This window comes from Salvelinus sp. IW2-2015, linkage group LG23 (genome assembly GCF_002910315.2).
Source record: "Salvelinus sp. IW2-2015 linkage group LG23, ASM291031v2, whole genome shotgun sequence".
Classification (NCBI taxonomy): domain Eukaryota; kingdom Metazoa; phylum Chordata; class Actinopteri; order Salmoniformes; family Salmonidae; genus Salvelinus; species Salvelinus sp. IW2-2015.
In genome coordinates this window covers 33,285,372-33,410,389 of record NC_036863.1, presented here as the reverse complement: position 1 = coordinate 33,410,389, position 125,018 = coordinate 33,285,372, and the positions used below count along the sequence as shown (strand labels likewise).

Below are 125,018 nucleotides of genomic sequence, written 5' to 3'. Positions count from 1 at the left end.
TGATCGAACATCTCTGGAGAGACCTGAAAATAGCTGTGCTGTGACGCTACCCATCCAACCTGACAGAGCTTGAGAGGATCTGCAAAGAAGAATGGGAGAAACTCCCCAAAMACAGATGTGCCATGCTTGTAGTGTTATACCCAAGAACATTTGAGGCTGCAATTGCTCCCAAAGCTGCTTCAACAAAGTACTGAGTAAAGGGTCTGAATACATATAGTGTATGTAAATGTGATTTTTCAGTTTTTTATTTTTAATACATTTGCAGAAATTTCTAAAAACCTGTTTTTGCTTTGTCATTATGGGGTATTGTGTGTAGATTGAGGGAGGGAAACTTTTATCCATTTTAGAATATGGCTGTAACGTAACAATGTGGACAAAGGGAAGGGGTGTGAATATTTTACAAATGCACTGTAAATATGGATCTAACACCAAATCAAAGTTTAAAAAGCAAAGTATTCATCCTTATGAATGTTGCGAATAGGGAYACCAACAGGGCAGGCGAGCATAGAAACCAGCGGCAATATTTAGAATTGTAATGAGCTTGGTGCTTTTGGGAAGCTGTGAAAGTGTCAAACGATTTTTCTACAGCTTCTCACTGTCAGAGGCCCATGAGGGAGGGTTCTCTCTCACTCTCTCCAATCCCTAAGACAGAGCAAGCTGCTCTGGGAAACATCCTGGGACCTCATCACAGAGGCACAGCACTTCCACTTTGGCAGGGACACAGAGCATGGCAGGAGTGTTTTGTCCACCTGCATGCTAGTAGTTGAAGATGGAGAGAGAACTCCAGTGCTGAATTTGGTTGGAGACATAAAAGCTTTTGCTTTTTTCCACTCCAAAATGTTTCAGTAATTCTGTTTCTGGCTCATGGTCAGCTTGAATATAGCTGTGTGGTAAGAAAACATGAAATCAAATATTTCTCCTCCACGATCGTTGAATCCCTTTCATGCTAAGTTCCACACACAGAGGGGAAACGGTTGTATTGTTCCTCAGGCCCTGTAAAGACCTATGCAAAATGTAAATATTGTTTGAGCTTACCTCTGAGCCCTCTGACAAAGGCCCACTATTGTGCAGTGTTCATTAGAGTGGAAATGATATGTGCAAACAAAGAAAAGCGCCCAAAGCAGCACCCTCCGCTGACTCTTTTCTTCTCAGAGTTGCAAATGAATGCAGCTTCCTCACCTGGTCCCTGCAGGCGGTATCCCAGCGCCTCCAATCATCCTGTTATTGACAGAAGGCTGCCTGTGGAAAACTGTGCGCACTAATCACAGAGGATGAGGCCTGAGTTCAGACACATCCACTCCTCCGCCTGCCTGTACCCTGACAGGCCGTATTGCCTGAGAGAGGGTGCTCCATCCAAGGACAAAATGTGGGAATGTCCACTGATCAAATGGAATGCAACACGTCAACACCTGCTAGGGGAGAAACTAATCCCCTATCATTCAGTGGCATCACACTTTAGAATGAATGAACCCAATCTCCTCGGTGAACTTGGACAGCATAGTCTAGACAGCAGAGTCAACAGCATTGTCAAATGCAAGGTCACTGAATACTTCAAGTGTGGCCCTAGTAACATGGTGTGGCAGCATATCGACTCATTGCAATAGAGAGCTACGGGGGGCCACGACAGCGAGTGAAACTCGAATAACAGTTGTTGTAGAACTAAGGATCTCTGGGGGGACACATACTGCCCTCTTCTCAGGTAGCCTGGTGGGTAGGCGCATTGGGCCGCTACTAGATACTGCCCCCTTCTCAGGTAGCCTTGAGAATGTTGAGAATGTCGCCGATGGAGATGGCTACCGTTTTACGATCCCGTAACCAATTGTGCTATTGTGTATGTTTTTTCGCGTTATTTGTAACTTATTTTGTACATAATGTTTCTGCCACTGTTTCTTATGACCGAAAAGAGCTTCTAGATATCAGGACAGCGATTACTCAAACCATACTGGAGGAATKATTTTTCTTGAACGAGTTGGATGGGAAGGACTTACTTCAGACGATCGACAAGGCCCTCATCCCCATCATTCGCAGGAGAAAGAGATGGAGGTATGGAGGACGAAGGTCCGGGTGCCTTGTAAGGATCCGTCGCAAAGGGGGTAATCTACCTTTACCGTCGTTCCTATTAGCCAACGTACGATRAATCGATAATAAAATAGATGACCTACAATCAGGTATCTCTTACCAACGGGACATTAAAAAGTGTAGTATCTTATGTTTCACCCAGTCGTGGCTGAACGACGACATGAATAACATACAGCTGGCATGTTTTAAGCTTTTTCGGCAGGATAGAACAGCGGTCTCTGGTAAGACAAGGAGTGGCATTCTATGCATTTTGTAAACAACAGCTGGTGCACGAAATCTAAGGAAGTCTCGAGGTTTTGCTCGCCTGAGGTAGATTATCTCAAGATAAGTTGTAGACCACACTATTTACAAAGAGAGTTTTCATCTGTATTTTTCGTAGCTGTATATTTACCACCACAAACCGATACTGGCACTAAGACCGCAGTCAATGAGCTATATATGGCCATAAGCAAACAGGAAAACGCTCATCCAGAAGCAGCTCTCCTAGTGGCTGGGGACATTAATGTAGGGAAATTTAAATCCATTTTACTTCATTTTAACCAACATGTTAAATGTGCAACCAGAAGAAAAAAAACTCTAGACCACCTTTACTCCACACACAGAGACGCAGACAAAGCCCTCCCTCGCCCTGCATTTGGCAAATCTGACCATAATTATATCCTCCTGATTCCTGCTTACAAGCAAAAACTAAAGCAGGAAGCACCAGTGACTCGGTCAATAAGAAAGTGGTCAGATGAAGCAGATGCTAAGTTACAGGACTGTTTTGCTAGCACAGACTGGAATATGTTCCGCGATTCTTCCAAAGGCATTGAGGTGTACACCACATCACTGGCTTCATCAATAAGTGCCTCGATGCCGTCGTCCCCACAGTGATCATACGTACATACCCCAACCAGAAGCCATGGATTATAGGCAACTATATCACTGAGCTAAAGGGTAGAGATTCTGCTTTCAAGGAGGGGGACTCTAACCCGGAAGCTTATAAGAAATCACACTTTGCCTTCCGACGATCCATCAAACAGGCAAAGGATCAATACAGGACTAAGATTGAATCGTACTACACCGGCATCGACGCTCGTTGGATGTGGCAGGTCTTGCAACTTATTACAAACTGCAAAGGGAAGCACAGTTGCGAGCTGCACAGTGACATGAGCCTACCAGACGAGCTAAATTACTTCTATGCTCGCTTCAAGGCAAGTAACACTGAAGCATGCATGAGAGCATCAGCAGCTCCGGACGACTGTGTGATCACGCTCTCCATAGCCGATGTAAGACCTTTAAACAGGTCAACATTCACAAGGCCGCAGGGCCAGACGGATTACCAGGACGTGTACTCCGAGATTGCGCTGACCATATGGCAAGTGTCATCACTGACACTTCAACAACACATCCGCCACGCTGATCCTCAACACGGAGGCCCCTCAGGAGTGTGTGCTCAGTCCCTCCTGTACACCCTGTTCACTCATGACTGCATGGCCAGGCACGACTCCAACACCATCATCAAGTTTGCAGATGACACAACAGTGGTAGGCCTGATCACCAACAACAATGAGACAGCCTATATGGAGGTCAGAGACCTGAACAGCTAATCAAAGGGCTACCCAGAACCTTCTTTTATGCTGCTGCTACTCTCTGTTTATTATCTATGCATAGTCACTTTAACTCTACCTACATGTACATATTGCACATTGACTCTGTACCGGTACCCCCTGTATATTGCCTCGCTATTGTTATTTTACTGCTGCTGTTTAATTATTTACTTTTYTTTTAAAAAATTGACTTAACACTTTTTTTCTTAACTTCTTAAAGCATTGTTGGTTAAGGGCTTGTAAGCATTTCACTGTAAGGTGCACCTGTTGTATTTGGCGCATGTGACAAATAAAATATGATTTGGTAAACAACTAAAGAGCTCAGCTAAAAGCGCTGCCTGCCTTTGTTAGGCTGACCCCCCACCCCCCTCCACTGGGTTGTGTAACAACGTTACTGCTGAAGAAGTGAAACCAGGAGAATTTCATCTGCCACTCAGTGGAAAGGATTTAAGTAAAGACAGACACGCATCCACTCAGACTCACACTAGTCAGATTATGGGGAAATCTCCCCTTCATAGGGGGCAGCACAGAACGGTTTGAGGAATAGAGGATTCCAGATTGGGTTGATGGGGGATTCTAGATACTAAACAGGGGATTCTTCTGAACATCGAAGTTAGTCTGAATGTCAACAAATGTACTGAGCTATACTCATTAGTTACTTAGCATCTATGTAAGCCTCACTTCTCTAAAACAATGCCTGATTTTCAAGTTTGTTTCTTATTGATTGCTTTTGTTGATGGAACTGTACCACGTTTCGGCCTAGATTCAATCAGATCAAGCGTTAACCGGCGAAAGCCGACACTAATGTTTTGGTGGTGTCGGAGGTGTAACTGCTTTGGACCTGTCAAATTGGTGAGCAGCCACACCCGTCCCACTAACYTTAGAAGTTCAGAACGTGTGTAGGCTTTATAGAAATAATGACGCTCAAATTGAAAATCATTCAACAAAATAATGAGGGTGTCTATCAGCGTAATCGAGGTGTAGGCTAGATTATGTTACATCTCACATTCCAGTGTTTTAATTTGTAAACAAGGCTGCARGGGATTTCCAATGGAAATGTCCACTTTAGGTATAATGCCAAAAGCCGCTTGTGGATTTGACAGCTCTAATGCAGTTCAACCTCTGACACCGCGATAGCACCAAAACAACCGCTATGCAGATGTCGGCTGACGCGGATCTGATTGAATAGAGCCCTTATAGCTTATACCGGAAAACAAAATGTAAGATTATCTAGTTGCATAGTAGTGAGTGTGAGCAGTGTTCATACATTTGCTGCTGTTGTGTCTGGTTTTAATGATTAATTTCAATGGTGTTTGTTTTCCCTCTCCTCTACAGGGGGAAGATGGATGGTATGATCAAGTGATGCACTTGAGGAGATGAGGAAAAAACTTCAGTCAAGCACATCAGTAAAATGTTCCTGCTGTTTTCAATAAATAACTCTCCTCATTTCCATCCAAACATTTCCGTATGATGATTAATTCAGCTCCAAACTATAACCGTATTACCATTCCACCACGCAATAAGACACAATGTTACTGTAAACAAACCCCTGCATTTATTTACATTAAAATTTATGCCAAAAAAAGCATTCCTATCACAAGTGGTCAATTGTTCAATATCATGAAAATAAACAAACCTGTTTGAAAAGCTATGATGAATATACAATCAATTTCAAACATGTTATATATTAATATTGTGGAAAGCCAACAATGCCTATTCAGATGCAAAAACAAAAACATTTAACATACATATTTTTATTTAACAAATTCCAACTCAGAAGCATTGACAAAGTGTCCAGTGTTCCATATTATATTCATACCTAATGCATWAAAAAAAACTAGAAAATATATGCAAATAGTCTGTCCCACACACATGAACAGACAGAAGCAACGGAAATGGACACACACACGGATATACACTTGTGTACATACGCAAACACACAGACACACCCTTCCCCACACTATTCTACATAGAGATACAACATTTGCATATTTATTAATGAAAATTAATAGGATATCATTGTCAKTCAGTAAGGCCAAATACAGATACAGTGTATCCTACATGAGACAATTCTTCCAGGGATCTCAGAGGATTTTATACTGAACAAAAATATAAAACGCAACATGCAACAATTTCAACGATTTTACTGAGTTACAGTTCATATAAGGAAATCAGTCAATTGAAATAAGTTGTCCCTCACATGACTGGGCAGGGGCGCAGCCGCGGGTGGGCCTATGAGAGATTGGCCCACCCACTGGGGAGCAAGGCACTGCCAATTAGAATGATTTTTTCTACACAAAAGGGTTTTATTACAGACAGAAATACTCCTCAGCTGTCCAGGTGGCTGGTCTCAGACGATCCAGCAGGTGAAGAAGCCAGATGTGGACATACTGCCAAATTCTCTAAAACAACATTGGAGGCAGCTTATGGTAGAGAAATGAACATTCTCTGGCAACAGCTCTGGTGGATATTCCTGCAGTCAGCATGCCAATTGCACACTCCCTCAAAACTTTGTGTGGTGCACATTTTAGAGCCTTTTATTATGCGCAGCACAAGGTGCACCTGTGTAATGATCATGCTGTTTAATCAGCCTCTTGATATGCCACATCTGTCAGGTGGATGGATTATCTTGGCATAGGAGAAATGCTCACTAACAGGGATGTAAACACATTTTGGGAGAAATCTCAAGATTTGAGAGAAATAAGCTTTCTGTGGATTTGGTAAAATTCTGGGATCTTTTATTTCAGCTCATGAAATGATGAGATCAACACTTCACATGTTGCGTTTATATTTTCATTCAGTATACATTAGAACTTTTGAGGCATACATGTTTTTCCCCATAAGGGAGGGGGGCTTATAGCACTTAGGCCATTTGTCTCATATAAAAACAGATTGACATTTTTGTTTTATATCCAGCGCATGTGTATCTTGAAAGATGAAGATCCCTAGAAAGCCCCCCGTCACAACAGATAGTAAATATATTCCCTTTGAAAACCAACAGACATGACACGAGGAGACAAAAGCATGGCTGAGCTTTAAATGAGCAAGACCAAAACCATTCCAGCATGAACTACTGTACGCAAATGTAGCAGATCCAATCGTTTTCCCTCAAAGCAGCTCCCCCTCCCGTTCAATAAGAACCATACTTTCCAAAATTGATAGAAAAACAAAACAGTCTCGGAACAAGATAAATAAGTCTTGCTTTTAGTTACTGATATTGGCTAAATATTGTTTATGACCAGAGACAGTCCAAACACATGTAGAGGAGACAATGGCATTTCTAAGTGCTAACGAGGATATGCTGGACTGTCAGGCGTATGGGCCTGCAGTGAGAAGTCACATTGTAAGGGAGACTTAAACCGAGCCTGCTACAGTCATTTGAATAAACCACAAGCTCTCCAGTCCTCAAACAACAGATGACAGCGGGAGCATAAATTAGCCTATGAAAAGCAGTTCTCTTAAATAAGCCAGTGGTGATAAACTCTACAGATATATCTTAAAATATGCCATTGGTGCTAAGCTCTATACTTATATTGCTTCAAAGCTGCAGAGCTGATGGGGACACTATGCTGTAAGATTCTATGATGGAATTTCACTTTTCCAAATCACCCTGTAAAGAATTCTTCAAAGCTCTTAGTAGCAACGGAAAATGGCTATGCCACATTCCATTTAGATTGAACCACGGTGAGTTCTACAGTATGTGCACTCTGACCTTCCCCTGTTCTTGCATCTGGTTCTAGCTAGCATTGCTCACCGATGTTCAAATGAGGATGGTATGGGGGAGGTGTATTTTGATTAAATAAAGCATTATATCTGTCTCTGGTGTGTTCGTCTAGGATGGTGGTGGTAGTGAGAGATGTGACATTAGTCTCTGTTACGCTGTGGACTCTGCCAGCTTGCTATCACTGTCACTTTCCTTCAGGGAGTGTCTGCTCGAACCCCTCTCCTCTTTGTCCTCTTCACTGAGGTGTCTCCGGTACAGAGGAGGGCTGTGGGAGGAGAAGAGAGAGATTTTTATATAGGAGAAACACTGCTGAATTGAACCCTGCCTGAAAACTATGGGTGCTTGAGATTTGCAGAGGTCACAGGTCACATATCAAGCCTACTGACTCCATCTTCCTCCACGGGTCAGGGCCATGGTCAGCAGTATAAGCTGCTTGAATAGAAATGCAGCATATTACCCCTTTCAAAGTAACAATCAATGCTGGAGCAAAGATCATGCATGGCTGCCAATAGCCAAACAAACCAAAACACTTCAACATTACTAGATCCACACCACTAGTTTCATGCACAAAAAACAGTAAAGGTTTTCAAAGTCAGAATGTGGACCTGTGTTTTTTCTAACTCAGTTTTTTCCAGTGTTATATTCATTTCTCTTGAAGCTTTCATAATAGCCATATGGTGAGATGGAAGGACAGACTGAAAATAGAAAAGGTCGAAGGTAGGAAAGTTTAGCGTTCTGGTTTATGCTTTCATTACCCTTCGGGGGCTAACGCCGAGCTTCAAAGTTGATGAAACAAGGACAAAGCAGTGGTACAGTGAATATACACTAGATGACCAAAAGTATGTGGACACCTGCTCATCAAACATCTCATTCCAAAGTCATGGCCATTAATATGGAGTTGGTCCCCCTCTACTCTTTTGGGAAGGCTTTCCACTAGATGTTGGAACATTGCTGCAGGGACTTGCTTCTATTCAGTCACAAGAGCATTAGGTGTTCAATGAGGTTCAGGTCTGAGCTCTGTGCTGGCCAGTCAAGTTCTTCCACAATGATCTCGACAAACCATTTCTGTGTGGACCTTGCTTTGCGCATAGGGGCATCGTGATGCTGAAACAGGAAAGGGCCTTGCCCAAACTGTCAGCACAAAGTTGGAAGCACAGAATCTTCTAGAATGTCATTGTATGCTGTAGCGTTAAGATTTCCCTTCACTTGAACTAAGGGGCCTAGCCCGAACCATGAAAAACAGACCCAGTCCATAAATCCTCCTCCACCAAACTTTACAGTTGGCACTATGCATTCGGGCAGGTAGCGTTCTCCTGGCATCCACCAAACCCAGTTTAGTCCGTTGGACAGTCAGAAGGTGAAGTGTGATTCATCACTCCAGAGAACGCGTTTACACTGCTCCAGAGTCCAATAGCGGCGAGCTTTACACTACTCCAGCCGACGCTTTGTGTATGGTGATCTTAYMCTTGTGTGCGGCTGCTCGGCCATGGAAACCCATTTCATGAAGCTCCCGACGAACAGTTATTGTGCTGACGTTGCTTCCAGGGGCAGTTTGGAACTCGATAGTGAGTGTTGCAAACGAGGACAGACAACTTTTACGCACTACACGCTTCAGTACCCGGCAGTCCCGTTCTGTGAGCTTGTGTGGCCTACCACTTCGCGGCTGAGCAGTTGTTGCTCCTAGACAATTTCACTTCACAATAACAGCACTTACAGTTGACCGGGGCAGCTCTAGCAGGGGCAGACATTTCAGGAACTGAGTTGTTGGAAAGGTGGCATCCTATGACGGTGCCATGTTGAAAGTCACTGAGCTCTTCTGTACAGGCCATTCTACTGCCAATGTTTGTCTATATAGATTGGATGGCTGTGTGCTCGATTTTATACACCGGTCAGCAACGGGGGTTGCTGAAATAGCTAAATCCACAAATTTGAAGGGGTGTCCATCTACTTTTGGCCATGTAGTGTAGCATGCAGACTGCAGGAAAGCTGAGTAACACCACCTCTTCAGACCAAGTGACTCTGCCCACTTGTTTCTATTGTTATTGTCATGCTGTTGAAGTAACTGACCTACCGTATGTAAATGGTTCCCCTCAATCCAGCATATTAAATACATGGTGGATATATGCTAATGCAGTAATCAGTGTTCATGTTCAATCAGGTCTACAGTTATGTCTTGTTGAGGCCCGGAGGGAGCACATTTAAAGTGGCCGTGCTTGATGGATGGTTGTCTATTAATATGTGCACCAACATGCAGTTAGCTTCCTCACCATCACCAAGCACCATGTTCAGGGAAGAAATCTCTATTAACCCTTTGCACTCGTACCCGAATACGGGTTGAAAATGGAAGATTTAGGCACAGATAAACGCCAAAATTGGAACGCAGTGGCCATACAGTAACATGCTATACTGTACATGACGTCAAAGCTCTGGCTCTTCGCATCACAGCGCTGTATGGGTTGTGACTGACAGCCGTTTGAAACTTGAGCACCTCGCGTAAAAAGACGTTGCCCCCATCCCTCCTGCTAATTTGGCAACTTTTTGGGGGGCACATGTTTTGTTGTCGGAGTGCAGGAAATTCTATAAATTAGGATGACTATGTGTTTTGAAAGATGAGAAGTTGTGGATTATAATAAATACTGCTTTYATGTCATAAAAGCAAGCGTAACACTGGTGAGCCCAAATGTGCACTTCACATTTCCAAATCATAAAACTCATGTCATTATACAGGGTCAACGTTTCTGATCACTATGTTTGATGTACAGTTACAAGATGACCTGGCATCATACCCCTGGGTTGTTCTGAACACAATGAGCCCATTTGTCTATTGTGAAGAAAATGTGCAGCAGCACACGCACTATCATCTGTTTCCCTGAATTGCACTGTGAAAGCCTAACTCTGTAATCTCATATTTTATACCTTACCAAGTCATTTTGGCAATAGAACAGACTTTCAAAAACTGCCCACCTGACCTAGATTGTGATTTTGGGTTTGCGTAAACAACAGTAATTGTGTAATTGCGGGATACAGGGTTGTGTCCCAAACAAAACAACTACAAGTGTGCTTGCTCTAGTTCCTCAACGGCACAGCTAGGAGAGATCAAAAAAGCACCTTATAGTTGAAGACTCTTTTTGAGTAATAAAAGTGCATTGAAATTGCTTAGGACCTGTGTACACTTTGGAGAGACCAGTTAGTCCTCTCAAACCCTTGTCATTGTTTTTGTCTTATGGTCGCATCTACCTCACATTTTCCAGGAATATTCTTATCATGTTAATAATGTATCTAGACTATCTTCAGATTTCTTTACCAACAACTGCAGCAAAAAGTACAGTAAATGTAAAATGCACATAAAATCAACAGTATAATATTTGGATTCAGTCTTGTGTCAGATGAACTGTTGTGTCCTCGCCTTTGGTGTAATCATTTTCCCTTTCAACTGTTCCTTTCAAATGTTACCATTGTTATGCATATGCTTTTCATATTTTCTTCTGTAAGAAATATCTCAATTTAGCCTTATCTATATAGGCCAACTCCCACGAGTGTGAAGGGTTAACATGCAGAGACAATTATGTGTCCTGTTTTATGTGCTCAGGGACGGGAACCTGGCGCCACAACGCATGTTTCATCTAGCAATGGTCACGAGTCATCACTACAATTCAGAAAGAAAGGCATTAAGTGGTATTTCACATCAACCTGGATGAACACTTATGGCATAAACTTGTGTTCATGACAAATGAATAAGTAAGTAAAGGAATCAGATAAACGTGTTAATGGTAATAATGCTATAGAAAAATGTTGTGGTCATACGCACATCCTTAAAAAACATAGGTGATGGGCTACCAAAGAATACTAGTATAGAACAAGAAGGCCCACACACTGTTAAAGCTCCCAATTCACCACCCTATTGACAACGTTGTACCCATCTCATTGTTATTTAATTATTAAAGATATACAAATGTTTTTTGCACCCACCATGTGTCATGTCCGCAATGGTCATGTGAGGTGAAATGTGTATGTTTTGGGATGTGAACACTCAGTGTGTTTGACCTGACGAAGATCCATTTCAAATGGAAACCTTGTCAATAAAGTGGTGAATTGGGAGCTTTAACAGTGTGTGGGCCTTCTTGTTCTATACTAGTAATGCTATAAAGTCAACATGTTTGGTTAGTCACACCATGCTTTCACTCCATTCCCAGGCATCACCTACTGCTGGCCAGGGGCTTTAGTCACTATCAGGCTTGTAGAGATATTTCATCACCATGCTGTCCATCTTCTTCTTCTTTTTCTTCTCATCCTTCTTACTTGGGGCTCTCTGTTCAGCGGCATCTTCCTCATCTGAGGCAGGGCGGGCTGGACCTCTCTTCACACTGTTGGAGCTGCGGTAGGAGACGGTGGAGGCCGAGCTGGAGGAAGAGGAGGACTCAGAAGAGGAAGATTCAGACTTGCTCTCTTTCTTCCTGGAGCCCTTCCTGGACTTCTTTCCCTTCTTCTTGGAGCTTTTCCTGCTGTGGCGGTCGTCTGAGTCTGAGGAGCTGTCTGAGGAGCTCTTCTTCTTGGCCTTGCCTCTGCGGGAGCTGGAGCTGCTGGTGCTGTGGGAGCTGAAGCTGCTGGAGGACCTGGTGCTGTAGTCCACTGCTGAGCCAGACGCTGAGCGACGCACGCTGGATGCACTACGGCCCAGACCCTCGTCATCCCCCTTCACACTGTTCCGGTCATCCTCATCTTTCTTTTCCTCATTCTCTTCCTCGTCGTCAGACTCGTCCAGTTTGCTGCGTTTGAACTTGATGGGCTTGAAGCTGAGGACCTCGTTGATGGCCTTCTCCAGGTCAGGGTCAAGGTAGTTCCGGTGGGTGACAGCCTTAATGTCAGAGGTGTCTGGGGGGTTGTCGTCAGAGGAGCGAGGCTGAGCCGGGGTGGAGTAGCTGCGGCCTAGGGAGTGAGGGCTGTAGGCAGAGGTTCCCTGACTGAAGGCCATGCTCAGAGCATCATCATCGTCGTCCATGCGCAGGCCGAACTCACTGAGCCGGCTGCTGCGGGCCACAGATATACGGGAGTCAGCCTTGCTCACGCTGCCTGGGCTGCGACCCCCAGTGCGCCTGCTCATGCTGGGGCTGACCGAGGTCCCGTATGAATCGATACGCCCATCATCCTTCCAGGAGGTGCTACGTCGCAGGCCACGAGGGCTGGTACGACTAACACTGGTGATGCTGCTAATGGTGGACATATTGTCATCATCCATGTTTGGCATGGCTCTACGGCTGGACCTGCTAGGGGCCAGGGAGGACACCATGGAGTCCTTGTCAAAGTCAGGGCTGTGTGGGGCCCAGCGGCGCTCCAGACCCTTCCTGGCCCTGCTGGTGGCCTCAGAGTAGGCCTGGGAGATGACCGAACCACGGTCATCATCATCTTGTGACTTCTTCCTGTCGTCCTGGTCTGTGGACTTAGACTTGGCCTTGCGTAGGGAGGAGCGGTCCGGGGTGTCGGACTGTTCCTTTAGCGTACTGAAGAGGGAGCTCTCGTCCCCCTGGCCTCCGATGGAGTCTTTCAGGTTGGAACGCTTCCTGTAGCTAAGGGAACTCATCACAGACACCGATCTGCTGTCTACTTCTTTGCTCTCTTTGCCTTCCTTGCTACCTTCTTTAATCTCCTTAACCTCTTTGCCTTCCTTGGCATCTACATTCACTGCATATCTGAGATGCCATGAAGAGGACGGTGTAGGAACAAGAACACCATGTAAACAACCAACAGAGACACAGAGAAACAGAGAGAGAAAAGATGAGAATTTACACACTTAATGAAATTATGAAATTAAAAGTTCAGAAGGATGAAATACATGTGATTGAATCCCTGAAGTGTAGAATGCTTGTCAACATTCCCCAACTTTTCCAGCAGCAGCTAACTGAGGTTCCTGATGACACTTTGTCCTCTGAAGTGAGTGTAATAAGGAAAGTTAAGTTGTGAGTCGATCTGCTAAAGCTCGTCAAAAAGATCAGGTATATATTTGGGGCTATCCTGTGCTGTCTGCCAGTGGGGAGGAAATGCATTAATCTCAGGCAGAGCAGAGAGAGGGGCCATTTAGCAGGTATGCCAGCTGGCCTTGGGCCACTTCAATAAATCTGACAGGCAGCACAGCGCCCGTATCCCTCTTCCCTCTGCTGTGCCGCCTGCTGTCATTAGAGGGATGACAGGGAGGCAGAGAGAGATGACACCTAATCTCATGAAATACTCACCCTTCCATTCCACCCTGCCTCAGCTAATCCTGGGCTCTTTAGCTCTCAGCAGGGTAAACTCATATAGGAATGGGATGGGATTGAGGAAGCCATCACTGCTTTATCAGGGCCCAGCCAGAAGGAAGGGGGATGATAACATAATGAGGAGGCTGTCAACTGAGGAGGCTGATAGACAGACAGACAAGTCAAGACAAGACTGACCTGGAGCTCTTCAGACTGCCCTCGTCTGACAGAGTCTTGGTGGAGCCCTTATTCTTGGACAGCCAGGACTTGACCCCGTCCACACGGTCCTCCACCTCTGAGTCCGTGTCCGACTCGTCACCACTGAGGAAGACAAAAGGAGAGCAAACAGTGTTGTTATGTTGCTGTTGGTGTTGGCAGGAGGCAGAGCTGTTTAAAAAGAGTCATCTGGGAGGGTTAGCGAGGATCCACCATAGAGGAAAACTGTTGGTTTGGACAGGAAGTACAACACTGACAAATCATATGTTTTGAATGTCATAAGATAACAGCTTTCTGATTTAGTTAGTCAGACAGCAGCTGTATTCCATTCATTGTGACAGTAACTTGGGGTTGAGCAATGCAAATGCAGGCAATCACAACAAGCTTTAGGGAGACAACAGCAGTCTGTTAACGTAGAGCGATGACAGACCTAGAATTTTGCACCCAGTCGCAAACTAGTTTACCAGTCAAAATCTAGTGTTGGACTCTGCTACTTTCTGAATATTGATACAAAAAAATATCAGCCACAAAGCTAAAGTTAGGCCACAGTAAGTTCGATGAAAAACCAAGAAGACTCGTTTGAAAGAGAGAAAAAATAATTATATTCGATATTGGTGCATCCATAAATCTGAATGCGTGCTTTCTCTTCCCCTGTTAAATGTATAATCGCTTATGATGGGGGCGGTCGAGCGAAACGAGTCGTGGTGCCTCCGAGCGGAGCGGAATGCAAATGAATGGAGCTCATGAAGGCGTAATTAACTCTGTGGCCATAGCGAGGCTTTTAGGATGTCTGTGGCGAGTGGCTGAGCGTGGCCTGTTGATGTAGATTGTTATTGGGGCTGAGCCGATGAGATGGCCCTCTAGCCCTGGCCTTGACAATAACAAGCAGTAAACAGATACTGGAGGGAACCCGAGGAGAAATGATATTAGATCARGCTTGGGAAAGGTCAGCGGGAGCATTTCCATCCTGATTCATCTGTTCCTCAATCCTGCAGAGGTGAAGCTTCTCTGACACTGTATTATGCATCTGTTGTTTGATGGACAGGGGGGACGGACAGGGGAGTAGGAGAGGTGAGGGGAGAGGGGAAGGGGGCCACCCACAGGGGCTAAAGTCTTAGGTAATGGACAAACGTGTCTGGGAACAATTAAGCCTAGCAGTGTTCATGAGTTTGTAGTACCAGAATGAACTATACATGAACATTGACAGAAAAGAGAAACAATTTGGATCATAACCAACAACATTCAGTCTCTGCATCAATACAAACAACAATTTCCAGTGTCTGTTGTGACGTGACATCAATCAAAATAGCACTATTTTGTGACGAGTGATAAACACCAAAAGCAAAGGACGGGTTTCCTTTCTTCTTTGACCAGCTTATCTGGCAAGGCTGTGGGACAGGATGCAAAGTGCTTATCATGAGCCAACATTGTGCATCTTATTCAAAGAGGTCTCTGATGATGGCTTTCTTTAATGGTATAGACCGCTGGGCTGCATCGCCCTGCTCACATTTACATGCCTGCCATTAAAGCCTCCCACTGCAGAGAGCAATACAACGGTATATCACACATTCAATCAAGTCTCCATGAACAAAGTGTTTGTGTTGCCTCCCCTCTCTGCATGTGCAGAACCACAGTTCCATTTACCTGCATAGAGACAGAGACGTGCTCTCAGAATGGATGGAGGCATACAGTACACAGCGGCAGGAAGTAGGGGTGCTGAGGGTGCTGAAGCACCCCCTGATAAATCCTTAAAAATTGTGGCCGTCTGTGGACATGGACATTTGCTACCTTATTAGACTCAGTCATTTAGGGTCTCTCTCATTTTCAATGTATCAAACACAGCTTTCTGGGAAAGACAGTCCGTAAACTGTCTCCCACATGCAAGGCAAAACTATTCTCTTTTTCCCACAGACCGAAACACACAAACACCTGCACTGGAGCAGCTGTGGGACAGAGGCGCCTTGTAATCGAGTGCTTTGCAAATCGTGTCACACACAATTTATGTCCTTGGCCTCACACCACTGGCTAAGCAGCGCTGAGGCTCCAGGGCGCAAACAAGCACAGAGAATTTAGAGCCCGACATTAATCGCTTATGACAATCGGCCTCCACTGGTTGTATATCTCTGTCCCACATACCTACAGTACATCCTCATGAAGCTCCATATGGATGGGTCCTGTCTACAGTATTCTACACTTGCATCCTCTTGGTCCCAGCATTTCCTATCATGGTCAAACTGTTCACTGATTACGGCAGAGACAGGTCCATTAAATCCATGTTATTTGAGCAGTGTTTTGCAGTACACTGTGTACACACAGTCAGACTCACATACTCCACAGTCTTCAAAGACCTGTACTGTTCAGAATATGTTTTGTGTGATCTTCTTACGACCATGAAAGGGTACATTGGATAAAGAACTGCCTGAAAATGAAGAGTGCACTGGAAAGGTGACACCRTTCCTTCCCTCTTAATGTTTCAAAGTACATCTCAGAAACCAGGAAAGAGATGTCCAAAGGTTTCATACCGATTCATTATTCGTTATCCCCTTCACACGCACACAAAAACCATTCCTACCATTGTCACCTTTTATTGGTGCAATTACTCAAATCCAGATCAAAAATAAGTCCTAATCCTGCTGAACATTCCCTTCACAATTCGATGGCAAATCAATTCTTCCATTAATGTTTAGCTCGCTGCTATTACATACAGATCAAAAGGGAGAACAAATTTGCTCCTAAGTAACCATGGTGATTCACTTTCTTTTCTCTTGAGCACAGCTAAGTGAGGAACCCACAAGCTTGATGCTGATGTACAGACAGACACCGTGCACTGTGCTGATTCACATGAGATGCCTGTCTGATGGCAAATGAATGAATAACAATGAGAGAAATTGACTCACAGGGCAGCGAAGTGTTCTCTCTTGGAACAAGCAATTAGAGGTTAATACTGACACAAATAAAACATGCTGCGAAAATGAACTGCAGACACTAACTACAAATCACATACAAAGCACCCTCTTTCATTCAAAATTGTGACGCACGTTTGCATTCTTCCATCAAGACATGACGAGCTACACTGGAATTGGAATGTTAACTTTAATTATGGGGCTTTAGAATAAATGATTTTATGTCTAAGTCCAAAGTGATTAAGACAGCACGGTGACCTGAGTAGAGCAAGCTAGGCGCTGCGAAACAAGCAGCTCAACCACACTCTACAGAGAGCAAACCTACCTTCCATCACAGAGAGATGTAAAAACAAGTAAACAAAGACTCAACCTTTTGTGATTAATAGGTTATACTGTATATAAATCTATCAATGCTCTTGAACACAATGAAATGAGTTAGTGGGTCCTCAAAAGCATGAATGTAGAATGGCATGTCACATAACAGAGAGTGAAGGTCCATGGTTGTAGCCTAAAATGGGACAATGGTTCATGATATTTAATGGGAGAGTGATGCAGTATCTACAGGTATTCCATGACCGTGTTTTATTTTTAAAAATGATATAGAATTTTTCCACAGCGGTGAGCACGTCTCAAACAGTAGGTTTGTAGAGATGCTAATCTTAAAGTAGTTTGAACTAAGTTCCTTCTGCTCAAAATGTCATCATAAACAACAGAAGTGCAATGTCTCCCTAATACAGCATCATTCTCTTGTGGGACGATGATTTTAAAACCTTGAAACCAAACAATAATGGGAAAAGAAAGGATGCATTGTCTGTTCTTACGTTTTGTTCTTTCGTTTCTGATACTTTGTCACCATGTCTTGTAAACTGGGCGATGAGTGGGAGAGGAAACAAAAGAGAAAGAGAAAAAGAGAGGAACAGAAAAGGAGAAATACAGTTAACAGTTTGAGACCAACCCAACCGGGGATGTAGTGTGCCTCAGGATAGATAGAGCTTCATTGTGTGTGAAAAGAAGACAAGGCGGCTCAAAATAATTGCTGCAGAAAATCTGATGAACATCTCTCCATACTGCACGGTTTTGGGCAGTGATTCAGAATACCAGCTCAACTCATCCTCTCTCTGACCTCATTGTTTAAAAGGGAGTCTAAACTCACTCTCAGAGGCCCTGTATGGCAACAGTGTTTACTTCAGTGGGCCTCAGAGGTAGTGTAACCCTGAACATGCCAATAAAAGAGACCTCAGCAGGCAGCTAAACAAGAGGACAAACCAACAAAGAATCAGGAACAGGAACAGGGGATTAAAGCAGGACAGACATTAAATAATGGGCAGATGTTTCTGACAACTTTATTACAACTTCATTACAAAGAGAATCTGTCCTCCGGCTGAAGAAGAGAAGGGGGGCACCTACTTGTTTACGAGGTCATCATCGCCGTCACTGTCGACCATCTCATCCTCTATGGCAGCCTGCAAGTCTCCAATCCTCTTGAAGGCCAGCTTGAGGTCTGCCTGCAGACTCTGATTGGCTGCCTCCAGACTCTCTATGTCCATTTCCTGAAGGATCATGATGCAGAGTAAGTGACTGTCACCCCAAACCCCTGTAAACCAAGACATCCCCACCCTAAATGAGGATATTACCCCTGTACGACCTAACAAGGAGAGTCCAGTCCATACTTTAATACTCTGCTGACCGGGCCCTCTTCCTTACCAGCTCGTGCTTCTTGCGGCTGGCCTCGGCCTCCTTCTTGGACAGCTCAGCCATCTCCTCTTTGATGTCCCTCATCTGTCTCTGTATGCGTTTGTTCTGCTCCTTCTCCCTGTTCTCTCCATTACCGCGGTGGTCTCTCTCCTCCGTCATCTTCTCCAGGTTCTCCTTCAGACGACCTGTCAAGCTCTGGGGACGAGGAGATGGAACTGGGTCAGAACCGCATAGAACACAGCTGAGACATCCAGCATAGGTGCCTGAGCAGTGAGCACATTTCACTTTGAGGTTTGTGGTGTGGTTAATGTAGTTGGAGAAGGGTCAAATTGAGGTCACTAAGAATTTCCAATTGAGCTCAGGTGTGCAGAAATCACAGCTGGACAGAGAAAGATAGTATGGCTGTCGTAAAATATATTTCCCTCACAGCATTTGTTCAATGACCCAAAATGTAGCCTCACAGCTTGCCCTCTACCTCCCACATACAAGCCCATCTCTCTTGCTCTCACACACTCCCTCCCTCCCACTCTCTCCGCCTCCCTCCCTCCTTCTTTCTCCCCCTTCATCCCTCCCTCTCTCCCACTCACTCACTCCTTCACTCCCTCCCCCCTCTCTCCCCCTCCCTCCCTCTCTCCACCTCCCTCCCACTCACTCACTCACTCCTTCCACTCCCCCCCCCCCCCCTCCATCCCTCTCTTCCTCTCCCTCCCATCACTCACTCCTTCACTCCCTCCCACTCCCTCCCTCCTCCCTCTCCCCCTCCCCCTTCCCCCTCTCCCTCCCTCCCTCCCACTCTCTCCACCTCCATCCCACCCTCTCCCCTCCCTCCTTCTCCCCCTCTCCCTCCCTCATTTCCACTCTCTCCCCCTCCCTCACTCCCTCCTTCTTCCCCTCCTTCTCCCCCTCCCTCCCTCCCTCCCTCCCTCTCCCACCCCCGTCTCACCTCCAGGCGTTTGATCTGGGTCCTCTCGTACTCCAGCTTGGTCTCGAGCTCACGGATCTTGGCCTCCTGCCTGCTGACCAGGGACTTCTCCACCATGGACTGCTCCTGGAACTCCAGCTGGCTCTGCAGGGACTGCAACTGGAGGGGGGCAACACACACACAGTGACATACTGAAGTACTGATTACACCACACTGAACACCTCCACTCTGCCCTATGCAACCATCCCTCTACTTCTTCTATAATCAATACTAGGTCTGCATTCAACAGATATGTGTTTATACCCAAAATAAATACATTCACCTCTTCCCTTCATCTGCATTGTGAATAGCATCCCCCCTGGCTGAAATGTTGGGAATCTAGCCACATTTTTGTTGCCTCTAATGCTAGTATTATCTGATGTGAATAGCCAATAAGCCGAGGATAGGATAACCCCAGTAGCCTCTACAGACCTAAATAACAATCACAGATCCCATTGCACAGCTTTGTGGAGGGGAAGAAGATCAATGCTTTGCAAACTTGTTTCGTCTTAAGACTTTTCTCATATCTGATAAGAGGATGAAAGACATACACTAACTAAAAGTACCCAAAATGCACCAGGGCTCCTAATGAGGAGCTTTGCATCTGAGAGAAGGAGGATTTAGAGCTGGCCTTTCATGTCATTAAGAACACAGTGTTCCTCTCATTGTGGATCTGTTAATCACTGCAGGGCTACAGGATTTAGATAGATACAATAGATAGATAGATAGCCATCTATCGCTGCCTTTGGTGGCAGCTCTTAAAACTACCTTACAGCAAGCAGAGTGAGCGGTAAGATCAGGCTGTAAGCAGACAGACAGAGCTCTGATCCTCTCCAGGTGAAGGTAACGGTGTAGGTGTAGGACAACCTGTATGATTGTGCTGAGGGCATGATGTCCTCTGAGTGGCTGGTGAAGGTGTGAGTAGATGGGGATGGGTGGGGATGGGTGGGGGGCAGGCAGGCAGGGGGATTGGCAGGCAGCCATGGCAGTGTGTAGTTACCTTGTCCTGGATCTCCTGCTTCTCCTTCATGGCTTCCTCCAGCTGGGCCTGCAGGTCACTGATCTGGGCCAGGTCTCTGGCAGACTGTCACATCACAAACACACAGAGATAATTACAGTTTTTGAAGAGTTTACTTCCAAAACACTATATCCACCAATTTTTTACATTTGTGTTTTTTCGTCAGCAATTATTGGTTATGGGTACCTTCAGGTGTGTGTAAAATCGTTTAGCTCAAATGGAATGTTCCTATTTTTTACCATTTTATTTGTCATTTAGCAGACACTCTTATCCAGAGCGACTTACAGGAGCTTAATTGCTCAAGGGCACAAACAGATTTTTCACCTACTCGGCTTGGGGATTTGCCCAACGCTCTTAATCGCTAGGCTACCTGCTGCTCATATCCTGTATATTTGACTGTGATATGTGGTTGTTTCACCTAGCCATCTTAAGACGAATGCCCTTACTGTAAGTCACTCTGAATAACAGCAAAAATCTCCAATGTAAATGTTTTACATACAGATTTCATATTAATGTATTGAGTTATTWTTWWTTTTTTTTATTAAATATTGATGTCACGTATAATTTGTACATTTCTTTAAAAAAATGTTATTTGTTACATTTGACTATGTAAAACCTAGCTGCACTACTTGTTTCTCTGAAAGTGAGGCGGATATGTAGCATTTTGAAAAGAAAAACATGATTATTTGTCTCTCTGAAAAGATAACCATCAATAGATTTTAAACAAATTGTCAGCGATTGGGTGCAGAGATGTAGCGGAGTCAGGCGCAGGACACAGGTTTTGAGCAACACAACGGAGTTTACTCAAAAAAGTCAAGCAAAATTCCAAATAGGAACATACATACACACTAGCACATACAACAACCACTAAAGACACCAACAATCACGGACAGAACAGAAATGTATGCCAGAGGATTAAATAAGGAACATGATATGGGAATTGAAACCAGGTGTGTGTAATACAGACAAAACAAAACGAAACTGAAACATGGATCGGTGGTGACTAGAAAGCCGGTGACGTCGACCGCCGAACACCACCCGAACAAGGAGAAGGGCTGACTTCGGCGGAAGTCGTGACACAAATACATGTCTGTCATTGAACAACCCAATGCCATGATTAGATAGTGAAAAACACGCTAATCTCGTTCATAATTTCCTTAAACAATAAAAGCTATTACCAACATTTCTGAAAATGGATATACTGTATAGCGTTTTGGAATGAAACTCTGGATAGTCTTATGTGGGATGCTTCCATTTAACATAGGTATTTTAACTTAGGAGGTGGATTAATATCCAACAGTCAAGTATTCAGGACAATATATTATAATTCATGTAACCTCCTGTGTAACAGATTGCACATCTCTGAATGCAAAATTTGGTTTGTTTATCTCTAGCGTCTCAAATGTTCCGCCTACACATAGGAAAATACATTAACAGATTTTGAAAGCATACGGATACTGGTTCCCAGTGCAGGTCTACAGACCAGAAGCTGTGTAGCTGAGAGGAATGTACAGTATGTGTCATAGTTATAGTGCAGGTCTACAGACCAGAAGCTGTTCAGGGGCAGGGTTTACCTGGGAGACGGCAGCCTTGTGTTTCTTCATCAGCTCGTTCATGTCCTCCTGGTCCTCCTCCATACGAGACTGTAGGTCGTTCTTCTCCCTTTGCAGACGGGACACCTGCTCCTCAAGCTGAGAGAGAGGAAGAGGGGAAGAAAGAGAAAGACAAACTTTAACAGCTGAGCTGTTTTAAAACCAGAGCCAGTGAAAGTAATCAATTGTCAACAGCTGGCCAGTCATCTAATGGATATCTACCAGGCCTGATCCTGGTGGTGGATTAGTGTGATTTACTATAATCACACCTGATTGGGTCATTTAGGCCTGCAGACAGACCTTTGTGGCCAATGCACCATGTAATAGCTTGGAACTAGTGTCCTAAGGCAGATCATCAGATCTACTCTGGAGGGAAAGACACCCAGCCTCTTAGTATGCCAACCCAAACTGGAGACATTTAAAATACCTTTCATAACCATAAACACAGCAATTAGCAGCTCTACAGGGTCACTCTCTGTCCTCTCTCTGTCCCCAGAGGACCACAAGTGTCACTCTGTTCCCGCAATTTCCTCTAAAACACAGAAAGCACTCTCATGGGAAGTGATTATGGAACGCATTAATGAGGACATAAAAAATATCAACAATGCTAATTAATCCATTAGCACATAATCGAGAAATGGGCCATTTACAGAAAAAACAAAAATGTCAATGATGATGGGGGGGATTTGTGCAAATTCGTGGCAGTGTTTTAACACACACTAAAATAGTCTACCCTGTGTGAAAGGGAGAGTAAAAGAAACGACAGGCTCTCCTACTGTTTTAATAACACTGTTTGGTTTTGTTGTGTCGTAAAAAATGTGGTAAAGCGCTGCAATTACACAAATACYGAATTATTTCCTTAACAAAAAGATGTGTCGATTGTGTATCACAACAATAAACAGGGTCATTAAGCAAGCAATCTCATTAGAATATACCAATCTGCATTTCTGTTCAATTAAATTAAAATTGCATGGACAGAAATTGTTCATGTCACATCTACACGGAGTATAAAAAACATTAAGAACACCCGCTCTTTCCATGACATAGACTGGCCAGGTGAATTCAGGTGAAAGCTATGATCCCTTATTAATGTCACTTGTTAAATCCACTTCAATCAGTGTAGATCAGTTATTCCCAAACTGGGGTACAAGGGTACGCGCAATGCCGTCGGGGGTACGCCAAATAAAAATGTGATTTACCTTTTTTATTTAAACAGTACATTTATATTTCCAACGGAGCTATACATTTGGGTGAGGTTTTTTTCTCCCCTGAGTAGACTAATTTCACTGCCAAAAATAAAATGAAACCATCTAGTGTTCAGCGAAATAACAACACAATGTCAAATACAGGTAGCCTAGTCAAGTAATTAACATCCAATCATATTAAACGTCCCTCTCCCGCGGGAAACCTTCACTCGTGCGCAGACATTTAGAAACGAAACATGACATTTAGAAAAATAAGCCACGGGAGTTTTTTGAGCGAGAATAAAGATGACTTCGAGTAGTAAGACATGTATAAAATAGCATTAATAAGAAGGGGATAGAAGCGTCTTATATGGTGAGCTACCGAGTGGCTAGGACATGCAAGACCCATACTATTGTGGAGGACTTAATTCTTCCTGCTGCCGTGAATATGGCTGGGACAATGCTGGGGGAAAGACCCAAAAAACAATACAGACAATGACTTCATCAAACAACACTGTTTCACGACGCATCAGTGACATGGCAGGAGGTGTTTTGAAACAATTACTGCTTCGTATACAAGCCAGGGAATTATTGGCATTACAGCTGGATGAGTCAACAGACGTGGCGGGCCTGGCACAGTTCCTGGTATATGTCCGTTACATTTATGCAAACCACTGAAAACCAGGACAACATGAGAGGATATTTTTAAAGTACTGGACAGCTTTGTGACATCAAATGGACTTTGGTGGTCAAGATGTGTTGGTATCTGTACTGATGCCGCAAAAGCCATGACAGGGAGACATAGTGGAGTGGTAACGCGCGTGCAAGCAGTTGCTCCCGAAGCCATTTGGGTACATTTCAGCATCCACCGAGACGCTCTTGCTGCCAAGGGAATGCCTGACAGCTTGAAAGACGTTTTGGACACCATAGTGAAAATGATTAACTTTGTTAAAGCAAGGCCCCTGAACTCTCGTGTATTTTCTCCGCTATGCAATGATATGGGCAGCGACCATGTAACACTTTTACAACATACAGAGGTGCGCTGGTTATCAAGGGGCAAAGTATTGACACGTTTTTCTTAATTGAGAGACGAGCTTAAAGTTTTCTTTACTGACCATAATTTTCACTTGTCTGACCACTTGCATGATGACGAATTTCTCACACGACTGGCCTATCTGGGTGATGTTTTTTCTCTCTTGAATGATCTGGGATTACAGGGACTCTCCACAACTATATTCAATGTGCAGAACAACATTGAGGCTATGATTAAGAAGTTGGAGCTCTTTTCTGTCAACACACAGTCAACACAAGGACAACACACAGGTCTTTCCATCATTGTATGATTTTTTGTGTGCAAATGAACTCAAGGTTAAGGACAATATAGCAAAGCACCTGAGTGAGCTGGGTGCGCAATTACACAGGCACTTTCCCAAAAAACGGATGACACAAACAACTGGATTCGTTATCCCTTTCATACCCCGCCTCCAGTCCATTTATCGATATGTGAACAAGAGAGCCTCATCGAAAGTGCAACAAGCGGTTCTGTGAAAATTTTAATTAAATCAGAAGCCACTGCCAGATTTCTGGATAGGGCTGCCCTCAGAGTTTCCTGCATTGGCAAATCGTACTGTTAAGACACTGATTCCCTTTGCAACCACATACCTATGTGAGAATGGATTCTCGGCCCTCACTAGCATGAAAACTAAATACAGGCACAGACTGTGCGTGGGAAATGATTTAAGACTCTCTCCATTACAACCCAACATTGCAGAGTTATGTGCATCCTTTCAAGCACGCCCTTCTCATTAACCTGTGGTGAGTTATTCATCATTTTTGATGAACAAATAAGGTTTTATATGTAAGATGGCTAAATAAAGAACAAAATGATTGATTATTATTATATTATAATTTTTGTCCTGGTCCTGTAACAGCTCTTTGTCACTTCCCACGAGCCGGGTTGTGATAAAAACTGACAATCATTCTTATGTTTAATAAATGTATCGTATACTATGTGTGTGAGGCAGGCTCACAATGACGGCAAAAAACAACATTTGAGAGTGCGCTGACCCTGATCCTGGAGGGGGTACGCAGCTGGAGGTTGAATGTTTGAAGGGGTACGGGACTATAAAAAGTTTGGGAACCACTGGTATAGATGAAGGGGAGGAGACAGGTTAAAGAAGGATGTTAAAGCCTCGAGACAACTGAGACACACACAAAAGTACAGACACATGCATACGTACACATTGTGATATTGAACATGTTGTGTTGTGGATATGTGGTAGTGTAGGGATGTTATATGATGTACTGTTATCTTTAGCTCATTCAGTACAAACATAGTTCACTGTTTTATCTGTTGTTGTATATGCAATGTGGACGCTTTGGTGTGTTTGGACCCCAGGAAGAGCAGCTGCTGCCTTGGCAGGAACTAATGGGGATCCATAATAAATACAAATACAAGGATTGTGTATGTGTGCCATTCAGAGGGTCAATGGGCAAGATAAAAGTGCCTTTGAACGGGTTATAGCAGTAGGTGCCAGGCAAACCGGTTTGTATCAAACTGCAACGCTGCTGTGTTTTTCATGCTCAACAGTTTTCCGTGTGTATCAAGAATGGTCCACCACCCAAAGGACATCCTGACAACTTGACACAACTGTGGGAAGAATTGGAGTCAACATGGGGCAGCATCCCTATGGAACACTTTTGACACCTTGTAGAGTCCATGCCCCGACTAATTGAGGCTGTCCTGAGGGCAAAATGGGGGGTGCAACTCAATATTAGGAAGGTGTTCCTAATGTTTGGCATACTCAGTGCATGTTTTACCTAGATAAATGGCTATCATGACTGATTTAACTGGGCTGTAAGCCCTTTTAAAAGGAAATTGAAATACAGCACACTGATGTGGACGTACTCCGTACTCTGTGTGCAGTTCACACTAGGCAGCTAAAATGGTAGGGAATCCTCTCATATTGAGACGGGACAGCTGAGGGAGCTCTCACTCACCGACATCTTGACTTTGACCACATCCTCCATCTGGATGTGTAGGTCCTCGATCTCTATCTCCATGCCCTTACGAGACTTCACCGCCGCAGCACACGTGAACTCTGACTCCTCCAGCTGTGAATGGAGGAGGAGGAAGAGGAGGTGGAGGAAGAGAGGGGGAGAGAGGATTAGAAGGTCAAGGTCAGGGAAAATAAGAAATCTTCAGAAATCACAAAATGTAACACCCTGTCCTTGATAGGAAGAGCAAGTACAATACATTTTGACAGGACTATTTGTAGTAGAAGAGCTGAGAATGTCACTGAAGCACCTGATTGACCTGATGTTAATTAGACGGGCCATGTAGTGTAATGTAGGGTGGTGTACCTGGTTTTTGAGCTGGGCGGTCTCTCGCTTGCTGGGGGCGTTGTTCTTCATGTGGTCCAGCATAATCTGGGCGTCAGCCAGCAGCACTTTGGTGCGTTTCAGGTCCTTCCTCAGCCTCTTCTCTGTTTCCACGTCCCTGCAGCCCACCTAGAAGTGAAAACGCAAACAGTCTCTGGGTCATTCCACCAATTCGGTAGAATTGACTTCGATTTTACAGGCTGACTACACCGCTCGCGTCGCGTGCGTTGCAAAATACATTTTGAAATCTATATTACTCAATTATTGCACCCACACCGCTCTCGCGCGCCAACGAGCGTCTGCATTGCCAAGGGCTAAATAGAATTCAGTTCTATTTGTGACGCAGATCGCGCTACAAGTCCTGCCTCTCCCATCTCCTCATTGGTTTATAGAAGCAGATACCCATTTTCCATCTCCTCATTGGTTATACCCACGTGGGTGACTGAAAGACGAACGAGGTTGGTGGCGGTAATGCACCTAATTTATGAAAGCTGCCAATCGCAATATAAAGTCAAGAGAAGAAAAAGCCTGGAAGGAGGAGAGATGACTAGAAACGATTCGGTTGACCGTTTTATGTGTGGAATAATTGGTGGAGTAGAGGACCTTGTGCATTTCAGGTAAAATAACAACTCAATGTTTATATCCCAGGACAAATTAGCTAGCAACAGCAAGCTAGCTAAATAGGACAAATTAGCTAGCAAGTGCAAGCTAGCTAGCTAGCTAAATTGCCATACATGTTTAATGCTTTTCGACCTGTCCCAAAATTAATATAATTGGTTCAGAGTTTGTTTTGATATTTTAACCTGCGTGTCGTGATCMCGTTTGGTGTGGGGGGACAAAATACATTTATGCATGATGGTGCACGTGCGCAGCTGGTTTGAGTTCTGTGATAGCCCTTGGCAACGCAGACGCTCGTTGGCGCGTGCAAGCAGTGTGGGTGCAATAATTGAATAATATAGATTTCAAAATTTATTTTGCAAAGCTCGCGCACGCGAGGCAAGCAGTGTAGACAGCCTGTCAGAGTGATTTAAAAATATTTATTTTTATTTATTTAACTAGGAAAGTCAGTTAAGAACAAATTCTTATTTACAATGACGGGGTGATGAGCACCCAGATGTGCTCACACGCATGCACACACATCAGTAACAGTGTGATGGAGTACCTGGTCCTGGGCAGACAGCAATTTGGTCTCCAGCTCTCTCCTCTCACGCAGGACTTTCTGCTTGTCATCATACTCCTCCTCCAGCTGTACCTCCATCTGCTTCAGCTGTAGAATGGACAGACAGACAGAGACAGAGACATACAGGAGGAAGATCAGTAGACTCAGTAGACTTTGTCTCTGTGGATGGTTTGTCCTCTGACAAATCAACTGTAAATTTCGGTGTTCCTCAAGGCTCCGTTTTAGGAACGCTATTGTTTTCACTATATATTTTACCTCTTGGGGATGTCATTCGGAAACATAATGTTAACTTTCACTGCTATGCGGACAACACACAACTGTACATTTCGATGAAACATGGTAAAGCCCTCCCTGGAAGTCTGTGTTTCATACATAAAAAAGTGTATGGCGGCAAATTTTCTACATTTAAACTCAAAACAGAGATGCTAGTTCTAGGTCCCAAGAAACAAAGAGATCTTCTGTTGAATCTGACAACAGAATCTTGATGGTTGTACAGTCGTCTCAAATGAAACTGTGAAGGACCTCGGCGTTACTCTGGACCCGGATCTCTCTTACATTTTCATTTTACATTTTAGTCATTTAGCAGACGCTCTTATCCAGAGCGACTTACAGTAGAGTGCATACATTTTATTACATTTTACATACTGAGACAAGGATATCCCTACCGGCCAAACCCTCCCTAACCCGGACGACGCTATGCCAATTGMGCGTCGCCCCACGGACCTCCCGGTTGCGGCCGGCTGKGACAGAGCCTMGGCGTGAACCCAGAGTGAACCCAGAGACTCTGGTGGCGCAGCTAGCACTGCGATGCAGTGCCCTAGACCACTGCGCCACCCGGGAGACACTCTTTTGACGAACATATCGAGACTGTTTCAAGGACCGCTTTTTCCATCTACGTAACATTGCAAAAATCTGAAACTTTCTGTCCAAAGATTATGCAGAAAAATGAATCCATGCTTTTGTCACTTCTAGGTTAGACTACTGCAATGCTCTACTTTCCGGCTACCTGGATAAAGCACTATATAAACTTCAGTTAGTGCTAAACACAGCTGCTAGAATCTTGACTAGAACCAAATAATTWGATCAGTGCTAGCCTCTCTACACTGGCTTCCTGTTAAGGCAAGTGCTGATTTCAAGGTTTTACTGCTAACCAACAAAGCATTACATGGGCTTGCTCCTAACTATCTTTCCGATTTGGTCCTGCCATACATACCTACACGTACGCTACGGTCACAAGACGCAGGCCTCCTTACTGTCCCTAGAATTTCTAAGCAAACAGCTGGAGGCAGGGCTTTCTCCTATAGAGCTAGATTTTTATGGAATGGTCTGCTTATCCATGTGAAAGACGCAGACTTGGTCTCAACCTTCAAGTCTTTATTGAAGACTRATCTCTTCAGTAGGTCCTTCAATTGAGTGTAGTCTGGCCCAGGAGTGTGAAGGTGAATGGAAAGGCACTGGAGCAACGAACCGCCCTTGCTGTCTCTGGCTGGCCGGTTCCCCTCTCTCCAGTGGGAAACCCTATTACTGGGGATGAGTCACTGGCTTACTGGTGCTCTTCCATGCAATCCCTAGGATGGGTGAGTCACTTGAGTGGGTGGAGTCTCTGACGTGGTCTTCCTGTCCGGGTTGGCGCCCCCCCTTGGGTTGTGCCGTGGGGGAGATCTTTGTGAGCTATACTCTGCCTTGTCTCGGGATGGTAAGTTGGTGGTTGAAGATATCCCTCTAGTGGTGTGGGGGCTGTGCTTTGGCAAAGTGGGTGGGGTTATATCCTGCCTGTTTGGCCCTGTCCGGGTGTATCGTCGGACAGGGCCACAGTGTCTCCCGACCCCTCCTGTCTCAGCCTCCAGTATTTATGCTGCAATAGTTTATGTGTCGGGGGCTAGGGTCAGTCTGTTATATCTGGAGTATTTRTCCTGTCTATCCGGTGTCCTGTGTGAATTTAAGTATGCTCTCTCTAATTCTCTCTCTTTTTCTCTCTTTCTTTCTCTCTCTCAGAGGACCTGAGCCCTAGGACCATGCCACAGGACTACCTGGCCTGATGACTCCTTGCTGTCCCCAGTCCACCTGGTCGTGCTGCTGCTCCAGTTTCAACTGTTCTGCCTGCGGCTATGGAACCCTGACCAATTCACCGGACGTGCTACCTGTCCCAGACCCGCTGTTTTCAACTCTCTAGAGACTCTGGTAGAGATACTCTGAATGATCGGCTATGAAAAGCCAACTGACATTTACTCCTGAGGCGCTGACCTGTTGCACCCTGTACAACCACTGTGATTATTATTATTTGACTCTGCTGGTCATCTATGAACATTTGAACATGTTGGCCATGTTCTGTTATAATCTCCACCTGGCACAGCCAGAAGAGGACTGGCCACCCCTCATAGCCTGGTTCCTCTCTAGGTTTCTTCCTAGGTTTTGGCCTTTCTAGGGAGTTTTTCCTAGCCACCGTGCTTCTACACCTGCATTGCTTGCTGTTTGYGGTTTTAGGCTGGGTTTCTGTATAGCACTTTGTGACATCAGCTGATGTAAAAAGGGCTTTACAAATACATGTGATTGATTGARTGATAACATTAACTACACAGTCATTGGGACAGGCTGACAGATGACCATCACTGCAGTGTCAGTATCATCTATCTCGCCACATGTCATCCCCATAGGGATAAAGGTTGAGGGCAGATCAKCTCTATGCGGCACTATATGCCTGACTGTCAATGTGAAATTACTGTGGGTAAAAATGTATAAAAAATTATACAAGTACGTAATCAAAACATTACAAATGACGACAAATCACGTCAACAGTCATTTCCAGATATGGTTGCCATGACTTGTTGCTATTGGGGAAATTAAGGCAGTCAAGATAGGAATTCAGAGTGCAGCGTAATTTGACACGATTGCCTACACATTATTGTGTGTGTTAGTTGAAGTGCCTGTCAGAGCTGTTGTATACTTGACATGGGTCGGCATTTTGTTTTTCTAAAGTAGGGAGGTTATGCATAGCTGATAAAATCACAAATAGTACTGCTGTGGAAAATACAGTCGTGTGCTGAGTGTGAGCAGGCCTCCATACCTTCTTACTGCAGGACTGCCTGATCTCCTCCACCTCCTCATCCTTGCTCTCGATGTCTTTAGAGTGGGTCTGCCGCAGACTCACCATCTCCATCTCCAGACGCAGCTTGGCCTGAAYGACACACACAAATAGACTGTTATAGACCGGCAACTCCTATAAGGGCTCTGTATCGTTCCCCTCTTCACCTCCTCCTCTACCTGCTCCAGCATCTGGATGGTCCCGGCTTGCTCGTCCAGCTCCTCTTCCTGGTCTTTGACCTTGGCCTCCAGGTCGCGGAGGGTCTTCTTGGTCTTGGACAGCGACGCCTCGTCCTTGGACTCCTGGGAGGACAGGTCCTGTAGCTCCGCATCCAGCTGCTCCACCTTCAGCTGGACGGCACACAGCTCCATGTCTTTGTCCTGCAGGCAGGCAAGCAGGCAGGCAGGGAGCAGTAAAGAGACAGGGATACTCAGAGGACTCCTGGACCAGCCCAGAAGACATACAGAGGACATGGAGAACATGGTCTTCCCAGGGGCAACGATAACATTAGGATCTATCATCCATGTCCAGCTGGTACCTGCAGCTGCTGTCGCAGACTGAACAGCTCCCCAGTCATCATGTCTCTCTCCCGGCCCAGCTTCTCTCTCAGGTTCTTCTCCCTCAGCACCTCGTCCTGGGCCTGGTTCTGCTCCAAGTCAAACCTGCAACACACAAGTTACACTACTGACAGGGCGTCATACAGGCCTCAAGACCTCTCCTAAGATCAAATATTTAACCAGGACCATTTGTTGAGTTAAATCATTTACAACTGAATTTATTGAAATAAAAAACTATTTCACTTCCTCTCATCCCACTGAGGACTATTGCTAGCAGTATAGCCTCCATTTTAACCTCATTATCAGCACTCACKTTTAAATGTTAAGAGTGGGCTGTTAATTTACAATAACATTCTCATCATGAGCATAATGTTCTATTCAATTGTCTGGGCCAGCTATACTTAGGAGTGTTCAGCTGAATTGTGAAGTGTTCTGAACTGTCAGGTCTCTTAATTCTCTTTTTCTTCTCTAAGAGGAGCCGTCCTCGGCTTTGCACAGCTGAAAATGATTACTCCCACAGAGCATCTTCAATTAGCCCCAGGGGAGAGATCACATTCTGTCACAGCACAAACCTCTCAAGTTCTAAAAGTCTGACTCATTCCCTTGGCTAATGCAATTCCACAGATTACAGCCAGTCTCTATTCTCTGTTCAAATGAAGAAATGTGTAGTAGTATCCTAGGTAGGTCAGCTAGTGAGAGTGAGGACATTTCAGCAGACAAAGAAACAGGTTCATCACTTCTCCCTCTTTGGATGGTCAGTCATCTAGTGCTATATGTGACCGAACGGAGGTTTCTTATATCTATAGTCAGTGTTAAATAACCAGAGCTGGTGAATGAAGACTTTACCATTGTGTATTGGTGTGTGTGCCTGCGAGTGTGCGTGCGTGTACATACTTCCTCTGTTTCTTCTCCAGGTCGTGGTTGCGGCTCTGCTGGCCCTCCAGGTGCAGCTTGGTGTCCTGCAGCTCAGCTGTCAATCTGCTACACTTCTTCTTCAGCTGCTGCACAGAGCGCTGCACCTCATCACTGTCCGCCTGCAAGTCAGTCAGCTACACACACACCCACACAGTATGAGTACTCTACTATCATACAGTATGAGATATCACTACAGTACACAAGGGGGCAATATGGAATTAACTTCTTATGGCTGGGGGCAGTATTGAGTAGCTTGGATGAATAAGGTGCCCAGAGTAAACTGCCTGCTACTCAGTTCCAGAAGCTAAGATATGCATATTATTAGTATATTAGGATGGAAAACACTCTGACGTTTCTAAAACTGTTTGAATGATGTCTGTGAGTAAAACAGAACTCATATGGCAGGCGAAAACCTGAGAAAAGATCCAACCAGGAAGTTGGAAATCTGAGGTTTGTAGTTTTTCAACTCATCGCCTATCGAATATACAGTGGGATATTGGTCATATTGCACTTCCTAAGGCTTCCACTAGATGTCAACAGTCTTTATAACCTTGTTTGATGCTTCTACTGTGAAGGAGGGGGGAATGAGGGCTCTTTGAGTCAGGGGTCTGGCAGAGTGCCATGAGCTGGCCATGAGCTGACCAGGCGRGTTCACGTGAGAGTTAGCTTGCGTTCCATTGCATTTCTGAAGACAAAGGAATTCTCCGGTTGAAACATTATTGAAGATTTATGATTAAAACATCCTAAAGATTGATTCTATACATTGTTTGACATGTTTCTACGGACTGTAACGGAACTTTTGGACTTTTCGTCTGCTCGCGCCTCATGAATTTGGATTACTGGGCTAAACGCGCAAACAAAAAGGAGGTATTTGGACATAAATGATGTGCTGTACCCTTCTCTCCAGGTGTCTTTTATTCTGCTGCTCGGTCTCCAGCTTGTCTTCAAACTCCTGCTGAAGTCTCTTCTTGGTGAACTCAGTCTCCCGGATGGCTCGGTCGTACTTCGACCGCCACTCTCCTCCTGTGAGACAGACCAAGGACAGTACATATGGTCAGGGAGTGGATGGAGACAGACCATGGGACATTTGGAGTGACCAATCCTTTAATGCTAGATTGGCTGACTGAACGAGGATGGAGGCTCAATGTGACTGAGCCAGTGGATGCTGCTGAGGATCATTAGGTCAGAGAAGATTTTCTGTGTCTCACATTCAAGCGTTGCCAACAACAGACACGGAAACTTCTACTAAACTTTTCATCATAACTTGATAATATAAAGAAAAACCTTCAAGAAACTCAAGGGAACAAGAGTGTCCCTCAAGACATCGTCTCTACTGAGGGAAGATGACATTGAAAGTTCATCAACTGCAAGGAGATTAATTTAAAAATGGACTTGACACCATTGAAAACACAGAGTATGGAATCTATAAGGGTTTATGGTGGAAGGGCAGAACCTAACAGCGTAGCTACAGTTGTAAATGTGCATGTATTATTATTATTAATAATAATAATAATAAAAATAATAACATTATAATATCATTCACTTCTCTTTTTTTGACTTGTACTGTTGGAGCTCGGAGAATACGAATTTCACTGTACCCTGCGATTACATCTGTGACCCTGTGCATGTAACTAATAAACTAATCTAATCGATCTAATCTAATCTAATCTAGAGCTTTAATTTAGCCCAGAGCTGTGGCTGTCAGAGACTATCTATACCAAAACAGCAGAGAGTAGAGGCGGGTCCAGGTTCATTTCTCAGACTTATCGTTTGAGAGGCTGTCCATTCCCCCTTCACACAGAAACACTGGGGCTTTCCATTATGAACAGACATTTGCATATATATAGTATAATGACAGCTTCCAGGGGCCACCGGCTCTGATCCACAAGATTATTTTCTAATTTATCTGAAACCTCCCCACTCTGGCTTTATGGAGGCCGGGTATTCGAGCTCCTTGACTCACTGGCACAGAGAGACTCAAGGACAATACACTCACAGCATGACACCTTCCTCAATGCAGAAGATCAGAGGAGAGAGAGGGCTAAGGCCTGACAATGGGCATGTTAATTCCACAGAAGATAGGTCAATTCATGGTCCAGTTATATTATAATGCAACTTTTGACCCAATTTCCTACTGTATGGAGTCTCAAATATTGTACTAAGGATGAGTCACACAATACTCTATGCAGAAATCGCCCCAGGTTGCAAAAATTCTAATAGTTCGCCTAATTTCAGTTTATTTGACAAAACAAGTATAGTGTAGAGATTCATTGTACCATCTAAACCGCTGTGAAATATAGTTTCCATAACCACAAATATTGTACGAAACTTAAGGAAAAGCATAGAAATAGGGCACATAGAACAGATCTACCGCTTCTTAGGCTTGCTTTCAATGAGAATGATAGATCTATAACGCGCATTTCTAGTGAATTTGGTCGGGTCGCTCAAAAAGTTACATATTGCAGCTTTACATACCATTGGCCCCTTTCTAAGCTGTGTCTGTTGGCCTCTGAAAAACAAAGGTGATCATAATACAACTTACAACCCACTCTTTCCAATGTCATTTGTGAGTATCCTCTTATACCAGTAGTCTTATACCAGTAGACAGTGCTATGGAGCGGGTTGAGAGCTTCAAGTTCTTTGGCGTCCACYTCACTAAGGACTTAACATGGTCCACACACACCCACACAGTCGTGAAGAGGGCAAGACATCGCCTCTTCCCCCTCAGGAGGCTGAAAAGATTTGGCATGGGTACTCAAAAAGTTCTACAGCTGCACCATCGAGAGGATCTTGGCTGGCTGCATCACCGCTTGGTATGATAATGCACTGCCCTCGACCGCAAAGTGCTACGGAGGGTGGTGCAGACAGCCCAGTACATCACTGGGGCCGAACTCCCTGCCATCCAGGACCTCTATATCAGGCGATGTCGGAGTTTACTCTGTTATCGTCCGGCTAACGGTACCGGAGCATCGGCTCTAAGACCAACATGCTCTGAGACAGCTTCTACCCCCAAGCCATAAGACTGCTAAATAGCCATAAGACTGCTAAATAGTTAATTAAATGGTTACARCTCTTATTATTATCTATTCTGATGCCTAGTCACTTTACCCTGCCTTCATGTACATATCTACCTTAAGTACCTCATACCACTGCACATTGATCTGGTACTAGTATTCCCTGTATATACAGTAGCTCCATTCTCGTGTATTTTATTCCTCATGTTAGGCAAGCATTTCATGAGTATCAAGCCCCTTTTTTTAAATTTTTCACCTAAAATGACATACCCAAATCTAACTGCCTGTAGCTCAGGACCTGAAGCATTCATATGCATAATCTTGATACCTTTTGAAAGGAAACACTTTGAAGTTTGTGTAAATGTTAAATTAATGTAGGATAATATAACACACTAGATCTGGTAAAAGATAGTACAAAGAAAAAAAKCATTGTATTTTTTGGACCATCATCTTTGAAATGCAAGAGAAAGGCCATAATGTATTATTCCAGCCCAGGCAATTTAGATTTTGGCCACTGGATGGCAGCAGTGTATGTGCAAAGTTTTAGACTGATCAAATGAACCATTGCATTTCTGTAAAAAAAAAAAAAAACAAGACTGCCGAAATGTGCCTACTTGGTTTATTAATACATTTTCAAGTTCATAACTGTGCACTCTCCTCAAACAATAACATGGTATTATTTCACTGTAATAGCTACTGTAAATTGGACAGTGCAGTTAGATTAACACGAATGTAAGTTTTCTGCCAATATCAGATATGTCTATGTCCTGGGAAATGTTCTTGTTACTTACAACCTTATGCTAATCACATTAGCCTACGTTAGCTCAACCGTCCCGCGGGGGACCCACCGATCCTGTAGAGGTTTTAAAGTCTACACCCATTGTATTCGGCACGTGACAAATAGAATTTAATTCGTTTTTTAAATATTTATAATATGTTTAATGCCTTTCCTTCACTCAGCCATAATGACAACAGTATAGTCACCAGGCATTCAGTGGGTTTGTGTGGATAAGAGACTTTAGGCAGCAGAAGAACTCACCTGCATCATCATCGTCGTCGTCCATGTCCCCGTTGATCTCTGCCATTCTGATGAGACGAGCCTCCATCACCTCCATCTCCATACACTCCATCTGCTTCTTCATCAAGTCAAACTTAGCCTGAGGTAGACAGAGGTAGACAGAAAATGTAATATTCCCCCTACTAAATGTTACGTTCGTGCTCCATCTTCCCTGTCCTATTACTTAGGCGCACAACAGTAGTGTAAGTACAGACACTCGAGAGTGAGTGAGTCTGTCTGTACCTGTAGGTCCTTCATGTCTTTCTCCAGTCTCAGTCTCTCAGACGTCTCTGTCTCCAGCAGCTGGGAGGCCGACTCTCCAGTGTTCCTCTCATCCGCAAGCTCCGCTGACAACTCTGTGATCTGGAGGAACACACACACAGTATTTAATGTGTATGCCCCATGGCCTGGCCTATCTTCGGTCACAGTGCACTACAAACACACCATCAAAAGGCTACCTATGAAGCCCGAGAGTCATATCCTCAGCCTACTTTTCTTATCACAGACGGAGTCAAACATTGAACAAAGGTGGACTGTTTGAGTTGATAYCCTGACACAGCTTCTGGTGAATGAAGACAGTATGACTGAGTTACTTTATACTACTCCTGCAGCAAACGCTGTCTCCCAGAATGCAGTGCATAGAAGAAAGGCCCCAGGAGACTCACCCTGCTCTCCAGTCGATCACTGTTCAATCTCACTTCGTTTCTCTCTTTCTCAGTCTTCTCCAGCTTGCCCTTCAGATGCTGGATCTCCTCCTGGAAGAGAACATACAGTACAAGGACAAATATAAGAACGGGAAAGAGACAGTAGAAAATAGCTACAGCAGAGGTAGCCATATTGGAATCCTGTGCAACACTATGGAGATATTCACCACTRCCACCTGACATCATATAGCAACTCTGGAGACTTGACTCATGGTCGTGGGTGTGCAATCACACATTTCCAAGTATGCAAACCCTTACTTTAGTCATGTGGAGCAGATTTGCAGTGGGTGAGGTTGGATGGCTAAACAGGCCATTACAGTCAGAAAGAGAGACAGAGATACTCACATCTTTTCCTCGAATCTGTTCCTCTGTGAGCTGCACCTCGATGAGCGGCCGTACGGTGGTGAACAGCTTCCACCAGGGCCAGCCCTTCACTCCCTTGTTCTTCTTGATGTTCTTCTGGATGCAGCGGATGGCCAGGTCGTGGGTCTGCTCAGCACACAGAGAGAGAAACACAGCCCACAGAGAAAGAGAGTGGGTGGGACGGTAGTGGACTGTACTGTATGGGGCTGAGAGAGTGTGAATGCAGAGGAGAGAGTGGAAGCATAGTGCAGTACAGTGCAGAGGAGGTACAGTGCAGCAGAGCTCTACTACAGAAATAGAGTACAGAGAGCCACTCAACGCACTAACTACAGAGAATGAATATCTCATCAGATTAGTATTATCAGCCTAAACTTCACTGTGATTTACTCTTTACTATTGAATAACGTGCCATTTTTGATCTTGAGAAACCCTAGCCCTAGTCTCCATGTTATTGACGTACAGGATGGCTGGACATGTACACATCCAATAATCATGTGTTGCAGCATCGACTAACCAGCCAGGCCTCATCAGTCAGCCTTCTCTGGAGGGTTGCTGCAGACTATTTTCCAAGGCTGGAAGCTCTTTTGATGTATTATATCAAACATCAATACATCTTGGAAGCCGATTCCAAGTGTTACACGATTTCCATGCAGCTTGTGCATGAGCATCTGTAGTGGCGGCAGATTATGGCAAAACCCAATTAGACAACACAATATTCCCAGCGTCAAGTAAATTCCGCCCCGAAGTCAGCCTCTATGGCCAATTAGGATTTGTTACGCCATGAAAGCCGTAACACAGTGCTACATTCAGCAAATCTCAGACAGACATATTCAACAGGACTCATTTGTGATGTTTAGACCTTAATGAATGAGGCAAACAGAAGATATCTAAACAAAGGGCTATTCATATTGAGAGGGTGTCTGTCTGTCTACTGTATGTCAGTCTGTGGAGAGGATGTGAATCGTGGGCCAAGATTCTGACATAATCATCTACACTCTTAGACAAAACGGTGTTATCTAGGGGACCCCGAAGAACCCTTTTGGAACCCTTTTTTGTAAGAGTATAGGGCTAGGTAGGAGTGGATGTCATTGCCTGGGTAATAGCTTTGGTTCGGTGTCTCTCTCCTACCTGTGCGTGAATGTGTGTGTGGTCCGCATGCATGTGTGCGTGCGTGCGCTGTGTTTGTGAAGACTGAGCTCTACTTGACGGTGCAGCAGAAGCACCCGCCCACACCACCTGCTTCCACTCAGCACCGCACTCCCTGACTTAAAACAAGCGCTTAATTAGGAAGCCCATCGGCTGCTCTGTTCAATTCCCCCCGGCTCCCAGAGGTATACATGAGGAAAGAAAACACACAGCGGAACACTGGGCTGTGTTTCAAAAGAAAACATCCTGTCTTCCATATGCCCTCCCTCCACTACTGTACGAGAGAGAGAGAGACACAGGCACACTTTCAAAAGGGAAATTGTTTCTTCTCGAAAGGGAGATATATATTCCTGATGAAGTCATGCTGGGATGACTTCAAAAAGCTCTGGAAACCATGATGAATCAATCAAAAGTTACAGGACATTCTATGACACAGCCAGCCGCTTATCAAGCACCATGGGCTTTTAGTATGTTTGCCGCTGCCATAGAACACATTCCTAACACTCTCAGAGTGTATTTCCATCTAACCACGGCACATCTGTTGAGAACGGATACATCATACAGTGACATTATGGAAGCCTAATCAAATTTCATGAACGGGGAAGACCGAGTGAGAGCCCTAGTGGGTTTCATTATACAATCATTATTATAAGACAGGCCTCTGGATAGAGACACACTCCGTTAATCTTCCTGCTAGAGAGGGCGGGAGGAAAGAGGGAGGAGGGAACTCGATTCGCACAGTAATATACCACTTCACCGCATTCCTCCAATTACACTTTTCTATTTCTTGGGCTGGTGCATTTGGAATAACTACTTTTTTACCTACTGCATATATCTGTGAAATGTTATATATTTTCAGGGCAGACAGAGAAACGCACATGGCCTGGTCTATCATCATTATTATACTGACTAAACCAGACAAACTCAAGAGGTTTGCAATGAAAAACTCATTGTTTTATAGTCAATCTAGGGCAGCTAAGGTTCTGTGACTTTTATCTGGTTAGGAGTGGTTGTTTCATATCAGTGTATGGAAACGGTTATTTCTGTTCCAGTAGAAAAATAGAAGTCTAAAGAGTTATTTGAGTAATTCTTGGTTTGGTGGTTCATTGTTCGCTGGAAATAATATCCGGTTCTTGACCTGATTGAACATTATATGAACTTTTTAGATAATGTGTTTGTCTGTAATTTCATAGTCATCAAGTCATGACTTCATATGTTTATGACTTTATATGAAATTACAGACAAACACATTATCTAAAAAGTTCATATAATGTTCAATCANATTATATGAACTTTTTAGATAATGTGTTTGTCTGTAATTTCATAMWKAMRKAMWKARYWKTMKAMWRYTMWKTMYKTMWKTATGAAATTACAGACAAACACATTATCTAAAAAGTTCATATAATGTTCAATCAYGTCAAYAACCMGATATTATTTCCAGCGAACAATGAACCACCAAACCAAGAAWTACACAAACAGACTTAGACTTCTATTTTTCTACTGGAACAGAAACAACCGTTTCCATACACTGATATGAAACAACCACTCCTAACCAGATAAAAACCACAGAACCTTAGCCGTCACCCATAATTGAGTACTACATCTTACCTCACAAAAACCTGAACTTCAGTTCAGAGGCAAAGATTTTACAATAAAAAAATCAATTGAATCTTATCTTTCTATTAAAGATAAACGTACGGGAAGAAACAGAGGAGAAAGCATTCAGAAAAAAAATAGGCGACCCGAATAATGGATTTAGTAATGGTACAGTCTTCATACAGTTCCTCAGTGGTGATTTCCTGCCCTTTCCAGTGGATTATAAAGCGCTCCTCACCCTCAGTCTCTGAACGATGGCCTTTGAACTTAATAAGAGAAAACCTTGGCCTTTCCCGGGTTCCTATTTCCACCACATGCCCATTACTCAAAAGCTGCTTATTTTGTCATGAGGGCAAAAAGAGAAGCACAAATCTTTAATAGAAGCAGAGATAACAAAAATGTCTAAAGGCTAAAAACTTCAGCTTTTTGCTCAACTAGCTAAAAAACGATTCCCATAGGCCACCTTGGGAAGATACTGCAGCGTATGTCCGTTTCTCAGAAAGCTTAAAGCCACATGGATGCTTCCTGGAAACAAAGAGAGTACAAAGACATGGCTGAAATGGAGGTAGTGTAGAGCGTGTGTGGAGGTGAAGGAAAGTTCCAGCCAGTGAGTGTAGTGATGTCCTGTGGGTGGTTGTGTACCAGCCAGTGAGTGTAGTGATGTCCTGTGGGTGGTTGTGTACAGCCGTTGAGTGTAGTGATGTCCTGTGGGTGGTGTGTACCAGCCGTGAGTGTAGTGATGTCCGTGTGGGTGGTTGTGTACCAGCCAGTGAGTGTAGTGATGTCCTTGTGGGTGGTTGTGTACCAGCCAGTGAGTGTAGTGATGTCCTGTGGGTGGTGGTGAACCAGCCAGTGAGTGTAGTGATGTCCTGTGGGTGGTTGTGTACCAGCCAGTGAGTGTAGTGATGTCCTGTGGGTGGTGGTGAACCAGCCAGTGGAGTGTAGTGATGTCCTGTGGGTGGTTGTGTACCAGCCAGTGAGTGTAGTGATGTCCTGTGGGTGGTGGTGAACCAGCCAGTGAACTCAGTTCTAGCCAGGCCAGATGAAGGCAGCCTGCTCACTCAGAGCGTAATCACACAGTGAAGGAGAGGAGTGCTGGATTCCATACATCAACTGCAAAAATGCTATCAGCGCCAGAGATGGCCCCATATCATGTGGAGAGAGATTAATGGAGAGATAGAACTGAGGAGAAGGAGATGCTGGCACGTATAATAGGGCTGCTTTTAAAACGAGCTGATCAATAAGAGTGTGATTAAGGGGGACATGCCACCCCCCTGTCCCTGGTGCAGATAGTGACAGTGAATCAGTGAATTCAGGTGGGATGGGGTGGGGTTAGGCCAATAGATTTACTAGGTCCTGTTGTGATTAGTTTGAGATTTACAGCAGAGCTAGCTGTAGTCCTATGGCGGAGCAAACAACCTTTAAAATGGGACCTGGAACAGGCTCCTTCACTCCAGACTCCTAGGCAACCACATCTCTCTAAGTTTTATTCTCTGTCTCTAAATCAATAGTAAAATATTGTTCTGTAGAGTTTACTGTAGAGCTTGCCGTAGTCTAAAAAAAGACTTCAGGAACAGGGGGAATATACAGTAGGAAGACTGAACTGTTCTCTACAAAAAAACTATCAATGTAAATCATGGAAAATAAATCCTGGATTTCAAACTATAAAACAGATTCTGATCATATTGGACAGTCACAGTCATAGCCTTGACATACACAGTACATCTTTGTCTCCTTCCCTGCTTCTATCTTTAAATCCTGCCTTTCTTCTCTGACAGCTATCTGGATGACGTGAAGCCGTGGTGGAGTCATGCCTACCTTCCTCTTCTTGAAGGCCTGTCTGGCCAGGTACCCACTGCAGGCTGCTTGGAACAGGGTGATGTTGTGTCTGGTCTGCTCATCCCTCTGCTCCTCCAGTTTAGCCAAGGTCCCCGCTCTGAAGAACAACTGGGGAGGAAAGTACACACCTTTTAGTTCATCATCAAACAAAATAGATATAGTCAGGTTTGTTCAAGTCTGAAGCTGATTTAAATAAAAATTGACTTGAAATTGACTTCAAGAAAGTATGCCTTTTTAGCACCTATTACACAAATAAATTACATTAACAAGAAAGCGGTAGATCCATCCACTGTAGTCTAAAGACAACAGCCCTTTAATCCAAGAAGATTGGGTATAAAGTAATTGAGCGTGTTTGAGTGGTAAGGTGAAAGCAACCGACTGTAGACGAAAGTCGAGGAGGGAAGTTGGGGAGGTATATCTGTGACAGCTGAAAGTCGGAAACTAAAGTTGTTTATGAAAGTTTTTATTTATAATGTCAAAATATACATGTCTCCAACTCCCATACCACACACTCACAAACTGACATCATATGCGTGTAGGCTACATTGTACAATCAGTGAGAGAGCCTCAAATATCACATTCATTTGTATCACTCCACCGTATACATGAATCACGCAAAAGCTCCTGTTTCAGTCATTCTTCCCCATAATGCAACAGACTTTGAAAGGCGGTGAAAAACGACGGTCACCGACTTGACAAAAGTGATCCGCTTGAACGCGCCCGTTATCTCTGCCAGAGAGTGTCAGCATTGTGTCCATATTGGCCGGGTCAAAGATGAAACAGAGTTAAAGGGCCAGTAGAAGTGCCGTCACATGACAATCTCCTATCATTCACATACACTCTGAGAGACATCATCAGGCCAGGGTCAGGCACAGTGTGAAGACTGGTGCCAGTCAGTCAGCTTAAAGGCGAAGGATGGATGGTGATGGGAGAGTTGACAGGCTCCAGTGCTTTATAAAAGATCAAACCTCCCTGGCATACATGAAAGAACCATTAGGTGGAACAGACACACATTTAAGCAGGATATACTGTATTACCAATACGAAGAGGGGTTCAGAAAACACACTGTACTGCAATGTTAGAGGGAGAATGTCATGAATTTGGCTTCAAAATAAAACAGTAAAGTCATGTTTGTCATATGCATTTTGTCCATAATGTAACTCTATATCAGAAAACCACAAGTTAGGAGATCTCTGGGTGTCAGCGTCATATTATGATCAGAATGGGTAAATCAAAGTGGACATGAGACGTGACTTCCTGTTGTGGCAGTGTTTACCACAGTGAGAGTTGTGTGGTGGACCCAGTGTCATGAGAAGATTTGGTGCTGCTGTTAATTGGCATTCTGCTGATGCCACTGCTGTTGCTAGGACACCGTTGGAATGCTTTGTGAACCACCATCTTGGTGCTAATCTACTCCAAAGGCCATTTCAATCTCCAAACCCCGAAGGCAACAACAGCTGTCTCCCAAGAAATTACCATTTTTAATTACAATACTTTCTTGTTGGCTATGGGCCACTTCTCAGCTGATGGGATTAAACAGAAGTGTGCCAAGCAGTGTTTACTGTGATTAGTCTACAAGTGCCAGGGCGAAAGACAACATCGAAGACCATCACCTGCCAGAAATTACTCTATACCGACATGAATACAAAGGAGACATGATTGTGCGTCTCGCGGTGAGGCTGGAAGGCAGGCATGCCTCTCAGARCCATCCTCCCCAGCCAAGAGACTTCCAGGGCAGGCAACACTTGTCAAGACAGTTCACCCAGGGTCACAAACACATCCCAGCTAACAACAAACAATCCTACAACTTTAGAGTCTCATTAGGTCATTAAATAACGTTTTCATAGGAATGTTTCCAAACGACCATTCCCTTAATGTCAAATAGAACTTACCCAGAACTTAAGATAATGTTCTAGACACGTTTCATGGGAATGTTGCAAGAACATTCATGTGTCCAGTTTTCTGAGAGTTAGCAAAATATTCCATCAACCTCCTACCAAACATACACAGAACATGGTTGCCATGTTCTCAGAACATAAGATATTAATATTCTAGACACGTTTCATGAGAATGTTACAAGAACATTCCTGTGTCCAGTTTTCTGAGGGTTTCCGAGGGTTAGGAGAATATTCCATCAACGTTCCACCAAACAAACACAGAACATGGTTGCTATGTTCTCAGAACAAAACATTAATATTCTAAAGATGTTTTTATGGGAACGTTGCAAGAACATTTATTTATTCCGCACCTCCTGTCATTACAGGCTGCATCACATCTAGCTGTGATTCGGAGTCCCATAGGGCGGCGCCTAATTGGCCCAGCGTCGTCCGGGTTTGGCCGTCATTGTAAATAAGAATTTGTTCTTAACTGACTTGCCTAGTTAAATAAAGGTTAAATAAAATGATGCCATCCATGAGTAACGTGCGCAGGTAGCCTACATTAAGTAATAGTTTGACAATCAGTTAACATCATGACTAGTTGTGTTTATGACACATTACAAAGGGAGGCTAATACATTTTAAGTTAAAATACATCTTTACTGTTAGGTCCATAGAGATCCTATTAAATGAATATGGATACTGTATGTAATTACTGTATGTGATCAAATAGATAAGTGCATGCACACATGGGAGGTCTCATATACAGAAAGCCCTTCATTTACTGAAATAAGTCAATCAAATCAATGATGAGAGACTAGTCGGATTAACTGATACCTGACATGGACATGGTGGCAGCGCAGGAAGATCGGAGTACAACGTCCCATGCAATGTACCATGAACCAAGAGGTTGTGAGTTCAAATCCCAGGAGAGGACATGTTGAATAATAATTGCTGTATAAATGAACATGCAAAAATGTAATTGTGTGTCAAATATGTAAGTTAAAAGCACTGTGTGCGTGAGTTTCCCTTACCTTGCCAAACAAAGAGATGAATGGATGAGTGGTTCACCAATCAGGGCTTTGATTGGCTTGGCAAAAGTAACAGGACGTGATGTGAAATTACTTTTTTTTTACACAAAAAAATATTATTTCATCAAATGAAGGGCTTTGTGTGCGTGCACTTATCTATTTGATCATATACAGTAATTACATACAGTATCCATATTCATTTAATAGGATCTCTATGGACCTAACAGTAAAGATGTCTTTTAACTTAAAATGTATTAGCCTCCCTTTTCAATGTGTCATAAACACAACTAGTCATGATGTTAACTGATTGTCAAACTATTACTTAATGTAGGCTACCTGCGCACGTTACTCATGGATGGCGTAATGACAGGAGGTGCGGAAAAAATACATGTTTTAAGCCTCATTAAAATATATTTTTCTGCTTAGAATTTCCGACATTTGGTAGGCTATTTGTTAGTCAACTTGTCTATAATTAGATACATGCAGCTTCTCTTCTGTCATTACTTGATGCTCGTCTAGAATATTAAATAAAGCCCTGCTCACCAGAATGTCATAAATCGATAGAATGATCAATGTACCATCAACGATCTAGTTGACATCGGTAAAGTTCTCTTTAATTTCTGCTTCTGTCACGGAGCGAGGACGTTAAGAAACCAGGGACAATTCCAAATGACATAATTTTGACCGGTTTTAAGGAAATGAAAAACTGTGAAAACAATCCCGCATGTTTCTGATATTTTAGTTAGTCTTGGACGCATATTTTATGTGGTTGAAAATAAAATACTGTCAGCTTTTATGCTGCTGAAAGAAATTGCACGTAGGCCAGGAACACTTAATTCTGCTGAAGTTAATATTGTAATAGGCTCAATGTGAGGCCTATAGTCAGTGTCCAGACTTATATTCCAACTATTAGGCTACTGGACTAAAATAATTCTGGCATCACTTCTAAATTAATGATATTCAGTGAATGTCATTCATTAAGCCTCCTACACAAGTCTTGTAACTCCAATTGATGCATACACTGCTGTCCATGTGCGTCTTGGTCTCGGCCACTTATCTTCGCCTTGGCAAAAATGTGTTATCGTTGAAACACACCGCATTTTGAGCATATTCCACAAGTTTTCAAGAATATTCACAAATTGTTCATGCGACTGACATGAGGTAATGATAAATACTGTGATCGCATACAGTTTTCATGGAATCTGTTTTCATTATTGTGATAGGCTCATGTTTTACCGGTACGGCGTACCACCACTATTTATTTTGCCAGTAGTTCATACCGGACCATTCCAGCTTGCTTTCACCCCTGGAATAGTAAAAAAATAACTGATAATGTACACAGACATGGTGACGTAGCAGAAATATATGAATGTTGTGAACCATAAGGTTGTGAGTTCAAATCCCAGGTGAGGACATATAATAATTACTGTATAAATGAACATGCACAATGTAATAATTTATGTGGTGTCAAATACGTACGTTGAAAGCACTGTGTGTGTATCCCTAACCTTGCCAACAGACAAAAAAAGAGCTGTGAATGGATCAGTGGTTCACCAATCAGGGCCTTGATGGGCTTGGCAACAGTTACAAGGTGTAATGTGTAATAAAAACACATTTTTCTAAGAACATGGCAACCATGTTCAGTGTATGTTTGGTAGAACGTTGATGGAATATTCTCATAACCCTCAGAAAACTGGACATGAATGTTCTTGCCATGTTCAATAAAACACATCTAAAACATTAACATTGTAACCGTGTTCTTAGTTAGATAAGTTCTGTTTGACATTAAGGGAATGTTCTCCTAACACAAACACATGCTAAAAAGGTTCTCAGAACATTTTTGCTAACAAAGATAGAATGTTCCCCTAACTAACAGAAAACTAGACCCCCAAACATTAGGGGGAAATTACGGGGAACATTATGAAAACGTTCTCTCTCCTTAGAATTGTTACTGGGATTCCACAAGGAAAAACACGTGGAAGGAGGAATCTTTAGCTACAAGTTGAAGAAACCTACTGTATGCATGGGACAGCATCTGTTTTCTGGGTTTCTATAACCCCTTTTCACTCAATATAATATGAACAGAGGTAGTTTAACCAGTGACTAAATCAAAGCGTGAAGTGTTTTAATGTTGTGGTAGTAGTGGTACTCACCCTACTCAGTCCCATGTGATAGCTGCTCTTCTCCAGGTCCAGGGACTCCAGCAGCTCCTCTACCGCCTGGAAACACACACAGACACACAGATCATTCCCTGCCCCTCTACCCCCGGATTATCCCTCCACAGCAGTCCCGTCGAGCTGCCAACTGACACAATCCCAGCATCCCAACAACCACTCCTCTAATCAGACAGATTGACAGAACCCTGATCTGTAGTCCTTTCACATTCTACCTCACACATCCGGCCCGATCCCCACCCTCTCCTCTCCTATTCTCAAGGACACAGAGCATGTGCAGGGAGAGAGGCAAAAACTGACCAGACAGCTCGTCCTCCAGAATCCACCTTCTCCAAGCTTGTTCCTCCTGGCCCCGTGGTGGTCTCGGCCCCATAGCAGCCTTGAACACATACAGCCTCTGCAGAGGGGCACCGCCTGCAGCTCTCCCTCTCTGTGTTACGGTCTGTCTCTGTGTGTCTCTCTGCCGTCCCTTTCCCTGGGTGGTGTGGACAGGTCCACTTGAGCCTCCAGCCTGAAAGGCCCCATCTAGATTACACTGTGAGAGGAGCTGCAGCACCGAGCACTGAGGGCCTTTTGTCTGACGACGTTTCCACAGAAACCCCGCTACGAGACACTGACGCAGGGGAAAACTGCTTTTCTCTCTCTGTACCACCTTCGCTCAGTCTCTCACACTCTTCTGTAAAGAGTAGCTTTTGTGTTCTTTTCCCCACCATTTCACTTCAGCCTGGCTCCTCTTTCAGGGGACCAATACACAATTGACCCTCATTGATAGTTAACCTCAGAGTGGAACCCTCATTAGCAATCCTCCCTTCACAGGTTGGGTCACACTAAAATACTTTTAGGCCCTCTCACCATTTACATCGCACATAAACCATTGCAGTGGAGAGTTCCTATCCTAAGAAAATCATTAGGGTAAAACCACCAGGCAGACAGCCTCCAGGGTAGACAATATATTTCACAAAGTTGATACGTTTAGCCCTAAACCCCAGTGCAATTAGAAGGCCTTTCGTTTCTGTCTCTGCTTCTGCTATGTTGAATAGGTCATCACAATGGCTCTGATTAACAGAGGTTTATTCCTCTGTCAGTGGGCTACTGACAGCCAGGAAGGAGATGGCCTCTTCAGTTTATTAATGTAACACTACAGACCTCATCTATGCTCCACACACACACACAAAGAAAAATAGACTGACCCTCTTCTCATCCTTCACTATGTAGTTGCGGCCAAGTTTCTTGGTCAGGTGTGGTGCCAGCACATCGAAGCGGCGGCGGAATTCTGAGAAGACCATGTGATCAGGGTATCCTGTAAAGACAACGACATGGGGGCAAGGTTATGGAGCTACAATGTTTTACAGAACTATTTATTCTAACCACATAGTCTACGTGACATACAGTAGAGCAGTGTTGGTCGTTTGGTTTGTTTGTGAAGGAAACCAGACTCCAGTCTAGGCAGGTCAGACCCTTCAGGACCTTCATCTAACAACCACAGCCTCTAGTTCTGTCAGCCTTCTCACCTTGTCTGTAGATTCTGAGGGCGTCCAGCAGCTTGGAGCCGCGGAGCTGGGACCGGAGCAGGGCCACATCCAGCTGCATCAGGCCAGAGTCTCCACTTTCCCCCTGGGCCTCCAATTCCCCTCTGCCCGCCCGCAGGGCATCAGCATTGGGCAGCAAGCAGTGGACAAAGTGAACCCTGGACCTCCTTACCGTGTCCAGCAGAGCGTCCTGAAGGAGAGAAGGGTTAACTGGGACTCAAATGATAACAGTGATAGAGGACTAGAGGATAGGGCAAGGCCTCACCGTGCACTGAGAGAGTAGCCCAATTTAATCACAGATCAAACGTCGTTAATCGTATGCAAAGGCGCCACACTATGGCTCTCACACATTTCATACATTAAGCAATCTCATAAAATAATCAGCTTGAGTTGTAATAAATGGTGTAGTTAAGAAATGTACTCTGGACCAGGAAATCTGATGCCTAGACCCTGCACTGGGATGGCTTCTAGCTCCTACCCTTTAAAGCTGTTATAACACAGCAAAAACATAGGAAGAAAGATTATACATTTAGCAGACGCTCTTATCTAGAGTGACTTACAGGAGCAATTAGGACTAAGTGACTTACTCAAGGGTACATAGGCAGATGTTTCACCTAGTCGCCTTGGGGATTCGAACCAGCAACCTTTAGGTTACTGGCCCAACGTTATTAACCGCTAGGCTACCTACCGCCCCAAACGCTGTGTGAACACCTCTCTCAGAGGGAGGGCATACATTAGGCAATGCTAATTAAAAGACTCCATTTACTGAATCAGCTCGTGTATAGGATTTAAATGAGGGTCTTGTGGACCAACACAACGTGGATATACACATAATGAAACATGAACAGAAGTGGAAATATAATAAGTTATTGTGGGCCCTCTAGATCTCTCTCCCTCTCACAGTCCCTCGACCAGACCTGGCCCCTGCAGATGGCCCCTAGCCTCTCACCACTTGTAGTTTGATCTGGATGCAGAAGGACTTCTTCTTGACGGCTGCCACCCCGGTGGTGAAGGTCTTCCTCATGCTGGTGGCACGCCGCAAGGTCAGCTGGGAAACGCCCTCAAGGCCAGCAATGGAGCCTGACAGGATGGTGGCCCCACCCCCTCGACTCATAAACAGACCACTGATGTTCTTCCTAGAGAGGAGAGCGACAAATCCGACACGGTCAGAAATGTCTGTTGCAAGTGTTGCCAATCAAGCTAAAACATTATGTGGGACGGGTGTTACTTTTGGGAGTCCTGCAGGAGACTCGCTGCATTGGTCGAGACAGGATTCTGTTTAGCATGGCTCAGCCAACCACGGGCGTCATACTCCACCCAGTCTGTACCATGGCTGTGGCCCAGCAGGAAGTGATGTAGTCTCTCACTCTTCAACAGCAAGGTGTGACCTGACCAGTAGAGAGGATAAAGGAGTTGATAACAATTATGTATGCCAATGTTTACGTGTATGGATGTCTACAGTATGTGTGGTAATGAACATAATGTGAAAAAGAAGAAAAACAACAAATCATTGTCACCTTTGAGCAGACAATATACTTTCTATAAACCTGTATTTTTGGTGTTTTTGCAGTAAAATTATTTTAGAATATGGTAGTTTAGAAAACAGAGAATTCTTTGAACATAAATACTGTTTGCTGCTATAGTTTTTCCCCCATTGTTTCTATTATTCTTCACTGTAAAACAGAGTGGCACATTGCATACCACAACATATCTGGGTGATTAGTTCTGTTAAAGTAATCTGTCAACTCTGCCACTGTATTGGTAGCCTGACTGCCAGTCTGTTTATGCTCTCTTCCCAACTCCTTATGGAATTGCCATGCAATTGTTTGGCTTGACAATCACGACGCAGTAGGCAAAAGCACAAACTGATCTGGGACCAGGGTAGTGTATTGGTGGGTTCAACGTAAAACTGACTTTACCTGATGATGCACATCCATTCACTCCTTTGCATTGTCATGACAATTCTGAATCATAAAAATCATCCAAAGGAAAGTTGGTAGAATGTTTGAATGTAGAATGTCTGGTCGATAAGAGTGACAGCGTTGATTTGAAACCCATTTTATTGCTTTGCCATGGTGATTCTATTCATTAGAATGCAATTACATTTGAAAATGATGATATCAAAATGTTTGAAGAATTAAGAACGTTAGAACGGTTGGTTGATAGGCACTAATGCTGATTTGGAAAATCCAACAACCTCAAAACTAGACGTGCGACTTGTTTCTGCTACCCAAGATTTTCAATTGTTAACTCGGTAGAGCATGACACTTGTAATGCCAGGGTAGTGGGTTCCATTTCCGGGACCAGCCATACATAAAATGTACGCACGCATGATGTATGTCGCTTTGGATAAAAGCATTTGCTAAATGGCATATCATTTTACAAAATGAGCTTCTACACCCAGCAATTTAACCAGTCTGTACCATGGATGGCACAGGAGCATCGATATCTTCCTATCAAATTGTTTTTTCTTATCAGTATTTGGTTAATTGCTTATTTTTGTGTATTATCGACATTCTATACTGAACAACAAAAAAAACAACATGCAACAATTTTACTGAGTTACAGTTCATATAAGGAAATCAGTCAATTGAAATTAATAAATTAGGCCCTAATCTATGGATTTCATACGACTAAGCAGGGGCGCAGCCATGGGTGGGCCTGGGAGGACATAGGCCCACCCACTGGGGAGCCAGGCCCAGCCAACCAAAATTAGTTTTTTGACACAAAATGGCTTTATTAGACAGAAATACTCAGAATTTCATCAGCTGGCCAGGTGGCTGCTCTCAGACGACCCTGCAGGTGAAGAAGCCGGATGTGGAGATCCTGGGCTGGCGGGGTTACACGTGGTCTGCGATTGTGAGGCCAGTTTAACGTACTGCCAAATTCTCTAAAACGACGTTGGAGGCGGCTTATGGTAGAGAAATTAACATTTAATTATCTGGCAACAGCTCTGGTGGACATTCCTGCAGTCAGCATGCCAATTGCACGGTCCCTCAAAACTTGAGATCTGTGGCATTGTGTTGTGTGACAAAACTGCACATTTTAGAGTGGCCTTTTATTGTCCCCAGCACAAGATGCACCTGTGTAATGATCATGCTGTTTAATCAGCTCCATGATATGCCACACCTATCAGGTGGATGGATTATCTTGGCGAAGGAGAAATGCTCACTAACAGGGATGTAAACAAATTTGTGCAAACAAATTTAGAGAAATACGCTTTTTGTGAATATGGAACATTTCTGGGATCTTTTATTTCAGCTCATGAAACATGGGACTAACACTTTACATGCTGCGTTTACATTTTTGTTCAGTGTATGTTTAGAATGCACTTAGGTACATATAGAACTGGTTTTATGAGTGAATTTCTCAGATATCTGGCATTGTGAGTGCTACTGGAAGTCCCAGTTCCTAAACATAACCAGCTTCCACTTCCACAACCAGCACCGGCCTGAACAGGAGAAACACAGGCTGTTCCACAAGCACATGGCGGTGAGGTGCAAGGTTGAGTTTTACAGAAAAGTGAGGAGGGAGTTCTATGATCGGCGTGTGACCTCAGGCAACAAGTTGCTATTTTCTGATGAAGAGAGAAACTGGAAGCCATTCCAGGGGTGCTAGAGTTGGCTGCAGAGATGGGCTTCCTGTGAATCTCTGCCCCTCTGTTGAATTACTATTGATTTATTTTGGAGAAGTAGTATTAAGATAAGATTGGATAATATAAAACGAGATTGGTAGGCATAGTAGGTGTGATAAGTGTAGGTTAGTGTCTATTTTAATCAAAATAAATATTCAGTAAAAATAAATAATATTTGAAGTATAACAATAGTGATGGATTTTGGCGTGTGTGTCTCTGTACCTTTGCTCTCGCCCTCGGCAGGGCCGTAGTAGCTGAAGAGACGTCCCAGTAGAGTGTCCTCAGAACCCCCAGGCTGCAGAGCCTCCTCCTCCATCAGCCACAACAGGCCCCGCGCCTCATCAGTCCTCAGCGTCCGCACCTGGCACACACACAGGTCAGACTCGCTTCCAACCCCTCACCTCACTGAATAGATAACATCTACTGTACTCTGACACATTTTCAGTCCTTCGGATGGTTGTAGAATCAACAGTCTCACCAAAATACACACAAACAGACTAACTGGGCATCAGTTTGCTTTTCAGCCTACACATACATACTGACTCACTTTAGAAAACACACTCAGCCAGCCCACTCCTACTCAAACTCCAAGGCCTGAAGCGAAGCCAGCTCTGATCATCTAACCATCTACTTTGTGGGAATCATTCCGGGAGCCTGAGGAAATTTCATCAACATTTGTTGTAAGGCTTTCACCTGGAATACCACAACACCTCCCAACTCTCCTGACTATTTCCACAACAAACACTGACACAAAATAGTGTAAAGGAGTCAGCTGATCATATTTAGCACCAAAATACCCTGCTGACAACACAGTGAAACACTGCTTTCAGATTCATGCTTTTTATTAAATAACAACCACAAAAAAATACAATCTTTTTTTTTCATAAAGCAATTGCAGTCGTCTTTTTTTTAAGGTCCAGATGGCAGAGAGGGACAGGCCATTAGCCATGACTCTCATTAGGCCTAATATCAGAGTAATAGCTCAGAGAGCACTGGAGCGTTCAGGAAGCCTGCTCTAAACAGGCCACTTCAGAAATTACCACAAGAATGCTGGCCGCAATTGAGCTTTTTGGTATAATTGAACTCTAACCCCTTTTTGTCTTCAAATGGCTCTTTCTGAATTAAAGAATAAACAGTGTATACACACCTACTGGTAGAATCTGAAGAAAATGCTTTTTTATCAGTGTTAGCACATTGTTATTATCAATAGAGAATGATAACTACTGTAGTAGTGTTGAGTGCAATGGCCTTTTAGACCTAGAAAAAGCTCAGCAAAGCCATATAAAGGCTCTCTGTTAGACACATAAGTACACAGTAAAACCTGTTCCTGGGCCTCGCTAAAAGCCTTCATGGCAAGCAAACAGACCCCAGTGAACCCATGGGCACTGAGTTTTTTATGTCAGGGGACCACATTTGAAGTGTCAGTGTAAATCCAACTGTCAGCTTTCATCCTAGTGTCTCGACATCAACAGAGAGTGATCTCTAAGAGCGTGGGCTGTGCTGTCCCATTCTTTTGTTTTTGTCAGCCTTCAAAGGCTTTGGCCTTCTGCAGCCATCTGCTATAGCCTGGTTCAGTGCTTTTGATGACAGCTCCAGCAGGGCCAGGACCCCTTAAAAGGCAGAGCACTCAAACCAACTTATTACACCGCCGACCATGACACTCTCAACACCTTGTCATTTTTGTTTCCATGGCACACACACTGGAGGAGAAGCAAAACACAGATTTTTTTTCTTCCAGCTGAGTGGGTTTTCTAGTCTTTGTTTACTGGATGAAATGTCTGCCTTTTCCTTCAACCCTCCCTGTTGATTCCTCTACAGAAGCATTCGTATATTATGCACACTGAAAACGTTTACAATAAACCGAAAATTCTCAAATCTGCAAAAATGCATACAACTGACTCATTTGTGAGTCACAAAGGACTCATGAATGTAATTATATGTGCGTAACAGTGCACGGTAAAAACGGTGTGGGCAGTGAGAAAGGCAGGGTGTCAGGACTACAGAACAAAGTGGCAAGAGCTTCAGAAGGGAGTTTAGATAATGATGCTCTGGAATGTGCCATTACTAAAGAGAAATCGCACAGAAAGGTGGAGAGACGGAGTACTGCTGTACAGCGTGATGCTGCCATGGCCATAAACTCTGTAACCAGGCAAACTCGTGTGAATATGGGTATTAAAGGAGTGTCCTTACCAGTGCTTGACTTGACGCTTGGTCTACTGCAGCTACAGACAGAGAGGTGTTAGGTTCCATGTCATCTAATGGAAGCTCTATGTTCTCCTAGAGGGTTGACAGGGGGGGGGGGGATTAGTAACCAATGACAACAACATAGGTCTGAAGACATGGTGCCAAGTTTGAAGTTTTCTACTATAGGAATTAGTTCATTATCACCTACAGTATAGACATAATAACATAATAAATAGTAATAGAATGTTGTAAACTGCTCATAAACTGCTGTTAAACGGCTACAGGCTATGAAAGTCAAAGCATTGTGTTTTTTACAATGGGAGTGATTAGACATACATCGGTTAGGACAGAGTGTTGGCAGGGATAATTCAGCCCTATTATGATGGGTGTATAGTCTAGTATTCTGCTATGAGAAGAGAGGGAGTTAGAGAGTGGAGAGTTATTCATCCTCGTCGAGCGAGCAGCTCCACTGCTGTGCAGCTCAGCCCAGTTCACACAGCCAGTGATGAGTGACCACGCTTTGGGCTCGGCAGGGGAGGAGAAATGGCAATCATATGGCCATTATATAGGCTCACTGTGTGACACTATTGATGAGAGGGAGGAAACCATGAGCTCTATGTAGCTCTAACTTGCCATGGCTTACAGGCAGGAATAGTGCAGATTTTTTGTCCTGATGTATGGATTGTATGGGAGTATATATATTTGAATCCTTAAAGCAGGGTACCACAACTAGCGGCCCGCGGTCCGAATTTGGCCCGCTGGTGATTTTATTTGGCCCCCCAAGTTCTCTGAGAAAAAAAACTATTATATATTTTTTATTGCTGGACATAAAGGACTGTAAAAACACTAGCAAATCAACTCCAAATAATTAACYTTTTGAAAATATGTCCCAAAGTATTCCCACGCATAATAGAGAGATATATGTGTGATCATATACAAACGTAAGCAAGGTTTGAAATGATTATGTTTTAATCAAACACTATATCTGTTTGGGCTACTTGTAGTCAATTTGCAATATGCACATGTTTTGTAAGTATGCTCCGCCCCCTGACCATCCACTCAAGAAAAAATTGCCCCGCATCTTAATCTAGTTGATGATCCCTGCCTTAAAGTTTGAATCAGCAGTTTCTACATCAGGGTTTCCCAAACTCAGTCCTGGAGACCCCAAGGGGAACACGTTTTGTTTTTTCACCTAACACTACACAGCTGATTCCTATAAATCAACTAATCGGCAAGCTTTCATTATTTGAATCAGTTGTGTCAGGCTAGGCTAATAACCAAAACGTGCACCCCTTAGGGTCCCCAGGACCGAGTTCAATTTTCTTACTTATTTATGATATGCACCCAATGATTTATGTAGCACATAACTTATAAATGCCTCATGAGCTTAGTTCAACTGTTGTACCCATTCAGAACCCAAAATATAAGCTTGTTATACTCCAAGGTTTGTAAACAAAGTAAATGTAAACAAACACTATATAGCCTCAAAACATGGTTAAAACATCATGAATGGTCTGTCCTTGCATCCATAGCTCTGTCTATGAATTTGAGAGTGGTTACATTTCTCCAGTCCCATCCCTCAGCTTTTTACCGAAACAGGGGTGGGGAAAACGCTTTGTTATTGTTTTAACTGCTGATTGACGCTTTAAAGCATGTGTGTGTTAGTGTATGTGTTTTAGTGTGTGTGTGTTAGTGTATGTGTTTTAGTGTGTGTGTGTTAGTGTATGTGTTTTAGTGTGTGTGTGTTAGTGTAATGTGTTAGTTGTGTGTACTGTTATGGTGTAGGTGCTGTGTTTTAGTGTGTGTGTATGTTAGTGTGTGTTATGCATGTTTGTTAGTGTGTGTGTGTGTATGTGTGTGTGCGTGTGTTAGTGTGTGTTAGTGTGCTAGTGTGTGTGTATGTTGTGTGGTGTATGTTAGTGTGTGTGTAGTTAGTGTGTGTGTTTAGTGTGTGTGTTGTGTTTGTGTGTGTGTGTGTGTGTTGTGTGTGTGTGTGTGTGTGTTTGGTGTGTGTGTGTGTGTGGTGTGTGTGTGTGTGTGTGTGTGTGTGTGGTGTGTGTGTGTGTGTGTGTGTGTGTGTGTGTGTGTGTGTGCGTGTTGGTGTATGTTAGTGGTGTCGTGTGTGTGTATTTTAGTGTGTGTGTGTTTTATGTGGGTGTGTGTGTGTGTGTGTGTGTGTGTATGTTAGTGTGTGTGTGTGTGTGTGTGTGTGTGTGTGTGTGTGTGTGTGTGTGTGTGTGTGTGTGTGTGTGTGTGTGTGTGTGTGTGTGTAGTGTGCGTGTGGCGTTAGTGTGCGTTATGCGTTAGTGTGCGTGTGCGTTGTGTGCGTGTGCGTTTGTGTGTGTTAGTGTATGTTTATTTTATTTTTTTTCTTATTTTTATTATTTTTATTATTATTTATTAATTTTATTTTTGGGGGGGGGGGTTGGATCAGCTTAATCTTGCGGAAAGAATGTTGCTTCCAATGTAATTGTCTGCATCATTTCCAATCCCCATATTTTTTTGGGTATATATATAATCATACACGCATGAGCATACATATACACATATATAACATAGACATACCTATATAGACATACAAAAAGATATACTTTAATTATTATCCCCGCACTCTCACCGATCCCATTGGAGTAAACTAATAAACTTTCTGCTTTTACCTTCAATTTCTACATCTTATACATCTTACAGACACAGTCCACTTTACAATAGTTCTCTCTTATTTGTTCTTAGCCCTTCCTCTATTTCTGTTGTCCATCCAATTATTTCCACTTGTAATTGTGCTATTTACAAAAGCTCCGCACCTATACACATTTCACAGATACGTATGCCCTACATTGTTTATCTTGTTATTAGTCCCACCTCTTCAGTTCCACTCAACCCTCCTCTATCTCCAACATAATCCATTTCGGATTTTTATTTGCATATATTTTTCAACTTGTCTGTGATGCTTCACAAAAGACTTGAACCTTCCTATTCTCATAGCTTCTATAGATTGTAAATTAAAAATAAACATTTTTGCTAAAATAATTATTATATATTGATTGATTGACTATGGCTTTTCAAATCCCCAGTATTGCTATCTGTAGCGTTAGTTTTAGGCAAGTTGCAATTCTTCAGCCATTCCTGGACCTGTGACCAAAACGAGCTACATATGGACAATACCAAATAAATGATCTAATGACTCTGCCTCCTCACAATAGAATCTGCAGAGCTGGGAAGATTGTATACCCCATTATATATACATTCTATTAGTTGCAAGAATTTTGTACAGTAATTTAATTTGAAAATATCGAAGTTTTGAATCCGGCGTTGTTTTGCGTATCAATTCATAAACCATGTGCCATGGAATGGGTACATCGAAAATCTCTTCCCAACTATTTTGCAATTTATTGGCACAGCTGTCAGTTTTTTGGTCCTTAAATGAAATTTGTATTATTTTTTTTATCACAACTTTTCTTTAACCATTAATTTCTTTAATACAGGGCGACATACAAGTTCCTTACTTTTTTCCCCTTCTACTTGCCTCTTCATTTTGTGGTAATGCTGCAATTAATTGGTTGTAATTTTGGGTAGAGCAGACATTTCATATGTCTGTGTTAGCTGCATGTGTGACATAACTCCACCAGTCCCTATTTATGACATCATTCACAAAAATTATACCTTTTTTAAAAATTTCTTCAATAAATACAGTTTTTTTTATCAATTACTATATTTGAATTAACCACAATATTTGTTGTACTATTTGTTCCGCCTCCTTTCAGGTGGATTAAACTGAAATTGCAACCAACTTTCTAAGGCTTGTTTAAAAAATAAGGATATTTTGGAGATTATTTCCTTTTCAAACAACCGAATTGAGCAGGTGTAATCTGAAATAAAGGGAAAAGGCCCTTCTTGAATATAGGATGAGACATTCGTACAATTTACTAGAGAACCAGTTTGGATTTAAGTATAACTTTGTATGACTGATGCCTTTAGTGAGAGGTCTAATGCTTTAATATTTAATAATTTCTGCCCTCCGATTCATATCGTTATATAAATAGGCCCTTTTAATTTTATCTGGCTTGCCGTTCCAATAAAAATGGAATATTTTTGTTCATATAATTTAAAAAGCAGGTCACTAGTGTAGGCAAAACCATAAGCAAATAGGTAAACTGTGATATGACTAAAGAGTTAATCAGGGTGATTTTTCCACAAATAGACAGGTATTTTCCTTTCCATGTAGCAAGATCTTATCTGTTTTGCTAACTTTTATAAAAATTTATTGGAGTGAGATCATTTCTTTCTTTTGGATTTTTTACCGAGTATGTCCACATCTCGTCAGACCATTTAATTGGTAAACTACATGGAATATAAAATGTGTATTTTTTAGTGATCCAATACGTAATATGGTACATTATCATAATTTGGTTTTAATCCAGAGAGGATAGCAAAGGTATCTAGATCCTCTATGAGGCCCTGGAGGGACTCTAGTTGTGGTTTTAAAGAAAACATGAATCATCAGCGTACATGACACCTTAGTTTTTAAGCCCGGATTTCTAATCCCTTATATTAATGTTTGATCTAATTTTAACAGCTAACATTTCGATGGCAATAATAACTAGATATGCGATAGTGGACAACCTTGTTTTACTCTCTTAGATAGTTTAAAACTTTCTGAGATGTAGCCATTATTTACTATTTTTACACTAGGGTTACTATACATAATTTTAACCCATTTTATAAGAGATTCCCAAAATTGAAATATTCTAGGCATTATATATATAAACTCCAGTCGTACTTTATCAAAAGCCTTTTCAAAATCAGCTATGAAAACCAGGCCTGGTGTCCCGTATTTCATAGTGTTCTATGTTTCCAGTATTTGCCTTATATTATCTCCAAATGTATCGTCCATGTAAAAAACCTGTCTGATTAGGATGAATAATATCTGACAAAACTTTTTTTATTCTATGCGCCAAGCATTTGCTAGGATTTTTGCGATACAAACACTGAAGTGTAAGAGGTCTCCAATTTTCTTAATTGGACTGGATTTTTATATAACCACTTGGGTCCTGTTTCAGTAATAACGATATCAGACCTTCTTGTTGCGTGTCTGATAATCTACCATTTATATGGAGTGGTTAAAACAAGCTAATAATGGTCCTTTGAGTATATCAAAAAAGTTTTGTATACTTCCACTGGTATGCCATCCAGCCTGGAGTTTTCCCATCTAAAAGGCCCCAATTGCATCAAAGCAGTTCCTCCTTGTAATTTGGCCTTCACATGAGTCTTTCTGTACAGATGTAATTTTACATTATTAATAGGAAAAAAATCCATACAATTAGTTTCAGTTAGTGGAGATGGAGGAGCCTGAAACGAAAACATATTCTTAAAGTACTTTAATTCTCTTTCAAAATATCTTTTGGTGAATCATGCGTGACTCCATCATTTGTAACTAGTTTTAATACATTTTTTTGGTAGCATTTCTATATTGAAGATTGAAAAAGAATTTGGTGCATTTTTCCCATATTCCATCCAGTTCGCTATTTTTTATAATATATTACACTGGATCTTTCTTGAATAAGTTCCTCCATTTCTTTTTGTTTTCCTCTAACTTATTCTGTGCCTTTGTGGTACGTTTTTATGCTATCTAACTGTACTGTTAGTCCTTCAATTTCTTTGTTAATATGGACTCTTTTGATCTAAATTGCTTTTGTTTTAAAGATGAGTACTGAATTGCATGGCTCTAAAGGCACACTTAAAGTGTCCCATACAATATGGGGATCTGCTGTACCTATGTTATGTCTGAAAAAGTCAGTTATAAAGTCTTCTGTCCTAGTTCTAAGAACAATTTATCATCTAGTAGACTTTGATTAAATTTCCATATCCTCGCCACGTGGAATTTTGTAAGAGAAATATATATGCCAATTATGTGATGTCCGACCGCATTCTATCCTATCAAACACTTTTTAAACTTTTGGTGCCAGAGAGAATGGTATAAGAAGTAGTCAAGACGACTAGCTTGATTCAGCTCCGCCATGTATATCTCACTAATCAGGGTATTTAAGTCTCCATATATCCACTAATTCCAATTATCCATGACATTCATGATTTCCTTAAGTGCCTGAGGGTGATAGTTTGTAGTGTGATTTCCTTTCGGTCTATAGAGGTATTTAAGACCGTATTAAAATCTCCCAAAATATAATATAGAGTCTAGTGTTGCTTGTAGAGTTGATAAATCTTTATATATATTTTCAAAGAAGCTTGGATCATCATTATTCGGACCGTTATAGGTTGACAAGCCATATTTGTTTATTGTCCAATAACATATTTAATAATCCATCTACCTTGAGGATTGTTTGGACAATTTGCACATTTGGATCAAAATTATTGTTAATTAAGACCACTCCCTTTTGAATTTCTTTGCCCATGGGAGAATATATTTGCCCCCCAGTTCTTTTCCACAAAACTTCATCTAAAACTGTTGAATGGGTTTCTGTACAAATAGATATTATAATCCTTCTCTTTTAGCCAGGTAAATACTGAACGTCTTTTCTTATTATCTGCTAAGCCATTACAATTGTAACTGGCTATACTTATTTCACCACTTACCATAATGAGACACACCTTTCATTCTTTTAATCAGAAATATATTTTGTAAACGTACTATTAAAAAGTAACATAATGATTGAGTGTCTATATAGTTGTACCATGATATTTGCATTTCTACTAAGTAAACCTCCAATTGGTCCTACTATTCCACGCGCTAAAAGCCCTCCTCAACCGAGTTGGGTTGTCATCCAATGCCGCGCAGAGCACCTCTACCCCCTGTATCCCATAGCCCTGAACCGACTGGGATCCTTCCTTTGAAAGAGCATACAGTGCCATTTACCGGATTGTAGTAGATCAGTTGCCATATGCATTTCCATTGCCCACCTCTTTTTGTATTATTTATAGCTGTGGATCATCCTCTATTGTCCCTAACATCTTTTACTTCTTCCTTCGCAACAGTCGTGGATACACACATACACTCACACACACACACACACACTCAGCCCTTACCCCACACACCATAAGCTCACTTTCTCAACAATTGCACCATCCCAGAGCCCAACTCAAGATGGGTCACGATTTACAATGTTACTGCAGTTGAGCTGCATGAGAAGGCCTGCAAGACCGCGCAAAATAATGAGCAAAAATTGAGAGATTTATTTACCATTGCACATCCTAGATAATGGTGGTCAAATGTACACTTATTCTGAAACACCACAATACGGCCACCCGTCATGACCATGTCCCACGCATCTCCATGCAGTCCGACTTTGATTTTGTGCTTTGATTTTGTGAATGTACCGAGTGTGACCCCCTCCCATGGGTTACTGCAGCTAGTGTTGCCAGCACTGCCACTGCCTGGGTGGGGCACCCCACCGGAATCCCACCGGCTAGGTACAAGGTCGTCAAGGTTCTCATTAGCAGCTTTGAGAATTTCTTGTATATTATGCTCTCCCTTTAGGGGCTTTGGCTTTGCAGGACCAACCTGCCAGCAGGCTCAGAATCTTGAGGGGGCAGTGCTGCTCTTGGTCTCTGACCTCATTTTAGCTGCATACAGACCGCTACAGCGAGCACATAAGACAGTTAGGGACTTCTCCTTAGTATCTGGGTCTTCAGGTGGGTGTAAGGGTATAGGGCATGGACCGTACCATTAAAATAGAGATAATAATAATTAGATATAATTAATTTAAAATTTAAAATAAATGTAGTTCTCCATGATAGACAATAAATAAATAAGACGTATAATTCATTATAAAAGTTAGTGTGTTAGTGTATGTTAGTGTGTGTTAGTGCAGGTGTTTTAGTGTGCATGTGTGTGCGTGTGTGTGAGTGTGCGTGTGTGTGTGTGTGTGTGTATGTTAGTGTGCAGTGTGTGTGTGTGTGTGTGTGTGTGTGTGTGGTGGTGTGTGTGTGTGGTGTGTGTGTGTGTGTGTGTGTTGTGTGTGTGTGTGTGTGTGTGTATGTTAGTGTGTGTGTGTGTTATGTTAGTGTGTGTAGTTAGTGGTGTGTGTGTGTGTGTGTGTGTGTGTGTGTGTGTGTGTGTTGTGTGTGTGTTGTGTGTTGGTGTGTGTGTGTGTGTGTGTGTGTTAGTGTGCGTGTGCATTAGTGTGCGTTAGTGTTTTTGTGCATTAGTGTGTGCGCGTGTTAGTGGATGTGTGATGTGTTGTGTGTTGTGTGTGTGTGTGTGTGTGTGTGTGTGTGTGTGTGTGTGTGTGTGTGTGTGTGTGTGTGTGTGTGTGTGTGTGTGTGTGTATGTGCATTGCTCTGTTGCATATTAATATACCTCTTTGTATCTCTCTAGCTCCTGTACAAAGGTGCGCTGATAGAACAGTGTCTGCAGACGCTCCTGGGTGTAGTTGTGGCAGAGCTCTTCAAAGGTGGCTCCGCGCTCCCGCTTGGCCAGGCGAGGGTTCTGAAAGCCCGGGGTGTCCACGATGAGCAGGGAGCACAGAGAGTGCTGGCTGGATTTCAGAGCCCTGACACACACACACAGGAAGACAACCCCCCCAAGAAAACTCAGCAAGACAACAAGTACAAGGCAGCAGACCCTAAACAGAGAGGCCAGCTGTAGTGGTGTCCGTGCGTCATCTCCCTCCATCTCTGGTAAAGTAGTGACTAACCTGTTGATGAGGGAGACGAGGAGGGTGAAGAGCTCCGAGTACAGCCCAGATGCCATGGCTTCTAAACACTCCATGGCTGTGGTCTTGGAACCTGGTGGGAAAACAGGCGAGAAGAGACAAACAAATTTACAACAATATGCCTGTCATCAGATCAGACAGCATATATCACAGCAGAGGCACAGAATACTCTGCTCACTCCAGTGAGTGTTTGATTTGAAAATGGGAGAACTGCAGGGAACCAGCTAAGCCTAGTGCTATTGCCCTTGAATCTCAGAGATGGTGTGAGAGGAAGACCGGTGAATCACAACCATGTCTTATGTGTGACAACGTGGGAGGGAGGGCAAGGTGGGAAGGAGGGCAAGGTAAAATAAAGACCAACTGTCAATTTTTACTGTGATACGGTTCTGCCTATATGTCCTTCGAACTGTGCGCGTCAACCTCTGATAAAACTCCCAGAGGTACTGTACATGTGGGAAAAAATCAATGGAATGCAATTATCATTTCAAGGGCAATGCATGGAGGACTTCTAAAATTGTCCTGATATATTTTCGTTATACCTACCTATCAATAACCACTCTGTTTCTGTGGTAGTCATTACTAAGATAAGCTTTAACGTTCAGAGACGTGTGTCATCTCCCCTAGGTGATGAGCTGGTGTGCGTGCATAGTCCCACGTGTACCTGAGGCTTCTCCTGCTGCATCGTCTGTCCCCTGGCGTATAGAGCTGGCTCTGGGCAGGGTGCCTTTGGCCTGGTGCTTGAAGATGGAGGAGGAGAGCTCTTCCAAGGTGCAGCCCAGCAGGTAGGCAGCCTTCTGCGCCCACTCATGACGTGCAAACTGTTTCCTACCGGCTGAGACGCACAACAATACCACCATTATCTCCTCTGCCAACAACCATGGGTCATACAGCGTCTATCCACGACAGGAGACTACAGTTACTGGAGTAGGAGGTGTATTTATGGGTTTGATCGACCGTGCCCTAGGCTAACACCGCTGCGATGCTATAAAAGCTAATAATAATCCCCTCATCAGGACAGTGAAATGTAGCCTACAAAGAACATGCACGGTACTGGGCATCCAAATGGTACAAACCCAACATTTTCTCATTTGTCCACAGTCCCATTAGCTAAAAGCCTTTTTGCTGCTACTTTTTCAAATGTTGTTTTTCTCACAGCTACAAGTCCTTCATCCACAGTAAATGATTACAGGGACTATCATTCCAAAGTACAATGACTTTGCATTAACACAAGCCTCGGTCTGCAAACCAAGTTTGACTTTAATCTGGTGGATGGGTGATGAGATGTGAGTGGATAGGAGTGGGTTTTCATTTCAGTGCGTTATTGGAGAGGAACCCTCCTCAGACACTTAAGAGGGTGACTGACTAGGGAACATAGAACAGTTGGTCTTCTGACTGAGGCATGCTGTAATCTCCCTGTTTCATCGGCCTATGAGAGCGTCACATGCCGCTGTGTTGTGACAAACAAGAGAGTTGTGAAGACGATCAAAGTGAAACACTGAGAACTTAATTAAAATGCTAATGACACCATGTCTGCTCACAGTGATAAAAGCACAGAGGCAGAACATAACAATATGGAGAGGGTGTTTTTACCTTTCTCTTCGTCTGCGATGCAAGGGGAGCGGCATGCAACATGCAAGTAAGAACAGGTAGTTAAAACAGTTGGTACAGAAGTCCTGTATACAGTGGATGAGCAGACAAACTTTGATCTGATAAGTTGATCTGATAAGCCTTCTCTCACACAAACACAACATACACGCACAGCACTAACCCTCAAACAGCAGCAAGACCACATTGAGATGCGGGGGGAGAACGAGCATGCAGGTTCTGACTAACACACTGCATTCAGGAGCTTTATTGAAAAACCTCTTCAGAGAGTTGAGGAATGAAACAGCCCACACTTATCAGCACACCCAATCAACCTCCCATTCATTGTCAGCTCTACTGGAAGGAGGTGCATAAAGTCATGCAATTCTTTAGTCTATCGACACTGCAACTCATGAATAAAGGTCTATAGTGCCCTCTGGTGTTACCTAGTCAAACTGCACTGCTTATCATTCGGACGTGTTTCTTCAAACCTGCAATGAACTCACCCATTTCTAAACTCTCTATAATACTACTAAGATGTTTTAATATTACAAGAGGGCAACAAGTGGTAACTGATTTCCACCAAGTGGCATTTTTGTGTCAATTATCTGACAGATTGTAACCCAACAAAATGTGTATATTTAGATTGTAGTTGATGAATTAACCCTTCAGAGGAAGAGAGGAAAAGGAGATCAACACAGTAGAAGACACAGAAACACCCAGAAGGGTGTTTGTTCAGGTTCATTACCAATTTCCTCGATGACTGACACTGCAGAGAAGGCAACGTTAGACAATGTGAATAAACATTCCAACTGCACTCACACCCATTTTCATTACTACAGTGTAAACAATCTGTCTTGTTCTGGGCTGTCAGGCAAATAGCAATCAAACATACTGGGTTGTTCCCTGCTGAGGTACAGCAGCAAGCAGACACTGGGAACAAGGCAAGGTATTTAGACAGCGTAAGGCTGATGTTGGGCTGGGACGTTGTCGCCTCGTAAGCTGGAATACTTAAAACTCTTCAGTTGTTGCCCGACTGTGTCAAACTGACATCAACCAGTTTGGTTCTGTGTTGCGCACGGCTGAACGGTAAAGGAATGCAATTAACATCTCCCCTGCAGACAGTAAAACTGGTCATTATTGACAGGGCCTCTAGACTTCACAACTGTCTTCGTCACAAATGTTCTCTGCCCGAGAAGCTCCTTGAAACAAACAAAGGCCCTGGATAGATGGCAGCATCATGAATTCTGTTCTTTTGGAATAAACCCAATATCTCTTTGCTTGACTTTACTCTTGCAACTACACTATGTAAATTCTGAATATTTAGTTGAATCTGTCATTGTTAGTAGTACATGATCTGTAATTTAAATACAGAATGCAGCTGCATTAACACTATAAGCCTCTGAATTAACATCTGACATAGTGACTGAGTGGGCTCCTGGTGTGTACTGTACTGTAATTCTTACCCTTGGTGGCCCCTGCAGCTCCTAGATGATAGATGGCCCCCAGGACCAGCCAGAAGGCCCTCTGCTCCTCCCCACTGATCCCCAGGACCTTCATAGCTGCCTGCAGCTTGGTGAACTGCTGGGAGGCCCGCTGCTTCTCTTCAGACTGGGCGAGCACGGGGGGGAGAAACAACAGGAATCTGTATGGACTGTCTTTATTATAAAAACCATAGTGTGAATCTATTCACTCTAAACCAAAGAAAACATTCCTAACAAGGTCTTTGGGGCCCTGGCAAGAGTTACCTTGGGTTGAGGCATGATTCCGAAGGCGCTGTTTTCAGCAAAGTGGTTAAAGTGCAACTCAGTCCTGGAATGGCAATCAAACAAGCTGTCAGTCAGTCACCATGAAAAGACTACCCCTGACAGAGCTACTCAGAGTTTCTGACCAACAGACACTCACAAGTAAATAAAGGACAGAGAGAGAGGAGAAAGATAGAGAGGAGCGAGACAGAGAGAGAGGAGAGAATAGGTAAAGGTTCACTCTACACAGAGGTCTGAGGAAGATGACAGCTTACTTTAGAGAACTGTCAGCTCCAGCCATCATGTAGTAGAAGACATTGAAGGTGGACTCTCCCTCTGGCCGCCTGGTCACCCTTAGCTTCTCCAGCAGCATGGTCTGAATGGAGGCCGAGGCCACCTGGCCAGCCTGGTCAAAGTCCAGGGACACGATGTGGGAAAAGCGACTGGCGTTCCCGTTCATGGAGGTGGAGCTGTTCCCAAAAGCCTCCAGGATGGTGTAGACCGCCTGCCACTTCTCCGCTGGGAGACACACAGAAACAAGACAAATAGTACATACATACATGCTACATACATGTTGCAAGTAAATATCAGACATACAGTGAACTGTGAAATGAGGAAGAAAAACAAGTTGTTCTCTAAACTGTGTTCTAACTTACTGCATGTTCTTTCCCCTCGAAACCTACCAGAGAAGGTCTTGCCAGTGCTGCCAGCGATGGTGACCAGGTACTGGACCAGGTGTTGACAGTTGATAGTCTTGCCGCTGCCGCTCTTGCCCAGCAGCACAATAGACTGGTCCTGGCGCGTGGTCAACAGGTTCCTATAGGCTGACTGGGCAACACCATAGATGTGAGGTGCCGTGTCCTCCCTCCTGCACCCCTTAAACATGTGCATCACCTGGGGGGGAGGGGCAGAGAGAGAGATGTCATTCTCACCATATAAAGCCCCACAAATTAAACAAATCCAGTCCTACTTGCCCTTCCTGGTTTACTTGCTACTCTAATAGAAGATATCCCCTCCCCTATCCTGCTAACCCCAGGCTCCACCCAGGACAGTACCTTCTCAGAGTACATGGAGGGGGCGCTGATGGGGTTGATGACCACCATGTTGGGCCCAGCGTGGGTGTGTATGAGGTTACCCCCGTAGCGCTGGCGCAGAGAGTGCATCACACTGGACTCATTGAGGTACTGCAGCGAGGACAGGTCCTCCACGCGGTCAAACAATGGAGGGTTGGCCTACACACAGGGGTCAGAGGTCAAAGAGATCATACATCCCAGACTTCAGATAATGAGACAAAAATTCAATAGGTGAAAATGTTTGGTGCCCTGCTGGGGCTAAACAGCATGTACATTTTGGTGAGTTTAGGCTAACCTTCTCCACATCATCTTCATCCACATCCAGCAACGAGCCGTCGCTCTCCAGTCTGATCTTGACTTTCCCCTCTGGCAGACTGCCTGGCTCCGTCTTCAACAGGGTCGCTGTGGTGACAGAACAGGGTCAATAGGATCTACAGCTACTCATTAGCCACATATTTAGTCATCTAAATATGTTGTGTTTGTCTAGGCTGCATGTGTTATATTCAATACAAGTGTGAAATAGTGCACATTCAATACAAATTTGGTTCACTATTTCTGTCAGATAAATCAACAAATGGAATCTGTGATGTACATTTAATATGTTTTAATGTGGCCCCTATTGTGGTGAATGGCCTAGTGATTCAGGTCTACTAACCCAAGGAGAATCCATCCTTGTGAACCAGCCATACTTTCTCTGTGCCGTACCAGGCCTTCTCAGCAGCTATTTGCTCCTCGGTCTTCACCTAGGAGAGAGACAGGACAGACAGACAGGGTTAGTTCACTGCTATAAAGCTCAAAGGCAGGAGCAGAGGTGAATACCCAGAGAGAATAATTAGCTAGATGAATGAATAACACCAGTGGAGGGGGTATTGTCACCGCAGTAACCGGACAAAGTGGAACAGGAGGACAGGAACAGGTGTGGATTGAGGTCTGGTTTCTTCATCTCCTTAAGGGAGGAGTTTTGGGTTTCAGGTCTAGTTCTCCCCCACGCAACATTTGACCCAACCGCCCAGTAGTCCACCCACCCCAAACCCCCTACTCCACACCTAGCATCCACTCATGGCCCACTAGGCAGGCCCCTGGTCCCCACTCTGTGTTTACCATCAGATCCCTCTCTGTAACCAAACTACTGAGAACCCACTCTCACTAATGATAACAGGACAGATGGTACATAACCCAATACAACAACACATGACTTGACTGGCTGCACATCAGTACCACATACTTCACCACAATGTTGATGAAGACTGTGGTAGATCTGCAGTATAATATGAGCAAACTAAAGACACATATCCTATGACAATTTATATGTGGACACATCATGCAATTTGAGTAACTCGGTTTTCCTCAAACACGACCTGAAAATCATAGTGAAAAGCAAGACACATCACTGGTAAAGCATAGACACTCAGTGCAAACCTACTACAAAGGGTAGAATACTGAGGAACTCACTTCACCGGCAGTTAAAAAAGGTTTAATAAGTCATGTATTTCATGAGTTTCTCACTATTCTACTGGTTTATCATCACAGATACAAAATCCCAGATGAGGATGTTGGTTCTGTGATTTACACACAACAGCACACTCCAGGGAAGGGACTGAGGGAGATGCATGGGGTATTGCAATCAGGCATAGCAGTGGCCAGACCTTGGGTTGAGAGGCGGCCGTGTGGGCCGCCTGCAGGAGGGCCACAGGGTCCTGATCCAACTGTGTCTGGAAGAGGGCAGGAAGAGTTGGGTTTAATCAAGGTCAGAGGTCAACTTCGAAGTTCATACTGCATGCTGAAACATGCCAACAGCCATGTAACAAGTATCTTCTGTGAATTTGGCTAGAGGGTAGCATAACACATGCAGATGAAGAAAACAACTGACACCCACACGTTTGCTGTGAGAGAAAAAAATGGGGGGYAAAATTCTAATCCTTCTAGCTTTACCAGTCTAAGTGACTAAGTCCAGCAGAGCCCGTCTGTGTGGGACTGCTTAGGTCATATTACTGGGACTTCCAGCACTGCTGCACGGACATAGGGAAAGAATTCAGTCCGTAACAACATGGTGGGGGAATGAGTAAGGGGTGCAGGCAGAACCCCAGGTGGGTGAGACAGAGGTAGGGACGGCGGGGTCAGTTAAGGAGAGCAGGCTTACACCCCAACACGAGACACAAGCACACAGTCCAGCCAGGCCTTGTGTGAGGGCGGTGGGTGAGTGGCCAGCCTGGGGAGCGGTGTGACAGGGGACACAGTACCTATGAGGAGACCACCGGATAGCCACGGCCACGAGGACCGCAGCAAACAGCGGAGCAACACACAGAGGGGAGGGATGAAGAGATGAGACAGCAGAAGATGGGAAGGAGGAGCCAGGAGATGAGAGGAAAGGGTGATATTAAAAACAGATCACAGAGGGGTTTTTAGAGTGGATGTGACAGCTGTGATCTGGGATCAACGGTTCAGTCTCAATCCAACATCAAAGAACACAATATCCTCACCAAGTGGATAAAAACAGACTTGGACTTCAAGGGAAATGAACACCCCTTTGTCAGAAAGTGAATGTCAAAAGGACAGAATACAAATGTAAGGACATAGATGTGTGAATCCGGCAAATGAGGACATGACTGAGTAATGATATTGCCTGTTGAGAAAACAGAAGGGACAAAGAAAGGGAGAGAGAGAGAGAGAGGAGAGGAATAGTCTCTGTACATATGTGAAGCAGGGTTCAAAAGTCAGCCACTGGAAAGCTGTGTGTGCCATGTCATATCAAAATAATGAAAATTTTCTCACTTGACTAAAATCTATATTGTAACTGTACAAACATGTTGTAATTAGTTAGTTATAGCACTACATTATATTAAGTTTGAGTGTGAAAACCCAGCTGTGAAGTCACACCAAAGCCTCCTCCCAGACAGAGAGATAGTACCACACGGGACCTCCATTCCATGAACCCTTATCCATATGACTTAGCCATGATGATAGGAGACCATATGACTAAGACTGACAGACTCTGATCTCTAAGCTGATGAGACATAAAATGGATGCTGCTAGTCGGGGTTCACATTACAGCGCCACAGGGCACCGCATAATTCAAACCCTGCTGCTAGTGGTCAACACCAGATTGGGTCCACATGCGACAGTGCACCTGTCCCCATGCGGGAGCACAGCAGGGTGGCACGGACCCATGGCAGGGTAAAATTTGGTAATAGTACAGCAGGGTGGCACGGACCCATGGCAGGGTAAGATTGGGTAATAGCACAGCAGAGCAGGCAGACACACAGGCTGAAAGAGAGAGGTGAAGTTACAGTAGAGCCAGCTCCGGTGAGGATCTTTCTCAGACGCCTGTGGTTCTCGTCTGTAGGGACCAGCTCTGGAACCTACAGGAGGTCACACCACCAACACCGGTGAATCCTCACCCAGCCACTCCAGAGTCTATTGTTGCCATGGTACTAAAGGTTTGTTATGCATGTTGGGGACCCCTTGTATATGTAATTTCCTTTGGCCAATCCTAGGTCATTTACTGTACTGTGATCCATCTAATGTCAATTTTGAATCATAATGTAGGCTAAGTCAACCAAGCCTACATTAAAAATATTTTTTAAATACTGTAATTTACCATTGCACAGCATATTCTAAAATCTACAACACCCAGGCAATCAGAAGCATACCAGCTGCAGGACACACACCTGTTCTTTGGTGCCCTGAGGCTGGGACTGAGCACTCCCAGAGGAGGGCTTCCCAGCAGGGGCGGCAGAGGGACCAGAAGCTGCCTTCACCTTTATATAACACACACACACACACACACACACACACACACACACACACACACACACACACACACACACACGAGAGTCAGTGACCTCTAACATAAGGTCTTCCACACACCATGCTCCTGATAAGTACAACACACTCAATCCCGTCATGCTCAAATCCTATAAAACACACAGCGTTCCTCAAGCCCATTCCAGTTTAAACAAAATCCTCATATTTTGGACAAGGATCTTCCCAACATTTTGGTACATTATTCTCTACAATGTTCAATGGTTATTCTTCATTAATAAGGCTGCCATCAGTTGTCCTCCGTGGTCTAGTGTTAGGCCAGTCTGGATAGTGTTCCCAGGGAGTTCCCCAGAGCCTGGTGAAAATGAGTAATGGCTCAGTGCCTCAGACCAGCCTGGCTCTCTGTGGACCAGCCATGACCAGACCCTTATACCTACTGATGAGGCTGAGGTAGGAAATACTACCTTTTATTGATTTTTTTTACCTTTTCTCACTGCAGGAAGACTACGGTTTGAAGTAAATGAGCCAGTTAGTAGCCAGTTAGCACTTTGCTGATGCAAATGAATGAAGCAGCAGTTTCTACCATTGCAGCAAGACAAGAGAGATCCTGTGGAGAGACATACACTACATGACCAAATGTTTGTGGACAGCTGCTCGTCGAACATCTCATTCCAAAATCATGTGCATTAATGTGGAGTTAGTCCCGCCTTTGCTGCTATAACAGCCTCCACTCTTCTGGGAAGGCTTTCCACTAGATGTTGGAACATTGCTGCGGGGACTTTCTTCCATTCAGGCACAAGAGCATTAGTGAGGTCAGGCACTGATGTTGGGCGATTAGGCCTGGCTCGCAGTCGGRGCTCCAATTCATCCCATAGGTGTTCGATGGGGTTAAGGTCAGGGCTCTGTGCAGGCCAGTTAAGTTCTTCCACACCGATCTCAGCACACCATTTCTGTATGGACCTCGCTTTGTGCATGGGGGCATTGTCATGCTGAAACAGGAAAGGGCCTTCACCAAATTGTTGCCACAAAGTTGGAAGCACAGAATTGTCTCGAATGTCGTTGTATGCTGTAGACATAAGATTTCCATTCACTCGAACTAAAGGGCCTAACCCGAACCATGAAAAACAGCCCCGCACCATTAATCTTCCTCCACCAAACTGTACAGTTGGCACCAGGCATTGGAGCAGGTAGCGTTCTCCTGGCATCCACCAAACCCAGACTCGTCTGTCTGGCTGCCAAATGGTAAAGTGTGATTCATCACTCAAGAGAACGCGTTTCCACTGCTCCAGAGTCCAATGGCGGCGAGCTTTACACCACTCTAGCCAACGCTTGGCATTGCGCATGGTGATCTAAGGCTTGTGTGCTGCTGCTCGGCCATGGAACCCCATTTCATGAAGCTCCAGACGAACAATTATTGTACTGAAGTTACTTCCAGAGACAGTTTGGAACTCGGTAGTGAGTATTGCAATTGAGGACAGGTGGTTTTTACGCGCTACACACTTCAGCACTCGGCGGTTCCGTTCTGTGAGCTTGTATGGCCTACCACTTCGCGGCTGAGCCGTTGTTGCTCCTAGACATTTCCACTTCACAGTTGACAGGGGCAGCCAATGTTTGTCTATGGAGATTGCATGGCGGTGTGCTCGATTTTATACTCCTGTCAGAAAACAGGTGTGGCTGAAATAGCCGAATCCACTCATTTGAAGGGGTGTCCACATACTTTTCTATATATAGTGTATGATCCTTATCCACTCAGCATATTGTGAAAAGTCAAATCCATAGGCATAATTATTAATTGTGTTAATTTCACACACAGAATGGGTTAATAGGTGTTCAGTGCACACATCAGAACCGCATGCGCCATTGAATTATGTAATATTCTCTTTAGGCAGGCATTTTGAGGGCACGCACTCTGTACCTCTGGTTTCTTTAAAGCCCATGAGCGAGGGGCAGGGACGAACCCTGGAGGAGGGGCAAGAGGGTCGGATTTCGGGGCAGGGATAAAACCTGGGGGCCGGGCAAGGGGATTTTGTCTTGGGGCAGGAATGAAGCCTGGAGGAGGGGCAAAAAGGTTGTTTTTTGGCACAGGGGCAGGGATGAAACCTGGAGGGGGGGCAAGGGGGTTGGCTTTGGTTTTGGGTGCAGGGATGAAGCCTGGAGGAGGGGCGAGGGGGTTGGCTTTCGGTGCGGGTGTGGGTATGAACCCTGTTGGAGGAATTGGGGGTTTGATTTGGGGGAGCTGGGTGGGGAGCTGGGGTGGGGGAGCTGGGGTGGGGGGAGCAGGAGTGGACACGGAGGTGGACGGGCCTCATCTTCTTTAACTGCTGAGGCTCCTGGCTCTCTACCTCCTTCTCTTCCTTCCTGTTCCTTCTCCTCCTCTTTATCTCCTTGCGGTCTTGAGTACGGGTGCGAGGCCGGTGATCCTTGGTCCTCCCTCGGCCCATCAGGCTGGCCAGACCCATGGAGATGTCATCCTTCTCATCCTTTTTGCCGGAGAGGGAGCAGTCTTGGGTACAGATGTGGCTATAGGGGCAGCTTTAGGAGGCTCTGTGCTGGGGCCTGAGGCTGCTCCTCCACCCCAGGCACTACCCTCCTCACCACCCTCCTAATAACCTTCACCACCTTCTTCCGATTGGGACCCTGGTCCTCTGTGCTCTCCGCCTGGAGGAGGAGGCAGCTGTGGGTCAGGGCCTCCCATGGACACTGTCACTCCTGGTTGTGTCGCTGGTTGATGATGTTAACGGCTGTGGTCACCACTTGTTTCTGTTTTCAGCTTCCTCACCATCAGACTATACACACACACACACACAACCACACCACACACAACACACACACACACACACCACACACACACACACACACACACACACACCACCACACACACACACACACACACAAAACACCAGTTATAGGTAAGGAGGAGCCAATATCAGAGATGCTGTATAGAAGACCCAAAGCTGTAGAGTTGTGTTTCATAAACTAAACACCATAATTTTTCACTGGCCAATGCCCATGCCATTGTTATGTTATTTAGAGTGGCTGTTTGCCATCCCGTAGTCTTCTTTACCAAGCATCTGTCTAGTCTACAGGAAGGACCGCTGTGTCAAACATCCACCAGCACACAAACTACATGTTCAACTTGTTGGATGTGAGTAATTTATACACATCAATGTTTCTACTTTTTCATATTTCCTTTCGCTACACAGAGCTATAATACCTCAGATCACAAACCATGACTGGAAGAATTTCTTTCTCACAGACTGTCAACATCAGATTAAATGTGGTTTGCTTTGGCTTATACAGGTCCCCCATTGCAAAGACCTCTTTCAGATGGAATCTGTGGAGGACTGTCTCACTGATTGCCCAGGATTAATCTTCCTGTACTGTTCATTACTCTGTGACTACATCAAGGCCTACAGGTGACACCTCTACTGCATGGCAATATGGTGCTATATTGAATAACCAACTAACGGCTGAAGAGATGACAGCCTTGTGAAAAACCCATCTAACACCCTGAAAACCATGAGAGTCAATGACATGGGTGAAGAGAGACTGCCACTTGGCTGAGAGAAGAGATCTTCAAGGGTCCTACTTCTAGATTGTTAGATGCTACTATTAAAAAGCACACAGGGACGTTACACTTACATCTGAGGCTGGCTTGGTTTCAACTTCAACCTACAAGAGAGGAGGGTCAAGAGAGGCCGATCAAACCCGGAACTAAAGCTCACTCATACAAGAACAACATGCACATCTCTACCACGAACATCCTTCCTCTGTCCACAGAGAAGACAATCTTCCTCTCCAGCCTAAAGCTCAGATGACAACAGTAAATGTGCAGGAATCTGCTAAAGGTGCAAACACATAAAGGTAAAACAAGACTTCCCTTTTGCCGCCAGAATGAAAAGCGTGAACTGTAAGCCATGGTAGCAGCCCAGAAGTCATGGGCTGAACCGGGAGAGTGGAGGTGAGGGGAAGGAGGGAGGGAGATGAAGAGTGTAAGGTAGAGATAGACAGACAGAGAGTAGAAAGAGAGGATATGAGGATGGACTGATGAGAGTGAGTGAGTGTGTTTCGGGGTGGACGGTAGGTAGGGGGACGAGGACTGGCGTCTTTCTTCACACTAGCTACTACCAACAGGGCAGTAGGACCATGTAGGCTGAGGCAGCACTGAGGACAGAAGACATGAAGAACAGGATGAAATGTTTACATACATTACGGGGAGACAGGAGAGACAATTTACCTCAGGGAGACAGGACATCAGTTCACAATCACACTATGGAAATAGATCAATCTTTTGCAAATGTTCTTATTTCTTCTAAAAAGTATTTCAATATCAATAGAATGACAACTACATTCATCATTATATATTCTCCTCCGCTTTTATTTGACTACAGTATATCATATATTTGACATACGGGAGTAGTGCAATGTTGTGAATGCTGCATTAGGTCTGCCTGTTATTAGAGTGTAAATGTCGGACATACCGGTGGTTTAATCTGCAGGCTAAGAGGGTCACTGACTTTATCACTGCCATATCAGACTCAGTTTATCAGGTGAAATCCTGTGGTTTCTCTATGTTGTTAGGAGAGTTAAGAGTTAACATGTCAGCGAAAGGTGATCACAGGAGAATCAGACCTCAYATTTCTGCGTCAGTAGTAACTGCCCCTAATGTAAATAATTTAGTATTTGCACGCATTAAAAAGCTTGGTTCCATATTGGGGAAAAAAGGGTACAGGCCAAAATAGAACCAAGCAAATAGTCATACACACACACAAACAACAGTTGTGGCTAGAATTTATATAGCTACGGATGGAAGTGCGGCATAAATCGCAGGTTCGTAAGTTCTCCTAACCTGCTACAAAAGTAAATTCTGTCCGTCGCTGTATACCATCTAATCAAAACCACAAACATATGGATTTGTCTCATGTTGATGACATCACAAGAAGCAAACAAATGACAACATAGAAATGTAACTGACATGGACACCGCACCTAGGAGGCACTAAACAGATCTGTGGTCCTGGCTATCCTTCGTAAACAAGCTACCAGGTCAACCTCTCAAGGCTAAATACATTAGGAGTATTACATAGTCTCCAATATTGTGTCTCCATCTCCAATATTGTTCCATTCAAATTTACCTTTCAGTTATAGGCAAGAACACTGCCAACTGTCATCTCAGCCCAAAACAAGCTCAAAACTGTGGTACATGACAGCCACAGACTGTGAAGGACAGAAAGTAGGCACGCTGGGCATTCTCTATAAGCAGCAGGGCTGAAATGAGTGGCGCAGCAACGTGTTTCACTATCCTGACCTAGCTTTCATCAGACAGCTTCCACTCCTATTAATAGTTACCAGCAGCATAGGAGGCCATTCTGAGACGCAACTAGAGCCCTACTGCTCATGGTACAGCAGACAGACACACTCCGAAAGGAACACACTACCAGGCCCATACAGAGTCTGGACCACTCTTCTGTTACCTTGTGTCGTCTGGAGGCCCGATCAGTTTTGTCTCCCTCACCGGATCAGGGAAGAATTAGACATGGGTTTGAGGAGAACGCGGTTGCTAGCCCTGGTAGAGGAGGAGGTTGAGAAGAACCACAGGAGTTGAAATCGTCACAGCTAGCACTGCAGGCAGGGCTGGGTTAGGGATCTGTCGTAGCGCGATAGGACCCTGGGTGGAACGCTGGGAGGGCGGGGAGGGGGACAGACGGAAGGAGGACAGCTGCTGTGATACAGAGGAGGCTATAAATAGCAGCACACAACAAGCACCATGCCACTACCATGCCAACCCCCTCTCTTATCTCCTGTAGTGTGTGCCCCACCCAGCAGAATGACAGGGACAGAGAGTTTAGGTCTTCTCTGTCCCTCTCATGCCCAAATCACTGGCCCTCCCTACCTCTCCTTGTCCAGTCTTAGCTAAGCCTGTGTAGGCATGCCAGAGTAAACCTGGAGGGGCATGGGAAAGTCTAATCCCTCCGTCCTTTAGAGCCACACACAGAAGTAGGTTAAAGACTTTGAACTACATTCATGATGTGTCAAACCAACACAGGACCTTCATGCGTTAAGGCCATAAACACAGGTACAAGCACAAATCATTAATGCCAATGACTGAAAAAATGTAAAGCACATCTAGATTTAGAATCACAGGTTTTTTTCTCCAAATGATGTTTACAGCATATAAAGGCATCAGAAAAGTAGGCATGCTGATCAGTATCTTTTAGGCTCAGAGAGTGCACAGACTACCACTAGAGGGACATTACTTTTCTCTTTGTTCACCGAGTTTCACTTTGTGTCCTAKACCACAAGAGGGAGCTATAAGCCTTACAACATTTAGTTCTGCTTTTCAATTCTAGGAAGGTATCAATTAATCATTCTACTGCCCTATATTCAACATTCATATGAATTGTCCTTTTACCAGAATTGGAGAAGAAAAAATACAACAAGACACATTGATAACAGTACGTATTTAGCCTGTAGCTGAGAAAACAAATCCATTGTGGGAAAACCGGTGTGACATAACATGTGGTCTGGGCCTGGCCTGGAGGGAGAGCACAGCATTCAGCTGCTGATTGGGTGTGGTGAGCAGGGGGAGTGGCTGCAGGAGGACAACATGAAACTGCAGGCGGTGCAGCCGGCCTGTGCTAGACCAGGCTGGTGGAATCCAATTTATCTGCTCCATCTAACACAGCCCAGCCGGTTAATCCTTCCTTCCCCACAGTGTGTGTGTGTGTGTGTGTGTGTGTGTGTGTGTGTGTGTGTGTGTGTGTGTGTGTGTGTGTGTGTTGTGTGTGCGTGCGTGCGTGCGCGTGCGTGCGTGCGTGCGTGCGTGCGTGCGTGCGTGCGGTGCGTGGGTGCGTGCGTCTGCGTGCGTGCGTGCGTGCGTGCGTGCGTGTGTGTGGTGCGTGTGATGTGTGGGCTGAGTGTCTGTCTATACATGTTAAACACTGATCAAAGATTACTGGCCTCCAACTCCACACACAGTCTGATTCTGACCCAGTTCAAACTGCGGCTGGACTATAGGATTTATGTGATTCTGTTCTGAACATGACCTAGTTATCCAGAATCACAGTAAATACACATAATACAGACCTCATTACGGACACTTATAAGTAGGCCAAGAGTTGGCAGTCACAAAAACGTACCGATGGGGAGTAGCTTATAACAACCTGCTACAGCTCTGTTAGAAAGGCTGACAATGATTTAAGAGGAAGTGATTATCAAGCTCAATTAGCGAGGTGAAAATGAGCTTTTGAAGTAAGACATAACATGGCAAATTGCTATTTTATTCAGTCGTGAAAATAGAGTTGATTTACGGAGGAGGTGAAGGTGGACAGGAGGTGAATTACCTTCAAACACGTGGAAACCTGCCTCATCATCATTTGGGAGAGAAGTGTGTGTGGAAGTCGAAGGGAAATGGCAGCAGACAGAGAGCAGGTCTATGTAGGATGACACAGACTGTGAGGAGAGTGAAGAACACTGCCAACAGGCTATCAGGCTATGGTCTGAGACATGTGAGGATATAAGAGGCCACCCACCACACTGTCCCTAATGACCCCATTGTGTCCCCTTCAGCTGCCTCTCAGGGGACTGCACAACACCATCACAAACGCCGCAGTCACACGCTATACTAACAAACCGCCGCAGTCCACACGGGCACTAACAACACCACACACTCCGCGCAGTCCACAAGCACTACAACACAACCCTCTCGGTCCACACGCATACACGAACACCCAACACCACGCTCTCCACACGCATATAACACAGACACACACACACACTCCGCAGTCCACACGCATACTAACAAACACACACACTCCGCAGTCCACACGCATACTAACACACACACACACACTCCGCAGTCCACACGCATACTAACACAAACACACACACCAACTCTGAAAACTCACAGGCAGGCAGAGGGGCAAGGCCAGGCTTATTATTTCCGCCACACTGTGGGCACCATTCAGCCCCCAGACAGAGAGACTGACGGCATGGGCACAAATAGCAGCATGGGGCCATTCACTGGGTTGAATAGAGGGGTGAGCATGGAGTAGAGAAGAGAGGGAGAGGGGGCAGAGAGACCCACACACAGGGAGTCAGGAAACAGAACAGATTCGTTCCAATGTGAACTCCACTAGGGGTGTGACTGGCTGATAAAGTCAATCAAAACACCACATATCACTCTACACCGATAAAAGCGTTTCGGGGCAATAACAATAGGTTAAGCCCATTCCAGACATAAAACACACAGTGATGATTAAGCGCAATGGCAGCTGCTATTAGAAACCTGAAAAGCTGAGGGTGTGTCTGTTTAAGTGCTGATGTCCAAACACAGCAGGAGGAGGAAGACTATGTCAATGAAATTCCTCAACACACCCACTTTGCAGACGCAACCACATTCAGAATGTTCATRCAGAATGATTTCCTATCAGAGATATTAAACTGCAAAAAAAGCATTCCCTTCCTGGTCTAAACTGGCTTGCCTATGTGAGAGCTTGACTGGCTACAGTGGTAGGAGTCATGATTATATATATATTTATTTTTTAAACTTTTATTTAATCCCGGGGAGCCCAATTGAGACCATGGTCTCATTCTCAAAGGCGCCCTGAGAACAACAATTCGCCCCCCCTGTAAACCTGACAGCTTTATTAGTAGCCACAGTAGCCCAGCCCATCTAATCCCAGTGTCTGTAGTGGACTAATGCTGAGTGTTTACTGTGAGAGCATTGCCTCACTGCCTCACTGTGACTGGGGAGGATGTCATTGAACTGGGCTGCTGCTTGGGCGGGAGATTAAGACGATTTACTCATTTCCTAATGACAAAAGCTTGTCTGCAGCTAGGCAGGACATATGCCTGAGATAAAGTTATTAAGTCCACTCATTTTCCACTACTTATAAGTGGGGCTGGGGTAACTGTACTAACTGGGGCTAAAAAGCTTTTGGGAGTCATTCCACCTCAAAAAAAGCACAAGAGGATTTTGACACTAACCAATCTCCGATTGATGTAGGAACAGATCCAATTTGCATTACTGAAGCATTCTTTTGCTGAAATAGTATTTGATCTCTGAGAAATTAAGCTGATTGATTGCACCCAAATTGGCTATTTTAATTTATATGATTAATATAATATTCAGTAAATATAGTACATCCCATTTGGACCTTAATTCTTCCTAACAGTGAYTAAGACATGAGGAATCCAATAAAATGATCAAAAGCCAGCCCCGGACCCCACACATAATGTATTTTCATCATGAGCAAAAGCTCAAGGTTTTCTACCCAAAGTTGCAAAGAAAATGATGTGATTCATTTAATAAACCAGCAAAATTGACAAAAGGGTGTGGTGAAAGTAGAAGGAACCACGGCATCTAGTGGGCAAAACCTGGTACTTTCACACTAATTTATGGTAAATAATGCAAGCAACTTCAAATGGCTAATTTCTCTAAAACAGGGGGGGGGGGGGGGGCATCACCAGATTCACAGGGAACACATTACAAAATGGTGAACAAGTCATACTCGAAGCCGCAGCTCCATACTACTTTGTAAAACAGAGAACTGATACTTTCTACTGGTTGTGGAGGTGGGATTGGCATGTGATGTGGGGGGTCCATGGTTGCCTTTTGACCATATTATTGGATTCCTCATGCTTACTCAGTGGTAGGAAGAAGTTTGGTCCAAATCAGGATGTTGGGTACAATAATTTGTGGAATATAATGTGAATGCTGTAAATGAAAAGGGCCAATTTCAAGCAAATCAATTAGCTTTATTCTCAGAGATCAAATAACATTTAAACAAAATAATGTTTCAGGAATCCTAATCTTATCTGTCTTTAACTACAGAAATTATTTCAGAACCATCTGAGATGGTGGGTGTCATGGCTTGCTGAATGATATGGAATGACCCTGGGAGCTGGTCTGAGATGGGTGGGTGTCATGGCTTGCTGAAATGATATGGAATGACCCTGGGAGCTGGTCTGAGATGGTGGGTTGTCATGGCTTGTTGAAAAATATGGAATGACCCTGGGAGCTGGGTCTGAGATGTGGTGTGTTCATGGCTTGCTGAAAATGTATTGGAATGGACCCTGGGAGCTGGTCTGAGATGGTGGGTGTCATGGCTTGCTGAAATGATATGGAATGACCCTGGGAGCTGGTCTGAGAGGAGAGGAGTGGGGAAGCCAGGCGGTGATGTCAGAGCTCCTGCATATGTCCATGGTGGACCAGTGTAATGGATCACTGGCTAAACTAATCAACCCCTGTTGAAACAACTGACTCTCTGTAGTGAGAACATCATGGGATAATTTGAGGACCTGGCACTTGAAAAGAACCAGACTGTTTCTGTGTGCTGCTCATAGCCACATACAGCTGCCACAGCAGCCTTTCAAATATCATTTTTAGTCTACAGTACATTTTGTTGGCAGGTTAGACGGGGGGCTCCACTACTACACTGTGCATCTCAAATCAAATCACAGTTTATTTGTCACGTGTGCTGAATACAACAGGTGTAGGTAGACCTTACACTGAAATGCTTACTTACAGGCTCTAACCAATAGTGCAAAAAAGGTATTAGGTGAACAATAGGTAAGTAAAGAAATAAAACAACTGTAAAAAGACAGGCTATATACAGCAGCGAGGCTACATACAGACACCAGTTAGTCAGGCTGATTGAGGTAGTATGTACATGTAGATATGGTTAAAGTGACTATGCATATATGATGAACAAAGAGTAGCAGTAGGGGTTGGCAGGTGGTGGGTGGCGGGACACAATGCAGATAGCCCAGTTAGCCAATGTGCGGGAGCACTGGTTGGTCGGTCCAATTGAGGTAGTACGTACATGAATGTATAGTTAAAGTTAAAGTGACTATGCATATATATCTCAGGAGCCAAGTTGAAGTACAGGATGTTAAGACTGGTTCCCTTTTCAGTCAATTACCTCACAAGAAAACTCTTGAGCAAACTGGAATTTGACCTGTGCACACAGAAATAGGGGTTGACAGTAAAACAGGATCATTTCATGTTTCTGTGTGGCTGAGTCAGTAAACAGCGAATCGGTGAGTCAGAATGAGTGAGTTGTCCGGAGTTACAAACGCACGTACACAAACACACATGTACACAATAACCAGGTGTGTCTTGCTGTGCCACAGAGTGAGATAGGAATGTCAGTCTGAGGAGCATGTTGGTCCTAGTGGTATAGACAGGCATACCAGTCTCCACGGGGGGGCTAAAGGGGCTTAGCCCCTCAGTCAGCATAATGGTCAGAGCACACCGTGGTGTGTGTAGGGGGGCTATGGAAAACCACTGGGCAGTTAGGTATGACTTCTTCGGGTTTCCATAAAAAAAACGGGGAGAAAAAAACACTTCTCATCTCTGTAGTAGGTCAAGTAAATAACATGATACGCCTCTGCCTGTAATATTTGATTTATAAGGGCGGGGTTAAATTTACCAGTCGGGCCCTGGTGAGGACACTGTGTTGGGAGGCCTAACTGTCTCACTTCTGCAGAAGTGTCTGCCCTATGATGGGGTGTGTGAGGATTTCATACCGACATTGACTGACACTGAATTAATTATGACCGAGCTCTCTCCGGAGCCTGAAGAAGAGAGGGTGTTCTCCGACCCTTTCCCCAGGCTTGGAGAGAAAATGACTGCATCGCAAAATGTTCCTGGGTGTGGCACGGAAGTTGTGTCAATGCTGGGGAGGTCTAGAGACAACCCCAGTGTCCACTGTGCATCGTTCGGGAGAGAATGCTCCATTACCTGCATCAGCTAAGGCCCATGCAGGGAAGTTTGTGCCCCTGCATCGCCAAAAGGTTACTGGATAGTGTTTAGGGACTGGGCAAAGTGTTCATCTACCTTGAGGCAACTGCTATGATCCTTTATTTTCTCCACCAATCTACATGGACATATGTTTGTCAATATGTACCGTGTACTCATTTGGAATGTGCCGTTCTGTCTTGCGGTCACATGCCCATTAGTTTGGGTAGTGTATGTGTTTAAGGGGGGTGGTCAAAAATAGTGAACCGTAACGACTTCAGTTGAAGGGAAAATGACCACTGCTACATCCTGACAATGTTTATGAGGTTATTCCTTTTGTGTGAGGTACGTGCCTCGAGCATCATTTAAAATGTCGAGGCCAGAATAAGGGGAGGGATGTGTGGCAAACTGGAATTTGACCTGTGCACACAGAAATAGGTGTTGACAGCAAAAGAGTGTCATTTAATGTCTCCGTTTGGCTGAGTCAGTAATCAGCGAATCAGTGAGTCAGAATGAGTGAGTTGTCCGGAATGAAACATGTACACAAACGCACACACACACAAAATAACCAGGTGTGTCTTGTTGTGCCACAGAGTGAGATAGGAATGTCAGTCTGAAGAGCATGTTGGTCCTAGTGGTATAGACAGGCATACCAGTCTTCACGAGGGGGAAAAAGGGGCTTAGCCCCTCAGTTCAAACTTGTGCCCCCTCAGTTTTAGTTTTATGTCACGATATAAAAATAGCAAAAAAGTTCAAATGATTGGATGACAGATTGGCGGGAGAAAAGTCTATCTCCGCTGCACTGTGTCAGCATAATGGACAGAGAATGCCGCGGTGTGTAGGGGGGCTATGGAAAGCCACTGGGCAGTTAGGTATGACTCCTTTGGTTTTCCTTTTTTTTTTACGGGGAAAAACACTTCTCATCTCTGTAGTAGGTAGTGTAAATAACGTGATACGCCTCCGCTTGTAAAATTAAATTTTAATCTATAAAAAAGGGCCAGTCGGAACCTGGTAAGGACACCGTGTTGGAGGCCGAACTGTCTCATTTCTGAGGTGACTAGTGGACTCAAAGGGAGAGAAAATGTAGTGGGTAGTTGAATCAAAGAGAGAGAAAGACAATAGTTAACAGTTTTGAACAAATTCATTTCTTTAAAAATGAAGAAGCAAGAGAGAGAAAGAGAGCTAGCTATATTTCGTTATATTTTTTCACTTTCACTTAGCTAGCAAATGCAGCTAGCCATTTTAGCCTACAAAAACACCCAGCTCAAACAGAAAGGGATGCTATGTTAGCTAGCTGGCTATGGCTATCCAACACTGGAATTCTTCCAAGTCAAAGTAAGCTTTTGGTTTTATTAATTGATTGCAACCAGGGCCTGTAGGTGTAACTGCTAAACTGCTTGCTGACTGTACACTGTACTGCATGATTGTAGCGGATTTAGTAACGCGTTAGTTCTAGTAGCTATGTTGACTATGACGTTAGATAATATGGTGACAACGATGTAGGCCATGTGTAGCGGTTAGCGGTTATAATATGAAGGTTTGGCTTGGAAAGGTTTTTTCACCAGGTCACAGACAGTTGATGTGCTGTGCACTGAAGTCCACAAGCCAAGGGAAAAATTATCATGCTGTTTTTATGGGGCTGCAATGAAAGTGAACTGTATTTGCGTGTCATCAGGGGTGGATTCATTCAGCCAATTCTGTTGAAAAAAAAAWTCTTAAACGGAAGCAAAGGCAACAAAACGGAGATAAACATACCAGAATTTGTCCAATAGAAACTCTTGCTTGCAGCTGTTGGACAAATGATTACACTCTAGATCAGCTAGATGCAGGCAAGAGTGTGCAAGACGGTATTGAATATGTCAATGTCTGTCACCTTGATTACTCAAATTTCTCGACCTGCGCACCTAGCGTGTATTGTAAACGTTCACTCATAGGCTAGTTTGTAGCAACCTCATTATAGTTAAATTTTGAYTATCATGTAGTAGCCTAAACCTATTGATGTTACATTGAGCTGGGTGAATGAAATATGAATGACAGTCATCCAATATGCTGTAATAGAAATAAGGTCATGCTCATAAAAAAAWATTATCGTCCTCCCTCATCCTAAACGTCACCGACCGCCACTGCTACTGAGTAACTATCTGAAGGATCAGGGGACTCATTTATAAGCGTTGCATAAATGTAACAGTAAATATCTGCGTACGCCATTTCTGAAAAGACTGCGAACGCACAAAAAAATTGACATTTATCAACTTGACGCACGCCATACATACACGTTTCCCGGTGTAAATCAGACCTGTCGTAAAACTGTGCATGTGTGAGCGATCATTTACTCTGCCTGAAAAGGCCCATCATTCACCTTTTATGGTGACAATAACACCCTTATTTGCTGTATAGTTTGGAAGTATTGGAATTAGACCAAGACAGTATCTAAAGGAAATAGCAATGGTGAACTTGATCAAATGTCTTTGGAGGTATTGGCAGAATGTTGTTTTCTTTTGCAGTGACATTTGTGGTATCTGACCGTTTCTGAAAAAAATTGTTGTGGAACTGTAAACAGATCGTTTGAATGCAATAATGTTTTACATTCACTTTTTCCCTAACCTGAATATGCTGCCCTGCCTGCGAATTCTGAAACATTGTCTACTCGAAAAAAAACGTTACAATTAAATGAGAGATGTGCATGGCCATTTTTTTATGGCTACTACGGGAATCTAAACTCACGGCCAGAAAAGGTGCGGAATATATTCTGCAATGGTTATGTGATATGTATTATGTTGATAAATTAAATATTGTCTACACCGTTAAACTATGCTTCGGATCGCATAGAGCAAAATAGACAACTTGAAATAGCTTATCTATTTACTATTGTGAAGGGGGTCCAATTAAATGAGAGATCGGACAACTGGTAGTCTATCCTAACTTCTTGTATCACTATAGGCTATTTCGCAATTAGCCTATGAAACCATAACAGTCAGAAAAGGTAAGGAATTTATTCTGCAATGATCATGGAAATATATGCCTATTTCTATTTTAAAATGCAAACAGATTGTCTTTTTCTTTTTCTCACTAATGCCAAATTATTGCATCTTGTTATTATATTTATCTAGGCTACCAGTGTTTTTGATATGAATAAGAGTATCATCATATATTCCCCAAGTAGCACAAGGCTACTTCTGCTTTCTTGCAATGCAATAGTTCAACCACTAGAAACTGTGCGTACYCATGGTCTAAAGTTTGCAGCAGGATAAGCACATTCTCACATCAAATTCAGTTGTATAAATGCCAACTCCTGCATGAAAATACTAAAGCTGATCTACCCCCTAAAATATATATTTTAACATTTGCGTGAGAATCGTTTACAAAACAAGGTCACAGGTAGCCAGCCATCACAACTAATCAGAGATTAATTGACACTATCATCGGACATCTGCCAACTTGGTCAAAGCTAGCTAATTTATGCTAACCAACGTATAATAAGGAAAACAGAAGCCATTTACTACTGTGAGTTGTGGGTAAAATGCTGCATGATTATTTGCATCAAAGAGTGGCCATTTGTTTTGRACTACATTAACACAGCTGGCCAAACTGCCTGGCTGGTGCGCACCTGAATTAAAATGGTTCTCAGACCTAAACAAATGGTCCCCTAATGTGGTTTAAGCATGGTTGTGGAGATAGAAAAACAACAACATTGGATGTTCTATTTTTTTTTTTTTTATATTGAGGCTGTTCTGAGGGCAAAAGATTATGAAAATGAATATTAGGAAGGTGTTCCTAATGTTTTGTACACTCAGTATATTACAATATGATTGATATAGGCCTATAGCCTAKTTTATTTATACTTTAATGCAGTCATCTCAGTTTCCATTTGAAAAATATTTTTATACAGTGCGTTCGGAAAGTATTCAGACCCCTTGACTTTTTCCACATTTTGTTAAGTTACAGTCTTATTCTACACACAATTCCCCATAATGACGAAGCAAAAACAGGTTATGACATTTTTTGCAAATATCACATTTACATAAGTATTCAGACCCTTTAATCAGTACTTTGTTGAAGCACCTTTGGCAGCGATTACAGCCTCGAGTCTTCTTGGGTGTGACGCTACAAGCTTGGTACATCTGTATTTGGGGAGTTTCTTCCATTCTTCTCTGCAGATCCTCTCAAGCTCTATCAGGTTGAATGGCGAGTGTTGCTGCARAGCTATTTTCAGGTCTCTCCAGAGATGTTCAATCTAGTTCAAGTCCGGGTTCTGGCTGGGCCACTCAATGACATTGAAACTTGTCCCGAAGCCACTCCTGTGTTGTCTTGGCTGTGTGCTTAGGGTCGTTGTCCTGTTGATAGGTGAACCTTTGCCCCAGTCTGAGGTCCTGAGCACTCTGGAGCAGGTTTTCATCAAGGATCTCTCTGTACTTTGCTCTGTTCATTTTTCCCTCGATCCGGACTAGTCTCCCAGTCCCTGCCACTGAAAAACATCCCCACAGCATTTATATATGAATGTTTCTGCTCAGTGTTAGAGATCAATTGACACCCTTTACCAACGAGCATTGAGATGTATTTTAAACTGCAAAACCCTTACGCACCACTGCACTTTACATACCAGGGTTGGCTGGCCTTCTCTAGTCACTCGTAGGCTCAGTCACTCGTAGGCTTGCCTTTTAGGCTCGTAGGCTTGCCTTTTGGCAAACTCTTAGCGGGCTTTCATTTGCCTTTTACTAAGGAGTGGCTTCTGTCTGGCCACTACCATAAAGGCCTGATTGGTGGAGTGCTGCAGAGATGGTTGTCCTTCTGGAAGGTTCTCCCATGTCCACAGAGGAACTCTAGAACTCTGTCAGAGTGACCATCGGGTTCTTGGTCAACTCCCTGACCTAGGCCATTCTCTCACGATTTCTCAGTTTGGCCGGGCGGCCAGCTCTAGGAAGAGTCTTGGTGGTTCTAAACTTCTTCCACTTAAGAATGATGGAGGCCACTATATTCTTGGGGACCTTCAATTCTGCAGAAATGTTTTGTTAACCTTACCCAGACCTGAGCTCAATTTCGAGACTCATAGCAAACGGTCTGAATACTTATGTAAATAAGTCATCTGTTTTATATTTTTTATAAAATTGCAAACATTTTTCAAAACCTGTTTTCGCTTTGTCATTATGGGGTATTGTGTGGAGATTTATGGGGAACATTTTTTATTTAATCAATTTTAGAATAAGGCTGTAACGTAACAAAATGAGGAAAAAGTCAAGGGGTCTGAATACTTTCCGAATTCACTGTATGTCGTTTGTTTGTATGACCTGCAAAGACATTGGCAACTTTGTATTTGTAGTCAACTTTTGTTTTGAAGGTGGAGATCTATGTTTAGTGGAGATCTCCTGTGTATAAAGTGATGCAGGAGTGCAAAAAAGCATCTAACAACTCACTTAGCTGTTCTACAAGTGGTCTGAGGCAGGTGTTTGATTACAAGTGTTTTCAAGTGCAATGTTAATAACAACGGTTTTGGGAAACCGCTCAGAAATTTAACAATGCTCCTATGAAGGTTCTAACGATGAACTTAGCCTTAAGATGCTTTTGGGGAAACTGGGCCCAGGTCATTATCAAATATACATTTAAGTGATAATGTCCAAGAAGCCGGTGTTTGTAGGATATATTTGCACGGGTGTTGTTAGGCCCGAGAAGAAGTTGAGGGCCGGCAAACCATGTCCTACAAACACCGGCTTCAAGGGCATTATCACTTTTATTCAACTGGTTACCAACATACAAATACTGATTGTCATATTCTCATTAAAAACTTTATTTTGTTGAATTTATTCATACTATTTGATCATTCCACAAGATATAGTCCCGACACAAATCTAGGGTTTCTATCCAAGCCGGCTGGTCGTTCTATCGGTTCGGTTGCCAGAGACGCGACCCAGTCGTTCAGTCTTTTTGTTCTGTATCTATTAGTGGTGTAAGTCGCTCTGGATAAGAGTGTCTGCTAAATGACTTAAATGTTAAATGTAAATGGTGTAACGGACCGGAGTTGATCCGTGATCCGTACGGTAATAATGGCTTTTATTAAATGTTATTGCCACAATTATAGTTCATATTTCATATGAAAATAAATATTTTGTTGAATAGGTCAAGCCATTTTTTCTGCAGGGTCAAGCCACAGAGCCAACAGGAGCAGACTCAGAGGCATCTCCTCCACAAAATAATTTGGTCATGAAGGAGCTTTTTGGGGAGACCTTTGCGAGCAAGGACAAAGGCAACACCATCGAAGAGGAGGTGGCATCCTACAAGGCAGCAAGTGGCATTCCGGTGGATGGTGATCCACTGGCATGGTGGAAAAGCAATGAGTGTAAATACCCTCACATTGCCATGATGGCAAGCCGCTACCTGGCTGTGCCTGGCACTRCAGTTCCTAGTGAGAGGGTGATCTCCACGGCAGGGGACATAGTGACTGTAAAGAGGTCTACCCTCTCCCCAGACAATGTACACTGTGAAGGAGGTACACCTAGCAGCAGCCCATTGCAAAGCCATGCCCAGAATATACACAAATCTGTCTAACGCAAACTAGGTCTATCTGCCATAAAGAAACAAATGTCTATCATCTTCTTTTTTTAATCCTTCCACACCGAACACACTCATGAGCTCTGATTCTTACATAAGACCTTTAAGAGCATTGTTCCAGCTCTTCCACCAACATCTCCTTCAATTTAAATCAAACTATAAGGTTGCACAGGATAAGAGCTAGCACTCAACTGTAATTTGATGCTTCAGTTGACTCTCGGTGAGTAGCGTTACAGTAGTCTGATGTGGACAACTGATCCATCTTGCTCAAGCCGCTGAAGAAGAGGCTGTACGCTAATTTGAATTGCCTTCACTCTTACATAAATACAAATGCTTAACTAGGCGCCAAGTACATGGGGAGTTAGGCCATGACAGACATTCAGTAKATTTTTTATTCAGTGACAGCCTCAAGTGAACAATGTACAATAGTCTCTATTTTAGCACATCATCGACTTCCAGAGTCTGTCGGGAGCACGTCTTGAACCATCATCTTTACACAAAGAATTTAACGGAGGACTCCTGGCAGTGGTCAGAGTGCAGCATAGCAGGCCGGTAGCACGGGACAGAGTGTCTTCCTGCACACCATGGAGAGAGGAGAGGCCAGCGCTCAACAGCCACAGCTAGAGACACAGCTATGGATACACAGCTCCAAAACAGGCCAGGAAGCACACTGACAGCTCTGAGGAAGATAGGAAAACAGAAAGGCCTGTGCAGAAGAATACATATTTAGCACCCTGTAGTGTAGACAGTGGCTGAGGTCCAACAGACAGACCCTTGTTTCCATTGATTCAGCAGCTGGTCCCGGCCCCTGATTATCCATTACATAATCTCATTTGGTCCAAACATTCATTGTTGAGTCCATTCAGAAACAGTTTGTGCTACACAACAAGCTGTGAGCACTGGACATCAGTGTGCATTAAACATCTCAATATCTTAAACCCAGCAATGACAACTGTGTTGGAGGAATTGTGTAGTATTTGCTAACAGCCTGTGAGGAAGGTTTTGGTATGCAAGCTAAATGCAAACCATCAGAGAGTGGTAAGGCGTGAATGCGCTTGCGCGCACACACACACACACACACACACACACACACACACACACACACACACACACACACACACACACACACACACACACAGAGGTGACCTTCTGAAACCTGCCTGGCTGGTTTTCACAAAACAGGCTCACTTGTTGAGTCCTCAATCACTGACTGTACAGTATATGGCGCTGCATATTGGCTTCCATGTCTCAAGCAGACGTCACATAAAATGTAATCTGTTGATAGTGAGCCATAAGCAGGTTTACTGTTCAAAGATCAATGCAGGTGTATAATGTGGAAGTACATGGGGTAGCTACCCACTGGGCACAAACTGATTGAATTAACGTTGTTTCAACATCATTTGTAAATGTATTGTGACTTGGAATCTAAGTGGAAAATACTTTTGATTTGAAAAAAATCACTGTTGTTTTGAGGGTGGAATTTCAACCACAGGATTATGTTATCATTGTAACCAATTTTTAACATAGACACAAACCTTGTATAAAATAAATTGAATTTGTACCTTTGAAACAACTTCAGATCTTAAAAGTTACAACCACTAACAGAAAAAAGCAATAGGCTCAGCAGCACCTCCTACTGGAGAGTCAATTTACAGCTATTCATTTGCTCTCCCAGCCAGGGTTTTAACCAAGCCCAGCTTTGATATTTGTCACTAACTACTACAAATGCGCTAGAATGATTAGAGAAATCTCTTAATAACTAAATATATATTCAGTGTTGCTGTCGAAGTCATTCCAAAGGGTAGGTTTAAAGTAACCATACTTTATGTCATATAACATCAATGATACTATTTAGGCCTATATAGCATTTGCAATGTAATCATCAGCTATTGTTTCAATTCAACCCAGGGTTCAACTAAAAACCAAAAATACATATAGGCCATGCGTTTCAATCTTTGGTTGATTTCCAATTTAATCGTCACGTTAATCAATCATTAATAAGTTGGATTCCCTTGTCAATCCAAAATCAAAGTTAAATCAAACTTTATTTAAATTGCATTGATTAGATTTAGTCCTATTCGTTAACTTAGATTTTTGGTTGAGATGGAGACGTGAATCCAACATATCAAATATACATTTATAGACAAACTGGATATTGAATTGTGTTTGGTTGTCAACGTAACCAAATATCAACATTTGAAGGAGATGTATCTTCTGCTTGGAAAGTTCCATCTGTGCCACTGATTTAGTCTGGCTTTAATTCCAGTTTGTCTACAAACTCATAATTGATACTGTATGTTGGATTCACGTCTCCACTTCAACCAAAAACTGAAGTTAAAGAATAGGACTATATTAAAATCAACTTTAATTGCACTTTACATAACGTTTGATTTGATTTAGCTAATTCATTAACATTGATTCTTGGTTGAGATGGAAACATGAATCCAACATATCAATTTGTAGACGAACTGGAATTAAAGACAGACTAAGCCAGATGAAGCAGATGCTAAACTACAGTACTATTTTGCAATCACAGACTGGAACATGTTCCGGGATTCTTCTGATGGCATTGAGGAGTACACCACATCAGTCACTGGCTTTATCAATAAGTGCATCGAGGACGTCGTCCCCACAGTGACTGTACGTACATACCCCAACCAGAAGCCATGGATTACAGGCAACATTCGCACTGAGCTAAAGGGTAGAGCTGCCGCTTTCAAGGTGCGGGACTCTAACCCGGAGGCTTACAAGAAATCCTGCAATGCCCTGCCACGAACCATCAAACAGGTAAAGCGTCAATACAGGGCTAAGATTGAATCATACTACACCGGCTCCGACGCTCGTCTTATGTGGCAGGGCTTGCAAACTATTACAGACTACAAAGGGAAGCACAGCCGCGAGCTGCCCAGTGACACGAGCCTACCAGATGAGCTAAATCACGTCTATGCTCGCTTCGAGGCAAGCAACACTGAGGCATGCATGAGAGCATCAGCTGTTCCGGACGACAGCGTGATAACGCTCTCTGTAGCCGATGTGAGTAAGACCTTTAAACAGGTCAACATACCCAAGGCTGCAGGGCCAGACGGATTACCAGGACGTGTGCTCCGGGCATGTGCTGCACAAGTAGCAGGTGTCTTCACTGACATTTTCAACATGTCCCTGATTGAGTTTGTAATACCAACATGCTTCAAGCAGACCACCATAGTCCCTGTGCCAAGAACACAAAGGCAACCTGCCAAAATGACTACAGACCCGTAGCACTCACATCCGTAGCCATGAAGTGCTTTGAAAGGTTGGTAATGGCTCACATCAACACCCTTATCCCAGAAACCCTAGACCCACTCCAATTTGCATACCGCCCAAACAGATGATGCAATCTCTATTGCACTCCACACTGCCTTTCCCACCTGGACAAAAGGAAGACTTATGTGAGAATGCTATTCACAGCTCAGCGTTCAACACCATAGTACCCTCAAAGCTCATCACTAAGCTAAGGATCCTGGGACTAAACACCTCCCTCTGCAACTGGATCCTAGACTTCCTGACGGGGCGCCCCCAGGTGGTGAGGGTAGGGAGCAAACACATCTGCCACGCTGATCCTCAACACTGGAGCTCCCCAGGTGTGCGTGCTCAGTCCCCTCCTGTGCTCCCTGTTCACTCACGACTGCATGGCCAGGCACGACTCCAACATCATCATTAAGTTTGCAGAAACACAACAGTGGTAGGCCTGATCACCGACAACGACAAGACAGTTTAGACCAAAAAGCTCTATTTTTGTCTCATCAGACCACATGATCTTCTCCCATTCCTCCTCTGGATCATCCAGATGGTCATTGGCAACTTCAGACTTGCCTGGACATGCGCTGGCTTGAGCAGAGGGACCTTGCGTGCGCTGCAGGATTTTAATCCATGACGGCGTAGTGTGTTACTAATGGTTTTCTTTGAGACTGTGGTCCCAGCTCTCTTCAGGTCATTGACCAGGTCCTGCCATGTAGTTCTGGGCTGATCCCTCACCTTCCTCATGATCATTGATGCCCCACGAGGTGAGATCTTGCATGGAGCCCCAGACCGAGGGTGATTGACCATCATCTTGAACTTCTTCCATTTTCTAATAATTGCGCCAACAGTTGTTGCCTTCTCACCAAGCTGCTTGCCTATTGTCCTGTAGCCCATCCAGCCTTGTGCAGGTCTACAATTTTATCCCTGATGTCCTTACACAGCTCTCTGGTCTTGGCCATTGTGGAGAGGTTGGAGTCTGTTTGATTGAGTGCGTGGACAGGTGTCTTTTATACAGGTAACGAGTTCAAACAGGTGCAGTTAATACAGGTAATGAGTGGAGAAGAGGAGGGCTTCTTAAAGAAAAACTAACAGGTCTGTGAGAGCCGGAATTCTTACTGGTTGGTAGGTGATCAAATACTTATGTCATGCAATAAAATGCAAATTAATTACTTAAAAATCATACAATGTGATTTTCTGGATTTTTACAAAAATTACAGACCTCTACATGCTTTGTAAGTAGGAAAACCTGCAAAATCGGCAGTGTATCAAATACTTGCTCTCCCCACTGTATATGCATAGTCACTTTAACCATATCTACATGTACATACTACCTCAATCAGCCTGACTAACTGGTGTCTGTATGTAGCCTCGCTACTTTTATAGCCTCGCTACTCTATATAGCCTGTCTTTTTACTGTTGTTTTATTTCTTTACTTACCTGTTGTTCACCTAATACCTTTTTGCACTATTGGTTAGAGCCTGTAAGTAAGCATTTCACTGTAAGGTCTACCTACGCCTGTTGTATTCAGCGCATGTGACAAATAAACTGTGATTTGAGACTAAGTCAGTGACACAAAAGATACATCTCCTTCAAATGTTGGCTGCGTTGTCAACCAAACACAATATTACTTTTGTAATATAGTAAATAGCCTTAACTTTAGGCTATCTTACAAACAAATGTAACAGCATTTATTCAACTTTAAAATGAGTTACACATCCATGGTCACATTGAGGTTAGCCTACAGTAACTATAAATGTCAACTTATGTACTCATAGAAAGCGTGCCTGTTCAAGATAGCATGCAAATGTCGCAGGTCTGTAGATATATTCACAATTGCTATAATAATCTGTGCAAAATCTCAAACGAATCTCACTTGCACCATGTACTTTAAATGTAATCTCAACTGCAATCCAGGTCATTTGGTTGTGCACAGTGATAACACATTAAGTTGTTATATAAATAAACAACATTTCTGACATCGTATTCCCATTTGAACTTTGATGTGCTTTTAAAATGGTTGAAAGCGCAGTGATAAAACATTTAGGTGACAACTAAACCAAAAATCATACATTGTTTTTCCATTGGAATTTGGTTGTGCTTTTTGCATTGTGATAATTTCATTGATCGATGTCTTCACCAAATGTTACCCACATTTCCACGTTGAAAGGACGTGGTGCCCAGTGGGTACTAGATAGTGTACTGGATCTAATTTCCTCTTCAATCAAATCCTATCCATTGTATCCATGCCAATAGATACATTTTTTAAAGCGGCAATTAAAGCCTGATCATCCTTGCACAAATTGAAGTTGCCAGCCCATATTCAACAAAATAAAGTTCTACTTCCACAGCACTGACTTGATCTAGATCTTATTATAACATCCTATTAATAGAGCTGCTGGTTGGTTCTAGGTCACACTCATGCTATCATTTCTTACTGTTTCAAATGGCCTGTCTCTGACGATCATGGTCATGATCAGTGGTATCTGGGACATAGTACCAGGGACGGGGGTCCCTCAGCTGGTTATAACCAACACACTCCATAGACCAATTAGACCCAGGCATCAATAGGCTCCTAAAGTTCTCTGGTTGCTAAGTTGTGTGGTGGGATGGGCAGTTTGAACACTCAGAACAAACAGACTGCACCATGTTGAGTATACACACCTGTTTCATGGTGCATTCCACACAACTGTCCCTGACAGTCTTGTTCCTGTGACAAAGTGAGTTCCACACTCTAGGAGTCAAACACTTTTACACTTTATCCCTATGGGTTGAAATKGCAAAAAGCCAATGTGACGCAGAGTTACAGATCCTGAAGGAGGAGCTCTGATGTGACGTGTTGGTTCAGACCAAAGTCTTCTATGGAGGAGATAAGAGGTTTAGAATGGAGACACATGGTTTGTATGGTCAACGTAGAGCTCTCTTCCTCCTCTTGGAGTTGACTGGAAGTGGTGAAACCTGAAAGGCAGCCAGTAGAACTCAATCAAGTTAACAACTCCATTGTCGGTCAGGTTAAAACAGATATAAATATCTTCACAGATCTGACTGGTCTGTCTGTCTCTTGCAGGTCTGGGATGGCTCATTACAGTTGCTTTTTTATCGCTTTGGAGCCATTTTCACAAGTATTTGGTGACTTTTCAAAATTCTTAGTATAAAACTCAACCGGTAACACTTGTAAAAGTTTTACATCGATTCCCACTGCGGTCACATACCAAAATGTGTGGACTGCTGTCACTTTGGATGAAAGGGTCTGCTACATAAATTGCGAAATGTTTATGTTTTTGTGTAGTTGCCTTTTAAATTTAACTGCACAGGCACATTTAATTGGGAAGATTTTTGGGAAAGCCTTTCCATCTTCCAGAATACCGTTTAGGCCTACTGTTAGCTTCGCAACATTTATTCCTGTTCCTTCATTGTTTGAAACCTGGACCTTTTACTTCACATTATGAGGTATGTTTTACCTTGCTTCAAAGTAGCCTACACCCAAAATCCCACCATAAAAACATGGAGGCAATCATCATATGCACTTTCCTGTTCTATTGGTTTTGAAAATCAACTTGCTTTCATTGTCTAGCAACCAAAGGCATTATCCTAGTCAAATTAGCAACCTATGATAGTTGTTGCATCCTTAGATCTCCCGTATTTTCATCTCTGTCCATGAAACTGCTTGCATGTGCAGTGCTCATTTCAGAACAGTGTTTTACCGCAAATTGCATTTTGGAACATTTGCGAGCAATGGGACCTGCCGCGCAGAAATATCAGCCCACAGAGAAGCACGAGATTTAACTTCATTCAACTTTCTAGAGCAGTGGTCTCCAACCGGTCGATCGCGGTCGACTGGTAGATCTCCAAGGCACTCCTAATCGATCGCCAAACATTTCTGTAAAAAAAAACAAAGATAATGCCTTGTGTTACTATTTGTTTTGTTATTAGTCTCAGGCTGTTAGTGGTAGATGCACCTGATTCAGCTGTCCTGACCGCCGTAGGAAAACTGTTGCCATTTTGAACCATTTAATGGTTCTGGAGGTACAAACTCTGCCTTCCCGGCGGGCCCAGAGAGAAAATCAAGTGCACTATAAGCCTACGCTGGCCAATCGGATGGCTCAGATGACCGTGTCTGCAGTAACGTAGCAGACATAAAAGCAAGCTACAGAAAAGTTGATACTGTGAGATTTCAAAACATTTAAAACCATGACTAGAGAGCCTCCCGAGAGGCGCAGCGGTCTAAGGCACTGCATCGCAGTGTTAGAGGCGTCACTACTGACCCGGGTTTGATCCCGGCCACGTCCAGGAGACCCATGAGGCGGTGCACAATTGGCCCAGCGTTGTCTGGGTTAGGGGAGGGTTGCTCGGCTGGGATGTCCTTGTCCCATCGCGCTCTAGTGACTCCTTGTGCATCTTTGTGCATGCACGCTGACTTCGGTCGCCAGGTGTACGGTGTTTCCTCCGACACATTGGTGCGGCTGGCTTCCGGGTTAAGCGAGCAGTGTATCAAGAATCAGCGTGGTTTTGCACTCGACCTTCGCCTCTCCCTAGTCCGTTGCAGCAATGGGAGTTGCAGCAATGGAACAAGACTGTAACTACCAATTGGATATCACGAAATTGGGGAGAAGGGGTAAAAAGTACAACAACAAAAACAAACCATAACAAACCATTCAAAAAACAAGACTAGAGAGAGACTGTCAACAAATACAGCAAAGAGATGCTGTTTTTACGAGTGAGTTCATGTTTAAGTTCTTACTTAGCACTGTCAGCACTTTGTATTCAACACTTATGGCAACTGCTCGGCCTCRGACCGCAAGGCACTACAGAGGGTAWTYCGTACGMCCCAGTACATCACTGGGGTCAAGCTCCCTGCCATCCAGGACCTCTATACCAGGGGGTGTCAGAGGAAGGCCCTAAAAAATTGCCAAAGTCCCCAGCCACTCTAGTCATAGACTGTTCTCTCTGCTACCACACGGCAAGCGATACCAGACCGCCAAGTCTAGATCCAAAAGGCTTCTTAACAGCTTCTACCCCTAAGCCATAAGACTCCTGAACAGCTAATCAAATGGCTACCCGGACTATTTGCATTCCAACCCCCCCCCCCCCCCACCCCCACACACACATTTTTATGCTGCTGCTACTCTCTTGTTTATTATCCATGCATAGTGGCCTACATGTAAATATAACTCGACTAACCGCTGCCCCCACACATTGACTCTGTACCAGAACCCCCTGTATGTAGCCTCGCTACTGTTATTTTATTGTTGCTCCTTAATTAATTGTCATTTAAACTTTTTTTCCCTTTGATTTATTTTTTTACTTCAGTTTATTTTAGTAAATACTTTAACACTTTTTTTCTTTATTAAAACTGCATTGTTGGTTAAGGGCTTGTAAGTAAGCATTTCACTGTAAGGTCTACACCTGTAGTATTCGGGGCATGTGACAAATAAAATAAGATTTTATAAGCCCGAAAATTTGCCTTCTTACTATTTACACTCAGCGCTACAACAAGCACTGCAGAGGTAATGAATGAGTAGGAAAGTGTATCTATAGGCTTGCGTTGTTTTATTTGCGGCTTGGGTCTTTAACGTCGAGGAATATTTCACTTTCTCTGTTCATAGGAGTAACAACATGAATTTGTGCACGAGACAGAAATAATACGGTGCGACTCGAGTTCCGCAATCATCTGGAAGACAGTGTCCTTTTTTGGTCAGTGGAGGAAAGGGAGAGCTGACCATCAGATGCAGGCACCATCAGCCCAGTAAAATAAAAATAATTAGCAAATTTTATAAAATGTATGCTCACTCAGCTGTGCTTCACAAGTAATACAACAACGGATCTATTACCGGTGTGATCATATAGCCTACCTCAAAAAAAAAAAAATGTAATGGCCCGAACAACAATACAATGGCAGGGCACTTCAAGCAAAGCCAATATGTGGTGATAATGTATTGGCCCTATAGCTTACTGCTACAGTACTGTTTTAATTTGTTAATGTTGCATAGGCTTACGTTTTCTTAAGTCATGTTAAAAAAAATCAGAGCGGTAGATCTCGGCTTGCATTTTGACTCAGTGATCTTGACTCAGAAAAGGTTGGTGACCACTGTTCTAGAGTCTTCCCTGTTGAGACTTTCAACCTTTCCCTTTACTGTGGCAATTGTGATCGAATCAACGTAAAATTAGCAACTTTCAATGCAACATACCGAAACTAACTATGCAAGAGATTTTGTTGAAGACAGAAAGCATCGGAGTAGGATTCTATTGCATTGACACACACTACTCAGCCCGTACTCTAAATAGACCGGTGCGGCATAAACAATCAGAGCTGTAGTAGGCCTATATGCAAATAGACCATTGCCATATATGGACCTGTGCCATTTACTTTGAACTGGACTGTGTTTACAGCATGAGCCCCTTACTTTTTTCAATCTTTACTAACAACATGCTACTGGCTTTGAGTAAAGCCAATGTGTCTATGTATGTGGATGACTCAACACTATACACATCAGCTACTACAGTAACTGAAATGACTGCAACACTTAAAGGACTGAAGTTAGTTTCAGAATGGGTGGCAAAGAATAAGTTAGTCCTAAATATTTCAAAACGAAAAGCATTGTATTTGGTACAAATCATTCACTAAACCATAAACTTCAACTACATCTTGTAATGAATAATGTGGAAATTGGGCACGTTGAGGTGACTAAACTGCTTGCAGTAAACCTGGATTGCAAACTACCATGGTCAAAACATGTCGATACGACAGTAGCCAAGATGGGGAGAAGTTTGTCCATAATAAAGCGTTTCTCTGCCTTCTTGAAAACACTCAACAAGGCAGGTCCGACAGGCCCTAGTTTTGTCGCACCTGGACTACTGTTCAATCATGTGGTCAGGTGCCACAAAGAGGGACTTAAAATTGCAATTGGCTCAGAACAGGGTAGCACAGCTGTCCCTTAAATGTACATGGAGAGCTAACAATGATATGCATGTCAATCTCTCCTGGCTCAAAGTGGATGAGAGATTGACTTCATCACCACTTGATTTTGTAAGAGGTGTTGACAAGCTAAATGTACCGAGCGGTCTGTTTACACTACTACACTAGCACACAGCTCAGACACCCATGCATACCCACAAGACATGCCAGAGGTCTCTTCGCAATCCATAAGTCCAAAACAGACTGTGGGAAGGGCACAGTTCTAAATAGGGCCATGACTACATGGAACTCTATTCCACATCAGGTAACTGATGCAAGCAGTAGAATCAGATTTTTAAAAAACAGCAGCTAATGGGGATTCCAAATAAAATACAAATGAGCGTTCGTGTCACGCCCTGACCTTAGTATTCTATGTTTTCTGTATTATTTTGGTCAGGTCAGGGTGTGACGAGGGTGGGTATGATTGTTTTGTATTGTCTAGGTGTGTGTGTGTAGTCTAGGCATATGTAGGTCTATGGTGGCCTGAATTGGTTCCCAATCAGAGGCAGCTGTGTATCGTTGTCTCTGATTGGGGATCCTATTTAGGTTGCCATTTTCCAGTTTGGTTTGTGGGTTATTGTCTATGTGAAGTTGCATGTCTGCACTCGTTGTATATAGCGGTCACGTTTGTTTTGTTTGTTCAGTGTTATTTCTTTATTAAAAGAAGTATGTATTCACATCACACTGCACCTTGGTCTCCTCACTACGACGAACGTGACAGTTCGTGCGTAGATGCGCTTGTTTTGAGATCAAAGTGAGAGCTGCATGTAGCCACGTGTGCACATTTTGTTCATATCTTTTGCTAGTTAGTGAGGTATTAGCCCAGTTATAGATCATTTGTAGTCAGCAATAGGGGAGTGATAGCTTCCTACAATAGAACAAAAACGTATACATTGAGACATCTTTGAAATCCATGTCAGGTAAGGAGCATTTTTTGTCTTAAAAGGGGCAATGTATTTTGAGACACGCTTGAATAAGCTAAGTAGCCAATAGGCAGAGGGTAGCATAATGTCTGATTCTCATAATACTGGTATGTGACTAATAATGCATTTTATTTTGTAAAGTGGTTTCTTGCATCAAACACCACCATCACATTTTCAGTCCCCTCCTTGTTTGAAGGACAAGTGGATAAACAGGTTAATTTCAAGCCCTGTAGACCTCATGGAATGTAGGCCTACATTGAACACTGTCACGACTTTGGCCGAAGTTGGTCCCTCTCCTTGTTCGGGCGGCGTTCGGCGTCACCAGCTTTCTAGTCACCACCGATCCATGTTTCATTTTCATTTTGTCTTGATCATACACACCTGGTTTCCATTCCATTAATTATGTTCCTTATTTAACCCTCGGACTTCCCTCTCTGTTTTGTGCATTATTGTTTGTCATGTGGGTTCGTGTATAGTGCTCTGGAATATTGCGTTTGTTCCTTGTTTGGAACTTTACTTTTATTTTGAGAAAATTTGGACTATTACTCATCTGTGTCCTGTGCCTGACTCTGCATTTTTCCATTCACCAACACCACACATTGGCTGCTACTTTAGGCTGAATGTTAGAACAGCTATTTCCAAGTGAAAATGTTATGGGATGAATTTTCTCCATTGTTTTTTAATGGTAGGCAACGGGTAGGCTTTCTCCTTGACTAAACTAGGCTCATAAAATAACATTTTATTCATATTTCCAGGTCACATTCCAGTTTGTTTTTAAAGCAAATGAAACTACACATGTTCATGAAGGGATTTGTGCAACAAAAAATAAATACTGATGTAGGTAACAGCGTCAAACGCCCACCTTCCTGAAACTGGTTACATTTCTCCTTTTCTGAAATATCCTCTCTGATATAGTGGGAGAAATGTCTGCGATTTCAATCTACCATTTATTCTATCCCACTCTCTTTTTTTTGTAGGGAGGAAATGTCAAGTATTTCCTGAAGTTGGTGTGCGGGGTTATCAAGGAGAGGTACCTTGAGGTCTCTTGATTTTCTGCCATTATTCTGAGTAATTTATTTTGTTCAATTTTCACAAGTATACTATATAATAAACTCAGCAACAACAACAAAAAAGTCCTCACTGTCAACTGCGTTAATTTTCAGCAAACTTAACGCGTGTAAATATTTGTATGAACATAAGATTCAACAGCTGAGACAAACTGAACAAGTTCCACAGACATGTGACTAACATAAATGGAATAATTTGTCCCTGAACAAAGGGGGGAAAGGGTCAAAATCAAGAGTAACAGTCAGTATCTGGTGTGGCCACCAGATGCATTAAGTACTGCAGTGCATCTCCTCGTGGACTGCACCAGGATTTGCCAGTTCTTGCTGTGAGATGTTACCCCACTCTTCCCCCAAGGCATCTGCAAGTTCCTGGACATTTCTGGGGGGAATGGCCCTAGCCCTCACCCTCTGATCCAACAGGTCCCAGACGTGCTCAATGGGATTGAGATCCGGGCTCTTCGCTGGCCATGGCAGAACACTGACATTCCTGTCTTGCAGGAAATCACACACAGAACGAGCAGTATGGCTGGTGGCATTGTCATGTTGGAAGGTCATGTCAGGATGAGCCTGCAGGAAGGGTATCACATGAGGGAGGAGGATGTCTTTCCTGTAACGCACAGTGTTGAGATTGCCTGCAATGACAACAAGCTCAGTCCGATGATGCTGTGCCACACTGCCCCAGACCATGACGGAACCTCCACCTCAATCCCGCTCCAGAGTACAGGCCTCGGTGTAACACTCATTCCTTCGACGATTAACACGAATCCGACCATCACCCCTGGTGAGACAAAACCGCGACTCGTCAGTGAAGAGCACTTTTTGCCAGTCCTGTCTGGTCCAGCGACGGTGAGTTTGTTCCCATAGGCGACGTTGTTGCCGGTGATGTGTGGTGAGTACCTGCCTTACAACAGGCCTACAAGCCCTCAGTCTAGCCTCTCTCAGCCTATTGTGGACAGTCTAAGCACTGATGGAGGGATTGTGCGTTCCTTGTGTAACTCGGGCAGTTGTTACCATCCTGTACCTGTCCCGCAGGTGTGATGTTCGAATGTAGCGATCCTGTGCAGGTGTTGTTACACGTGGTCTGCCACTACGAGGACGATCAGCTGTCCGTCCTGTCTCCCTGTAGCGCTGTCTTAGGCGTCTCACAGTACAGACATTGCAATTTATTGCCCTGGCCACATCTGCAGTCCTCATGCCTCCTTGCAGCATGCCTAGGCACGTTCACACAGATGAGCAGGGACCCTGGGCATCTTTCTTTTGGTGTTTTTCAGAGACAGTAGAAAGGTCTCTTTAGTGTCCTAACTTTTCATAACTGTGACCTTAATTGTCTACCATCTGTAAGCTGTTAGTGTCTTAACGACCGTTACACAGATGCATGTTTATTAATTGTTTATGGTTCATTGAACAAGCATGGGAAACCGTGTTTAAACCTTTTACAGTGAAGATCTGTTTAGTTATTTGGATTTTTACGAATTATCTTTGAAAGACAGGGTCCTGAAAAAAAGGATGTTTCTTTTGTTGAGTTTATACACAAGTGGTTATTTCAGCAACACCTGTTGCTGAGTTGTATGAAATCGAGCACACAGCCATGCAATCTCCATAGACAAACATTGGCAGTAGAATGGTCTTACTGAAGAGCTCAGTGACTTTCAACGTGGCACCGTCATAGAATGCCCTATTACAGGGGCTGAGTCACTGGCTTACTGGTGCTCCCCATGCCGTCCCTGGGAGGGGTTCAGGATGGTAAGTTGGTGGTTGAAGATATCCTGTGTCCTGTGTGAATTTAAGTATGCTCTCTCTAACTCTAATTCTCTCTCTTTCTTTCTTTCTTTCTTTCTTTCGGAGGACCTGAGCCCTAGGACCATGCCTCAGGACTACCTGGCCTGATGACTCCTTGCTGTCCCCAGTCCACCTGGCCGTGCTGCTGCTCCAGTTTCAACTGTTCTGCCTGCGGCTATGGAATTCTGACCTGTTCACCCGACGTGCTACCTGTCCCAGACCTGCTGTTTTCAACTCTCTAGAGACAGCAGGAGCGGGAGAGATACTCTGAATGATCGGCTATGAAAAGCCAACTGACATTTACTCCTGAGGTGCTGACCTGTTGCACCCTCTACAACCACTGTGATTATTATTATTTGACCCTGCTGGTCATCTATGAACATCTTGGCCATGTTCTGTTATAATCTCCACCCGGCACAGCCAGAAGAGGACTGGCCACCCCTCATAGCCTGGTTCCTCTAGGTTTCTTCCTAGGTTCTGGCCTTGTAGGGAGTTTTTCCTAGCCACCGTGCTTCTACACCCGCATTGCTTGCTGTTTGGAGTTTTAGGCTGGGTTTCTGTTCAGCTGATGTAAGAAGGGCTTTATAAATAAATTTGATTCTGACTTTCCAATAAGTCAGTTAGTCAAATTTCTGACCTGCTAGAGCTGCCCGAGTCATCTGCAAGTGCTGTTATTGTGAAGTGGAAAAATCTAGGAGCAACAACGGCTCAGCCACGAAGTGGTAGGCCATAAAAGCTTACAGAATGTGACCGCCGAGTGCTGAAGCACGTAAAAATGGTCTGTACTCTGTTGCAACACTCACTACCGAGTGCCTCTGGAAGCAACGTCAGCACAAGAACTGTTCGTCCGGAGCTTCATGAAATGGGTTTCAATGCACAATGCCAAGCGTCGGCTGGAGTGGTGTAAAGCTCACCGCCATTGGACTCTGGAGCACTGGAAATGTATTATCTAGACTGATGAATCACGCTTCACCATCTGGCAGTCCGACAGACGAATCTGGGTTTGGTGGATGCCAGGAGAATGCTATCTGCCCAAATGCATAGAGCTAACTGTAACGTTTGGTGGAGGAGGAATAATGGTCTGGGGCTGTTTTTCATATTTCAGGCTAGGCCTCTTAGTTCCAGTGAATGGAACTCTTAATGCTACAGCATACAATGATATTCTAGAAGATTCTGTGCTTGACTGGCCTGAACAAAGCCCTGACCTCAACCCCATCGAACACCTTTGGGATGAATTGGAATGCCGACTGCAAGCCAGGCCTAATCGCCCAACATCAGTGCCAGACCTCACTAATGCTCGTGGCTGAAGGGAAGCAAGTCCCCACAGCAATGTTCCAACATCTAGTGGCAATCCTTCCCAGAAGAGTGGAGGCTATTATAGCAGCAAAAGGAGGACTAACTTCATATTAATGCCTATGATTCTGGAATGAGATGTTCGACAAACAGGTGTCCACTTTCCTTTGGTCATGTGTTACATTTTTACTACAAAACTCAAAACAGATCATCAAAAAGGCAGTTTCAAAACCCTAAGCACAGTTTCAATTGACTAAGTACAACACAAAAATCATAGTCACATTTTTACCAAACTTAAATCAGTGTTTCATCTACAAATACATGTTTCTCATTGCAATATATGTATAAAGTCATTGTATTTCACAATGCAGTGCTCACAATGTTTTCGATAAGATTCTCTTTTCTTTTCTTTTGTTAACATACATCTGACTGCCTCCTGAGTGGCACTGCGGTATAAGGCACTGCATCACAGTGTTGCAGCGTCACTACAGCCTGGGGTTCGATCCTGTATCACAACCGGCCGTGACCGGGTGTCCAATAGGGCGGCGCACAATTGGCCCAGCGTCGTCCGGGTTAGGGGAGGGTTTGGCCGGGCTCATCGTGCTCTAGCAACTCCTTGTGGCGGGCCGGGCGCCTGCAGGCTGACTTCGGTCATCAGTTGAACGGTGTTTCCTCCGACACATTGATGCGGCTGGCTTCCGGGTTAAGCGAGCGGGTATTAAGAAGCACGGTTTGGCGGGTCATGTTTCAGAGGACGCATGACTCGACCTTCGCCTCTCCCAAGCCCGTTGGGGAGTTGCAGCGTTGAGATGAGATCGTAAATCATGAAATTGGGGAGAAAAATGGGCTAAAAAAATTACAAAATAAGAAATAACACTATTTTTTATAAAACATTTTAAAAGAATGTGGCCTTCCCTGGTCAGTATTGATATTTGCTGCCATAGATTTTTATAGACACAGCTATGGACAACTGCTAAAGTGATGCTACAGCGTTAAACATTGCTGCCCTGAATTTAGCTGGAGCTAAACAAAGGAGACACATTCACAAAAAGAAATGTGAAATCTTAAAGAGATGGGCAGGGCTAAGGCTTAAGAGGGTGTGAACAATGCTGAATGGGCGTACACAAAGAAGAGCTCTCTAGCTTGTGTGAAATTCTCTACAAAATCTTTCAGGTGCTTCTTCTCAAAAGTTGGGTTACAAGTTTATCAACTTTTAAAGTAGCATAACTTCACCCAACTACAGTGTATGATATATCAGTTTGAACCTCTGTACTTAAAAAAAAAATGTTTTTTAAAAGTTTGGGAAGAAAAGCCCAGAGACTGTTGGTAGTTCGGTGAGCTTTGGCATGAAACAACTCTAGTTACGTTCACACTCAGTAAAAAATAAAAAATATAACATATATAACAATAGAAAAGGGGCCAAAAATAAAAACAAATATGATGCTAAGTATATTACAATGTTCACAGTGCCTTTATGTGTAAGCCTCTGAGCATCTGGTTGCCAGGTGTGTGGATCCTGCCTGTCAAGCCTGCGTACTGGTGGTGGCTATGGGAGAGTAACGAGAAACACAACACCTTCACACTGCTTGTTTATGTGCAGTCCAGAGGCACACAAAGTACATTCCCAACCAACCCCATCCATTTAACTAGCGGTGGTGATGTGGTCACACTGGCAATATGGATACATGTATGAACACATACTTTTGAGGAATTGTGAAATCAAATGGACAGTGCCGTATTCTGTGCAGTTCTATTTTTAAATGTAGACTCTAGGTAGACAGCAGTACAGAGCAATGTCCACATTCCTGGGCAATGCAGGAAGAAAGTCAACATTCCACACACCTTGCCAAAAGAGAAGGAAATGGACTTTGATACTATAAATATTCTCAAAATGACATCTAGTGGTACAGCAACCAGAGAAAAGATCCTCTCTTTAGCACTTAGCTAGAGATCCATCTCCCCAATCCATTCTAAACTCTCTGATTAACACAACGTGATTGTAAATTCCCCCTCCAGCTCCTTTAACCATCTGCAGAAAGTCACACATTCCCAGCACAACTCAATACCAACCCACAGCTTGCTGTACAAAACCAAGAGGACAATGGCCACAATACAAGGGTATGAAAAGAGGATATGATCAAGTACAGCACATTATGTAAATCAGAAGACCAGTCCAGACCTGTCTGATGCTGCTCTGCTAAGTCTACTAAACCTGACAACAATACCCCAGTCAGTGGTCTATCTGGAGCCTGAGTCAGTGTGGCATCTGTCTGTAGAGAGCATGGGCCTGCTGGGTGGTTGGGAATAAGCTTCTTAGCTAACATACCCACTGCCCTGACCCAGCAGGGGGTGTGAAAGATAGGGCACACATCTGGGTAGAACCTCAGAATTGCCATAGTAGTGAACCAGGATACAGACTAATGCATACTCTGTCCAGGGAGGGGCAAAGGCTCGGACTGCACACCCTTCTCACATTTAGTCTGTAGATTTGAGTGATTTTCCCCAGGCTTGTATTCAGACTCTTACTGAAGCCCTGTGTGCAGCAGGCATTGGGCACCAGAATAACAAACCCTCTGGTGACTGACATGGATACGTACCACCAGTCTAATAGAAAATAAAAAGGAGCTGTGATCTTCACTTCCTCTTCACACGAGGAAGCAAAAAACCTCCCGTTCCATTTTAGACCATGTATTATGAGTCAGCAGGATCCTTGAATTAGTGATGATGTCCCTGTATCTCTACACAACAAACGGACCTGATTAGGACCTAATCATGAGTAATAAAAAGTGGATAGTAAAATGTTGGGGAATCTTGTCATATACAGTAACTGTTGGAGAGGAGGAAAAGAGTAGGAATGACAGGAGTCCTACTCTGGTAGCCTACCAGAGAGATAACAGTAGAAAGACCTGCTACACAGGAACATGGGACAAGTGTGTGGGGTTTAAAAGGTTAGAAGAGGGAGGGGCAGGACAGAGCTTTTAGCCACACTTTCAACTGCCACACTGACTCCCTATATGAACAGAGCATAGAGTATTGACCAAAAGTCCATCAAATCCTTATAAAAACCATAACAATATGCTTCTCTTGTAACTACTGCAGTGCAACTTGAACCAAAAACTCATGCCATGAGATTGGAGACAACTGCAAACCGGGCCTTCGCTTGTTATTGCAACAACATATGGCCATGGGGCTGTTGTAATCTTTGTGCTATTGTCCTACACCCCCCCCCCCCCCCCCAGCTCGCCTTTGTTTGGAGTCAAAGGGGGAGGTAGGAAGGGGAGTATGGGATTACATACACCAGACACACACAGGACCTGTCTCTTATACACATCTAGATGTGTATAAGAGACAGGTGCAACTTGAACCAAAAACTCATGCCATGAGATTGGAGACAACTGCAAACCGGGCCTTCGCTTGTTATTGCAACAACATATGGCCATGGGGCTGTTGTAATCTTTGTGCTATTGTCCTACACCCCCCCCCCCCCCAGCTCGCCTTTGTTTGGAGTCAAAGGGGGAGGTAGGAAGGGGAGTATGGGATTACATACACCAGACACACACAGGACAGCGTCATCAAGCCTCTCCACTGAAGGCAGCTCCTCACACTTTAATTCACCTTTATTTAACCAGGTAGGCAGTTGAGAACAAGTTCTCATTTACAACTGCAACCTGGCCAGGATAAAGCAAAGCAGTGCGACAAAAAACAACACAGAGTTACACATGGGATAAACAAACGTACAGTCAATAACACAATAGAAAAATATGCATACAGTGTGTGCAAATGAAGTAAGGAGGTAAGGCAATAAATAGGCCATAGTGGCAAAGTAATTACAATTTAGCAATTAACACTGGAGTGATAGATGTGCAGATGAGGATGTGCAAGTAGAAATACTGGTGTGCAAAAGAGCAGAAAAACAAAAACGGGATGAGCTAGGTAGTTGGTTGGGCTATTTACAGATGGGCTGTGTACAGCTGCAGCGATCAGTAAGTTGCTCTGACAGCTGATGCTTAAAGTTAGTGAGGGAGATATAAGTCTCCAACTTCAATGCTTTTTGCAATTCGTTCCAGTCATTAGCAGCAGAGAACTGGAAGGAAAGGCGCCAAAGGAGGTGTTGGCTTTTGGGATGACCAGTGAAATATACCTGCTGGAGCGCGTGCTACGGGTGGGTGTTGCTATGGTGAGCAGTGAGCTGAGATAAGGCGGAGCTTTACCTAGCATAGACTTATAGATGACCTGGGGGCAGTGGGTTTGGCGACGAATATGTAGCGAGGGCCAGCCAACGAGCGCATACAGGTCGCAGTGGTGGGTAGTATATGGGGCTTTGGTAAAAAAAAAAAATGATGTCACTGTGATAGACACCCGGCATACAGAGAGAAACGTGTCCCCCTCTCTGTGAGGTGACTGTGGAACAATGTAAAGTGACTTCAGAAGTGATTCACACCACTTGACTTTTTCCACATTTTGTGGTGTTACAGCCTGAATTTAAAATGTATCACATTGACACTGTGTCACTGATCTACACACAATACCTCATCATGTCAAAGTGGAACTTTGCTTGTAGAATTTTGTTTTAATTTATAAAAAATGTAAAGCTGAAATGTCTTGAGTCAATAAGTATTCAACCCCTTTGTTATGGCAAGCCTAAATAAGTTCAGGAGTAAAAATGTGCTTAACAAATCACATAATTCAACCACAAAAACCAGGGAGGTTTTTCAATGCCTTGCAAAGAAGGGCACCGATTAGTAGATGTGTGAACAGACGCTGAATATCCCTTTGAGCATGGCAAAATTATTCATTACACTTTGGATGGTGTATCAAAACACCCAGTTACTACAAAGATACAGCCGTCCTTCATAACTCAGTTGCCGGAGAGGAAGGAAACTGCTCAGAGATTAAAACAGTTACAGAGTTTAATGGTTGTGATATGCGAAAAATGAGGATGGATCAACAACATTGTAATTCCTCGACAATACTAACCCAAATGACAGAGTCAATAGAAGGAAGCCTGTACAGAATAAAAATATTCTAAAATATGCATCCTGTTTGCAACAAGGCACTTAAGTAATACTGAAAATATTGTACAATCCAGGTATGCAAAGCTCTTAGAGACTTACCCCAAAAGACTGTAATCGCCACCAAGGGTGCTTCTACAAAGTAGGACTCAGGGGTGTGAATACTTATGTAAATGACACATGTGCATTTCATTTCAATACATTTGCAAAATTTCTAAAAACATGTTTTCACTTTGTCATTATGGGGTAGTGTGTGTAAATGGATGAGAACAAAAAATGTGGAATAAGTCAAGGGGATGAATCATTTCCGAAGGCACTGCAGTACTGTGCTTACTGGTTTCCTAACTGAGAGGCAGGCATCCCTGCTGATGAATGCCAAACATGAGAAAACCCACTCAGTATGGGGCAGTACAGCCATGCTTCACATTCCCAAGTGAGACAAGTGTGGAAGGTAAACACTACTTCTCTTAATGATGACGAAATACTTCAACAGTATTTAGTCATCAACTGGATATACAGGTCCAGAAACAGAGTCAACTCTTCCTGACACACACAGTTCAGTTCAATGGAAGGTAGTGATTGAGTTTGATAGATTGCTGAAAAATTGTGTTTAGAAACTTAAAATGATAAAAGCAGCACAGAGCATGTGCAGTGTAAGATAATAAGATACCACACTTCCTCATTAGGAACTGGCCTTTTCCAACAGGCCATTCACAAATTCTCTCAGGTACAGACTCACAGTCATCAGCATTCAGCAGAGTCCACTGATATGTGGAATCTATTACTGGCAGCACCTTGGTTGAAAAGGTTAAAAAGGCAAGATAAATTAAGTACTTACATCGTAGGCCTCCCTGCGCAGCCCCTCACTGCTCCTCAGCCAGCAGCGGCTCAGCTCACTCAGCTCCACGATGGGCTGAACCTTTAACCTCACAGAGTCCCCAGACTGACGGATCTTCTCCACGATCTCGTCCCGGCTCTTATTCTCCACGTTGTGCCCGTTGATCTCCACTAACCTGTCTCCAGGCACCAGACCCAGCGCCAGGTCCTTGGTCCCGGCTCCAGGCTCAGCAAAGTGGACCACCCTCCGGTAGACCCCACCGTCAGACCTCCGGTCCAACATGGTGGTGCGGCGCAAGGAGAAACCAAAGTCTCCTGTGTTGCGGCGCTGCAGCTCCAGTTCCCTGGGCTCAGGCATAGGTGGAGCCATGACGCCAGGCAGTCGCAGGTCTGCAGGGAAGGTCTTCTCCACCACTTCTGGGATGTGAACCCTCTTCCCAGCCCTGCTGTGGACCTGGGGATGCTGCTGGGAAGCCTGTCTGTGGTAGGTGTTCACCTTGTTCTCTAACTGGGGAGACGGTTGAGTTGAGCTTGGTGTGGAAGCCTCAGAGGCACTCTCCTCTTTGTTCATCTGGGAGAAGGGCTTCATGATCTGGCCCACCTGGGAGTTCTGCTTGGCCAGACCACCGAACTTGGCCGCCCGCTCCTTCACAGAGATGCGATGGGGGTCCTGTCCCCCCTCCCCCTTGATGTCATCACTGGAGCTGGCTGCACTCACCTGGCCCAGGTCCAGGACCATGCTGCCACGGTTACTGAAGCGATCAGCATCTAGATCAGTAAGGCTGAGCTCTGTGTTGCTAGCCACCTTGATAGGGATGGGGCTGGAGATCTCCAGCTTGATCTTGGAGTCCCTCTTAGAGCCTCCTCGGTGGAGATTGAAGAAGCCCCGCCTCTGGCTCATCTCGTCCAGACTCGTCAGCTCTGCCTGGGACATCCTCTCCTTTTTGTCCTTCCTGTCTTTTTTCTCCTTCTTCCTCTCATCCTTGTCTTTCTTAATCAGATGGAACATATTTGGCTCCAAATAGCAACCCCCTCAAGGTTGGTTTGTGTCAGTTTACACCAGGGGAGGTTCCATACACAAGTGAAGTATCAGTTCACGCTTTTGACCCAGGTCATGGAAACATCTGGGTGACACTTTGAAATGTAATCAGAGGGGCCATGAGGAGAGAAGAGACAGTCAAGTAAGTATTTGGCCAGGCCATAATCCAACAATCATCCAATACAATGGCAATGAGATATCCTTACAGATCATACCCATGGCTAGAGACGATGACTCATGACAGAGAGAGTGTTTGTTACCCGGGAATGTCTAGGCTCATTTAAAGTAGCTGTTCAGTGTTTCCAGATTTCTATGAAATATGACCTATAATTACAATACGAGTGAAATAGTTATTTCCAATTTCTTTATTAAGAATGTTAAAGGCCTAGTGAAGACAAAATCACGATTGTCATGTGTTTTATATACAGTATATCCACACTATGAGGTTGGAATGTTACAGTGAACATGTGAAAATGATGATCATGCCCTTTTAGTGTAAGAGCTGTTTGAAAAGACCACATTAAATTTCCGCCAGTTTTTGTAGGATTGCGATTTTGGTCTACAAGATGACATCATGTAAATCTAAATTGTAATCTAAGTAATCCCCATAAGTATTTTTTTTTGCATAACAGGGCTATAAACAATAACTAGTAATGCTGCATACACCAAGGTAAAAATCTTTCTTGTAAAAATGTGTATAAATTGCTGAGGTGTAGTCCCTTTTGAGGACATTAGCTACACAGTACAAATATGATGCAAATATTTTATATGTATTTCCTATTGAACAAAACTGTAATGAATAAGGCTTGAAATGACTTAAGCTTTCTAAATATAATAAAATTATAAAATGGCTAAGTATAAGATTTCACCTTTCTTATAACTGTAAAATACATATTTGCACATTTTCTAAAGGTCTCTCTTGATCAAAATGTCTGCCCCCACTGTTGTGAACATCACACCGAGCTCTGGCTTGGCTTCCTGAACTTGTTAGGAACTCTCCTTCTATCTCATATTAATCTTGTCTGTCTATGACAAACAGAAAGTGTTTTTGGTTTAAAATCTATGAATTATTTTAGATTACTTTGATCAAGTTGGCTATAAAATCGACCTGCTAGTGATGAAACCTGCTGTGCTACCATGTAAGGATTGCAGACATGTGCTTTGTCAGTCGCTGTGAAGTAGGGTTCAGCCAGGAGTTAACCTCTTAAACGTAATGGCAAAATGTAGATTTRCACCTAAATAGACATACCCAAAAATAACTGCTATTCATGTGTAATTACATGATTCTGACATGCCAAAACTTGGAAAGACATCTGGGAGATGAGGAAATGATCAGAAGATAGGAGTTACATAGTTCAGAATACACAAGATCAAGTATACATAAAACATATATAAAAATGTCTTATCAAACAAACTTGGTTACACAATTGTCCTTTATTAAAGAAGGTGCAAAAATAGAAATAAGCTGAACTATTTACAAAATGGCATTTGTTTTACATCACAGGTGTAAATTATTAGATTTCACTTTCACCATTCTTGTGCATGTCGTGGTAGTCTTTGAAGCAGTCCCTCTCTGCCAGGAAACAAAAAGCAAACTGGCATTTCGCACAGAAGATCTGGCATTTCCTCCTTTTTCCCCCCTGTGTTTTGTTCAATGCTTGCAGTTCTTCCTTTTGTCTTTTGGCATGTGTGTTGGATAGTGGCGCTCACCTTGAGTGGGGGGTCTTATGATGGTTGTGAGGTTGCTTTGGGCCTCAAATTCAGCCATTTCCAACACCAGCTGCTCTCAGAAGGCCAACTGGGAGAGAAGGGTTTGACTTTTTGCTTTGGCCATCTGCTTGTAGAGAATGAAAACATTTACTGTAGCAATGTCCACAAAGTGGTCAAAAAAGGTCTTACCACTTCKTGGTCTTGTGGAGGARCTGGTAGTAGCCTATCAGAGCATCAGATAGGTCGACACCCCCAATGATGGCATTGTAGTCCTTCACAGAAATGGGGACATTCTTCCTCACCCATGCCCCATTGGCATGTTTCACCCTCCTTGAGACATGGTTGTTATTGAATACCTTATGCTGTGTGGTGAGCATGGTTACTCTTCTAGTGTCCTTCCATTTCACAAAAAGCAGCTTGTTAGTCCTGATCCGACGTAGGGTCCCCCTCTCCACTGTCTTTGTCATGTCGTTTACCTTGGTCTTGGGGGAAAAGATTCTGTTCGGACGAATGGTGCCACAAGCTCTTATTTTCTTGTTCAGGAGGTCTATGAAAAGCATGGGACTAGTATACAAATTATCCACAAAGAGCTTGTACCCACTGCCAAGTAAGGGGAAGTCCATCAGCTGCATGACAGAGTCATAACTAAGGCCCTTCCCTGTGGGTGTGATCGCCTTGCCTTCATAAATGAAAAAGTTCCATGTGTAGGCAGAGGCTGAATCGGCTAGCACAAAGAGCTTGTAGCCCCATTTGGTTGACGTAATTGTCATATATTGCTTCAAGCCAATTGGAACCTTTGAGGCAACCATGCGCTCATCTATAGATAGATTTTGAGCAGGCTGGAAGTAAGTTTTGCATGCCTCCACCATGTCATGATAAAGGGGCTTGACTCTTGCAAGACGATCATACCCTGCAGCCCCCTTCTTCTGGACATTCCCTGATCCTTTTGTGGGTCACTCATGTGAAGAGTACGGTTGATGGTCAAGAATCGGTTTTCACTTATGATGGAGGTGGGGAACTCGAACCGATAGAGTGGAGACTCCAGTTGTCAACTAGTCTTGATACATTTACCAGTCCCATGTAAATCACCAAGGAAATGTAGTTGAGCATGTCACCCATGGTGACAGGTTTCCAGGACATCTTCCTTCCCCCTGCTACTTCATGGCCCCATACTTGTTGTTATTACTAATTAGCATCCCCAGTGCAGAGGTGGTAAAGTAGAGCTGAAACATCTGTAAGGGGTGTATGTTTCATCACTAACCATCTGTGGGCCTTCTGTTCATTTGGGTTTAAACCTAAATTGTTCTGGCTCCTCATCTTCAATGCCACCTGTCCTTAGTTTCATCTTTTTTTAGATTGAGTATTTATTGGGTCATTATGTATGTTTGTAATAGTGTGTTATATGTGGAAATGTGTTCGTATTATAAATTGTATTTTAAATGTTTAAGGACTCTTGTAAGATTAGTCCAAATGGGGACTAAAAGAGATCCAAATCAAATCAAATCCCTCTGTTGTGCTGCTTCCACTGCCTCTCCTCTGTTGAGGCCTAGATCTCCACCCAGCCAACCGCAGCTCCAGATGAACTTGCAGGGAGGGGAGTGGTGCCAAGGCCTGCAGTGGGGATGGTTGAAGAGGAAAGGGGTCTTCGCGGAGTAGGGGATGTAGACCCATCAGACGGGGTGATTGAAACTGCAGTGGGGGGTGAAGACCTTGACCCAGGGGGGGCCTAAACGTTATCTGACAGTGACACAAAGAGGGTCTGAAGAACACACACAATGCAAACAGTAACACTTTGGAGACCAATGCAAAGGTGAGAACCACAAATAAACAATGGCCATGAGAGTTTAGTAGTCTCTCCAAAGTAACAAGGATGAAACTTAGAACATCAAACAGTGAACTAATATGAAACATAGACAATAACTACTATGGAATTATATAACATTGAAATTGCTTGTTACATAGGCCTATGTAAACTKAATTCAAAGCACAAAAAGTAGACAACTTATAAAAAATGAAATACATATAGTAAATAGTAGCTATACAAAGTCATGAAAATAATTTGCTTACAGATCTAAAAGTGGATCCTTCTAGAAAGCAAGTCCATAACCTCATTGTTGTCCAAATCACTCCCCTGATCCGAGTCCAGACAGTATTTTATTCAAAGCTTCTATGCATGTGTACTTATTCATAGCTACCTTCTTTTTATCTTCCTATTCAATATTCTTAGTTTTTACCTTTTTATTCCCCCGTGAGAAGCCATCTTTTATGCTAAAGTGATGAAATCTGTTTACAATGTAATGTAGTGTGCTCGGTGCGTCTCATCTCTGAGCCAGGTAGCAATAGTTTGCATTACGCATAAAAGGTTCTAGGCCTTGCTTTTTCCCACCCAGGTCAACTGTATATCCCTGGAAAGCTTTTCTCATTCGCTACAAGACTGTCAAGGTGCCATAGTAGCCAATCCCCTGTGTAATGGATGCCTACAGATGTGCAGATGTGCCTACAGGTGGACATTCGATGTTGCCATTAAGTCATACATCATCAGATAACATTGTCAATATGCTATATTTGTTTCTACCAACCTAAGGATTAATTTCATACCCCCATGTAGCTATAGCTCAAACACAGACCAAATTGAAGCTCACCTTGTAAGATGTTTGCTGTTTGGTGAAAACGTTGTGTAAAATAAACATTTTGACTCTCGGGGCTGGTGATCAATAACGGTAGGTCACAGGCAGACAAATAAAATATCCTCATGATCTGTGGAGTCRCGTCTTTCAGTGTGTATGACCGTATTCCGTGTTTATTTTGTTTATGCTCACAACACTAACCGGAATGTAGGTCGCAGCCCACTTTAAATGAGGTCATCGGCTCGGCCTTCCCTTAGAAATTAGTATGCCCATATATGATAGTAAGTCACAAAGATTTGAAGGTACAGATCAATAGGCAAGATACTTAGGTTTCCGCAGACACCCTGCTTTTGCAGATAGGGGCTACCGTTCTCATACTAGACTAAATTGAATAGGGTCCCCAAATATGGGGGCTTTACATTTAAGAGGTTAATGGACAGTCGGAAGAGAGAATGAAATTGTAGGAGCGACACCCAGCTTCAAGTGGTGTCAGAGTACATGTCATACTTCAGTCAGAAAAAATATACCAGACAGACAGACAATGAGCAGAGAGGAAGAGGCTAAGCGAAAGAAAGGACCAAAAGGTTCATGGCTAGAATGAATCCAGCTTTTGTGAATTTATCATCAGATTTTACTTTTCGTAGCAGGTTAYGATAATTAACAAAGCAGGTTAGAATAATTAGGTTAATGTTAGGAAAAGGTTCAGGGTTAGCTAAAACGCAAACAATAAAATTAACTTTTGACGTTATTTTGATACAAGCTGGATCCCTTCTAGCCATGAGAGGCCCAACTCTGCCCAAAAATCAGTCTTCTATAGCAGGTGGCATTGTTAGGTTTCTTTCGGTACCCAAGTGAGGAGTTTTTGTATGGAGGTCAATGAGAGTCAAATTTGGTCAACAAAAAATCTAAATGTCTTATTTGCTACGTGAGGTTTATTTGACTGAATAGAAGTTTCATAGGGCTAAGGTTGTTACAAGTGTACTGATATAAGTAGCACACGTGACATCCCGGCAACTTTGTGAAAAAACACTTCATATACGAGTTGTCTCGAGAGGGCTATGCATATTCATGACACGAGGCTAGTAGTATAGCATCTCCCTCTCCATTGAATACAGAGAGTTGACGTCAACAGCCCTCATTGAATTTAAAATGTTAACATAATGAGATGTATCCACCAATCCAAGTAGAGTAATAGGCAGGAGCTTGACAGCCCACAGTGCTGCTATGAGAACAACAACTCCCATTGTTAGGGAGGAGAGACAAGTATCCTGTCAGTATATCCATAATCGTTGCAATGAGCCAGATGTTTCACCGGATGTATAAATCTGAAGCATCCGGTTGGCATTTCCACACAGCACCAAATATGGTGATGAGAGGAAGCCCAGTGGCCGGCAGTGGGAGAATATGGAGCAAGATGGATTTTGGTCGACATTCTGCTCATTTTCTCATCGATTAAACATTTGATCTCAATACAGTTCTGTTCCCAAAACTACTATCTGTTACGAACAGAGTGGACTAAGTTTTGTACACTTTACGCTTTCCCCCCCAAAAATGTAAATGGTGCTGTTTAGAAGTGCAAGGGCTAATTGAGTTATTGCACACGCACTTCACAGACTATGTGTTCCCTAATGGAAATAGATGCTTGAACACGCTAATAGGCTCTCGTTAGCTCGTGCTTGGCTCTGCCCACCTCCTTGATTGTTCTGCCCGATATGATTAATTTGCTCCCATTGGAAACAACCGGTTGTGGTCTATCTTGGATTAGTGGTAAAAATCTTTGGATATACATCTGTATCCGTGGGAACCATAACTACCGCTCAATGCAAGCAAATGTGATCTACGGTGTCCACAGATCAATTTATAAGCGAAAATGTCAGTCGGAACCGCACCAGAATCACCCAGGTCCCCTAAACAAGGGACTTAATATTTAAGTGGCTTAATAGGCCAATAATAAAAGAGAGTTCCAAACCTCTTTTCCAATAACAGATCATTTTTGCAGTTACTTTCAATTTAAAGATACAGTATATTATGCTGGAATATAGAAAAGTACTCTCATGAACATGCAAGTAACATTTTTAAAGACCCAATGCAGCTGTTTTAAAACTAATATCAAATCATTTCTCAGTAACAATTTAGTGCCTAACTAATATATTTCCACTCAAATTGGCAAAAATGGCTTTTTAGCAAAAAAACTCTTTCTCAGGCAATACTTTTGCTAGGACAGTCTGGGAGTGGTCTGCGTGGGGAGGAGAAACCTGAAAACAAGCTGTTTATTGGCAGAGGGGGTTGGTTGAAACTCTTTCTTTTTGGTCTACTAACCAATTTACCGCATGGTGATGTCACCATGGAAAGCCGAAACTCCCGCCCATGCAAACCTGCTGATTATAAGGTCCTGTGTTGATTCTATTTTCAACCAGCAACTATCAGGAAATAACACTAATCAATTTTTTTCGTCAGCTGTTGTACAATATGATACAAAACATAGGAAAACAGAATTTTGACTGGACTTGGCCTTTAAACTGTCAGGGGTCAGCTTTACACAGCAATGCATTTCAATGTGTCAATTAACTTAAATCACCAAGGGCTAGGTAGAAGCAACCAGACACCATTGTCGTAGTGAAGGTATCAGATGTGTTGGAGGCTGCCTTTCATTAAATAACAATGTTGCTTCTTTTCTGGCAGTAAACTGTTCAAAACCACTACACTTACAAGTGATGTTCCACAATTTCAGGCAGATTACTGTGGGGTTTCCAAAAGAAGTTGGTATGCTGATATGACTTTTGTAAGTTTCCATTGACGTGACACAAGTAATGTTCTTTCCAAGTTGTAAGTGGGAGGGATAGAGCAAAAGAGAGTGTGTCCTGTTGACCCTTCATTGAAACCTAATGTGCCCGAAGAAAAAGGAACCAAGGTTTCCGAAGTAGACTCCCTTTACACCGACCGGTACAGTCCCAGTCCTGAGGGGCCAAAGAGTGTTCTGGCTTTTATCTAATCTTAATCAATTATAGTCGCAAAACAACTGGGAACTCAGATATCTCCGACTTCCGTCTGTGAAAATAATTTTGAACGGTCATCTAATTCGGGCATCTTTCTAAAGCTCTGACTTTCCGACCTGAAAGATCACAGATGTCATGATTTGACCTTCCTTTATACAGAGTTCCCATTTGTCTTGAAAACATCATATATTGGATCATGTACGGATCTTCATCTTCCAATCAAGTTGCTGAATCAGAAGCCATTCACTTCCTGACCACCTCACTCCACCCTAACCACGCCCTGCAGCTGAAAGCTGTCAGTGAATTACAGTGGTGACAGCGTTATCTCTAATATTGCAACACATTGATAAACCACACTTGACAAAAATAAATAAGACACAGCCATTCTCCAATTTACTTGGGCATATCAATAAAGTTACACAAACTAGGCTACTGACCCTCCCCATGCGTCTCGTGCCGCACAGCACTGCTATGAGAAGCAGTCATGCATGGACAAATGTGACCACTATCTAAAAACAAAAGGATAGCCTATAAACTGAATATGAACAGTAGCATATAATATGTGCGATATGATTGCCTATAGCCTATGCGAGCCATATATCTGGTGGGAATTACAAACAAATTAACATAAACGTAACCACCCAGAGTAAAAAAACTGGTTGAATCAATGTTATTTCCACGTAATTTCAACCCCCCCAAAATCTGTGATGTTGAATCAACGCGAAAAACTGATTGGATTTGCAAAAAGTCAACGAAAGGGCATTTCGMTTTTTTTTTACCTAACTTTTAACCTACATCCAATGACATGGTGACACGTTTTGTTGATATCACGTTGAATTCATGTTAAATTGAGAACTCAACCAATTGTAAATCAAATTTAGACGTTGAACGGACGTCTGTGCCATTGGGCTGTTCGGTTACACCTGCAACAACATATTCCTGACAGAATGTATACATTGTTGCTGAATTATTGCCTACTCGTATCCAACACTGTGGAGAGGTTATTGTCGCTGTAGTCACAGCTTGGTCATAATGCGCTCCCTTTAAGCTGCTTTGCCCTCATTCTTTATCACACTGGTGGCTTCACATGACCAACAGTTTAATCGAGAGCAGAAAGATGTAGCATACACACCGTGGTCTAATTAAAAAATAAAAACGAATATTAGGTTACTCACCGCTCAGTGATATGCTGGTTTAGTGTTGGTGAGCAGTCCGATGAATGGTTGAGTAAGATTGTAAGTAGCTTCAGCAGTTTTATTGCAGTCTGCCGTTGCAGGGCAGTCCAGTCTATTAAGGCATGACTTACTGTCAGCTGGTTTGCAGTGACCCCTACTGGCTTGTTTGGGGATTAGACTATAGACTATAGGGACAGAGGGATCATATGGAGGACCAAACCTGCCATAATTAAAATTAAATGAATAAATAAATAAATGCACACATAAATAGATAAATATATGAATAAATAAATAATTGCACATATAAATAGATACATAAATTAATGAATGAATGATTGCACATATAAATAGATAAATAAATGAATGAATGAATGATTGCACATACAAATAGATAAATGAATGAATGATTGCACACATAAATAAATAAATATTTAAATAATTCATCCCATTTTCTTTCATTTTATTCATTTATATTATTTCATTTATTTATGTATTTCTTCCTCCAATATGACAATGAGGGGGTGTCAAGCAAACATATGTGGTTGGTATCTGAAACAACTTTGGATGATCAATGCCAAGGCACATTGATCAATTGCATTTGCCTGGGCTGCATTCAAAATGACAGAACATGTTAAAAGGCCATGTTCCACAATAGCACTCCCCAAACAATAATATGTAGCGCATATAGCTATGTATCAATATGATATGTAACTTTTTTGAGGGGAAATTGGAGGTAAAATCTATTATATGCTGCTGTGCTGCACGTGCACCATAAAAACACAAAGAAACATGCTTGACGTAGAAACAGGTGAASAGTTTTGGAACACTGAGCCATTGACTCCCTGCCTGCACTGAGGTGGCTGTGTTACGGGTGGGTTGCTTTTGACAATAAGGCATCGGACTACAGCCATATAGTTTTGAACCTAGAAGAAGACCAAGAGACAAGAAGGAGTCAACCGAGATGGGCGAGAGGAATGTCCAGTTGTCCAGAAAAGCATGGTAAGGTCACGTTACTGAGTATCAAGCTAGCTATTTTGGCTACAACTGATAAAGTCGAGTTGGCTAGCTAGCTGCTTTTTACAGCCAGACTCTCAGTTTTACACTTAGGTAGCTAGCTAGATAATTAACTAAATTGCAATTATCATAAACCATTATTATCTAGCTAGCTACGGTACCTAAATATCTGTCAGATGTAAAGCAAGCAGGATTGTGGCATGTCAGAAGCAATACATGTTGGTTAGCTCACATTAACGAGATCAATCAATCAATCAAATGTATTTGTAAAGCACTTTTTACATCAGCCGATGTCACAAAGTGCTATACAGAAACCCAACCTAAAACCCCAAACAGCAAGCAATGCAGATGTAGAAGCACGTGGCTAGGAAAAACTCCCTAGAAAGGCAGGAACCTAGGAAGAAACCCAGAGAGGGACCAGGCTCTGAGGGGTGGCCAGTCCTCTTCTGGCTGTGCCAGGTGGAGATTAAAAGAGTACACGGCCATTAAGGCCAGATTGTTCTGCAAGATGTTAAAACGTTCATAGATAACCAGAAGGGTCAAATAATAATAATCACAGTGGTTGTAGAGGGTGCAAAAACAGCAGGTCCGGGACAAGGTAGCACGTCCGGTGAACAGGGCAGGTAGAATAACCCCCCCCCCCCCCCCCCTCCAGCCCTGGTGTCCAACCTGGTCACACACCAGGTTGACCGGGGTGCCGGCGTTGGACATCTGCGACGCCTGGGTCCAGGTGTCCGACCGGGCTCTCTTCCAGGTATGACGACAGTGACAGACAAACATCTGGGCCGAAGGTATGCCAACCTCTTCCTCCTACTCAGGGAAGAGCGGGGACTGATACCCCAGGAAACACTCAAAGGGCGATAGACCAATGGCAGAGCAAGGCGTATTACGGGCGTATTCGACCCACACTAGTTGTTGGCTCCAGGAGGTGGGGTTGGCGGAGACCAGGCAGCGCAGAGTTGTCTGCAGGTTTTGGTTGGCTCGCTCCGACTGGCCGTTYGACTGGGGGTGGAACACGGAGGCTGGCCGATGACCCAATGAGTGTGCAGAATGTTTTCCAGAACCGGGACGAGAACTGAGGACCCCGGTCGGAGACAGTGTACACTGGCAGTCCATGGATCCAGAAGACGTGCTGCACCATGACCTGGGCCATCAGGGATATGTGACCCCAGGGACGGTGAGGGACAGACAGAGGTTGAAGGAGACCAGCCGGAGCTTGCAGAGGAGTCTTGTTCTGTGCACAGATCCGGTGACAAACGCAGAGATGTCAGGAACCATGGTAGGCCACCAAATGTGTTGTCGCACAAAGGCCAGGGTCCGCTGGGAGCACGGATGGCAGGCAAGCCTGGAGGAGTGTGCCCACTCCAGGACCGAGGAGCGGACCGCGTCAGGAATGAACATCCGGTTATCTGGGCCCCCCCCCCCGGCTGGGAACGCTGTGCCTCACGAACGTGCTTCCCTATTCCCCAGCTGAGTGCCGTCACCAGGCATGAGGTGGGAAGGATGGACTCGGGTTCCGAGGTTGAAGCAGTGGGGCTATAGCGGCGTGACAACGCATCCGGCTTGACATTCTTGGATCCTGCCCGGTATGAGAGAGAGAAGTTGAACCGGGTGAACAGCAGGCCCCACCTAGCTTGCCTGGAATTGAGGCGATTGGCGGTGCGGAGATATTCCAGGTTCTTGTGGTCAGTCCACACAATGAACGGATGTTCTGCCCCCTCCAGCCAGTGCCTCCAATCCTCCAGCATCATCTTCACCGCGAGAAGGTCACGATTCCCCACATCGTAGTTCCTCTCCGTGGCGTTGAGGCGGTGGGAGAAGAAGGAGCAGGGATGTAAATTGAGGTCAAGGGCAGAACGCTGGGACAGGACAGCCCCCACTCCGACATCCGAAGCATCGGCCTCCACCACGAACTGGCGGGACAGGTCAGGATGAACCAAGATGGGAGCTGTGGTGAAGCGGGGTTTGAGATCCCGGAACGCCCGGTCAACAGCTGGGGACCACGTGAACAGAGGCTTGGGAGAGGTGAGTGCAGACAGTGGGGAAGCCAGGGTGCTGTAACCTCGGATAAAGTGACGATAAAAGTTGGAGAATCCCAGAAAACGTTACAGCTGCACCCTGGACATAGGCTGGGGCAAATAAACCACCGCTCTCACATTTCCGGGATCCATCTGTACAATCCCTGCAGCGATGATGTAACCCAGAAAGGGGATGGTGGAGCGATGGAATTCCCACTTCTCTGCTTTWAAAAAAAGCTGGTTCTCCAGGAGGCGTTGGAGAACCTGTCGGACGTGGAGCATGTGTTCATGGGCGGAGTGGGAGAAGATGAGGATGTCATCGAGGTAGACAAAGACAAACCGGTTCAACATGTCACAGAGAACATCATTAACCAGAGCCTGGAACACAGCAAGGGTGTTGGTAAGCCCAAATGGCATGACCAGATACTCGTAGTGACCGCTGGCCGTGTTGAAGGCAGTCTTCCACTTGTCCCCTTCCCGTATCCGCACCAGGTGTTAGGCGTTCCGTAGGTCCAGCTTGGAGAACACGGTGGCCCCCTGGAGCGGCTCGAAGGCAGAGGAGATGGCGGGTAGCGGTTCTTCACCGTGATGTCATTTAGACCCTGGTAGTCAATGCACGGGCGCAGAGTTTTGTCCTTCTTCTCCGCAAAGAAGAACCCTGCGCCGGCGGGGAAGGCAGAAGGACGGATGAACCCTGCAGCTAGGGAGTCCTCGATGTAGGTCTCCGTAGCCTTGGTCTCCGGACCCAATAGAGTACAGTCGTCCCCGGGCGGAGTGGTGCCTGGGAGAAGGTCAATTCCGCAGTCATATGGTCAGTGCTACGGAAGCGAAGTGGCCCGAGCCTTACTGAACACCTCCCGGAGGTCCTGGTACTCCGCGGGAATGGGGGAGAGGTCTGGGGCAACTTCCGAGCCAACAGGAAGACGTCCCGGGGCAGTCTGCGCTGACTTCAGGCAATGGGCGTGGCAGAACTGGCTCCAGCCCATGATGGCACCAGCAGACCAGTCAATGAGGGGATTGTGTCGCTGGAGCCAGGAGAATCCCAATACCACGGGGACCTGAGGAGACTTAATGAGCAGTATACTAAAGTGATAATGTAATGTGTTAATATAGGCCTAGGATACTTTAATGTCATACTAAAGTAATTATGTCAAAAGTGTTAATATAAGCCTAGGCTACTTTAGCCATCCTTCCAAACTTTATCAATTTGTTTTTCAATGTAATAGGCCAATTTATCATTGAATTTTTTTAATGTCGATTCATATTAACAATTAACACACGTTTGGCAAGCTATATATCTCACATGATGACCATTTGGAAAACAAAACAGCTTTTTTAACACAATAGCATCCTCATCTGGACTGAAGTTGAATGGCATTTGGTTCCTCATATCCAAATGACCATTATTATGTTCATATGTAGGTGTAGCCTATATCTTTCTTTGTTCTTTGCCTGTTTTAATTATATTTGTATTTTCATACATGGAACAAAACACAATGGTATCTACTGTTTATCCTGGAATTATTTTATTCAATAATCTACTCAATCATGATAACATTGCATTGTTTCAGCTCAGTCAGTAGGGCTGAATCTGTTGTGAAAGTCAGTTAGATAAGCAGAAAACACAGCTCAAATCAGCTCAGTAGCAATTTTATACAGCATTGATTAATGGCAGGGACGAAAGATGTCTGATACACAGTATTTAAAAGTCAATCACATCAATTAAAAC

The 125,018-nt window shown here is 43.7% G+C and overlaps 1 protein-coding gene across 11 annotated transcripts; it reads right to left on the bottom strand.

Moving 5' to 3' along the window:
- Nucleotides 1-5,200: 5,200 nt before the first annotated feature.
- LOC111951207 (unconventional myosin-XVIIIa) lies at nucleotides 5,201-120,373 on the bottom strand. Of its 11 annotated transcripts, none has more exons than XM_070434565.1 (42): nucleotides 120,258-120,373; nucleotides 110,712-111,844; nucleotides 69,168-69,233; nucleotides 68,177-68,264; nucleotides 67,817-67,923; nucleotides 67,504-67,680; nucleotides 67,105-67,342; nucleotides 66,724-66,967; nucleotides 66,452-66,515; nucleotides 66,158-66,314; nucleotides 63,781-63,951; nucleotides 63,102-63,192; nucleotides 62,765-62,957; nucleotides 54,460-54,546; nucleotides 52,492-52,630; nucleotides 49,864-50,023; nucleotides 49,585-49,771; nucleotides 48,618-48,825; nucleotides 48,297-48,406; nucleotides 47,086-47,151; nucleotides 42,005-42,133; nucleotides 37,427-37,570; nucleotides 37,043-37,132; nucleotides 36,621-36,740; nucleotides 36,360-36,477; nucleotides 33,202-33,329; nucleotides 32,286-32,440; nucleotides 31,373-31,496; nucleotides 31,014-31,214; nucleotides 30,817-30,927; nucleotides 27,735-27,839; nucleotides 26,555-26,701; nucleotides 26,192-26,305; nucleotides 21,990-22,106; nucleotides 20,398-20,481; nucleotides 19,380-19,517; nucleotides 18,446-18,631; nucleotides 18,149-18,291; nucleotides 17,563-17,607; nucleotides 13,821-13,943; nucleotides 11,597-13,079; nucleotides 5,201-7,657 (listed from the first exon to the last, which is right to left on the bottom strand). In XM_070434565.1, the coding sequence occupies exons 2-41, from the start codon at nucleotides 111,717-111,719 to the stop codon at nucleotides 11,612-11,614; spliced, it is 7,551 nt and encodes a 2,516-aa protein (XP_070290666.1). In that variant the 5' UTR covers nucleotides 111,720-111,844; nucleotides 120,258-120,373; the 3' UTR covers nucleotides 5,201-7,657; nucleotides 11,597-11,611. The 11 variants fall into 11 exon arrangements, with proteins under 11 accessions (XP_070290666.1, XP_070290667.1, XP_070290668.1 ...); XM_070434566.1 differs by having other exon boundaries at nucleotides 66,170-66,314; XM_070434567.1 differs by having other exon boundaries at nucleotides 67,132-67,342.
- Nucleotides 120,374-125,018: the final 4,645 nt, after the last annotated feature.

Bases quoted from the DNA above. Each gene is read 5' to 3' on its own strand.
- LOC111951207 (XM_070434565.1), bottom strand. From the start codon at position 111,719: ATGTTCCATCTGATTAAGAAAGACAAGGATGAGAGGAAGAAGGAGAAA. The intron at 68,265-69,167 runs GTCTGGCCACTG...TCTCTCTCCTAG, and splicing joins CGGCCGCCTCTCAACCCAAG to GTGAAGACCGAGGAGCAAAT. The intron at 67,681-67,816 runs GTTAGCCTAAAC...CCCTGTGTGTAG, and splicing joins ATGAAGATGATGTGGAGAAG to GCCAACCCTCCATTGTTTGA.